Raw genomic sequence first — 108,491 nt, forward strand, 5'->3', positions numbered from 1 at the left:
CAGAATTTTCTAGTCTGTTGTAATTCACACAGTCAAGGCTTTAGTGTAGTCAACTAAGCAGAAGTAGATATTTTTCTGGAACTCTTCTGCTTTTTCTATGATCCAGCAGATCTTGGCAATTTGATCTCTAGTTCCTCTGCCTTCTCTAAATCCAGCTTGAACATCTGGAAGTTCTTGGTTCATGTACTGTTGAAGCCTGGCTTGCAGGGTTTTGAGCATTACTTTGCTAGCATGTGAGATGAGTGCAATTGTGCGATAGTAGAACATTGTTTGGCATTGCCTTTCTTAGGGATTGAAATGAAATCTGACCTTTTCCAGTCCTGTGACCACTGCTGAGTTTTCCAAATTTGCTGGCACATTGAGTGCATCACTTTCATAGCATCATCTTTTAGGATTTGCAACTTGAATTCTATCACCTCCACTAGCTTTGTTTGTAGTGATGCTTCCTAAGGCCCATAGTGACATTGCCTTACTCAAAATGAGGCTACTGATCCTCATAAGTACAAAACATTGATTCCTTTGATGGAATATGACGGGATGATATTAAGTCCTGAGATTAGATAAACTTTACCACTTTAAGGGCACAGAACTATGAACTCTGACCAGATTTCTGGAGCATGAAACCTATTTAAATTCCAGATAACTAAGGGAACAGGACATGGAGAAATCATATTTCCTTCCTACCCTTAAAATCTTATTGTTCTAAATGTTGGCCTGAAAATGAAATTCATAGGAATAATAGTGTCAGCAACTGTGCTGGTTAGTATGGCTCTTGGCCAGTTTGGGCAAGGACCATCTATTATGGGTAGGGTTGAATGGATGTTGAAGTAGATTGGACATAGATTGGACTTGCCCATGGGAGAAGGAGAAATCTTCTCCTCTACAATTCCAAGATCTTTCTTCCCGACTAGGACCAAAGCTATGTCTGGAAAGGAAAGACAAATGTTACTTGTCCAAATTTGTGCTTTCTTTCCTTCCATTTGATACTGGCAAAGTGAACCATAAAATTAAGAGCCAAGATGCAGTCCTATGCTTGTGGACGAGCAGTGCTTTCTCCTAGACAGTGATGAGCAGGAATGGTGGGGGGCGTTTGTAGTGGAGGCATTTTTCTGGCATTTGATGAAATCTGACACTGGTCCAGGAAAGAATGGTGCATACAGTAAAGACATAAAATAAACTTCACCTCATCTATACCTCCCCTCCTAACACAAGGAGGCAGCGCCATGAGGGAGCTTGGTCCCATTTCGGGGATAAGACCTAGATACACAGGGGATTTATTAAACTTCTTTTTGGCGGTGCTGGGTCTTCGTTGCTGCACGGGCTTTGCTCAGTTGCAATGAGTGGGGCCCACTCTCTAGTTGTGGAGCACGGGCTTCTCACTGCGGTGGCTTCTCTTGTTGCGCAACATGGGCTCCAGGTGCATGGGCCTCAGTAGTTGGTGCACATGGGCTCAGTAGTTGTGGCGCATGGGCTTAGTTGCTCCAAGGCATGTGGGATCTTCCCAGACGGGATCATACCCATGTTTCCTGCATTAGCAGAAGGGTTCTTTATCACCAGGGCTTCCCTGGTGGCTCAGAGGTTAAAGTGTCTGCCTGCAATACAGGAGACCTGGGTTTGATCCCTGGGTCAGGAAGATCCCCTGGAGAAGGAAATGGCAACCCACTCCAGTATTCTTGCCTGGAGAATCCCATGGAGCCTTGTAGGCTACAGTCCCTGGGGTTGCAAAGTGTCAGACACGACTGAGCTACTTCACTTTCACTTTCTTTATCACTGAGCTACCAGGGAAGCCCCTATTTTACTTTTATCACTGTTTGAAAATTTCCCTAACATTTTTAAACGTGTCATTGTTGTCATGTTACCCACTGGTCTGGAAAAACTTGGGCACTTGATTTGGGAAACACTGTCTGCTGCATTATTGACTGATAAGGCACTTGAGGCAGACATGGATCTGAATCTCAGCACTGAAACCAAGGTGATTTCCTGAGCGGAGTAGGGGTATTGTCCCAGAGGAGGAGTCCAACAGACAGGAATTCCCCACCATGTGCTGGTGCTACTGTAACAGGTCAAAAACTGTATGTGGACCCCACCAAGCTTCCCTCCTATGAGCCCCACATCCCACCCCACACACTTGACTTCAGTCGGGCTGGCTCCATGAATGGGCTTCTCCATACTTCCTCTCAGATTTGTTCCTCCCATCTAAGGTTGCTGGAAGTGGCAAAAAATAAACTAGAAACAGGATTCTCAAGTTTCAGATACATGATAAATAATTTGTAGTATTTATTAGGCATTCTGGGTGGCTCAGTGGTAAAGCATCTGCCTGCAATGCAGGAGACCCAGGTTCAACCCCCCCGGTCAGGAAGATCCCCTGGAGAAGGTCATGGCAACCCACTCCAGTATTCTTGCCTGGAGAACCCCATGGACAGAGGAGCCTGGAGGGCTACAGTCTATAGGGTTGACAAGAGTTGGACATGACTGAAGCAACTTAGCAGCAGCAGCATATAAGCAAACAACCACCCCTACCAGCATCAAATAATACACCAGCTCTGCACAATTCCTAAATTCACATTATAAGTGCCAAATATGAGACATGATAGACAATAAACAATGGCATTTTCCCCTCTTCCTCAATGAAAGCTGCAACAGTTACTATTTATTGTCTTGTTCAATTCATTGTCCTAATTTCATTATCCAAAGAGGAACCTGTGTCCTTAAGGAGGCCCCAAAACATGTTATTATGCATGGCATTAGCAGCATCCTGGTATGGGGACAAAAAGCCAAGCAGCTCCTTCTGTGTATAAAGTTGCTGATTCATAAATGCCACAACAATAGGACCATTTCACTGTTACCAGGTCTCCTGGGAGGGTCCCTATGAGCCTTACCCAGCAGGCCCTGAGGTCAATACACTCAGCAAACTATGGGCACTTCTAGATGAAAAGGCTTCATAGTAGAAAAGAAGTTTCTAGCACTGGAACCTTCCTGCAGTTCAGACATACTTCAGATAAACTTGTGTAGTTTTCCAGGAGAAGAAATCAAAGTTAAATTTTGATAACTTCATCGACTTCTAGCAATAGTTCTATTGCTATTTTTCAGTACTGCTCCAATTTTTAAACTCCAAAAAACTGAGGAGCAGGGGAATGATTCTCATTTCTATGATCTGAGGTTATGACCTTTCATTCATTCAGCAGGTTGAGAGACTGAAACCACTGAGCGTCAAGCTTTGTATTCTCTGTCTTTGAGAAACAGATCCATTGACTTCAGTAAGAATAAGCCAGGAATGGGGACTTCCATGGTGGTCCAGTGGTTAAGAATCTACCTTCCAATGCAAAGGACACAGGTTCAGTCCCTGGTTGGGGAACTTAGATCCCACATGCCACAGTTGGTGAGCTGCCACTATTGACCCTGGGGGCCTCAGCTAGAGAGAAGTCTGCATGCCACAATGAAAGATCCCACAGGCTGCAACCAAGACCCAATGCAGCCATAAATAAATAAGTAAAAATTAAAAGAAGAGGCCAAGAGCCATATAATTTACATTTGCCAACTTTATTTCCTTTTTAAAACTGTGGCTTCAGATAAGACTATTCAACTGCACAGATTTAAGTGTGTTTTTTTTTTTTTCTTCTGCAGAGGCATAAATCCTTCATCCGGAGTAGTGTAGTATGCAATGTGAATAATTCGGTGTAGGTAAGCAAAGATAAATTATTCTACTTCCTTTAGAAAGTTAACTTTAGTCCTGTTTCTATCACAGAATGATTTTCATGAACCATAAAACTATTCTAAAAAAAGCTATTTCTGGCCTTTGTGCTTTCAGTTCAGTCGCTCAGTCGTGTCTGACTCTTTGCGACCCCATGAATCGCAGCACGCCAGGCCTCCCTGTCCATCACCATCTCCCGGAGTTCACTCAGACTCATGTCCATTGAGTCAGTGATGCCATCCAGCCATCTCATCCTCTGTCGGCCCCTTCTCCTCCCGCCCTCAATCCCTCCCAACATCAGAGTCTTTTCCAATGAGTCAACTCTTCGCATGAGGTGGCCAAAGTACTGGAGTTTCAGCTTCAGCATCATTCCTTCCAAAGAAATCCCAGGGCTGATCTCCTTCAGAATGGACTGGTTGGATCTCCTTGCATTCCAAGGGACTCTCAAGAGTCTTCTCCAACACCACAGTTCAAAAGCATCAATTCTTTGGCACTCAGCTTCTTCACAGTCCAACTCTCATATCCATACATCACCACTGGAAAAACCATAGCCTTGACTAGAGGGACCTTTGTTGGCAAAGTAATGTCTGCTTTTGAATATGCTATCTAGGTTGGTCATAACTTTTCTCTCAAGGAGTAAGCGCCTTTTAATTTCATGGCTGCAGTCACCATCTGCAGTGATTTTGGAGCCCAAAAAAATAAAGTCTGACACTGTTTCCACTGTTTCCCCATCTATTTCCCATGAAGTGATGGGACTGGATGCCATGATCTTCATTTTCTGAATGCTGAGCTTTAAGTCAACTTTTTCACTCTCCTTTTCCACTCATCAAGAGGCTTTTTAGTTTCTCTTCACTTTCTGCCATAAGGGTGGTGTCATCTGCATATCTGAGGTTATTGATATTTCTCCCAGCAATCTTGATTCCAGCTTATGCTTCTTCTAGCCCAGTGTTTCTCATGATGTACTCTGCATATAAGTTAAATAAGCAGGGTGACAATATACAGCCTTGACATACTCCTTTTCCTATTTGGAACCAGTCTGTTGTTCCATGCCCAGTTCTAACTGTTGCTTCCTGACCTGCATATAGGTTTCTCAAGAGGCAGGTCAGGTGGTCTGTATTCCCATTTCTTTCAGAATTTTCCACAGTTTATTGTGATCCACACAGTCAAAGGCTTTGGCATAGTCAATGAAGCAGAAATAGATGTTTTTCTAGAACTCTCTTGCTTTTTTGATGATCCAGCAGATGTTGGCAATTTGATCTCTGGTTCCTCTGCCTTTTCTAAAACCAGCTTGAACATCTGAAAGTTCTTGGTTCACATATTGCTGAAGCCTGGCTTGGAGAATTTTAAGCATTACTTTACTAGCATGTGAGATGAGTGCAATTATGCGGTATGGGTAAAACTGCCACAGAATTTTAATCAGTAGCAAATCATATAACAAGTTTGTCTTTTTAACATAATGTTATGACTTCAATTATTATTTGAGTGTTCTACTTTGGTTAAAGTTCATACAAAAGAACAAGAGACAAAGCATAAAAAACAGGCTCTTTTTCTGCTTAAATTCACAAATGGCAGATTCACAGGGAATGGAACAGAAACTGCAAGGGTCTTTCAAAACTCAAGAGTTTTAGATTGAGACTGTGGAGCTTTCTTGCACAAACCATTCATCAGGGCCTCAAAACTCTGAGCTAAAGGAACTGCTGGGCTGACTCAGTGTGGTATTTCTCATGTCCCTTCATTGTTTGATTATTAAGCTATTAGTAAAGGCTAAGAGCATTCACACTTCATAAAATCCTTGAATGAGGCCTCTTTCATTCTCTGGCATGAGACTCCTTGAATAAGAGACCTCACTCTCAGAGGTCTCTTATGTGCTAAGAGAATCCGTGCATAACATGTGGACAGCAGAGGCTCCCTATCTGTCAAGGGCATCAGAAACACCTGTGTACCTTTCTAAACGCTCCAGGGCCTGGACGCCTCTTCCTACCTCCAAAAGTGATGCTGCAGGCAACATGCCTTAGCAAAGCTTCACTGGCCTTCTGAGATGTGTCAGAGAGAATGAACAACTGGTGTAAAGTGTCTTCCAGATCATTCACAGGTTGTATTCTGCACAGCTGGAGATAGCTGATGCCTTTTACAAGATCATTATTTTAAGAGTTGTTTGGCCACTTTTAGGCATGCATAAAATGTTCATTCCTTTCATAACTTAAGTCAGGATCTTAAGTGGACTCTTAATTTTCTTTTTTTTTTTTTTTTTTTCGCTGCACAGCATGTGGGATGTTAGTTCCTGATCAGGGATTAAGGCCAGGCCCTCGGCAGTGAGAGTGCAGTCCTAACCACTATACCACCAGGAAATTCCTAGACTTCACTTTTCGCACTTCACTTCTCTTTATGTGGTAAAGTCAGGGTGCTCTTTTTGAATTGTTTTTGTACTTAGTTTGATGGAATGTTCCTCTGGTTTTAGTCCTGCTAATCTCTTGTTTTAAAGATAAAGGAACTTGTGGACTTCCCTGGTAGTCCATTGGTTAAGACTCTGTGCTCCCACTGCACTGGTTCGATCCCTGTTTGGGGAACTAAGATTCCGCATGCTGCATGGCATGGCCAAACTAAAAACAACATATTGAACACATTCATCTTAGCAACTTCTAGTAAAAAGATAAACCTAACTTTAATTTACTGCTGATTTTACCAAACTGTTAAACTTTATTAAAGAGAATAACAATTTCTTCCCCTAGTTACTAACACCCACATGGTTTCAAACTCCCAAAAAAGAAGTCTAAAATACCATGCTGTAGAATTTCTTATGCCTTAACTTCTGTAGTGTTTCTCTGCAAAGGAGCCAGGACCACTCCAACATTCCTCTCCTCACTCTCAGAGCTATACAGATTATGCTTTTCAATATATTCTTGTACAAGATCGGGGACCAAGTAGCGAATGCTCTGGCCCCTCCTGAGGGCTCGCCGGATCTTCGTGGAGGAGATGTCATTGGTGATCCATTCGTTCACCAAGTGAATGTTGTTCTGGTGTTTCCACAGTACGTCGGATTCGTAGATGAACTTCTGGGCATCATTCCCAGCCCGAGTAATACATATGAGCCCGTGGTCTCCCAGGATTTTGGTGATATCCTCACTCTTCCATAGATTGGGCACACCAAAGGACTCCAAAAAATCTGCTCCACACAGCAGCTTCACCTTTGGCACACCTGGGAAAAAGAGAAAATAGAGCCTCAGGGATTGTTTTTTTTAATAACTCCTGGCATCAAAATGAATGTGTAGGACTCTCCCTGGTGGTCCAGCGGTTAGGAATCCAGCTGCCAATGCAGGGGACATGGGTTCAACCCCTGGTCCAAGAAGATCCCATATGCGGTGGGGCAGCTAAGCCCATGGGCCACAACTACTGAGCCTGAGCTCTAGAGCTGGTGTTCCATAACAAGAGAAGCCACCTCAATAAGAAGCCCATGCACAGCAACAAACAGTAGCCCCTGTTCACTGCCACTACAAAGAGCCTTGGTGCAGCAACAAAGATCCAGTGCAGAAAAAAAAAATGTGTATGTCTGTTTTTCTGAGGATTCATAATTTTTATCAGATTCAGCTTTTCCAAAAAGAGATCCAGACCTGACCTACCGCAGGAGAAATAAACTCAGGGTGCCTCTGACTCTCCTTTCCTCCTATCAGAAAACTAACACGGGGCGGAGAGTTTCCTCGTGGCCTAGTGGTTACAAATTTGGGCTTTCACTGCCGCAGCCTGAGTTCAATCCCTGTTTGGGGAACTGAGATCCCACAAGTTGTGTGATACAGCCAAAGGAAGAACAAAAAAAGAAAGAAAAAAGAAAACTAACAAGGGGCATTTTCCAGGCACCCACACACATTGAATATGAAAGCAAATACAAAGGGGGCTTGCCCAGCCTTAGAGTCTTAACAGCCCGCATTGCTAAGTCCTGGGAAAACATAAAGACCTTTCGTTTTTGTTTGCTCTAGGGATTTCTTTTCACTAAAATCTTGTTTTTGTTCAGCCCACTTTCTCTTCCGTCCAGGCTTTTCCAGCACGGGTGAGTTCTGCTGGGGATCACAGATACTGGCCTCCAGCTTCTCTTGATGGTGTCTATAAAACAACAAAGCAACAGAATATTTATTTCTCTTTCTCACAATGCTCAACTGAAATATCATCCCCATGGAGAGGCCTGAGAGCCTCTGACACAAAGTTAAAGGTTGGGAGCTGTTAAAAATGTGTAACCACAGGTACACACAATACCTGATTATTCAGAAAGGATACCTTCAAGTACACAGTACTGTCAGGTCAAGATGGATGCTAGTCAAGACGCAGTGGCCCTGGGCTCTGGCTGTCAAGAATGGAAAGCAACAGGGACTTCCCTGGTGGTCCAGTGGTTAAGAATCCACCTGCCAGGGCAGGGGACACAGGTTCAATCCCTGGAATTGAACTAAGAGACTAAATCCCATGTGCCACAACTACTGAAACCTGCATGGTCTACAGCCTGTGCTCTGCAACAAGAGAAGGCACTACAAAGAGAAGCCCGTGCACGGTAACTAGAGAAAGTCCTTGCACAGCGACAAAGACCCAGCACAGTCAAAACTAAACTAAGGAAATAAATTAAAAGAATAGAGAGTAGGGAAACTCCTGGGAGCACAGCAAATGGTAGCTATTACTATCCTAAGCTGTATGTGTCTGTGTCACAATGACCAGAGTTAAAACGCTGATTATCTATTATGTGTTAACCACTACACCAAATCTCTTGCATGAATGATTTGATGAAATCTTCTCAACATCCCATGTCATAGTATTATTATCCCCATAATGGAGAGGAAGTACAGGCTTAGAGTTTGTACCCCCAGCTTCTAGTAGAGCCTCTTAGACATAGGAGGTAGTCAAGAACAACCAGATTGAGTAAATGTTTTGGTTACTATAAAGCAACTATAGTACTGCCAGCATTCTATCAGAATTGTTTATTATACCTATTGAGAGAGAAGGACAGTGACCAATTTGCCCAAGGTCATTTAGCTTATAGATGGCAGAGCCAGAATTTGAATCCCAACAGCCTGGCTTCAGAGCCCACACCCTTGACCACTGAGGAGTATGGCCTGCCTAGGACTTCCCTGGTGGTCCAGTGGCTAAGACTCCACGCTTCCAATGCAGGGGACCCAGGTTCGATTCCTGGTCAGGGAACTAGATCCCACATGCCACAGCTAAAGATCCCTCATGCTGCAACGAAGATTGAAGATGCTATGCAACTTAACTAAGACCTGACACAGCCAAATAAATAAATAAAAATAAATATTTTTTAAAAAGAGTATGGCCTAACCTAGTAATGAAGAATTCAATGCCGAGGATAAGGTCTGAGGGTGTGACAAGTGTCTGAAGCCTAAGCGGAAGGGCCCACAGGCAGGATCTGTATGCAGCTTCACTCCGGCTGGCAGGATGTCCACGGCTTTATAGTAGTAGTTACCCAGGTAACAGGAGCAACATGTGTGAGAGACAACTGTGGGCCCCTGGTGCCCGTAACCCCCTTCCCTCAGGAATGAACAGGAAGGTTATTCTGGAGCCAAAGAGGGCTGGGTGAGGAGGGGCCTGGTCTCTGATGGGAGAATTTCTGACCAATGAATAGAAGTCACCCTCTTCTCCCTGCTAAGCTTCTGGGTAAGTCACTGGGTTGGACGTTGTCTGCTGGCTAGGTTCAATCCCACCCTGAAATCACTTCCCAGAGGTCCTCAGAGGCAGAGAGATTTGGGAGGCTCTGGACCTTGACAGGTTGGCATGGAGGCCAGACCCTATATTCCACCGTCCTGTCCCTCACGCTAGGAGCCTGGGACAGTTTAACCGCCGCATTTGTGGCAGCAGAAGCAGGAATAGTTTCCTGAACTTCAGCTGCAGTTAAGGGGACATGATCTTGAAACAAACCACCACTTCCACTCCTCCAGCCCTTTCAACCTAAAGTCCCTTTCTGCTTAAAATGCTCAGAGTGGTTCTATTTCCTATCCAAATCGTAATTAATATGGTTAGAACCAGAAGATTCAAAGAATAGACATTTCTAATAGACATCTCTAAGAATAGACATGAGACAGAAAGGTTTTTCAGAAAGCCCTTGTGTTTTATACTCAAGAGAACTTGCTTGCTTAGTAGCTCAGTCGTGTCTAACTCTTTGTAACCCCACGGACTGTACCCTCCAGGCTCCTCAGTTCATAAGATTTCCCAGACAGGGATACTGGAGTGCGTTGCCATTTCCTCCTCCAGGGGTTCTTCCCAACCCAGGGACTGAACCCACGCCTCCTGTGTCTCCTGCCTTGCAGGCAGATTTCTTACTCACTGAGCCACCGGGGATGTGCCACTCAAGAGAACATTAAGTAGTAATTAGATGTCACTCACTCTGGGTTCTGAATCCTTAAACTGGAACGGTTTCAGAGTCCTGAGCACAGTGATCTGTGACAACTCCCTATATGCTATAATGGAAGCAGCATCCAAACCAGGTCTCTCTGTGATCAAGAATCATGGCCTCTCTTCCTTAAATTACCTATCTTCATCTTTCTACATATATATAAAATTTTATTTATTTATTTATGGCTGTGCTGGGTCTCTACTGCTGTTTGGGCTTTCCTCTAGCTGTGGCGAGCAGAGGCTACTCTCAAGCACAGGCTACTCTCTAGCTGCAGTGAGCAGTGGCTTCTCTTGTTGCTGAGCATGGGCTTCACTAACTGTAGCACATAGGCTTAGTAGCTGTGGTGCTCAGGCTTAGTTGCTCTGTGGCACAGGGGAACTTCCCGGACCAGGGAATGAACCAGTGCCTCCTGCACTGGCAGGCAGATTCTTTACCGCTGAGCCACCAGGGAAGCCCAATTATCTGCCTTTGTCTTTTATACCTGAGAAGACTGACCACAGTGTCATCATCTTACAGCTTTACCTTTTTCACCAGGGCACAGACAGGCCAAGTATACTTCCTGTTCTTTTACAGGGATGTACACAGTTAACAAGCATGCAAACATCTCAAAACACAATAAAAGACACAAAGGCTGAATAGTACCCAGGCCTGTTCATGTGCTTCGCAGCCTTGTGATGACCCCACACAGGAACTGCAGGACTTCACCATGATTACCTTAGCACCTTGGCTGTCTCTGTCCACTCTTTCTGAAGACTTTCCCATGTATCAACTTCTATCCATTTTGAGTTCTTGGTGGCAAGTTCTGCCATGATAACTCGGTGACAGGCAGAGATGAGTCCTTTCTTCTTATATGCATCGCCGACTGGAGAAATTATGCCTTTGATAACTTTATATTTTCCTGGGGTAAAGAATTAGACTTTACATAAGGTATAACAGATTAGATTTTATGTACAGGAAATAGAATCATCAATATGGTTTCATAGTCACAGGTCCCCTCCTCCTTTTTTTTAAACAATGACACAAGTTTACTTATTTATTTTTAAATGTGGTAAAATATACATACATAAAATTTACCATTTAAACCATTTTAAGTGTACAATATTGTGACATGTTATACAACCATCACTACAATCCATCTCCAGAACTCTTTCAACTTCCCCAACTGAAATTTCGTACCCATCAAACAGACCACCCATTCGTCAGCAGTTTATTAATAAATTTTGATTGATATTGCCAAACTGTCTTATGTGTATGTTAGTCGATCAGTTGTGCCCGAAACTGCCTTGTAAAAAGCCTTAATCCATTGAATATCCAAGAGCCCATTCCTTCCCAACACCTGATATTTGACATTATCAAGTTTTAAAAATTCTTGTCAAGGTGATGGGAAAAATATCACTCTATTATTTTAGTTCCCTGATTATTAGTGAGTTGGCACACTCATCCATCTATCAACACATAGCATGATTATTTCCATAACAAAACAAAATGAATCTGTGTATATGCAGGGGAGAAAAAGTTTTCTTGCACCTTCTTAGGGTCCCTGGCTGGTGTAAACTGACAAAGAATAGATTGACAGGAGAAAAGCATATGAATTAACTTAATGTAAGATTTATGTGACAGGGGAACCTTAATAAGGAAATGAAGAGCCCAAGACACAGTTAAACCTAAGTATTCTTATGCTAGGTTTGATGAAGAGTGAACAGTCATGGGGAAAAATGACAGAGCAAGGAGTGCAGGAGATCAAACCAGTCAATCCTAAAGGAAATCAATCCTTAATATCATTGGAAGGACTGATGATGAAGCTGAAGTTCCAATATTTTGGCCACCTGATGCAAAGAGCTGACTCATTGTAAAAGACCCTGATGCTGGAAAAGACTGAAGGCAAGAAGAGAAGGGGACGACAGAGGACGATATGGTTTGATGGCATCACCAACCCAATAGACATGAATTTGAGCAAGCGCTAGGAGACGGTGAAGGCCAGGGAAGCCTGGTGTGCTGTAGTCCATGGGGACACAAAGAGTCGGACAAGACTGAGCGACTTAACAACAAAGAGTACAAGGTAAGTGTAGGAGCTTTGGGGAATCCAACAAGTCCTGTCTGCTTGGCATTCCTTTCTCTTCACAGATAAGGATGCTCCATTTCTCTGAGTTTAGGGAGGGCATCTGTTGCGTGAATGTTTTACAATCTGCTTCATAGGCTTCCCTTGTGGCTCACCTGGTAAAGAACCCACTTGCAATGCGAGAGACCTGGGTTCAATCCCTGGGTTGGGAAGATCCCTTGGAGAAGGCAAAGGCTACCCACTCCAGTATTCTGGCCTGAAAAATTCCATGGACTTTCACTTTCAGGGAAGAGGGGTGGAGGGCAAAGTGACCTTCCTGCTTCTGCTGTTTTATCAAAATCCGCCAGCTTAAAATGTCCAATAGGCCAAGGTGCCACATTTTACGGCAGTGTATCCTGAACCCCATCGTTGCTGCTGGTTACTGTTCCTACCTGTTCCATTCATGTAGTCCTTGGCCAGCTCAAACAGCCGGAGGTGCATGTTGGTGATAGGATTAAAGGACCCACAAGCAAGGAGAACTACTTCTGTCTTCTCTGAGTTCTCCATGCTGAGAGTTTGAAGTTGTTGATCTAAATGGAAAACTGACACTTCTCTTATTGCCTGCAAAGGAAAAAGAAAGTAAGTTCAGTTCAAGGTCTTTTGATGTCTTTCCACATACTCATTTCAAGCAAATGGAGGGACTTTCCTGGTGGTCCAGTGGTTAAGACTCTGCACTTCCAATGCAGTGTGCTCGGGTTCAATCTCTGGTTGGGGAGCCAAAATCCCACATGCTGCAGTCAAAAAGTAAGAAACAAACAAAAAACATCACCAATAAAAAACCCACAAACCAAAGAGATGGAAAAAATGCTTGGCTTCAGTGACTACACTGGGTGAATTGCAAAAATGGCTCCATTTCCCCACCCTTCCTTTCCAATGTGATTTTATAGCTCTTTTCATAAAGGAATGGAATCTTCCCACCCTCTGTGACTTGCTTTGGCCCAAATAACATGGCACATGGGAAAACATGCCCATTCTGATCCTAGGCCTCTGAGGCATTGTGCACACCCACTCTCCTTTGGACTCCTGCCCTTCCATGAAGACAAGCCCAGGCCAGCCTGTTGGAGGATGACAGAACCTGCAGGACAGAGACGATGCTCCCGCTGACAGACAGCCAATAGCCAGCTGCCTGGCCGAGGCCATCCTAGATCAGTCAAGCCTCAATCTGCCCAGAAGCACAAGCAGGTCAGGTGAGGTCAGCTGAGCCTGGATCAGCTGGCCCACAAGGTGGGCCTAGACTTATGAGCAAACATGAAAGCTTAATGGTGCTGAGACTGCACTATTGTGGCCATGGGTAACAGAACAGTGACACTGTGCAGGGTGCCACTATGTCTAGCTGCTCAGTCACGTCTGACTCTTTGAGACCCTCTGGACTGTAGCCCCCCAGGCTCCTCTGTCCGTGGAATTCTTCAGGCAAGAAGACTGGAGTGGGTTGCCATTTCCTCCTCCAGGGGATCTTCCTGACGCAGGGATCAAACCTGTGTTTCCTGCACTATAGGTGGATTCTTTACCTGATAAGCCACCGGGGAAGGCCCACAATGACATTATTATCCACCAAAGATAACTCCCCAACAACCCGTCCTTCGAAACTGTACTTTTCCTCTTAGTCAACAAGGTCATATTATCACTTTCAACTGAGTAACAGTTTTCAATTGACAAACTCTTCCTGATACTGATTATTCCATTTGATCCTTCCAAAACCCTACTGAAGTAATGCAAGGCAACTTATTTTAAATTATTTAATTTTTTTTAATTAGGAGGAATTTACCCAAATGCCTTAAAAATAAACTCATACCTTCTATCATTGCTTTTCTTTCCGATTCTTATTTTATACTGGAGCATAGTTAACAATGTTGCATTAGTTTCAGGTGCACAGCCAAGTGACTCAGCTATACATATACATGTGTCTACTCTTTTACAAATTCTTTTCCCCTTTAGGCTATTACAGAATATTGAGCAGAGGGACTTGGTGAACCTTTCCAACTCATATCACTCATTTCTAATGACTTACTTCTTTTTAAAAAATATTTTAATTTATTTTTGGCTGCACGTTGGTGCTATGCACAGGGTTTCTCTACTTGCAGCAAGTGGGGGCTACTCTCTAGTTGCAGCGTGAAGACTTCTCACTGTGGTGGCTTCTCTTGTTGCAGAGCATGGGCTCTAGAGTACCAACTGAGTTGCTCTGCAGTGTGCGGGACCTTCTCAGAATAGGGACTGAACCTGGGTCCCCTGTATTGGCAGGCAGATTCTTTATCACTGGAGAACCAGGGAAGTACCAGCTCTAATCACTTCTTTAACAAACAGTCTATTAACTATCAATAAAAAAAATACCTTCACTACTGTGAAGTTTAAAATATTCTTACATATCAAGTTATGTTTCAAAATAATAATTCTGAGCACTTACAAAGATAATTCCAATGATGCCAAAATGCTGAAAGCACTTTGGGAACTTTTGGGGGATCACCTGTAGAGCTCAAAGTATTTTTATGATTAATGTAGAAATACAATGAATGACCACAACAACATTTATAGGATACTCTACTTATAAACTAATTTCATGCACATTATCATTTAATTTTCACCAAAAAAGAAAAAGAATGGCCGAGGACATTTACTTTATTCCAAATAATAACCTATTGCTACGTATTTAGTTTTTCCAGTTAATCGTCTATCATTAGTCATTTAGGTTTATCTAATTCTCCATTATTACGAACATCTCAAAGAAGAAATAATGAGTTGAAAATGAATTGGAAATTAAGGCTATAAAACCCCTCATTGTGTGCTCCTAAGTCTTGCCAACACTCAAAGACCTGCATAAGGATCATTTATTTATAGCCCAATAGTGTTCAGACCAAATTGCTAGGATGACCAACTTACTTTCGCTCCAATTTTTTGCTCTCATTGGACAGAGTTACTGAGTGGCGACCCAGGGCTAGAATTTAGGTATTGTGATTCCTAGGTTCTCCAGCACCAAAGAGAAAATTGAGAGGTAAATTGGGGCTGTGTAGATTGGAAATGAGCCCTCCTAACTGAGAAGCTGAGAAATGGCAACCTCAGTTCCATAGATAACACGAAACTCTGAAGGTTTCTGAGCAATGGCGTGGCAACAGGGTTCTAGAAAAACAAGGTGATGTTGGTGTTACATGGTTGTATGACAGATTTTATTTTCTTGGGCTCCAAAATCACTGCAGATAGTGACTGCAGCCATGAAATTAAAAGATGCTTGCTCTTTGGAAGGAAAGCTATGATAAACCTAAACAGCATATTAAAAAGCAGAAACATCACTTTGCCAATGAAGGTCCGTAGAGTCAAAGCTATGGTTTTTCCAGCAGCCGTGTATGGATGTGAGAGTTGGACCATTAAGAAGACTGAGCACCAAAGAATTGATGTTTTTGAACTGTGGTGTTGGAGAAGACTCTAGAGAGACCCTTGGACAGCAAGGAGATCAAACCAGTCAATCCTAAAGGACATTAGTCCTGAATATTCATTGGAAGAACTGATGCTGAAGCTGAGGCTCCAGTACTTTGGCCACCTGATGCAAAGAACTGACTCATTGGAAAAGACCCTGATGCTGGGAAAGATTGAAGGCAGGAGGAGAAGGGGGTGACAGAGGATGAGATGGTTGGATGGCATCACCAATTCAAGGCACATAAATCTGTGCAAATTTTGGGAGATAGTAAAGGACAGGGGAGCCTGGAGTGCTGCAGTCCATGGGGTCACAAAGAGTTGGACACAACTTAGTGACTGAATAGCAGCAAATGGCTATATGACCCTGACCTGACCATTTAACTTTGTGTCCTCATCTGTAAAATAGAGATAATGGCATGATATGGCAAAACGCTGATCACATTGCCTGGCACAGTGGCAAAATAAATGGTAGCTGTTATTTGTGAGGAAGTGATAATACTGATGTCAGTGATGCTATCAGATTAACTAGAAGGGGCAAAGCAAGAGAGGAAGTCCAGTTAAAAGTAATGAGAACTTCCGTTTAAGTACAGTTGGTGGGAATGGAAATTAGGAAACATGTATTCAATAAATACTTGAGGTGTACTCCAAACAGCGGCAGGAATCACAGGGACACTGCTAACTGTGAAGAGGAAATAAAGGGGACAAGGATCAATAATGCTTCACACAACATTAAAAAAGAGTTCATGGGTTAGAATGATTTAAATGTACCTTTCAATTATCATCCCAAGGATGACACCAGGATTCACTTGGGGCTTATTGCCTCTGCCCACCTGTTACCTGCCCCACCCCATACTCATGCAAACAAAGCACCTATGCTATTATGGGGTGGTCTGGGCCCACCGGGAAATTAGGGTGTCTGTTCAGCTACTGAGCGTGCTCTCAAGGACCCTGGTGGAGGCTCTCGGTTCAGCTGGAGTCCAGCCTTGGTTCTGGTCCCAACCATCTCAAGTTTCAGGTACCACGCTCCAGGGAGACTGAGCAGGTCTCGGAGGGAGGGAGTTGCTTGCTGTTCAGAGAAGGAAGGATGGAAGAGCCTGAAGCGCTCTCCCTGCCCTTGGGGATGGGCTCAGGTTTCCAGGTCCTCCCCAGGGGAAGGACTGAGAAGGGAAAGCTGATCTCTCAGCCTAAAGGAAGCTTTCCCTCTTTTCACATTCGTGACCTGTCTCAAATATCCAACTCAGTGTTACTAATTCACTGTTAACACAGCCAGCTTTAGACTTCAGAACCTTAAAGCCATAGAAGAATCAAGTTACAGGGAGCTCCTATCATAGCCTAGAGTGGCTTTAAAAGAACTAGGACCTGTCCCTCTCCCCTGGAGAGAACTTCCTCCGTATCCCCCAGGGTTCGCAGGGTTGGTGTGTAGGGATGGAGGCCCTGGCAGGTGGAGAAGAGGTCTAGAAGCTCTAACAGGACTGTTCCGGATCCTCCGTGCCCTGCTCCAGGTGCTCCGGGACCCGGGTCACCATGATTCACTTCTGTCTGGCTCACTCAGCCTATCGCTTGCACTGTTGGCTGCCAAGATCTCACCAGCTCAGGCTGTAAGTGTCCCTCCCCAGCCCACTGTGGCAAAAAGGTCATTTCTTCCTGGGGCTGTCTTGAGGCTTAAGGGCTTCCCTGGTGGCTCAGATGGTAAAAAATCTGCCTGCAATGCAGGAGACCCAGGTTCGACCCTTGGGTCGGGAAGATCCCCTGGAAGAGGGTGCAGCAACCCACTCCAGTATTCTTGCCTGGAGAATACCATGGACAGAGGAGCCTGGCGGGCTATAGTCCATGGGGTTGTAAAGAGTGGGATACCACTGAGCGACTAACACACTTGGAGGTTGAAGGGAAATTAGTTTCAGTTTTAAAATTATCACTAAGTTTCAAAAACACTGATGTGTAAACGTTAATGAAACATTTTGCAAACATTAAGTCAGCTTTTAAAACATAAACTTAAAAAAAACTGGTTTTCTTGTCACACTTCAGGATGCTCAGTACAATTAAATCTATGTTGCCCGACTGCTAATGGGATTGACTTGGCAGCCCCTCAGATTTACAGCTCTAAAGGTACACTAGTTAGTTAGGATGTTAGTTAGCTCAGTAAAGCCCGACCATGCCACCCCCTGGATGGAGCCTGCCAGGCTCCTCTGTCCATGGAATTCTCCAGGCAAGAATACTGGAGTGGGTTGCCATTTTCTTCTCCAGGAGATCTTTCCGACCCAGGGATTGAACCTGGGCCTCCTGCACTGCAGGCAGATTCTTTACCGACTGAGCTACCAAAAAAGCCAAAGGGACACTTATGCTTTTATAATAGTAACCTTACACCCGAGACTCTTTTAGTTCCATGTGCCACTGCTTCAAATAGTTTGGGGGTGAGGGGGCCTTCCCTAGCATTCCAGGGGTTAAGACTCCAAGCTTCAGATCTCACATGCCAAAAAATAAAACAAAATAATAAATAAATAGTCTGGGGGTATATTTTCAAATTGCTTATTGTTTTGAGTATCTTCACTGGGGATAAACCTTTGTCTTTGGAGGGGAGATCTGATTCCTACAAGTGCCCTAAAGTCATTCAGTGCTAAATCCAATTAATAAAATAAATAATGAAGGTAAATAATAGTTTACAGTGAAGAAAGAGGACTACTAGTTAAGGAGAAAGATTTTCCTATATGCATGGAAGCTGCTGCTGCTGGTGCTAAGTTGCTTCAGTCATATCTGACTCCGTGCGACCCCATGGACTGCAGCCCACCAGGCTCCTCGGTCCATGGGATTTTCCAGGCAAGAGTACTGGAGTGGGGTGCCATTGCCTTCTCCATGCATGGAAGCTATGTACATGTAATTTCAAAAGAATTTTAAAAATGTTTGAGCAGTAACCACAGACCTCATTTCATTGTCTAAGTTGTGGTGGGCAGTTAACTCACTCAATGTGAGTTACCCAGTGTGAACTGCAGGTAGGGCTAACATAGCATAAGGGCGTGGCTGGGACTCTCAGTTCAGTTCAGTCGTTCAGTTGTGTCCAGCTCATTGCAACCCCATGGACTGCAGCACGCCAGGCTTCCCTGTCCATCACCAACTCCTGGAGCTTGCTCAAACTCATGTCTATCAGGTTGGTGATGCCATCCAACCATCTCATCCTCTGTCACCCCCTTCTCCTCCTGCCTTCAAACTTTCCCAGCATCAGGGTCTTTTCCAATAAGTCAGTTCTTTGCATCAGGTGGCCAAAGTACTGGAGCCTCAGCTTCAGCATCAGTTCTTCCAATGAATATTCAAGACTTATTTCCTTTAGGATTGACTGGTTTGATCTCCTTGCTGTCCAAGGGACTCTCAAGAGTGTTCTCCAACACCACACTTCAAAAGCATTCTTTGGCGCTCAGCTTTCTTTATAAATAAAGTCCAACTCTCACATCCATACAGGACTACTGGAAAAACCATAGCTTTGACTAGATGGACCTTTGTTGGCAAAATAATGTCTCTGATTTTTAATATGCTGTCTAGGTTGGTCATAGCTTTTCTTCCAAGAAGCAAGTGTCATTTAATTTCAAGTGTCTTTTAATTTCACTGCAGTCACCATCTGCAGTGATTCTTGAGCGCCTCCCCCCTCCCCACCAAAATAAAGTCTGTCACTGTTTCCACTGTTGCCCCATCTATTTGCCATGAAGTGATGGGACTGGATGCCACGATCTTAGTTTTTTGACTGTTGATTTGTAAGCCAGCCTCTTCCTCTCCTCTTTCACTTTCAACAAGAGGCTCTTCAGTTTCTCTTTCTGCCATAAGGGTGGTGTCATCTACATATCTGAGGTTATTGATATTTCTCCAGGCAATCTTGATTCCAGCTTGTGCTTCATCCAGTCTGGCATTTCACATGATGTACTCTACATAAAAGTTAAATAAGCAGGGTGACAATATATAGCCTTGATGTACTCCTTTCCCAATTTGGAACCAATTCATTGTTCCATGTCTGGTTCTAACTGTTGCTTTTTGACCTGCACACAGATTTCTCAGGAGGCAGGTAAGGTGGTCTGGTATTCCCATCTCCTGAAGAATTTCCCACTGTTTGTTGTGATCCATACAGTCAAAAGCTTTGATGTAATCAATAAAGCAGAAGCAGATGTTTTTCTGGAACGCTCTTGCTTTTTCTGTGATCCAACAGATCTTGGCAATTTGATCTCCTGTTCCTCTGCCTTTTCTAAATCCAGCTTGAACATCTGGATGTTCTCTGTTCATGTACTGTTGAAGACTCCCTTGGAGAATTTTGAGCATTACTTTGCTAGCATGTGAGAAGAGTACAATCGTGTGGTAGTTTGAAAATTCTTTGGCATTACCTTTCTTTGGTATTGGAATGAAAACTGACCTTTTCCAGTTCTGTGGCCACTGCTGAGTTTTCAAATTTGCTGGCATATTGAGTGCAGCACTTTCACAGCATCATCTTTTAGGATTTAAAACAGCTCTGCTGGAATTCCATCACCTCCACTAGCTTTGTTTGTAGTGATGCTTCCTAAGCCCTACTTGACTTCACATTCCAGGATGTCTGGCTCTAGGTGAGTGATCACACCATCATGGTTATCTAGGTTACTGAGATCTTATAGTTCTTCTATATATTCTGGCCACCTCTTCTTAATATCTTCTGCTTCTTTCAGGTCCACACTCTGTTTTTTATTGCGCCCATCTTTGCATGAAATGTTCCCTTGATATCTCTAATTTTCTTACTAGAGATCTCTAGTCTTTCTCATTCTGTTGTTTTCCTCTATTTCTTTGCATTGTTCAGTTAGGAAGGCTTTCTTAGCTCTCCTTGTTATTCTTTGGAACTCTGCATTCATATGGGTGTATCTTTCCTTTTCTCCTCTGCCTTTTGCTTCTCTTCTTTTCTCTGCTATTTGTAAGGCCTCCTCAGACAACCATTTTGCCTTTTTGCATTTGTTTTTCTTGGGGATGGTCTTGATCACTGCCTTCTATACCATGTCATGAACCTCTGTCCATAGTTCTTCAGGCACTCTGTCTATCAGATCTAATCCTTTGAATCTATTTGTCCCTTCCACTGTATAATTGTAAGGGATTTGATTTAGGTTATACCTGAATAGTCCAGTGGTTTCCCCTACTTTCTTAAATTTATGTCTGAATTTTGCAATAAGGAGTTCATGATCTGAGCCACAGTCAGCTCCTGGTCTTGTTTTTGTTGACTGTATAGAGCTTCTCCATCTTTGGCTGCAAAGAATACAATAAATCTGATTTGGGTATTGACCATATCGTGATGCCCATGTGTACAACTGTCTCTTGTGTTGTTGGAAGAGGGTATTTGCTATGACCAGTGCATTCTCTTAGCAAAACTCTGTTAGCCTTTGCCCTGCTTCATTTTTGTACTCCAAGGCCAAACTTGCCTATTACTCCAGGTATCTCGTGACTCTCAGAACTGGATTAAACTGTAGCTTTACCGCTTACTCCAATATTCTTGCCTGGAGAATTCCATGGACAAAGGAGCCTGGTGGGCTACAGTCCATAGGGTCCCAAAGAGTCAGACACAACTGATCAATTAACACTTACACTTTTACTTTACCGCTTACTATATTAGGTGTTTGTCCTGAGATAAGACATTTAATTTTTCTGAGCCTCAGTTTCTTCATTTATAAGATAGGAAACCACAATCTCATCTCATAGGATTGTGTGCGTTTTTAAAAATATATATTTACTTATTTGGCTGTGTTGGGTCTTAGTTGGGGCAGATGAGATCTTTGTTGAGGTGCCTGGACCCTCTAATTGAGGCTCGAGTCAGTAGTTGTGGTGCCTCAGCATGTGGGATCTTAGTTCACAGACCAGGGATGGAACCTGTGTTCCCTGCATTGCAAGGCAGATTCTTAACCACTGGACTACCAGGGAAGTCTGAACTGTATGCATATTAAGCGAAAAAGTAAATTTAAAATGTGACATATTTCTCTACTAATTATGAACAGTAATAACTCTTATTATTGCTTGTGGGTTGTCTTTTGGCATTAATTTACAGCCATGGTAAATAAATCAAGGTTCTCAAGATTCCTTAGAGACCAGTGTCACAGTGCCTGCTATATAGTATGTGCGTGATCAGTCATGTCCAACTCTTTGCAACCCCATGTACTGGGGCCCACCAGGTTCCTCTGCCCTTGGGATTTCTTAGGCAAGAACACTGGAGCACGTTGCCATTTCCTTCTCCAAGGGATTTTTCTGACCCACAGATCTAACCCTCATCTCCTGCATTGGCAAAAGGACTCTTTACCATGGTGCCACCTGGGAAGCCCGTCTGCTACATAGTAGGAACTCGATAAATGCTAACTATTGTCCTTAGTGTAGTATCATTAGACAATTTTGTTCTAATGGGATGGATCTCAATTCATCTTTGCTCTGTTTAAAATTTTATTTCTGAGGTTTGACGTAACATTACCATGAAACAGAACCTGAATTTGGTTTCTTAAAGCCATTCAAATCACTGAAACAGTAATGTACAATGTAATTCACTGTGTCCCATGCAGCCAAGTGACAGTGTTCCTGTTTGCCATCACCATTCTGACCCTCCAGTTCTATGTCCTTCTAAGGTAAGTTCTCTCTCCAGCCACCTCCGCACCTGGCAGCTCAGCATACACATCTTACCTGTGGGGTTGGTTTGGGTGCCCGCTGCCATTCCTGTTATGTGCTTAAATGCAGCCTGCCCCATTGTTTTGCCCCTCTTATCAATGGCAGTCACCTGCTCCACCTCTTTGAAAAGTCAAAACTCTCAGTCCAGTGAGGAGAGTTGGGATTTGGGCAGACAGAGTTTAACTTTAAACCAGCATTATACAGGTTAAAAGTTACACTTCCAGTAATAAGAAGTCCTTAAACGGGAAACAATGAGGGTGTGAATATTTCACTTTATGGATTCCCAAGAGACCAGGGCCAACAGCCTAGCATTAGCTGATGTCTCAAGGCTGAGGGCAACACAAGCACACTCAACTAGATTATGACTTGACCTGTTATTTCTGATTCTATGTCAGAAATCCACCTTGGCCAAAAAAGTCAGTTAACACCTTTTTCAATGGTCAAATGAAACAAATACAATTTTACACATTTAAAATAAATTGCAGTCCTAAAAACATGAAAATTCTAATAGAAATCTGAAAACTGAGATTCCACTTAAGTGATGGGGAAGGGCTGGAAACTACCTTGTAATTTACCTAAATTACCCCTTGTAATTTGCCTAATTCAAATTTGCCAGCTTCTACTAGGAGAGGTTTGTGTACTTCTACTATAAGATGCAGGGTATATTTCCTCACTCTAGAGGCCAGAATTTCCACAAAATGTTTTTTCACCAACGTATCGAATTAACATGAATTTTTAAATGGTGGGATTTCCCTGGTGGTGCAGTAGTTAAGAATCTGCCTGCCAATACAGGGGACACAGGTTTGATCCCTGGTCTGGGAAGATTCCACATGCCACAGGGCAACTTGGCCTGTGCACCGCAACTACTGAGTCTACGTGCTGCAACTGCTGAAGCCTGTGTGCCTAGAGCCCGTGCTCCATAAGAGAAACCACTGCGAGGAGAAGGCCCTGCTCACAGCTAAAGAAAGCCCGAGAGCAGCAGTGAAGACCCAGCACAGTCAAAAATAAAAAAGAGTTCTTTAAATTAAAGTAGGAAAAAAAATGGTGAACACTGTCCACAAATTAAGAATATTAATAACTCTTCGCATTAAGAATATTCATAACTCAATATTGTCATTAATGCTAGCACTAATTTGCAGTCATGGTAAAGAACAAAGGTTCTTAAGAGAAGGGAGTTGCCTGGAGCCAAATGAACCTCATGCCACAATTAGAATTCAAGGGTCAGCGCCATCTGGTTTTATGTTAACAGTGTGGATTTCTTCTAGTACTCAATTAGTGTATGACCTGGTATATTGATTTGTAGGCCTAGATCTTCTCGATATTGCAGTCAACCTCTCCTTACCAACCTGGTTAGCAATATCATCTTTACTTTCTTCACAGTTGGTAAGTGTGGAGTCATTCTTAATAAGTGTAGTCATATACTTATTGTCTATTTGCCAGATGCTGCTAGAACAAAAATGGATAAGACTTGTTGCTCTCCAAGAGCTCACAGACTGAAACCTGAGAAAAAACTCACATTTAAAATTCACGGAGAGGGGTTCAGGATGTGGGGGACACCTGTATCCATGGCTGATTCATGTCGATGCGTGGCAAAAACCACCACAATATTGTAAAGTAATTACCTTCCAATTAAAATAAATTAACTCATTTTTTTAATGAAATAAAATTCAGATGAAGGAAAATTTTAAAATGCTCCTTAGTGTCTCTTTGAGTTGTCCTACTATTTGAATATGAAACCAATTTAATATTGGGTTGGCCAAAAAGTTTATTCAGGCTTTCTAAACAAACTTTTCAGCCAACTCAATATAAACATTTTGATATTATAAAATTCTTTATAGTTATAACATAAAAATATCAGATTTACCCACTCATTTAATAATTAGATACTGAGAGGATGACATGGGTAGAAACACAGGGACCTCGACTACTTGAAGTCAAAAAGTGACACAGAAGAGTTGGACTCTGAAATGTGTAGAAGTTTTAGGAATATTTTGGCTAATATATTTTAGTTATATTTTCTTTTGTATGAACTTCTAATAGTGATGTGCAATTTAAATAAAGACATTTTATAAATTTTTATAAAATGAAAATAGTTATTGGGGTGCCATAAGGCAGGGTTCTAGAAAGAGTCTCTACTAAACCCCACCTCCACAAGAGGCAGTGTGTCCAATGGACAAGAGCACCAGCTATGGAGACTGAGGGAGGCCAGTTCAAACTCCCACATCCCAAACAGAAGAATCTGTTAATACTTCACCTCCCAGAGCTTCCCAGCCTTATCTAAGGGAATTCCCTGGAGGAAGAGCAATTAGGGCTCCATGCTCTCACTGTCAAGGCCCACACACCTGGAACTAAAATCCCACAAGATCCTTGGTGCAGCCAAAGAAAAAAAGGAGATTAAAAAACCTGCTTCGCAGTTTTGCTGTAAGATTTAAATGAGATAATGGGGTTATTATTTTAAAAAAGAACTGTCACAGTTACTATCACCAGCATTGCCAATAGTAAGAACACGACCTCTGTTGAGGAAAACCTTAGCCTGGCCAAGTTTTGAGCACTTTTTTTCTACAATAGATACACAAAGAAACACCAAGATTTAGCTTTGCATTCAAGAATATATTTCTGAATGAAATAACGCCATTTACAGCAACATGGATGGACCTAGAGATTATTATACTAAGTGAAGTTAGAAGTGAAAGTCGCTTAGTTGTATCTGACTGTTTGTGACCCCATGGACTATAGAGTCCATGAAACTCTCTGGGCCAGAATACTGGAGTAGGTAGCCTTTCCCTTTTCTAGGGGATCTTCCCAACCCAGCGATCAAACTCAGGTCTCCCACATTGCAGGGGGATTCTTTACCAGCTGTGCCACAGGGAAGCCACAAGTGAAGTGAGAAAGAGAAAGATAATACCACATAGTATCACTTGTAGTCACTCTAAAGTATGCCACAAATGAACGTATCTCTGAAACATATCTCCGAAATAGACTCACAGACACAGAGAACAGACTGTGGTTGCCAAGGCAGAGGTGGGGTGGGGGAGGGAAGGATTAGGAGTTTGGGATTAGCAGAGACAAGATATTACACACTGGATGGATCAACAACAAGGTCCTAAGGTACAGCCCAGAGAGCTATATTCAATATCCTGTGAAACACCATAATGGAAAAGCATATAAAAAAGAATGTGTAGCACTGAATCACTTGGCTGCACAGCAGAAATTAACACATTATAAATTAACTATATTTTAATAAAATCTAGAAAAAAAGATTTTATTAAGATTCTGAGGCAATTCAACCCAGTAAACTGATGCTGTTCTGCCATCTTTTTAGGTTTTACCGTGCTGCTTATTCGGATGGAACCGGTCCCACAGGCACTAAAGAGGATGTTTTCTGTATTTGGTGTGGGATCCTTCATTGAGGGAGTCTGCACCATAGTGTTAACATTTTTGGCAACCGACTGTGTACGTTTTTAAATATTGAATTTCTAAAGGCTCATCTTAATCTGAAAGCTTGGCTGTATACAATGCACTTTTAGTCTTCAACATTTATTTTCTACCTCAAACTAAAAAAATAGAGATGGAGGCTTCCCTGGTGGTCCAGTGGTTAAGAATCCGCCTTGCAATGCAGGGGACACCTGTGCGATCCCTGGTCTGGGAAGATCCCACATGCTGCAGAGCAACTAATTCCATGAGCTGCAACCACTGAGCCCGTGCTCTGCAACTACTGAAGCCTGTGTGCCTAGAGCCCGTGTTCTGCAACAAGAGAAGCCACTGCAACGAGCAGCTCGGGTACCACAATGAAGAGTAGCCCCTACCTGCCACAACTAAAGAAAACCTAAGGGCAGCAATTAGACCCACCACAGCCAAAATATTTTAAAAACAAACCTTTTGAAAGAATAAAGATGGAGAGACAGACCTCCTAATTAGACACATGTCACAGTTAAAACATTTCACCAGGGAAGTTTAAAAACTCCATGAGAGATTTTTCTTTTTGGAGGGTGAATTCCACTTTACCAGAACTATACATACAAAAAAAGTTAAGACATTAATCAACAGTGGAACTGGGTTGGCACATTAAGCAGCAAGCCTTCCATCTCTTGCTAAATTGGTGCCTTTTTAAAAATCCTTTCAGCAAAAACATTTAAAATATGTGTTGCAATTATAAGACAAGTAATTCCTCACAGTGCTCTTTTCTTCCCCAATACAGGCAAAAACCACTCCTGAACTGTACTACTTGTCTGCGCTGCTCTCAGTGAGCAGCTTGGTTTCTACAGGTAATCACAAACTTCCAGAGTAACCTATCCCTGTCAAAGGTGTGCCAGTCCTTCAAGGGAAGTAAATGCTCAGCTAGAATTGTTATAGGTTGGCCAAAAAGTTTGCTCAGGTTTTCCCACAAGTGGAAACTTATGGTCAACCCGCTACGTTACAAGGGTTACAAGGGGAAGCCCTAGTTCCTCTTAAAGCAGGTGCTCCAAGAAGCACATAAAAGTGGAGAGTGATTTCCCTGGCGGTCCAGTGGTTAAGACTCCGTGCTTCCATTGCAGGGAGCACAGGTTCAATTCCTGGTCAAGGACTAAGATCCTGCAGGCAGCATGGCCAAAAAAAAAGGAGAGGCTTAGAATGGGATATAAAAAGCCATCCTTCCCTGGGATGTCCCTGGTGGTCCGGTGGTTAAGACTCCATGCTCCCACTGCAGTGGGCACAGGTTCAATTCCTGGTCAAGGACTAAGATTCCGAAGGCAGAATGGCCCCCAAAAATGGAGAGGGTTAGAATGGAATATAAAAGCAATCCTTTTCTGGCAGTCCAGCGGTTAACCCTTTTCCTTCCAAAGCAGGGGCTGTGGGTTTGATCCTGGTCAGGAAGCTAATATTCCATATGCCTTGGGGTCAAAAACCAAAACATAAAACAGAAGCAATATTGTAACAAATTCAATAAAGACCTTAAAAATGGTCTACATTAGAAAAAATAAAAAGTCATCTTTCTCACATTATTTCTGCTCCGTTTAATTAGATCCCATTTTTTATCCTACAGTGCTTTTCTCAAGCCTGGGACTGACTTGGCTGTCCAGCGTGATCTGTCCAAGGCCAGATGCTAAACCAACAGTCTGAAGCTAGCATTTGAGCCCTGCTGGTCCCCTGCTTTAGACAGGTATCTTTAGCAGGTTGAATCTTTTCCAGGAGCCTTGTCACCTAACAGCTGCAAGCAAGCACATATGACCATCTTCACCCTGCTACTCCTAGATGAAGTGGTCAGTAGAACATCAGAGCCATGACAACAGGAAGCACGTCAAGACCAGTCATTAGCAAGAAAGCTGTCAGGTGACAGTTTTATGAGCACTGATGATGGATAAAGATGAACAGTTCAACCAAAATCACTGGGATGACATCACAACCAAATTCAGCCTCAATAAGGATCTCCTATTAGATATTCTTAAGAACATCACTTGGACTTCCTGAACCTTCTTTATTCTGTTTCAGTAAAGCTAGTAGCATCTACTGGATGACTGTGATAAAAATAAGTACAGAGAAGGAAAAATAAAAATAAAAATCTTAGTAATGAACAAGGGGTCTAATTTCAAAAGAACACAGAGATCCAGACTGTATATTTGAACAAGGTTAATCTATGGCTTCTTTAAAGGTGCAGTGGGAACTTTTAGAGTAAAAATCATCATGAACTCCTCCACCTGGGTGACACCAATTTCTTGCATCATGATAGTAAACTGCTCTCTAGAGAAAACAGCCAACTGACCTGCCATGCTACCCTGTATCCTGGCTTGTTCTGTATGTATTCATAGATTCTAAGGGGTTTTAAGAAGGAGCTAGCCACTCATAGATGCTCTAAAGTCTTTGGGATGGGGAGAAAATGCTGTTTCTTGCGGAAAAAGAAGAGTATTTCTTGGCAGAAGAAATCAGTTCATTTAAAAATATATTTATTTATGTATTTATTTATTTGGCTGCACCAGGTCTTAGCTGTGGGATTTTTTTCTTTAGTTGCAGCATTTGAGATCTTTAGTTGAGGCGTGTGGGATCTAAGTTCTTGTTCCTTCTGGGACTTCACTGGGAGTGTGGAATCTTAGTCACTGGACTGCCCAGGAAGTCCCAGAAGGAACAAGTTTAATACATACATCTCCAAGCACATTGATGACAGACACAGACCTTCACAAATGGGAATGACTGCTTTCCATCTGCTTCTCTGTTCAGGTGGTACCTCCACCTCAACACACTATCCATTCTCCACACCAACACTTACTGAGCACCTTCCACGTTCCAAACATTGCACTAAAACTTAGGAATTAGAAACTCGAGTAACTCGTATGTTGACAGTGAAATCCCCTTAAGTAATTCTCTTACTATGATTAACAGAAACTATTTAAAAATAACATGCGTTTCCCTGGTGACTCAGATGGTAAAGAATCTGCCTGCAATAAGGAGACCCAGGTTCAGTCCCTGGGTCAGGAAGATCCCCTGGAGGAGGGAATGGCTACTTACACCAGTATTCTTGCCTGGGAAATCCCATAGACAGAGGAGCCTGGCGGGATACAGTCCATGGGATCCCAAAGAGTCGGACACGACTGAGCAACTAACACTTTCACTTTTAACAGCCTTTTTACATTCCTTAGATCTTATTAACATGTCAAATAAATGTCAAATGTCAATTTACCTCAAGATTTTTATCAGAAGTTTCTCTTTTTTTTTCTGAACTATCTTGCCCCTGGGCTTCCCTGATAGCTCAGTTGGTAAAGAATCTACCTGCAATGTGGGAGACCTGGGTTCTATCCCTGGGTTAGGAAGATCCCCTGGGGAAGGGAACCCACTCCCAGTCCATGGGGTCGCAAAGAGTTGGACACAACTGAGTGACTTTCACTTTCACTTTTCCGACCCCCAAATCTGATCTACTTGAAGATCTGAGCTGATGACAACTCCAGCCCTTCCAGTTGCTAAAGTCAAGTACCTCAAATCATCCAAAATCTCCTCATACCCCATTAGGAAATCTCAAGGGCTCCATCGTCAAAGTACATTCAGAATCCAGCCATTTTTCTCTAGCTGAAAAAATTTAACTGACTCTTTCTAAATACAAGAGGCTGCTCCTTAAGACCAAGGCTGCTTAATACTTTTGTGTCTTAAAATTATGTAACATTCTGAACATAACTCCAGAAAATGAAATTCTATTTCTTAATTGACAAGCATTAAAGTAGCACTTTAATCCACAACCTACAAAACTGAATCTTCACTTGCTTTTCTCTTTAGTTCCTTTTATTATTATTATTATTATATTTTAAAATCTATCTACATGAACAGTGAAAGTGTTACTCGCTCAGTTGTGTCCGACTCTGTGACCCCATGGACTATAGCCTGTCAGGCTTCTCTCTTGGTGGAATTCTCCAGGCAAGAATACTGGGGTGGGTTGCTTTTCCATTCTCCACGGGATGGATCTTCCTGACCCAGGGATTGAACCTACATCTCCTGCATTGCAGGCAGATTCTTTAGGGCTTCCCTGACAGCTCAAACAGTAAAAGAATCTACATGTATATACATTTTTTAATTGGAGTATAATGGCTTTACAATGTTGTGTTAGTTTCTGCTGTACAACAAAGTGAATCAGCTACACGTATACATATTCTGCTTCCTCTTGAGCCTCCCTCCCACCTCCAGCAACCCACCCTTCTAGGTCGCCAGAGACCTCGGCTAAGCTCCCTGTGCTCTACAGCTGCTTTTTGCGGGGCTCTATTTTATACATGGCAGTGTATATAGGTCAGCACGATTCTCACAACTCATCCCACCCGCCCCTTCCTCACCTCATATCCAATGTCTGCTCTCTGCATCTGCATCTCTATTCCGGCCCTCTAAATAGGTTTATCTATACCATTTTTCTAGATTACGTATCTATGCATTAATATATGATATTTGTTTTTCTCTTTTTGACTTACTTCATTCTGTATGACAGATTCCAAGTCCATCCACAGCTCTACAAAAGACTGAATTCATTCCTTTTCGAATTTTCATTTGCTTTTATGGTTGTATCATTTCCTCCGAAACCAAATCTTGTTTTACCAGACTTAAATTCATTAAACAACATTTATTTGATGTTACTCATATCTTATGAAATATAAATTATGCTCTTTCTGATACAGGTGAAAATTACAGTTTTAAAACTGCCTTTTTTTTAGCCCCCTCATACTTTGAACAGCCACTAGCAGCAGTACTCTCTCACAGACTGGCAACACTTTCTGATATTAACCATATTCGTTTGGAGTGGAAAACGTCTGAGCAACACTGTGGGGGGATGCTTTATTTTAGTAGTTCTTCATCTGGGACCTGGGCTTCTCAGGTGGCACACTGGTAAAGAATCCATCTGCCAATGTAGGGGACGCAGAAGACACTGATTCGATCAGGAAGATCCCCTATTGGAGGAAATGGGGAGCATTCTTGTCTGGAGAATGCCATGGACAGAGGAGCCTGGTGGGCCAAACCGTGGGGTCACAGAGTCAGACACGTACATCACACATGTGGGACCTGGGATCCAGGGGTATAATGTCTCTGAAGCAAAATGTTGGGTATGTGCACCTAGAAGCAACTTTCTGGGAGAATGTTAGAGGAAGTTTCAGAAAATAAAACATTAAGCATCACACTCATTAAATTTACTATAAGAAAAAAAAATTTGATGTTTGATACCTACTACACTCCATTTAAAATTTAAAGAAATTGAAATTTAAAGTTAGTCTTTCCACTACTTTTTTCACAGCTGTTAAATCCTGACAGTGAAAACTTTCTAAATACTAATTGAATTGAATGGAACACTGAATTTCTAAATGCTCAGCTAATCTGAAACCTTGGCTATATTTAATATATCATTAGTCTTTATATTCTACTTACTGTAAAAATAAAGATATGTAAAAATGGGATTCCTAATTACATATGTCATAGTTAAAACATTTCATGGGGGAAAACGTCAAAAAATTCCATGAAGAATTCTCTTTCTTTTTCTACTTTCCTATAATTTTTAAAAGTTAATATGGAACTACTGGGGACTTTCCCGGTTATCCAGTGGTTAAGAATCCACTTGCCAAAGCAGGGGACACGGGTTTGATCTCTGCTCTGGGAAGATTCCACATTCCTCAGGGCAGCTGTGTACCACAGCTACTGAAGTCAATTGCCCAAAAGCCCATGCTCTGCAGCAAAAGAAGTCACTGCAATGAGAAGCCTGCACATTACAATGAAGAGTAGCCCGTGCTAGCCACACTAGCTACACATGCAGCAATGCAGACCCAGTGCAGACAAATATATCTATATATTTATCTCCAATTATGGTTATGTAATGATGGTGATAAATATATCAGTAACATCCATTGAATTCTTCCTGTGTACCAAGCAAGATACTAAGCAGAGACATCACTTTGATGGCAAAGGTCCATATAGTCAAAGCTATGATTTTTTCAGTAGTCCTGTATGGATGTCAGAGTTGGACCATAAAGAAGTCTGAGGACTGTAGAAATGACACTTTCAAACTGGTGTTGGAGAAGATTCTTGAGAGTCCCTTGGACAACAAGGAGATCAAATCAGTCAATCCTAAAGGAAATCAACCCTGAATATTCATTGGAAGGACTGATGCTGAAGCTGAAGCTCCAATACTTTGGCCTCCTGCTGTGAAGACCTGATTCACTGGAAAATACCCTGATGCTGGGAAATATTGAGGGCAAGAGGAGAAGGGGGCAACAGAGGATGAGATGGTTGGATGACATCACTGCCTCTATGGACATGAGTTTGAACAAACTCAGGGAGATAGGGATGAACAGAGAAGCTGCAGTTCAAGGGATCGCAATGAGTCGGACTGCGTTAGTGACTAAATAACAACAACAATGATGTGATACTTATAACATTCCAATGAAGTAGGTACTATTATTATCCCCTCCTTTTTTTGGCGGGGGAAGGCATGTGGGATCTTAGTTCCCTGACCAGGGATCAAACACATGCCCCCTGCAGTACAAGTGTAGTCTTAATCACTGGACCACCAGGAAAGTCCCCTGTCATCTCTTTTTTAGCAGATGAGGAAACTGAAGCTGCAAGAGGCTGATCAACTTGCTCAAGATCTCAGTTTGTGTAACAACCTTGACTCTGAAAGTTCATGCTCTTAACCACTACACAGACTTACAATGGTACATTATCTACTGGCAGACATTTAAAAGAGGCCCATGTGTTCAGAGTGCCTTTGGCTCATGGTACTTCTTGTTAGCCACTTAAGTTTCATCTGACCCTGCATTTTCCTTACCTAGCTGGAGAGCTCTCTGGACTCTCATCCCAAGTCCAAGTTGAAGTGTCCTAAACTCCTCCAGCTGCCAGATAGTATCTATCTGGTTTTCCAGTTATGACTCCCAGTTCTGAGGTTACATTCCCCAACAGTCTCTCCTGTGATGACCTATTTAACGTTCATTCCTTTTTCCAATTTCTTCTCCTCTCTTCCCAACCTCCGTCCAGGCTTGGATTCTATTTTTGTTTGAGAAGTGGATCCTAAACCAATTTATCTTGCCTATGCACTAGAAATACTTTTTCATTACCCACTAACTAAACAAGAACCCAAAGTACGTAAGAAAACTCTCAACACAGAGCCTCTGAATCAGATTAAGTCACCATGAAAGAGCAGGCAAATATTAATACAATGCACATATGGAGAGGCCTTTCCTTCACTGCTTCTAAAATTACACACACTAAAACCAACACAAATGCCTAAATAGAACATCTTATTATCATCATCAAAATTAGGGTACAAACACAGGGAGATGTTTATTCAGCAACATCGTCAAAAGATAAAAGGCGTATATTCCCCAATTTTGTTTTCTGTGGCACTGACCCTAATTATTTGCCACTGGGAGATCCATATCATTCCCAAACGTTGACACTTCCACCCATATTCACATATCAAAAATTAGAGCTAATTTTATTAATATAACACTTACTTACTTTTACAACGGAAGTTCTGTGAATCCAAAGCGTTTTGCAAAGTAGGCTATTGGAACCATTCCAACTTGTGTGTCAACAGTCTTTCGTAAGTTGAACTTGGAACAGTGGTTTCACATACAAACTGTAACCCTGAAAAGACAACTTACTGTGATAAGCAAGAAATTCTATGATCGGACAGATAATTCATTTTGGTGGAGTTCTATGGTAATCTTGGAAGTTTATCCTGAGTGATAGAAACAATTATTTTTAAAGACAAAACCGGAGAAACAATTTCTCCGTAAACCTTGATGTTGTCCTGTGGACTAATAACTTCAAGGATATGGGCTGCGAACATCTGAAGACGGTTTTCACTTAATTTCTGAGTAACTTTTAAGAATGGTGCCAACAGCTAATAGTCTTCTCAAAAAGAGTGAGTATCAAACCGCTACCAGGAAGGTGGATCTGGTCTTTTACAGATTTGGAAAGAAGCAGTTCAGAAAAAAGAGAAGCGCCCAAGCTTCCACCTCGCTTCCACCTCGCTTCCACCAAGCCCAAGAAGCTTCTAGGAAAGAATTTAGTTTTTTTTTCAGAGTTAAGTCACCTGTTCCAAAGGCCAAAGGGAAATTTACCAAGGGTTTTGGTTCCACGGAGAGAAGCTGAAAAAATGAAGGGGCAAGACTCCTTGTCCCAAAGTTGAATGTGATCTCGCTTCAGGGACAGTTGTATTTGACCCTCAAAGAGCCTAACATCTTGGACTCGTCTATGTTGGCGGCTTTAAAAAGGAATCCTGGGCTGCCTCGGCCAGAGACAGATTCTCAACAGCTAGGTGTGGGGACTTACCACGGCTTCACCACGGCCTCACCACGTTTTCAGGGCAGAGCGGCCCGAATCCTCCGGGAGACGCTCCGCAGCCCGAACACAAATGAGGGTAACACCCACGGCCGCACCCACATTGGCTCCGGGAAACCGGATGTGCGTGCGTCTGAGTGAAGTGCTTCTCCGGCAAGCTTCCGCCGAGCTCAGGTAGGCGGGGCCCCTGGCTCCTAACTCTGGAACCTTCGGGTAGGCGGAGGTGGAGAGGGGACCTCGAGAGCCCTGAGGAGGTAGTTTGATTTCTGGTCTGGGACGAGCGGAAGAGTTTTGGGGACAGCGGATTCCCGGCGACCTCTGGTGGCAGCCGGGCCTAGTCGAGCCCGCCGCCGCAGGGCCCAAATGTGGGAGCTTCAAGTTCTCCGGTGGGAAGTGGGATTTGGGGCTGTGACCGGAGCTGCTTCCTTACCGCGTCCGAATGCTTGAGGTCCGCTGCTCATTTCCAGGCAGGAAAACTTGTGCGCTCCACCTTGACTGTTTCCGTGCTTCTGGGTTGGACAGCTTCCCTCAAGGCAGGTCCGGGTGCGGGGTTCTCCTTTGTCACCCCTCTTGACTTCAGAAAAACCTGAGAACGACTGTCGGAGACACAGTCGAGAGAAAATGGGTTTCTCCCCCTTCCTCCAACCCCCTACCGCCCATTTGAAGTCTTCCTCGAAAGAGAGGTTTTGTTATATTCTCTGGCTGCCTAAGTGGAATTTTCGGGACTGCTTTAGGCCACGTTTATATATAGTAAATAAAACCACTCGTTAATCGTTTCCTTTTTCCCAGACAACTCCACCCCTAGGTGGTTTGAACTCTGAGCCTGTTTAGTCCTGATGAGAAGTTTCGCTTTCCTCAAGTTTAAGACGCTTGGAACTTCAAGAATTGGAGGTTTATGCCAATTGAGACCGGTCAGCACTGAGCAGAGTTAAGAGTACTAAGAGACAGGTGAGCGTGAATGAGTAACTTCGTCTCCAGATTAATTTTTGAGAGTATTCTGTAGTTTTGGTAAAAGGTGCACCACCTTTATTGGATACTAGGTGGTGCCCGCGAGTTAATCTTTCTGAGCTAAATCTCAAATAATGTAGCATCAGGGTAGGGTTTTTAAAGAGTTTCTATCTTCCCTGAAATTGTTTTAAAATACCCTTACCTGGAGAAGGAAATGGCAATCCACTCCAGTACTATTGCCTGGAAAATCCCATGGACAAAGGAGCCTGGCAGGCTACAGTCCATGGGGTCGCAAAGAGTCGGACACGACTGAGCGACTTCACTTTCCTTTCACTTAGTGCCTTTATACAGTTCATTCAGTTATTGACTATCTGGTTTGTATTAAGTGCTGAAGACTCTAAGAAAGGATTCAGACTCAATTTTCTGCTCGCAGTTTACAGTCTGGAGAGGAAGACAAACCACAAGCTATAATGAAATCACATATAATTCATCAGATATAGTGCTTAATAGAGACTAAGATGTAGAATGCAGTGGATAAAGCAGTCAATTCTCATTATTCGTTTACTTTTATTCGTTTGTTTATCCAGTACTTTCTGTCTGCCCAGCATTGTGCTAGTTGGTGGTGTGTAAAGAAAATGTAAAACCCTTATTCTCAAATAAGTCACAATCGAGTGACTGGGAGGGAACCAAGGAAGGCAGTATGGAGAAGGCGAAATTTGACCTTGAAGAATGAATGATTTGGCCTTGATAAATAGAAAAAAAAAAACAACAAACAGGCTCAAAAGAGAAAGATGAAAGTGCATGATATGCTTTGAAACAGTGAGTAGTCCAGTGTGGTTAGACTGTAGGAAATTAAGCCTGAAAAGACACTTTATTTTACATTAGGTTTCCCTTGACTTACACTGAAAAATTCAACAGATTTAAAATAAAATTTCAATGTGTATTTCCAGGAGAAATTATACATGAGACATAGTTACAGTAAATTACTTTCTGGCTAACCTATTATACATGAACTAAGCTATAATAAATTACACTTCTGGCTATAATGTAGTTCATTTATGTTTACATATTCATGATTGTAGATGATTTCAGCCAATTTTTTAAAATACAGTAAAAAAAATATAACATGCAGTAGTAAGTCTAGCTTTTCACTGACTGCATCCTGTTTTGAATATCATATAAGGAATCTCCTTCATTAAAGTTCCACATGTGGAATCACTTGGAAATGATTAAGTGTAGGAAAATTTTAAGTGCTTTCAAAAGTTACCCTGAAAGAAAGAAAGTGAAAGTTGCTCAGTCTTGTCCAACTCTTTTCGACCCCATGGACTATACAGTCCATAGAATTCTCCTGGCCAAAATACTGGAGTGGGTAGCTGTTCCCTTCTCCAGTGGATCTTCCCAAGGATTGATTCTTTACCAGCTGAGCCACCAGGGAAACCAAAAATTTACCCTAGGATTTAAGTTTTGATGAATATACCTAATATTAATGTTTCCTAAAAGGAATGTGAGTGTAATTTCTGTAAATGGAAAAACTCAAACACTATAAATGTTAAGGTAAATGCATGCAATATCAATACACCAAATCAGGAGCTTTCCTATACCTTAGCAATAATCAGAAATTGTAATAACAGGGACTTCCTTGGTGGTCCAGTGGCTAAGATTGCACTCACAATGCAAAGGCCCTGAATTCAATCCCTGGTTAGGGAACTAGATCTCACAGGCTGCAACTAAGATCTCACATGCTGCAACAAAGACCTGGCACAGCCAAATAAATAAATATTAAAAAAAAAAAATAGAGAAACTGTAATAACAAAACCACTATTTCCAATATTAACAAAAAATACAAAATGTCTAAGAACAGCCAGTGTTCAAAGCCTTTGTGAGTAATGCTTTTTTTTTTTTTAACTAAAGACCATGAAAGAAAGCCTAGGTAATTGGAGAGATATATTGCTTAATTGAAAGATTCAAATTTCAAGGATTCAGGTTTTATCAATATTAATTTTAATGTAACTCTTGTCAAAATTTCAGTTGAATTTTGGGAACTAGTGTCAAACTGATTCTTAAATTTATTTATAAGAGAAAATGTACAAGAATAGCCAAGAATTTGGAGGAAAAAACCCACAATAATAAAAGTAACTCCTTATCAGTCATCTGTATACACAAACTTTAAAGCTGTAATAAATAGCAAAGTAATTCCTTAGGACCAGAATATTGTCAATGAAACAGAGTCTGTTTCTATTGAATCTCAAAGGTAGCATAAATAAATACCAGTAGAACAGTTTTGGGGCAGTTAGTTATCCATTTGAAAGAAAATTAAAGATCCCTATTTCACAGCACTAACAACAACAAAAAAAAACTGTGGATGCTTAAAGAGCTCAATGTAAAAAAATATCTATAAAAGTCTTAGAATACAAAATAGTATATTTTTTGGAATTCCTGGTGGCCCAGTGCTTAGGACTCAGTGCTTTCACTGCCAGGGCTCAGGTTCAATCCCTGGTTGGAGAACTAAGATCTTGCAAATTCTGTGGCACAGACCCCTCTGCCCCTCCCCCCCCCCCCCCCAAAACCAAAATAGTATATATTTGAAAATCTTGTAGGGTTAGAGCCTGCTTTCATGGGACACAAAACTAAGAAGACGTAGAGAGGATAGGTTTGGCCATTAAAAATAATAATTTACCATAACAAAAAACACCATAGGTAAAATTTTAAATTAGGAGATAAGAGGTAATATTTGCAACATAAAAACAAAAGACTGTATATCCATATTATATGAATCAGTAAGAGAAAGATAATCCCATAGAAAAATGGGCACATTTCCGGAGAAGAAATTCATATCAAAAGTTGTTCATGCCTACAAGTCATTAGGTAAATGTACACAAAGGTCAACAAGATAACACTAGGAGAATTCTGAGTCCTGGAGTGTACTTACTAAGAATGAAAAAGGATGTTAAAATGAATCTTGTGGAGCAGAGGCACACCTGATCTGTTTCCTTATGAAGCTGTCTTTTCATCTATCAAATTTGTTTAGTAAGATAGATCAATAGTTAAAACTTCTGATTAATTTGTCAAGTCAATTAAGACTGCCAGGCATTTTTGTGGGGGTGTTTATATGAATTTAAACTTTTCTGTTTCTTTGCACAGCTATCTTCCCCACACCTGTAGCTCAGAAAGAGTATAATCTAGTTTAAATTACACTGCTATATTGAATCATTTCAAATAACCGGTACTGCATGTGGGTTTATTGTTCTCCTTAGAGATTAAAATGGCTTCCAGAGGAAAGACAGAGACAAGCAAACTAAAGCAGAATTTAGAAGAACAGTTGGATAGACTAATGCAGCAATTACAAGATCTGGAGGAATGCAGGTAATAGTATAATTGTATACTGCTGTGCTGTAAAATGGCGTTTTTTTCTATAGTTAGATTATAAGCTCTGTGTGTGCAGTCCTATGTGTGATTCTGATTTCCCCTGTAATGTTCTTCACAGTGCTTTGTCTGCTGGACAACTAAATTCAGTATAGGTTTTAGAGTTAAAGAGCAAGTCTTTAGCTTAATTACAAAGTGAGTGTGAACTTGGGCAAAATGCTTAACCACCTTGAGTTTCCGTTTCCCCAAGTGTGAAATGGAAATAATAACACCCATCTTGTCTTCAGTATTTAAAGTAGCCCTGCCTTGTATCAAACTGAAAAAGTATTACTTGAACTTTCTGGTGTGTGCTCTCACCATTAACTGCTCAAAGGTCTAAGATTGCTCATTGCCTTTTTAATAACCTTGAAGATTGTTGTAAACATTACAGATGAAGAGACTGACTTAATGCTTGGCCCAACGCAAATGTTTATTAAATGGCTTGTTTGGAGTCCCCAGATGGCAAGTGCTGCATTGTTGTGTTTCAAAGTACATAAAATTTTATCCACCATTAATATTTTGATGGCTCTGAAGGGGCGGGTGGGCTAGAGAACAGTTGTGCTGGTGGTGGTGATAGTGGATGAGCTTCCTCACCCAGAAAAATCTTCAGCTAGCCTTTTCCCTGATAGGGAATCACAGAGTAGGTAACGAAACTCCCTCAGCACCTGTATGGAAATGACGTTCTCTGGCTCTCCAACAGTAGGAGATCAAACCAGTCAATCCTAAAGAAAATCCAACCCTGAATATTTACTGAAAGGACTGATGCTGTGTAGCTGAAGCTCTAATACTTTGGTCACCTGATGGGAAGAGCCAACTCATTGGAAGAGACCCTGATGTTGAGAAAGATTAAGAGTGGGAGAAGAAGAGGGAAGCAGAGGGTGAGATGATTGGATGGTATCACCAACTCAGTAGATATGAGTATGAGCAAACTCTGGGAGATGGCGAAGGACAGGGAAGCCTGGCATGCTGCAGTCCATGGGGTTGCAAAGAGTTGGACATGAGTTAGCGACTGAACAATGATGATGATGATAATTATGGCTATTTATTAAATACCTATTTTATACCAAGAACTTTTCATATTTCATTTAATGCAAGGAAGGTACTATCATCTGCAGCTTATAAATAAACTGAGTCTTGGCTAGTTAAATATCGTATATTTAACTAAGGTTATACCTAAGGTTATACCATTGATTCAGAGACTGTCTAAAAGGAAGTTATATAGTTTGTTAAGCATGCCTCACTTTGGTAAAAAAAAACAAAACAAGGTTATCAGTGTTGCAGGATAATGCCCACAGTAGTATCTGAACATATCCATTAGATGTATTTTTGATATATTTCCTTTCAGCCTTTTTTCCACCAACATATTTTTTGTATATATATATATGTATTTGAAACCTTGGTGTATAAATACTGATTTTTTTTTGTCTTCTCTTGAAACTCTATATTTTTTGGTATTATGTCCATTATACTTCAGAGAGGAACTTGATACAGATGAATATGAAGAAACCAAAAAGGAAACTCTGGAGCAACTAAGTGAATTTAATGATTCACTGAAGAAAATTATGTCTGGAAATATGACTTTGGTCGATGAACTAAGTGGAATGCAACTGGTAAGCATAATTTACTTACATTGATGACACAATTTGTTGTTTGTTTTCTCAGTAAATATATTTAAAATATTAATAGAAAATATACCCTGTTGAGGGCTTAACTTCTGGAGGAATGTCTGCTAAGTCACTTCAGTCGTGTCCGACTCTGTGCGACCCCAGAGACGGCAGCCCACCAGGCTCCCCCGTTCCTGGGATTCTCCAGGCAAGAACATTGGAGTGGGTTGCCATTTCCTTCTCCAGTGCATAAAAGTGAAAAGTGAAAGTGAAGTCGCTCAGTCATATCCGACTCCCAGCGACCCCATGGACTGCAGCCTACCAGGCTCCTCCATCCATGGGATTCTCCAGGCAAGAGTGCTACTGATGGATAAAACAGCATTTGCTTCCAGATCTTCATCTAGTTGTTTGTTTTACTCCAGTGACTTGCATGGAAATAGCAAATGGAAATTAAAGTTGTAACAGTATTTGATGAACAAAGAAGACCTATTAAAAATTGAAGACCCATCAGTCAAATATTGTAATATTTGATTTGTTGAACTTTTTTTTTTTTTAAACCTTCTTGTATTTCTAGGCTATTCAGGCAGCTATCAGCCAGGCCTTTAAAACCCCAGAGGTCATCAGATTATTTGCAAAGAAACAACCAGGTCAGCTTCGGACAAGGTTAGCAGAGGTAAAGTTTCTTTCAGTTGAGCTAATCACTTTGTGTATTTCTTTTCTCAGCCCAAGAATTTGCTCAGTGTGATGTTCTGACGTTTAAAACTTGGTCAGTTGAAAATGTACAACAGCAAGAGTGAACCCTAATGTAAAGTATAGACTGTGGGTGATTATGATGTGTCAGTGTTTATTCATCAGTTGGAACAAATATACACTCTGATAGGGGATGTTTATAACGGGGCGACTGTGCATGAGTGGGGGAGGCAAGGGATGTATGAGGAATCTCTGTACCTTTTGCTCAATTAACTGTGAACCTAAAACCGCTCTAAAAAGTAGTCTTATTTTAAAAAACTGGTCAGTTGATTTTAGAGCTACAACCCACAGTTTCCTGATAAAATTAATCCTTTATTGATAACAAATACAGAGGTTTAAACAGCATATGGCAGTTGAAATTGGTACTGACTGCCTCTACCAAGACGCCACGTTTAAAGTTTTACTATTTAGTTCTGGAGCTCTGAATTGAAATCCCATCTAGCATTCATTAGCAGCACCAGTGCTTATGCGTGTGTGGCCTTCCCTATCTAAGAATTTCAAACATCCTTGTAAACCTGATACTTGAAGAAGTCTGTTTATAGTCAGGAATATAATTAAGATGTTAATAAGTTATATGCAGCCATTGGTAATTTAATAGCCTAGTGATTAAGAGCATGGACTTGGGACAGATCAGCTGAATTTGTACCCCTGTTCTACTATGGACATATGTGATGTTGGCGGAGTTCTCTTCTTCGGTCTCTTTTGCTGTTTCCCCATTTGTAAAAAGGCAGTAATGATACGTCTTCTGGTTGTTATGCGGTTTAAATGGAGTAATATGTGTATGTGCACTATTACTAATGCAGTTTCTATGTACATAGAATAATACCAAGGCATAGTACATGCTGTCCATGTTTCTGGTGGTAGAGGTGATATTTAATCGAAGTTCCGGGGGACCTGTAACCAGTTGTCTCTTTCAGGCCTGTACACCATGCTTCAGTGTAATGAAATGGAGTTCTTAGAGGTAGCTCCTCTTTAAAGGAAGCTGTTGACCTATTAATTCCTTAGTAGAGTTTGTAACTAAGACCATGGTGATGATTAGTACCAAGAAATATTAGAACTGTGTGAGAACATTCCTATCATGTTTACCTTGAATTATTTCTATAGTTTTTTTATAATATTAATCAGTAAAGGATCTTTTCTTAAAGAAGTAGATCTAAAAAGCTTGATTTTATGCAAAGAATGTTTTTAACTTAAATACCATATGCTTCACATTCATCTGTTATAGATGGATAGAGATCTCATGGTAGGAAAGCTGGAAAGAGACCTGTATACTCAACAGAAAGTGGAGATACTTACAGCTCTCAGGAAACTTGGAGAGAAGGTATCTATATTTAATTGAATATATTAGGTATAAGGAAAATGTGGGAAGTGTTTGATATAGAACCCCCGCCCCTGCTGGTTTCTTGGCTTGCGGGATCTTAGTTCCTGGAGCTAGAACCTGTGCCCCCTGCAGTGGAAGCGTGGAGTCTTTAACCACTGGACCGCCAGGGAAGTCCCTAGTATATAGCTTCTTGATCTGTAATTTAGTTTGTGGTCCTATGACATTCTTAACAGTGGTTCCTAGAACCACTTGTTAACATCTGAACTCAGTCCTTTGGGCTTTGTCTTGTTTGTTTAGCTGACTGCAGATGATGAGAACTTCTTGTCAGCAAATGCAGGTGCTATTCTCAGCCAATTTGAGAAAGTCTCTACAGACCTTGGTGAGTACTCTTGTATTTCTGAAAGCTGGACGTAAATTATTGCTTCAGATTGACAGATGGTGTGGGTGAGATAAAATGATGGTCTTTTCTTGAGTTAGCAATGAAACCAGAATTATTTTCTCTATAAACCTCTTTTAATGGGTTTATTTCCCAATACTTTTTAATTAAAAATAATCAAGTTAGTATAGCTTAATGTTTTAAAAACATTTGTAAGCTAAATGTAAATATAAAAGTAAATTAAGATTTTATAGGTTCTATTTCATACCTGAATTAAAGTGTCTGTAACCAATAAATTGCCTGTGTAGCTGAGCTGTTTGTGCAAGGGAAGGAAATTGGGATGGCAGTGGGAAGGTTTAGGGATAATGCACCAATAATAGAAGCTCATTTTATTTCCTATTTTAGTATCAATGTGATAGGTTTTCCTTTCTTTACCTGGAACTGTAAATGCATTTGAAATGACATCTTTGTTTATTATGTGTCTTTCTCCTTAGGCTCTGGAGACAAAGTTCTTGCTCTGGCAAGTTTTGAGGTTGAAAAAACGAAAAAATGATATGGTGTGAAAGCTTGGGAGATTGATCACATTCTTATTGTAAATGGTATTTTTCCTCTGGGGAGTTTGAGTTATGGCAGAGAAGTCAAGAGATTCATGAAATGTATACATAACCTAAGAAAAGGTGACAGAAAAACGTACTCACTGCTTTTGTTTATGCCCTTCGTCATTGTGCTTTGTGTAGGGATACACACTTCAGTCATTCTGGCCTTGTTGGGATGGAAGGCCTCATGAACCTTGTTCATTATAGTTTGTCTGTTAAAGAGAAAACAGTGTCTCTGCCTGTTTTTATTAAACCTCTCTGCTCTTAAGTGCTGATAGTAAGTGAAAAGATGTGAAGTGACAGTTCTTTTCTGCTCATAATTTATCCCCATTTGTTGGAGTAAATAATGTAGCAACATCAATAGACCTCATATATGTTCATAGCATTTTAGAGTTCTATGTGATCTTAGAAATCATACATACAAGGAAAATGAGGCTCAGAAAGAGCAAGTGACTTGTTTGTAGTCTTATTAGAGACAGAGCTGGGGATAAGACTTGGGTGTCCTGTCAGTGTAATGTCCATTGAGTTTTATTTGTTTATTTTGTGCTACTTTTAAAAAATAATGAAGACGTATTTGTACAAGTCTGTGTTTATGAAAATTCAGTGTCCCAATAAGTTGTCACTGAGGGACTATTCTCCAGCCTGTAAGCTCTCAGTATGAATGGTGCCCATTGTGTCTCTGAGTTTTGAGCTTGGAACAATGGGAGCCCTGTTGCGAGTCTCCTGAGGTGACTTAACCTCCTGTGTTGTTTCACCAGGGAAGCAATTGGAAGTGGCAGCTCGAGGCCCTCCCTGTGTGTGACCTCACCACCCAGAGGGTGGTGACTGTAAACTACTATTTACTCTTCAGTTTTTGGAGAAACACAAAATAAGTTCCAAGGAGTAGCCAGTTTCTCGCTCCTGAGTGTTTAGTCTCTCTGCACACTCAAATATGTAGATTTTCACATACGTATGTACGTCAGCTTGTTTCCCAGGCTCTGGCCACTTTATATTCTTACATGTTTTTGTCAGTATTCTTTTTCTTTTAAAAATGAAAAACATTCTTAAAATGTTTAAAGCTTCTTATATACTGTAAAATCTAGGTGCTCTGCCAACTGGACAAATTAGGGGAACTCAGCTATATTAATGCCTTATATGGAACTTGTAATGGGTAATTTTTTATGTATTGGTTTATGATGATCCAAAACTCATTAAATTGTGACAAACTAAGGAAAAGCAGATTACCTGCTATTTGTTTAGGGCTTTGCGGTCAGTCATCATCATTTCATTATTCTGTGTGTTCTTTTTAACCAAAGTGAAATTCACATGACATAAAATTCACCATTTTAAAGCGTACAATTGAGTACACTCACAGTGCTGTGTGGTGATCACCATTATCTAGTCCAGAACATTTTCATCACCCCCAAGGGAGCCCCATCCTTACTAAGCAGTCACTCACTCCTCTAGCAATCACTCATCCACTTCCTATCTCTGTGAATTTACCTATTCTGGACATTTGGTATAAATGGTATTATATAGTATGGGACCGTTTGTGTCTGGCCTCTTTCACTGAGCATACTGTTTTTGAGGTTAATCCACATTGTCGCATGTATCAGTGCTTCGCTCATTTTTAATGGCTGAAAATACTTGCTTGTGTGGGTACCATATTGTGTTTATCCATTTATCTCTTGATGGACATTGTGTTTTTTCTCCACTTTTTGGCTGTTGTGAATGGTGCTGCTGCTAGCTCAGTTGGTAAAGAATTTGCCTGCAGTGCAGGAGACCTGGGTTCGATTTCTAGGTCGGGAAAATCCCCTGGAGAAGGAAATGGCAGCCGACTCCAGTATCCTTCCCTGGAGAATCCCATGGACAGAGGAGCCTGGGAGGTTACAGTCTGTGAGGTAGCAAGAGTTGGACACGACTTAGCAACTAAACTACCACTACAATGAACGTTAATGCATAAGTATTTGTTTGAATACCTACTTTCACTTCTTTTGGGTATGTACCTAGGAACAGAATTGCTCTTTTGGGTGTTTGGGGTTTTTTTTTAAATTCATAGCAATATTTTCCCTTCCCTTTCAGTAGTAGTAGGACAAGGAAAATTGGAAGTATTTTATATTTGAAAGGGGCCTAAATGAATCTGGAGTCCTTAAACTTTGGTTTCCCTTAAACTTTCTGTAAGACTAACCTAAGTGAAATATTTTGCCATTAATCACAATAATGTATTCATTTTGTAAGGAATGACTACTACTCAATTTAAAATTAATCTTCCTTTGATAGTGGCCAGGTTTGCAGTGCCTAGCAAGACACTGGCAGTCAGGGCCGTGTGACCTATGGTAGGTTACTTAATCTTTTTGAGCCTAATTTTTCTCTTCAGTTGAGTGGGAGCTACCCACTATATAGGATTACTGTGCATTGTCCTCTCTTTGTTAATATAGAAAGATGTTTTACATTGGAGCTAATCTACCATTTAAGTTTTTTCAAATGCCATATGATATATTTTGTTTCACAAATTTGGTATCAGTTTAATTTGAAAAGTGAATACTTTGAAAAGTCTGTTTAATAACTGTAGTTATTAAATTACTTGTAAAGTATGTTTATATTCATATTTTGCTGTATTTAATCTTCTGGTTTTTTAGACCGCTTGGGAGGTCTCAGACTGCAATAACTAATTAGGTCAAGCTAATATTTTAATGAAAGAATACCTGCATTTATCAAAAAACTGGGGTTGCCACAGAAGTAAATTCTAGTGATCAAGTGCCCAACCTGGCTGTTTAAGGAAATATAATTTGAAACAATTTCTGTTTCAATGTTTAGCTTTTTTTTAAACCTGGTGAGTGGTTAAGTTAGGTATTCTAGGTGGGTGGTAGAAGAAGGAATCAAGCATTAGAATGAGTTATCCCCAGGAATGAGTTGGAGTTGGAACAGATGGATTTTTAACTTTGGTTGTTAGGCCTCTTATTGAAGACGCTCAGCCAGAGAACGATCATCTAAGGCAAAATGAAAGACTGAGCAAATCCACTGTTAGAAGAGTGTCTTATTACAGGGAATGGTGGATAGTTTGAAAGTATTACAGCAAAAATAAACCTGGACCATTTTGCCTGGAGCTTTTCAACTACTTTCCTGTCCATTTTTTTCTTATTCTAGTCATTACCAAGACCAAAAAACACTCTTTGCTTCTGAAAATGTTTTTCAGGCATTAATATGTAAATTTAAACTGTTAGCATTCCCACAGACCCCCATGAATAAGCTGTAATTGCTTCCAGTCTGTGTAGCCTTGGAATTAAACTGAGGAAACTAGTATTTAGTATATTCATTAAGTTGGAAAAAGTAGGTTAGAAATACGGTTCTACTAGGTATGGCCTTTTGACACCCTCACTCTCTTTTTGAAAGCCCCTCTCCCTGTTCACACTAACAGCAAAGCGGAGACACTGAGCTGCTGAAGGGACCTGAAAACAAGGGGTCAGTGGCATTCTTGAGAGTTCGCAGTGGAAAGTCCATGCTGTTCCAGGCAGAGGGACCACTGGAGAGGTTTGAGGCTGTCAGTTTGTAGCTTCCTAATGCTTGGTTGTTTTCCTCTGAGAACATCAGATTCCTTGCAGCCTCAGACAATGGACAACCATTGAAAATAAACAAGTAAAAATATTTTCCATAAAGGAGGTCAAGGAGAGCCACCAGTTTTCTTTTGAATTAAAAAAGAAGATAATGCTAGTAAAAATTCTTATTAAGATTATGCATCAGTCACAGGTCCTCTGCCCCAAATGCTGGTAACTGTGACCGTGAACTTCTGAAGCCTTCCCAGAAGAACTTCTGATTGTGTGTTTCTGTCATAATTTCATTACATGGTTTAAAAGTTTGTCATCTTAACTGTCTGTTTATTCCAAAATGTCTTAGTAGTTCAAGTACTGTTTTTTTGGTTACTGCTAAATTGTCATATATACATGGGACTTTTCTTTCCTATAAGAAAGAGTTCAATGATTTTTTTTTTTTCCCACTTTTGGCTTGTGTGGTAACTAGATTCTTTAGGCCTGGCCTTATTCCCACAGTATTCATAAACTAGGCCAAGTTGAAAACTGAGGCAGTGACCCTTGATGATAGTCAAAGAGATAAGTAATTTAGGTAAAAGCAGATATTTGGCCTGGATTAGACTATACGTGATTGCCTTAATCCTATGGTTGACCATGTTTTTAGAAAATGTGGTGGTTTTTTTTTTTTACTTCATCTTTCAAAAAGATTTTTTTTTCTGGCTGCCCTCCTCAGCATGCAGGCTCTTAGTTCCCCAAATTGGGGTCGAACCCATGCCCCCTGCAGTAGATATGCAGAGTCCTAACCACTGGAATGCCCAGGAATTCCCTTAATTTTTTTTTTTAAACTTTGTTAACACCTCAAATTTTACACCAAGTTTATTCTACGTCTTGGTAAATTATACCTTAGATTTGATTTATAAAGCTTTGAGCTTATAAATCAATTGTACTTCAGTAAAAATAAATAAATTTTTTAAAGACAGCAGAACTGTAAGAAGCAGTAAGTCTGGCATCCTGTGTCAGTGCTTGGAAGAGAGCCACCCACCAATCAGGAAAGTTCACTTTAAACTCTTGGAAGCAAGAAATAAACTTCTATTGTGTTTGAACCACCAAAACAAACAAAAGCTTCTGGGCTTTTTCTTTTATTTAAATATTTTTGTTTCATAGTTACCCAGGAGATGAGCATTTGTAATTTTGGAGCGGACAGGCAAAATCTTAGTCCATTAGCCTCAGCCTCGTGGCGTTTCTTTTCATCCTGCCTTCCAGAAGTGTGCACTGTTTATTCCTCTGCAAGAAAATATGAGCAAGTAAAAGAGTACATGCAGACAGAACCTAAATATGCTTTTCACTCTCAGGAAGGAAAACGTAGACTCTTGTCTCTAACCTGTGCGCTTGGGGTAGAGATGAGGGATGTGAGTGTGTACTCGTGTGTGTGCCTGCCTCCAGGGAGCCTGACTGCTCCCACAGTGCTGGCTCAGATGACTGCCCATGGTGCTGCTCTTGCCAGAGAGGGTGGCTGATTATGCCAGGTTAATTTTGTTACAAAGTACTGGACAGATTGTGGATACTAGGCCCTTTTGGTTTGAAAAACCCAAAATGTACTTTTTCCTGGTGAGAATTAGGTCTTGAAAGTGAAGAGAATGTGCTTTAGAGAAATCTTAACAGTAATTCCTATGTGGAAGCCAGGATAGATTCTTCTATCTGCTCCCTCGTCTGATTGTGATGTTGTCTATTCTTCATCACACATATATTGAGTGCTGATACATGACAGGCATTACCTAGCTCTTTTTTGTTAAATTTTCTAAAATATATATTGGATAGAGTCTTTAAAAAATAAGACTCTTAAGTGTTTATATGGTAACAGAGGTTTAGATGTCAGACTGTATCATCAAGAGATTTGTTTTATAATGATAAAATCGTGTTTTAAATAGACCTAAATCTCCACCCAGTCTGTTACTCTGTTTTAGTTGGATGGGTCCTTAGAATCATTATTTCAGATGTGTATTCACATATTGTAAGAAGGATTACACTTGGAAATAATTCTGATCTGTACAATTTGAACTAAATGATCTCTTTCATCTATATTTACCTCATTTTAAAATCTATCTTGTAGGGAGTTAAGTGGTTTTCTAGTGACTTTCACTGCTGTGGGCCTGGGTTCAGTCCCTGGTGAGGGAATTAAGATCCTGCAAGCTGCGCAGAGGGGCAAAATACTAAAATTATAAAATCAAATCATTAAAATGCATATCTCACTAAAATACAATTGATCCTTGAACAATGTGGGGGTTGGAAGTACCCACCGTCTGTGCAATTGAAAATCCATGTATAACTTGACAGTCAGCCCTTGGTAACCATGGTTCCACATCCATGCATTCAGCCAACCACAGATTGTGTAGTACTGTACTATGTATTTAGTAAAAGACATCTGGGTATAAGTTGACCCACACAGTTCAAACCCATGTTGTTCAAAGGTTAAGTTGTTTTGGAGAATATTGAATGGAGAGAAAGTGAGAATACTCCTATAGGGGAGGAAAAAATATCTTTCCTCTACTTTTTTGTGTTCTTGACTGGTACCCCTATAACAAAGGCAGATTAACAGGAGAAAAGCATACAGATTTATTTCCTGTAAGTGTTATGTGACATGGGAGCCTTCATAAGGAAATGGAAGACCCAGAGAAGCCATTAAACCTGAGTGTTTTCATGCTAGATTTGTTGATGAGTGAAAAGTCTTGGGAAAATGTGATAGAACAGAGGTGAGCTAAGTGTAATAAACTGAGAGAAACAGCCGTATCTGTTTGTTCCAATTGTTTTATGTTTGGTCTTCAAAGGTAAGGATGCTCCTTCCTTCCAGGTGTTGGGGAGGGTACATCTCATATGAGGGTTTTGTGACCTGCTTCATGGGAAGGTCAAAAGTATTATTCATGCCATTTCTCAAGTTCCTTCAGCTTAAAATATTCAATCTGCAAAGGTGCCATATCGTGGGATGGTGTGTCCTCTGAACCCTGTCACTGCATTTCTAGTCCTAATTGTGCCACTCTTTCATATTTAACTTTGGCCCCAGTTTGTTAAGTCACCTCTATATATTCACGTAGATACTTTGTGAAGGATGGTTATTAAATGTCTAAATTGCTTTGAAGCTACAGTATAAGGAACTGTATGAAATTAAATAATGCCATTTTCATTAAAATTATATAAAATCTTTAAATATACATTTTAAGAATACTAAGTAAAATGGAGGTGTTTTTGTTTGCTTTGGGGCTTCCCTGGTGGCTCAGATGGTAAAGAATCTGCCTCTAATGCTGGTGACCAGGGTTTGATCCCTGGGCCAGGAAGATCCCCTGGAGAAGGGAATGGCTACCCACTCCAGTATTCTTGCATGGAGAATCCCATAGACAGAGGAGCCTGGTGGGCTACAGTTCATGTGTGTTTGGTTTGGCTAAGGGCAGCTTGTATTCATATCTAGATATTTGAAGTAGGAGGAAATTAAAATCATAAATTAACTAGGAGTATCTAATGTGGGAAAAGCCTACAATTCTGTTTCTCCTGTCTTTTCCTTTTCTTGGATGTGAGGTAAATCACCTTTTCTAAGTTTCCTTTAATGATATAATTTGTGCTAAAGAGATCTTGTAATAACATCAAGACATTCTAGTGAAAGGTTGTTAACTGGATTTGTGGGAATTTGTGTGTTAATATGATAGTCTGTCTCCATAGGGTGTCATTAGCAGCAGAAGTGGAAGGCAAATTACAACCATCCCCTTTATCTTTTCCAGACACTGCAGCCCCTTCAGCATGCTGTTTCTGTATATCTTCTTTGAAAAGAAATTAAGTGGAAATTGCCTGCTCAAAGTTGCTTTAAAAAGTCACGCATGTCACCTGTATGCTAGCTTGAGGATTCCTACCTCTTCCCTATGAGCATGTCTTCTGCTCTGTTCTAAGAAAGCTTTTTCACTTATTAGTAAAAAATAAGTGTCCTTTTCTGTTCTATCTGTAGTTAGCCACCAATTAGTAAAGATGAGCAGAAACACTCCCATGCTGAGCACTGTGCTAGGGGCATAGAAGAGGCTGACACCACTTCGTGATGCGAGCTCTGTGAGCGCCTTTTTATCTCCCAGGAGGGATCCTCAATAGGTTTGGGCTGCCCCCTGGAGCCTGTAGCTATTTCCGTCTAACTCCTCATTAAAGTCAATCCAAGATACTGCTAAAGCCTTTGGATTCTTTAAGTGAATTGCCTCCACTTGAATTCAGCTAAAAATGCTTCACTTTCACTCCCCAGGGCTGCTTCCAAGCTGCATGAACTCTCCTCTCCTCAGCCTCACACCCCACCAAAAATATTGATGTCCACACAGCAAGACTAGCTTCTTATTAGAGATCCAGGACTGTTGCTGTGAATGCGTGCCTAACTGTAAGAAGAGAAAAAAGAATGAATCCTAGTTAAATCTGAGCACAAAAATGTGACATAAATCAGGACTTGGGGGGGGGGGGGTGGGGACAGATTTGCTTTCCTCTCAAATAATTTTTTTTAAGAAAAAATGCACCAAAAACCCCCATGCCCCCCAAAATAAATTAGATCTAAAAATTGATGAGAGTACATAGCACTATGCCAGACTTTTCCATTGTAAACTGAGTTTCTACTATGCCTTTCTAAACTGATAATATTATATAGTTTTATATTCTATTCTTTTTGCCTTTTCATACTGTCTATGGGGTTCTCCAGGCAAGAATACTGGAGAGGTTGCCATTTCCTTTTCCAGTGGACCACGTTTTGTCTGAACTCTTCACTCTGACCCGTCCATCTGGAGTGGCCCTGCAAGGCATGGCTTACAGCTTCATTGAGTTATGCAAGCCCCTTCACAAGGTTGTGATCCATGATCAAACCTGTCATTCCTAAAGGAAATCAACCCTGAATATTCATTGGAAGGACCAATGCTGGGAAAGATTGAAGGCAGGAGGAGAAAGGGATGATAGAAGATGAGATGATTGGATGGCATCACCAACTCAATGGACATGAATTTGAGCAAACTCAACCACATCATGCGAAGAGTTGACTCATTGGAAAAGACTCTGATGCTGGGAGGGATTGGGGGGAGAAGGAAAAGGGGATGACAGAGGATGAGATAGCTAGATGGCATCACCGACTCGATGGACGTGAGTTTGAGTGAACTCTAGGAGATGGTGATGGACAGGGAGGCCTTGCGTGCTGTGATTCATGGGGTCTCAAAGAGTCGGACATGACTGAGCAACTGAACTGAAATTTGAGATGGTAGAGGACAGAGGAGCCTGGCATGCTGCATCCGAGTTGGACATGACTTAGTGACCAAACAACAATATATTCTATCCAGTAAAGTCTTTGGCAAAATGAAACCAATTGTTTGGGGACTAAGGCAAGGTGGATTAGGATGGGGAAAGCAGTAGATTCTACAAATTTATTTTCCATGCTTACTCCTTGGAAGGAAAGTTATGACCAACCTAGATAGCATATTCAAAAGCAGAGACATTGCCAACAAAGGTCTGTCAAGTCAAGGCTATGGTTTTTCCTGTAGTCATGTATGGATGTGAGAGTTGGACTGTGAAGAAGGCTGAGTGCCGAAGAATTGATGCTTTTGAACTGTGATATTGGAGAAGACTCTTGAGAGTCCCTTGGACTGCAGGGAGATCCAACCAGTCCATTCTAAAGGAGATCAGTCCTGGGTGTTCTTTGGAAGGAATAATGCTAACGCTGAAACTTCAGTACTTTGGCCACCTCATGCGAAGAGTTGACTCATTGGAAAAGACTGATGCTTGGGAGGGATTGGGGGCAGGAGGAGAAGGGGATCACAAAGGATGAGATGGCTGGATGGCATCACCAACTCGATGGACATGAGTTTGGGTGAACTCTGGGAGTTGGTGATGGACACGTAGGCCTGGCGTGCTGCAGTTCATGGGGTCGCAAAGAGTCGGACATGACTGAGCTTCTGGGACTAAAGCATGGAAAATACCTTGATCATATCTGCTTTGATATATTGGAGTATCACTCGACAAGTATTTATTCAGATCTTTTTCCCTTGAGGTAGAATACACCGCCTTATCTTGCAGTTTTGGGCCTGGCCATTAGACTGAATTTGACAAATGGGATGTTTATGGAGATGTCTTCAGCATGCTCACACAGTTTGACTTGGGGCCCTTGCTCTTCAGTTCATCTTGAGAGGGAAGTGCCCTGTATGGCCTCTGGTTCAAGGAGAATAAGCCGATATAGAGCAGACTTAATCCCAGTCTGCCGCTAAACCCTGTTGATTTCAGCCTCACCCCACAGAGTCACAGTCAGCCCACAGCCTGAAGCACACCCACACCAGCCAATTTGCTGACCCCGGAACAAAAGCCACAAATGCTTGCTAAGCCACTGAGTTTCGAGGTGGGTTTTTATGCAGCACGCACTCACTAATATGCCATTCTTATTCCACTTGAGTCCATTCTCCTTGCAGAAACCATAGTCATCTATTTAAGTACAAATCAAACCATGTTATATCGTTGTTTAAACCTTTGGGGAATGAATTCTAAATGTTCAGCATGACCTATAAATTCTTGCATGAGAGGGGCCTGACCTCATTCCCCATCACTCTGCATTCTAGTCACCAGCCTTCTCTCTCAGTAATTTAATCTCACCACCCTCTCATTCTTCCTGATGACCTTGTTATGGGCTGGTTCCACTGTGTGCTATCCTTTTTCTCTACTCTTTGCTTAGTTAACTCCTACTTATACCTCAGGTGTAAGCTTAAATGTTATTTTCCAAAGAACTTCCAAAGGAAGCTCTCCCTGACCCTAATACAAGGTGGTGGTTGTGGTTTAGTGACTAAGTCATATCCGACTCTTTGCAACCCCATGGATGGTAGCCCACCAGGCTCCTCTGTCCATGGGATTTCCCAGCAAGAATACTGGAGTGGGTTGCCATTTCCTTCTCCAGGGGATCTTCCTGACCGAGGAATTGAGCTCACGTCTCTGGAAAATCCTATGGACAGAGGAGCCTGGTAGGCTACCGTCCATGGGGTCACAAAGAGTCGGACACGACTGAGTGACTTCACTCACTTCTGAATTGGCAGGTGGATTTTTAACCCCCAAGCCACTAGTTCCCAATTATATGGCCTCAGAGCCCTTTGTATTTCAGCTTTTAGCACTTAACTATAATTGCAATGAATTATTGAAGTGTGTAATTCATTGTTCTATGTCTCACCCATCATGAGGGCAAGGACAACATGTGTCTGATTTACTGCATTATCCCCTGCTTAGAACAGTGACCTGTAATTGGCTAAAGCGACTAGGCTTGAACAAAAGTCGGGATACATAATAGCTCACATGTGAAATGTTAATGAAGTTCTGAATCAGTTCAAATGAAACGTCCTGTAGGAAACTAGTGAAAGGTAATGTGAATATTGGAACAAGGTCAGAAAAAGACACCTGCAAGGAAAACACAGTCTCTCCTTAGTCACAGAGCAAGGTTAGCTACAGTAATAATGAGCATTAAATCTCTAAATGTTAGTGAATTAGAAATGAAAACTTGATTTTAAGAGGAAATGTCACTAGCTGCCAGGGAATTGATAATTTGCAAAGGCTGCACTGCAGAACTACCAATGAGTTTCAAACAAATGGAGATCACCCAAGAATTTAAAAATAAGATCAAACTGTGCCTTTTAGGGCTCTTAACTTTTTAAAATAGTGTCACAGCTTATATAATAGGAAGAAACTGTTCTAGGTATCCTGATATATCCAAAGAAAAAGTAAAACCTACCAGAAATGACACAATATTTGGCAAAAAAAATTATTTTATTTTTTGGTTGCGCTTGGTGGCATGCAGGATCTTATTTCCCTGACCAGGGATCGAACCCATGCCCCCTGCAGTGGAAGCGCAGTGTCTTAACCATTGGACCACCAGGAAAGTCCCAACAGTGTTTGAAATTTGAAGTGAATATCTCATGAAGGTTTCAGTACAGAGAAAAGATGGATGGAGCTTCAGCTTAGATAGTCAAGTGTCCTTAGTGTGTATGAGCAAGAAAGACGTATTTCGAGGGGAGACTTGGGACTCACGGCTTCAGGATTCACTAGAATCTGTGAAGACCTGGCTGAGCCTCCTGTCACTTGCTGGCCTGTGATGCCATCAGAGAGGACAGGCTGTGGCAGCCACTTCATATTCCAGTTTGTCAGCAATGTATACAAGTATAACCTAAGTTGTCTTTTCCTTTTTGTAAGGGAAAAAAGTGGTAGAGGATTTTTAAAGATTTCTTTAGCTGTTAAGTAGCTTGGTCTATCTCCCTTGGCTCTATAGCCTGTCCTAATTAAAATGACTTCAACAGAAGCTCCTAGAAGGCAGCTTCCTTCTTTTCCCTTTTGCTGCCTGTGTTGGCTCTCATGTTCTTTGCTTAAATAATTAATAATCATTAGTGTCTGTTATGCAGCGTGTGGGAGAAGAGTGGATAATCTTGGATCCCAGGACATTTGCACTCTGCCTGTCCCCTTTGCATAAGCTTTCATGTGAGGCTCTTCATTAGCTGGCACCACCGGGGTGTAGATTTGCTGCCCTCAGCCTTTTAGTGTTTATTAACTAAAAAAAAAAAAAGCCCCATCCAGTTCACCAGCTGGAGACAAATATTGCTGATGGGAAGTAATTTCCCAGAAGAACAGTTATGAAGAAAGTGAGGAGCGGGGTGTGGAGAAAAGAAAACCACAAAGTTCATTTAGATTGAGCAACCTCTGCTGGACCCAAATGCAAAATCTAAATGTCTGTCACATCACTGCAAATTCTGACCTCAGTCTGACAAATAGCAAACAGCTAAACATATGAGTGTGTAACAGGAGGGTTTATACTCTCAGGTAGGTTTGAAAATTTCTACTCAGAACAGTGAAGGGCAGGCACAGAGCTACAAATATTTGATAATAACAGGCCCCACTACTTGTTAGCAACAATAAGCTGGTGGTCCAAAGGGTGAGGAAAGAATTGCTTGTCAGGGACAATCTTTTAAGTCACACCTAAATAAACTGATAACATTGCAACATCTACAGATATGAAATCCATTGATTTGTGCTTGGGGGGAAAGATAGCTGTTTTGTCATTTATTCCCAGAGAGTAGAGACTCTTTGATTTTAGGGTTGGTAATTTTTTATACTTAGTTGGACAGTAACCAGCAAGGGGAATAAAAGGTGATAAATGAACTGGGAGAAGAGTGGATATTCTTGGATCCCAGGATCCAAGGCTAATAGGCTGAATATTTGGATCCAAACTGAGGCCTTGTGTTGTTTTCTCTTTACTAGATGATTAGAACCTTTGAGGCTACACAGACAAAATACTTTTACAAGACATGTTGGTCTGTTAAAACATTCAGCCAAAGAAATGAATGATTGTTTATTTACATTGTTCCCAAGCACAGTACAAGCAAGGTCCCGTGACGTGGGAAACCTGCACTGTAGGTATCAGATGCTGCAGGAACCAACATTCTGGGGATAGGTTGGCAATGAGCCAGATGTTCACAGCTGCACATACCCCACTCATGACCCCAAATATGTATACCCACTGGTCTACAAAATGCTTTCATCATGGCCTTTAATAATTCCTTATTATCTCCAAAGTAAAATTAGATAAGTTACTTGCCCAGGCAAAAAGGAGAGTGACGCACAGCTGCAGCATGCTTTGTCTGAGGTGTGTGCTTAGCCTTGGTCACTGTCTGCAGAGAAGTTAGAGTTGTGTTACATGTAAACAGGATAACAAACTTCTGTATTACTGGAAATTATTGGTGTTTAAAATTTGGTTTTCAAAACACATAGAGTTGGTTCTTATTTTTCTTTTCCTAAAAAATCTCTTCTTTATTCAGTACAAAGTCTCTTCCTTTCTCTCAAATTCTTACCTTGTGCCTTCTCAACCTGTAGTCAGGAGGCCCCCTTATGGAGTATAATTTGAGGACCACTGTTGCCATAACTACTTCAAACTGTTTTCTTTCCCTGTATCCTGTTGATGCTCCACTGTTGTTTCATACTTGGCCTGAAAATTTTACTGTTAGAGTTATCCCTTTGGTATAGAAGGGGCAACACAAAGCTTTTGGTCTTCCCTGGTGGCTCAGACGGTAAAGAATCCACCTGCAATGCAGGAGACCTGGGTTCAGTCCAAGGGTTGGGGGAAGATCCCCCAGAGGAGGAAATGGCAACCTGCTCCAGTATTCTTCCCTGGATAATTCCATGGACAGAGGAGCCTGGCAGGTTACGGTCCATGGGGTCACAAAGAGTCAGACACGCCTGAGCGACTGACACTTTGACTTTCATAGAGGACAGAGATTTTTTCCTCCAGAAAGCAACTGTTTAAAGATATACATAGGACTTCCCTGGTGGTCTAGTGGTTAAGAATCCATCTGCCAATGCAGGAGACACGGATTTGATCCCTGATCCAGAAATACTCCACATGCTGTGGGACAACTAAGCCCACAGGCCACAACTCTTGAGCCCAAGCTCTGAAGCCCATGTTCTGCAACAGGAGAAATCACATAAATGAGCCTGTGCACCACAACTAGAGAGTAGCCCACAAGCAGCAATGAAGACCCAGTGCAGCCAAAAACAAATAGATAATATACCATAAAAAGATATATCTATGTCGAGGAATGCAGAGAGACCTTCCCGAAAGCTGAAAAAATAAAAATATAGACTCATGAACTTAGTGAAGAATGAGAAGAGGGTTGGGAGCACTGGAGTCTCAGATGGAGATGGGGAAATAGGAGTGGCTATCAGTGGAGGGAAAGTTCTGGGTGCAGTCTTTATGTGTTTGTTTACTCATGCAATAATATTTGTTGAGCATCTACACATGCTGTGCTAGGTAGGAGTGATTCACAGTGACTTCCTTATCCTCCTGGAATTTATGGCCCTGTTGGGACCGGGACTGGCCTAGTATAGGTCAAGAAAAGTTTCCTTTAGTTTGGGATTAGCAGATACAAACTACTATATATAAAATAGGTAAACAACAAGGTCCTACTTTATAGCATGGGGAACTATATTCAATATCCTGCAATAAACCATAATGGAAAAGAACATGAAAAATATGTGTTGTTGTTCAGTTGCTAAGTTGTACCTGACTGTCTGCAACCCCACGGACGGCAGCATGCCAGGCTTCTCTGTCCTTCACTATCTTCCAGAGTTTCTTCGAATTCACGTCCATTGAGTCAGTGATGCTGTCTAACCATTTCATCCTCTGCCGCCCTCTACTCCTTTTGCCCTCACTCTTTCCCAGCATCATTGTCTTTTCCAGCGAGTCAGCTCTTTGTATCAGGTGGCCAAAGTATATCCATATACATATTTTCCCTTCTTTTTCAGCAGTAAAAAAAAGCAAAAAGTATGTGTGTGTGTGTGTGTATATATATATATATATACACATACATATATATACAACTGTATCACTGTGCTGTACATTTGAAACTAACACAGCATTGTAAATCAGCTATACGTCAATAGAAAAAGTCTCCTTGAAAATGACCAAAGAAAACCAAATATTTTGTCAGGTAAAGGGGAGAGAAGTGGGGAAAAGCCACTGATGCAAAGGGAGCTGTATACTCAGGTGTACCAAAGCAGAAGGAAGTACACTGTGATCAAGCAATAGGGAGAAGGCCTGTGTGTAGCAGAAGCCCAGCTGGCAAAGGTGGAACAAGGTCAGGTTGGAGCCAGGTCATGCATGGCCTGGTAGCCATGCTAAAGATACTGAACTTCAGGAAAACAAAAAGAACTCATTGAATAGTGGAGATGTGACAAGATCGGTCCATTTTAAGAAGATCCCTTTAGTTGCTGTGTGGGCAATGGATAGAGTATGGTAGGGGAAGCCTGAACTAGCTCTTGGAAGTTAGTGCTGGAGTTAGGTGAGAGCTGATGATGGGTTACACTGGAGCACAGAAATGGAGATGGTGGGAATTGGGGAGAGTCAAGATGTGATCTGGGGGTGGAAACAACATGGACTGAATATGAGGGAAAAGGGAGACTGTGGTGTGGAAGATACGCTTAAGTTTCCGGTATAAGCAACTCCGGTGGAGTGGGGCCAGCTATTGATGGAGGAAAGACCTATTTGGGGACCTCTTAAGTGTGGGAGGGTGTGTGCAGAATTGGTACAAGGTCTACTGAAACCATGGAACACACCATGAACATGGAACACACACTTTCCTTCCCTCCAAATCTTGGTTCCTTTGTCAAGTTACACTGCCTCATTCTTTCAGAATTTTCCACGAGATGAGCAGACGATGGTGGTAAACATTTTTGAGGTCACATCCTTACAGCTCTTGATCTAATAGGAGAGAAAAGAGCTTCCCTTCATTTCTAATATAAAAAGTTTTAGGGACTTCCCTGGTGGTCCAGTGGTTAAGAGTCTGCACTTCTAATGCAGGGGCATGGATTCCATCCTTGGTCAGGAAACTAAGATCCCACATGCTATGTGGCCAAAAAAACACCCCCAAAGTTTCAGAGAAGGATTCCAATTGGCTCACCTCAGGTCATATCCTCTTCTTAGCGAATGGTCCAGAGAACACAGCATGTGAACTGGTCCAGCTTGAGTTCATGTCTCCCTGTTTGTTTTTCTTGCAGAGGGGAAAGGCTAAGATACTATAAATGGTCATCTCGTCAGCACCTCTGGTGGGTAGAGGGTGGCGAGGAGCAGTTCCCCAAGGGGCAGAGACAGGGCTGGGCTGTCAGAGCTAGCAGATGTTTCCTGCCTCCGAAGCCTTCAGTGTTTCGTTCTAAGACTACAGATGGGGAGAGGCTGAGTTAATTCTGAAGTAATCCTACTATCTAGAGATGCAGAGTTTTCCAACTCTGAGCTGATGGGATGAAGGCCTGACTATGCTGATGAATTTACTGTAATTTTGAACAATAAACAATATATTTATGAAAAATTTGAAAAAGCTTCCATTATTTCACAGTGACACATTTTTTAATACATTCCTTTCCCACATTTATCCTTAAGCATGTACCTTTTTCTGAAATAGAATATATACATTGTCTTGAATAACCAAGCACGTTGTTTACTTTTAATTCATTTGTTTTGTTTAAACATCAATATTTATGTGAAAATAATTTGTGTAAATTTGTTGTATTTGTATGCTCTGTGAAACTTGAAGGATCAGCTAGTAACTGTATAAAGAAATATTGGTTGAACTCTTGTTATGGGCATGGTAGTCTGGATGCTAAGGGAGATACAGACACTGTTTTGACTTATTTCTGGCCTTTAAAAGTTCATAATCTCATGATTTTGATAAAATATTCCTCAATTGTAAGTTAAAAAAAGTTATTAAATCAAAAGTAATATGGACATTAGATAATATAACAGAAAAAAAAAGTATCTTGTATCCTTGTATAGAGAAGGGGAAGAAAAATGAGGGAAGTGGAAGAGGATGGGACAGAAAAGGAGCAGAAAGGCTGGGGAAAGCGGCACAGTAAGGCCTCTAAAAGTGTGGTTAGTGTCACACTACGCAATTGTTAAGTTAAATGTTGAAAGTGAGACCACGCTTGAAGACACGTGTCCCTTTAAAGGGAAGTTGGATGTTCAGAGCAATTCGCATTTTGCCTAAAGGAGGCTGTTTATGCTCTCTCCAAAGCAGATCGAGTCAGACTTTGTATAGCAACATTTTAACCAAAGGCAACCTTCTCTACTCGCCCCCGCAATGCATTCACTATCAATACAGACGATATTCTAAGTTTAACGGACCCACAGAAGCCCATCCCTGGGCTCTCGGGGTTCGGTGGATCCAGGTTACACAGGACACCAGTTCAAGAGTGGGCCCAACTGCTTCAAAGGTAGCACTATATCCAGTTCCAAGACCCAGGAAGACCACGCCTCTAAATGTTTTGCAACCTTGCCCATTTCAGATTTTTCAGGGGTCCTGAGTAAACGGGTCTTGCTAAGGATTCCGCCTCGTGTGGCCGCCCCCATTTTTAAACTCAGACTCATGTGTGGGAGAGGCCATTATTTTTACGGGATCACTGTGCTTCTGGAGCAGCTAGGGACAAGCCGAGCTGCTTTACCGCAACGCCGGCTCCATCCTTAGCCCGGGCTCCGCCCTTAGGCAGCCTCCCCCTCGGAGCCCCCGCCCCTCCTCCTTTGCCAACCCCCGACCCGCTCCACCCCTTTGCTCTGAGAGCCTCTAGGCCCTACCCGCAACCGGGTTCCACCCGCCCATCTCGTGGCTCCGCCCCGGGGCCACTTGCCCCGCCCACCCCAAAGGGCCCAGTGAGCTTGCCTGAGCACTTCGCAGTGCCCACCTCTCAGCTAAGAGCTCCGCCCCACTGGCCCACTTAACCAATGAGAGCCACTGAGAATTCCAGGCCGTGCCCATTACATCGTCGGACCGCGTCCCTACGCCGGCCCTCTGCCGCCCTCCACCCGGGGCGTTGCCGTGACCGCGCCTCCGCCGCCCGCGCGGACCCAGATGCCGCCCTCTCCGCCGGTCCCTCCCCTGGCGGCCTGGCGCCTCCTTCCCTCGCCGCCGCGGTGACTCACGGAGAGGGAGGCGGAGGCTGAGGCGGCCGCTCCCGCTGTTGCCGCTGCTGCCGCTGCCGCTGCCGCTGCTGCCGTCGCGGCTGCTCGGGCTGTGCGCGTCCCGGAACAGGCCGCCGCGCGCCGCTCTCGGACCCGCAGCCCCCGCCCGCCTGGCCGGGTCGGGCGGCCCAGGTAAGCGCCGAGGCCGGCCCGCACCCGCAGTGCCCGGGCCCGCGCCGCTCCGGAGCTCGGGGAGCAGCCAGCCCTTTGTCTCCCGGGGAGGGGCCGCGGACTGCGCCCCCGACCCGACTGGGACCCACCGCCCGTACCACCGGCACGGAGCCCTGGTCTGGGCCGGGTTTCCTGCCCCGCCTGGCCGCCGCTGCCTCCTGCCGCTCGCCGCCCCCGCCCCCGATCCCGCGGCAGACCACCATCGAGCCGTCCTCAACCTCTCCTCCCCCAGAGGTCGCCTCCACAGGTGTCCGAGCCATCCACCCTTGCTCACCCCACCGCATCGGCGTGGTTGTCGCCGCCTATCAGCCTCAGATCCCGCGCCTTCTTGTCTCTTTCCTCACCTGCACCCCGCTCTAGCATCCTGACTGAACCTCTGTAAAGAGCCCCCCGTATTTCCCCAAACTAAATGCTGCCAAGGTCTGGCCCCTGGGCCGCTCTTCCTCTCTCTAGCCTGGCTGAACTGTCGTGTCCCCCCTGAGTGTTCCTGGAAGGTGCAGGTTGTAGACACATGTCTCGCCTGTATGGCTGGCATGTATCTGTGAACCTGCACGATTGACCACTGGGAGCCCCAAACTGCACTTCTTGCCTTCTCCTCATCATCCCCACCCCAGTCACCTTCCTGTGCACCTGGTAACCAAGACACCTAGGTCTGGATACCCAGCCTCTTTTAGGCCCCACATGTCTGCCTCTCTGGTGTGCGGAACGTGTCTGAACAGTCCCTGTTGTCAGGTTAGCCCCTGGGAAGGCCCAGGAGGCCTGTGTTGGCTGCAAATCAAGAGTTTTACAAATAACGCGATGTGAGGCTTGCATCACCTCCTGTCCGAGGATCAAGTATGCTAGTACTGTTAATTACTTTGTCTCCTATCACTCACACAACTTAGGAAAGTGTGCCTGGCCGACTGCTGGGTAAATTGAGGCATGGGGGTGTGGCTAAGGGACCTGGAGGCAAGTCAAAGTTAGTCCTTAGGTTCTGACTCTTAGCTCCCTGCTGCAACTCCTGGGCTCTAGTTCCTGGCTTTAGACTCTAAGTGGTACTGATCTCTTGGGCCATTAAAGTGTTCAGAGAGACCAAGTTTCCCCTGGTTTAAAGCAGGATTTCGAATTATAAATAAAGGTGCCAGTGTGTCATTCCTGGTTTCCTGGTGGGGTGAGTGGCCCTCATATATACAAGTCGCCTCCCTGGGATGGAGATTCATCCATTCAGTTATGAGCGCTTCCTATGTGGCTTTCCAGGCACTGGATTCTGGAGACATAGCCCCTGCCCTCCTGTAGCTGACATTCTCAAGAGAAAGGGGTAAATAAATAAGCAGACAAAGTAAGTTTAGTAGTGGTAAGTGGTAAGTGCTGTGAAGGTGGGAAGAACCAGTTTGGTTTTTTTTCCCCCAAGTGCAGTTAGAAATCATTGGAGGATTTAAGCAGAGAGGTGATAAAATCTAAGTTTTGAAAGATCATGCTGGCCTCCATATGGAGATTGGATTGTAAGGAGCAGGGATGATTGCCATCATCCCCACCCCAACCACCTTCCTTTTTCTTGCACCTGGTAACCAAGACACCTAAGTCTGGATACTCAGCCTCTTTTAGACCCCATATGTCTGCCTCTCTGGTGTGCGGAACACGTCTGAGCAGTCCCTGCTGTCAGGTTAGCAGGGTCTAACCTGGCATGTAGAGGCAAGGATGCTAGTTGGGAGACTGACCATTGCAACTGCTGGGCAAAAGATGATGGTGGCTTGAACCAGGGTAGTGGTAGCATAAGTAAAGAGATGAAACCAGTCTGATCCCCTGGGGAGAGACTGAGAGCGAAACTTCAGGGAACACCGACTGAGACTTAGATGTCTGGCAGAGACTTTCTAGACCTGGCTATCCTCCGGTTTAGCTCAGCAAACTGTATTCAACACCTGTTGTGAGCCAGACGCTGTGCTAGACTCTAGAGATCCTGACGGGAACAGGGTGACTAGGCCTCCACGTTCTGACAAGGTGTCCACAGATGGATCACCTCCTCCTGAAGGGAAGAGGGTTTGTGGGCTTAAAAACCATTTCAAGGAGGAGGAGGGCAGCACGCACTGGATTTCATTCCCACATCCGGCTGCATTATCTAAACGAGAGCATGATTGCCCTCCCACTGCTATACGATGTTGCCCAAAGAGGTTGGGACTGATCTCGCAGTGGGTGGAAGAAGTGCTCAGTGCCCATGAACTTGAACCATTAACCGGAATAAAATGTGGATCTCCATGCCGCACCAAACCTGTGCTGTCAGAACAGGTTCTGAGCTAGAGGACCGTGGGGGTTATGTAGGTCAGGCCCCTCTTACTGTTGGGCACTAGCCCCCAGAGATGAGTAACTGTTGTTGTTTTTAATATTTATTGTTTAAAATTATTTGTTTAGCTGTGCCAGGTCTTCGTTGTGGCATCTGGGATCTTGGATCTTCTTTGCTGCACATGGGTGGGATCTTTAGTTGCAGCATGCAGATTCTTGGTTGAGGCGTGAGAACACTTAGTTGCGCCATGTGGGAACTAGTTCCCTGACCAGGGATTGAACCCCGGAAGCATGGAGTTTTAGCCTCTGGACCTAGTACCCTGAGTAACTCTTTTGAAATCCCATACCAGTCTATACATTTGCTAATGGCACCTGTCACTTTCTACTTCTCTTTCAGCTTCATGTGCAGGTGCATGACCCTAAGCTTTCTGAGGCCAGGGTCTCTATTGGACTCAGCTTTCCATCTCTCACAGCATCTAAATCCCACCCGCAAAGTATACTCATCAAGTACTGGTGGACCTGCCTAGGTGTTTCACAGCACCTGAAACTAGAGCCCAGGAATGCTGACCTTATCTATGTTTTTTTGTGTTTTTAATTTAAAAAGAAAAATGTGTTTATTTACTTAGTGGTTGTGCTAAGTCTTTGTTGCTGCTCTGGCTTTTTCTCTAGTTGCAGTGAGTGGGGCTGCTGTCTAGCTGTGGTGCTTGGGCTTCTATTCTGGTGGCTTTTCATGTTGCAGAGCACAGGTCTAGAGCACAGCCTCAATAGTAGGGGCACACAGGCTTTGTTGCTCTGCGGCAGGTGGGATCTTCCTGGATCAGGGATTGAACCTGTGTCTCTTGCATCGTCAGATGGATTCTTTACCACTGAGTCACTGGGGAAGCCCTGTCCATGTCCTTTCATCACTTTCCTTTTCATCCAGAGTCTAACACGGGGGTCAGCCCAGCAGTCTCCATGTCACCACGCTCACAGAGCAGGGCAGCCCTTCTTTGATGGGTCGGCTCTCACTCCAGCCCTGCCTACAGGGAACAGCTGCTAAGGGTGCTGAGCAACTAGTTATTCGACACCCAGCAAATATGAAGCAGAGCTCTTAATCAGAGCCCGAGGTCTAAACACAGGACCCGTCCAAAGACAGGACTAAACTTGGGTTTGGATCTTGGTTCTGCCATCATGAGCTTCATGACCTTCAGCAAGTAACTTAACTGCTCTGTGCCTCAGTTTCCCCATTGATAAACTATTAATACTTCCTTCATGGAGTTGTTGGGAGGATTAAATTACCTATTAGATTACCTATTAAATTACCTATTAAATTGCCTATAGGATTAAATTACCTATTAGAGTCTTAGAACTACACTGAGCCCCTTGGTAAGGGCTTGGTTGAAGCAGTAGTTGTTATTTCACCATTATTTTTTTTATCTACTTAATATCTCCTATCAGAATTTAAGCTCTTTTAGGGGAGAGATTTTTGTCTTTTTTTTGGTCTACTGTTAAAGTTTGTAGGCACTCCATAAACATTTCTTAAATTGAATGGCTTATTGAGCACCTACTATGTGCCAAGCACTGTTGTAGATGGTAGGGACTGAGCCAAGAACAAGATCACCAAGATGCATGAAATTCATGTTCTAGTGGGAGAGACAGATGGTAAACAAGTACACATGTGAATAAAACAGGATGGTGAAAAGAGATGCAGGGAGAATAAAAGAGAGCAGTGAGATGGAGAATGCCTGGGTCATAACTGTAGTGAGCTCTGAGGAGGTAACTTTGGTGTGTTTTTTTTTAATGTATTTTTATTTATTTATTTATTTGGCTGCACCGCATCTTGGTCACAGCATGCAGATCTTTGGTTGTGGCATGCAAACTCTTAGTTGCAGCCTGTGGGATCTAGTTCCGTGACTAGCCGCCCTGCGTTGGAAGCACGGAGTCTAAGCCACTGGATCATCAGGCAAGTCCCTGAGGAGGTAATTTTGAGTGGAGACCCAGCTGATGGGCAGAGGGCAGCAGAAGCAACAAGCCCAAGGAAGCTGGAGTGGGCTGAATAAAGAGCTGGCAGGAGTTAGACCTGTGGCCACGGTGAGGAATTTGGATTTTACTCTTCGATTCTGAACAGCGGGAAGTCACTGCATGGGAACTTTTCCTGAGGGTCCATCCCAGGAGAGCTTCTCAACACTAGGAAGAGCAGTGAGCATGCTCTCCTTGCCCTGCTTTTGGAAGGCTTTCGGAAGTCAGCAGTGTTGCGTCTATTCCCATCAAGTTTCTCACGTCTCTGGCCTAGAAAGCTGGGAGGCGTGGGAGCCATCAGCTAGGTTAACAAAGGTCCAGGTGTGCGTGTCTGTGTGTCCTGCAGATTCCCTCAAGCCGTCTTTTCCTTCTGACTATGTAGGTAATGGGTAGACATTTCTTGAGTTGAGTGAATGAGCATCACCAGCCCTTAGCGTCTTGTCCTGTACAGTGGCATGTCCTATGTTTTCTGCTTCTCTCTGCATCAGGAAGATTCTTATGGTGGTCGTGCCTCGGGTGTAACCTTGGAGTTCTGCTACTGCTCTTATGTGCATCAGGGACCCACACACACCTATTTGTCACAGTCTTTTTTTTTTTTTTTTTTTGGTGGTTGTGCTTGTGGGATCTTAGTTCCCTGACCAGGGATTGAGCCCAGGCCCTCGGCAGTGAGAATGCAGAGTCCTAACCACTGGACCAACAGGAAATTCCATGTCACAGTGTCTTTGTTGGAAGTGTATCGAGAGTGACTGGGCAGTTTTCCTCTCCCACACCATCCCCCACTTCTCTTCCAGTCTCTTGCTGAGTACCACCAGGCCACATTGTCACCTCTGAACACCTCCTGTTTGGTTATTTGATCTATAGTCCTGTACATCACTTGATCCAGGAGTATAGTGGTACCTAGAAAGCTGTCTTTAGCCTGGGCTGAGCAGAGTTGAGCAGCTCAGCAGAGCACTCATAAATGGTGTTTCAAAGCCAGGAGTTCAGCTCACCAGGAATCCAGAGTTGGCCTCTGTAGACTGGGGGCAGTTGGCCAGCCTTTTGGATCCTTACTCAGACATCCACTTGTCTGTCAGTGTCCGAGATACCATCTGCTCTGCTAACCTTGAGAGGCCAACATGAGTCAGAATGAATCAAATAGGACTTCTGTGTTGCAAGTCCCTCTCAGGGACCTGGTATATTTCATTGGCAGACTGAGACTTGCTTGTCAGTCGCATGTTATCTGTGGCCTTGTAGAAACTAAACTTGGAGTGGGTGCCACCTTTTTCTCATGTAACTGTTTTTTAAAAATTATTGTTATGAGAGTGATATGTACTCATTTAGAAAATGAGAAAATGAATGATAATGACATTTTACATATATTTTCTCATTTGGTCCTCACTGTTAATTTCTGAGGTAAGTAGCATTATTACTGTTTTACACATTCAGAAGGCAATGGCACCCCACTCCAGTACTCTTGCCTGGAAAATCCCATGGATGGAGGAGCCTGGTAGGCTGCAGTCCATGGGGTAGCAAAGAGTTGGACACAACTGAGCAACTTCACTTTCACTTTTCACTTTCATGCATTGGAGAAGGAAATGGCAACCTACTCCAGTGTTCTTGCCTGGAGAATCCCAGGGACGGGGGAGCCTGGTGGGCTGCCATCTGTGGGGTTGCACAGAGTTGGACACGACTGAAATGACTTAGCGCACATTCAGAAGCTGAGGCCTGGAAAGGTTAGGTAAGTTGACTGAGGTCATGCTTTTCATTGTGGTGGTTTCTGTTGTTGCTGAGCTCAGGACAGCAACAACAGGACATACGGCTCCAGGATGAGCAGGCTCGGTAGTTGCGGCTCCTAGGCTCCAGAGCGCGGTCTCAGTAGTTGTGGTCAGAAAACAGAGTCAAGACTCAAGCCCAGTTGATGGCACTCTCATGTGCGAGCTCTGTGCTTCCTATCAGATGCTGTGTTTCAGCAGAAACAACAGAGAAGAAAAAACATCTTAAGCCCAGCGTGGGTGACATTGTGGGGAGGCCAGAGTTAGCACACTGGAGGCTGCTGCAGAGTTTGAATCCTACGCCTTTTTCCCCCATTTCATCTGACCTTGGGCAAGCTAATTAACCTCCGTTTGCCTTACTTTCCTCCATCGTAAATGGAGATAATGATACTTGTGCCTTCATAGCTCCCAGGGCCATTATGATGTTTGAGCCAAAGTGCTTTTGAACTTCTTTTATGAAAGGGCATGGAGCCCCGACTGCTGTTATACTAGGTTGTTAAAGACTGATTATGCCCTGATCCTCCACACAGCCTTTTCAGGAGGAAGACAACAGTCCCTGGAGGGAAGGGTGTCCTTCCATGGTGGGTGTCACTGGACCAAACATCGTTTTCCTCCTTCTGAAGTTTCTTAAGGGCTGAAGGTCATGAATGTTTCTCCATTCCTTACTTTCTTATTTAAAAAAACACTTATTTACTCATTTATTTTTGGCTGCGCTGCTGCTTGGGCTTTCTCTAGTTGTGGCAGCCGGGGGCTATTCTTCACTGTGGTACATGAGCTTTTCATTGTGGTGGTTTCTCATACGGCTCTAGGATGAGCAGGCTCGGTAGTTGCGGCTCATAGGCTCCAGAGCACAGGCTCAGTAGTTGTGGTACACAGGCTTAGTTGCTCCAAGGCAAGTGGGATAGTCCCAGGCCAGGGATCGGACCTGTGTCTTCTGTAGGCAGATTCTTAACCGCTGGGCCACCAGGGAAGTCTGTGTTTCTCCATTTCTCATGTCCATGTTGTACCGTAGATGCTTCTGTAAGCAGGTATGTAAACTGTGACTCATAACAGGATGGAAGACTTCTGATGGCAGAGCGGAGAAGGGGTTTATAGGGCTTGGTTTCTGATCCCTGCTGTGATGTCTTTGTAATGTCAACCAAGAGCACCGAGATAGCAAGACGTGATGACTGTCTTCCACTGGTCCTTCTTTTCCTCCTTCCTTCTAATGGCTCCTTTTTCAATTAATAAATATTTTCTGAACTTTTATTACTATCCAGGCCCCATGGCAGGCACTGGGAGTACTGTGGAGAACAGGGTAAAAATAGTTCTTATCATACAGAGCTTCTAGTCTAGGGCCAAGAGGTTTATTATCTAGTTGGAGCCATGTGAATAAAGCAAGAACATGTTGGTGAGAGTATCTTGAACTCTCAGGGGTAGTGGGGGGCAGTCAGGATATAATTTCCAGATATCCCCATCAGCCCCAAGGGCACCTGCCCTGGGTGGATGTTAAGGTGGAAGTTTTGCTTGGCTTCCCAGAAGAACACGGGAAGAGTTACGAGATTAGAGCCCTTGTGTGTTGCACTTGACGAAAGCTGCACTCATGTGGGCATCTGCAGAAACAATCAGCACCTTGGCAGTCATGGTTAGTAAGAACTATGTTTCCTCTTAAAGCCTTAAAGCTTTGTCACTTGGGTTCAAGTCAGGAGGAGTGATCATGGTGATCCGCTCTTTCCAGAGTTTTTGTTTTGGAGTGATACCATCAATCTGGTGCCTTTCTTTTATTTTCTTTTTTGCTGCACTGGGTCTTCACTGTTGCGTGCAGATTTAGTTGCTCCAAGGCATATGGGATCTTCGTTCCCCAACCAGGGGTTGAACCTGCTTCCCCTACATTGCAAGGCAGAGTCTCAACCACTGGCCAACCAGGGAAGTTCTCAGTGCCTGTTCTTGTGAAAAGTCCATCAGACCTTGGCTCTCCAGAATTTTTCCCTGCCTTCCAGGCCTCTCTTTGCCAACTTTGGAATGCAGGCTTATGGCAGCAGGCAGGCTGTGGGCTGGCTGCATCAGCACACTGGGCATGAAGCCAGGGACACCTGTGTCTGTGAGCCCCACTAGGGGTCAGTATATGTAGAGTAGGGTAGAGGAGGGTCGTTCTTCCCCAAGTCTGCCCAGCTCCAGGCCTCGTGTTCCCTCCGAAGAGCCCAGTCAAGGGAGGCCCAACAGGTCCTAGAAAAGCACCCAGTGTTCTTCCACTCACCCTTGGGTGGGAGCTGGAATAGAGAGGACTCAAGGCTGGCAGAGGCACCTGCCCACATTCAGAGAGCGAGGAAGGCGCCAGGATAGGGCTATGCTCCTGGGTGATGTTCGTTCCCCCAGCCCCCTCGGTGTCACTGCCCTTCTGGTGCCAACCAGCTGCCCCTTTGGTCCAGAGGGCCCCAGAGCCATCCAGCATCTGAGCAGGAGGAAATGGCCGGCCTGGCGTGGAGACCAGGCCACTCTGTGCCCCCAGACTTGTTCACATGTGGTCAGAGCCCACGGTGATGCCAGTTCAGCTGGGAGAATGTGACCCACTTCCATCTCCCCTCCCACATGGAGGGCTGGGTGGGAGGCTTTGGGAAACCAGTTCCAATTAAGGCTTTTTCAGGCCTGAGCATCTCCTGAGTATCCAGCCCACATGTTTCCTGCTGCTGGAATCCTGTGGTTCGTGTCCCTGAACTGAATAACAACTCCCAAACAGATGAAGTTACCGCCTTTGTTTTCTTCAGTTCTGGCTTCTGCAAGCTGGTTGGGGGCCGTGGCGGGGGCGGGGGGTGCTTCCTTCAGGGGTTGGGTCCCTTTTGGATTCAGATACCTTTCACAGTGTGGGCCCCACCCTTGTTCTTCCTGCTAAATCACCCGGGCGAACCAGGGGCTCAGTTTCCAAGGAGATGGGTTAGCCTTGACCTCCCTGCCCAGACCAAGGCCTCCCAGCCCCCTAGCCCAGGCAGCCCTGGCTTCTGACAGCTCCATCCTGACCCTTGTCCTTGCAGAATGTTGTTCTGCACAGGAATGTGAACTAAAACAGGTTTTGGACCCTCTAGGTTTCTTCCATTCTCTCCAGAGAGAGGATATTTGAATGATTTTCCATTTAAAATTTTGTGTTTCTCATGCAGGAGGGAGTGGGGGATGGAAGAATATGATTTAAATACACAGAACCATAGGTGCTGTCAACATGATCCAGAGATTTTAAAGATGAGGTGAGCCCCTGATCCAGTCTTACTAAGGAAGGAACAGAAGGTTATAGAGAAATCACCACGCTCAGGCCCACTAGGCTATAATTTCAGACCTGTGGGAGCACCGTTCCTCAGCATGTGCGCTATGGCCAATCACTGAAGTGGCCGGAAGATGGGGTGCTGGTAATTTGTAGGGGGAACAGAGTAGGACCTACAGGCTAGTAAGCTGGCTTGAGGTGGTGGTGGGGTTTCTTCAGGGCCCCAGCTCTACTTCCCTGAAGATTACAGTGGGACATGGTGAAGCAGAGTCCTTCCTCCCTCCCTGGGGGAAGCTGCCCACCGCCACCTGAGATATGGTACATGCCCATCATTTAACCTCTGCTCTGAGTGCTGGCTGTCCACCCTGGCTTCCTGTCTCCAAGGAAGAGAAAGGGGTCTCACAGCCTATGAGCGATGGTGGTGGCAGAGCGTAAATGCTCAACATCAGCCATGGCATGGGGCCGCCTGGAGGGAGATATTTGTTTATTCTCCTCTTCTGACCCCGTTTCACCTCCTTAAAAAGAACACTTTTTTTTTTTGAGTAGGTAATATATACATAGTACAGAACTCAAAAGGCTAATTGGGGAGAGAGATGCCTTGAAAAAGATGTCTGTTAGTGGCTGTCTTGTTCATCTTAACAAGAGACTCCTACACGTACAAGTGCATAAGGTACACACTGGCTGCACACACGCCTGATTTGCACTGCTTTTTCCCCCCCACACACACTGTAATACTCACCTTATCTTTTTCATTTCACGCTAAATATTGGAACCCAACATTCCATTCCACTGTCATCACCATTGCTGTCGTCTGGCTAATACCTCTTCACTTCCTGTGTGCTGGGTATCGTTAAAAGGGCTTTACTTATGTTGACACATTTATTTTTCACAACAACTTTATGAACTAAATACTGTTATTCTCCACAGTTTGCAGGTGAGTAAACTGAGGCACAGAGAAGTTAAGTTTCTGTCTGAGGTCATTTACAACTGTCTGACTCATTTTAATGGTTCCCTGACATTCTTTGGATTGCTTATACTTTAAATTTTTTCAGTGTCCCCTGATGCTGAGTATTTAAATTTTCTGTTGTTATTTATTCATTTTGGCTGTACCATGTGGTTTACAGGATCTCAGTTCGCAGATACAATGGGCTGCAGCAGTGAACCTGCATAATCTTAACCCCTGGAGCACTACAAAACTCCCTATCTTTTATTGCTATTAAAAAGAAATACTCTTCTACATATATCTTTGTGCTTTTGTATAAGTGTATCTATAGGATAAATTCCTACAGTCTGTTAGTGCAAAGGGTTGTGTTGTTGTTTAGTTGCTCAGTTGTGTCCGACTCTTTGGGGACCCCATGGACTGTAGACCACCAGACTCCTCTGTCCATGGGGTTGTCCATTGAGAATACTGGAATGGTAGTCATTCCTTTCTCCAGAGGATCTTCCCAACTCAGGGATGGAACCCGTGTCTCCTGCATTGGCAGGCAGATTCTTACCACTGAGCCACCTGGGAAGCCCCAGAGCAAAGGGTACATCTGTTTAAATTTTTAGTATTGCCAAGTTGGCCTCCATGGTAACATCTTATATGCCCACCAAAATTATGCAGAAATAGCTCTTTTTCCCATGCCTTGTTGCTAATCTGATAGGAAAGAAGTGGTATATCATTATAACTTAAATTTAATTTCTTGAGGAAATAGAGTATCATTTCAGATCTTTAAGAGCAATCTATTATGTTGTTTGCCCATTATTTCTTGTGTTGGCAGTCTTTTTCTTATTGATCTGTAGGCATTCTTTGTATATTACAGCAGTGTGTCCTATGACTGTGGAAATACAGTCTGTCATTGTCCTTTTGATTATATTGTTTTTTCTAGGCAGAGAGTTTTGATTTTCATGTAATTAGATTTTAAAGTCTTTAATCTTATAACTTCTAGGTTTCATTTTGTGTTATTTCCTTCTACTGTTTTCTTTTAATCTACTTACTCTCTCTTTTGTACGTTTAAAACTTTGCTCTGTAACAGAGTGATCCACAAATTCGGCATCACCAGACACGGGGCAGGCTGCCATTGTGTGCCTCCAGTGGGACATGGGCAACATCAGCTACCATTGTTTCTCGCCAAAATGTCTACCCTTACTCCAGTTCTAAGGAAAACTGGACAAAGAGTCAGTGGTCCTTGATTTTTAAAAATTGTTAACATGATGATAGACAAAGAAAAGCTGGTGAACATTCTAGGCTCAGGGAGAGGAATGAGCGTGGGAACCAAGGGAAGGTGAGATCTTCGATTGGATTCTAGATTAAAAACCAGTCCAGGCCAAAGTGAGGGGTGTGGTTGGGAGAGGTGGATGTGGGCCATGCGTCAGAGAACACCACTGGGTCGGTAGTAAATTGCTTGGGTGGGAGAAATGGTATTGGAACAGTGTCAGAGCATGACCTTAGGAGGTTAGTGGTGAGATGTCTAGCCGGGTATCTGATATCTGCAACTTGCTTGCTTTATTGTTTAACTTTATTAATTTAATTTATTTGGCCACACCAGGTCTCGGTGGTAGCACTTGGGGTCGTGGATCTTCCTTGGGGCATATGGGTCTTTATCTGTGGCATGTGAACTCTTAGTTGCAGCATGTGGGATCTAGTTCCCTGACCAGGGATCAAACCCAGGCCCCCTGCATTGGGAGTGTGGAGTCTTAGCCACTGGACCACAGGGAAGTCCCCTTCCCCCTCTTTTATGGCGTGCACAGTCCTTGATTTCCATTTCTCGTAGGAACTTCTTTTTGGGGGTGAGTTACTCATTTTTGAACTTGGAAATCTTATGACTATCTTTCTGGCAGACTCACATGACTTTTCTAGAAGCAGAACAGGTGTGCATTGGTGCCTGTAGTTTTTGTTCTGTTTTTAACATTATGTCATATGCTCCAAGTAAACCTGTGAGGAACTTTAGTTTTCTGAGACTTGAAGTCTTAATCATCAGGAATACCATCAAACTAACTTGTAGTGTAATGAACCTCTCTGTCCCCCTAACCTCCAGAGAAGCTTTTTCCTCTCAGTTGAGAGTTTTTGCAAGAGGTCAGATTCTGCTTGCGTTCTGTGGGCATGGGCTTGTGAAAGGCTCCCGGGTTTCGTTTCATGAATTGTGACAGTCTTGGGTGAGTAGCTGGCCTGTAAAACCAGAAGTCTTTTTGCCTGGGGAAACACTCACAGGCTAGTTTTGCTAGGAGCTTCTTCCACTTCTCCTCGACTTGGTGACTAATGGTTTCATGGCTTCAGGAAATGAAGGATGTCTTTACAAATAGCTGATGGGGACTTGGCTTCTGAAATGGATTGTCTGGGCGTGCCAAGTGCAGGGGAGCAGAATAAGCCAGCCCTACATATACCACTTTGGCGTATTGATTATTTGGAGTTAAAGTTGCTTGAGAAATAGTCGGTGCAAGAAAGACAGTCTGACCCTTCTTTATTCCCCTGAAAGCAGGAAATAAATCTCTCACGTGAAACGTACCTTCCCCATACCGGGGATGGAAGGTGTCCTCATCACCAGAGACAGGGAGTTCCAGGCTGAGAAGGCTGTTGTTAATTTTCTCACTTGTTTACTGCTCCAAGCCCAAACCTCTTGATCTTGTCAATTCTTTACAAACTTATCATTCCTTTGTCTATAAGATACAAAACGTGCCTGCTCTGATCACTTCTTTAAGCCTTATCTCGTTGAGGCTCTCGTACATAAGAAATTAAATTTATTTCCCTCGATGCCTTGCCTTCCTGCCTGTGTGTGCTCTGTCATGTCCCACTCTTTGCAACCCCATGGACTGTAGTCAGGCTCCTTTGTCCATGGAATTTTCCAGGCAAGAATACTGAAGTGGGTTGCCATGCCCTTCTCCAGGGGATCTTCCTGACCCAGGGATCGAACTCAAATCTCCTCCATCTCCTGCATTGCAGCAGATTTTTTTTTTTTTTTCAGATTCTTTGCTGCTGAGCCATCAGGGAAACCCCTTTAATGTCTTATGTCAATTTAATTATTAGGCCAGCCAAAAGCTCTAGGAGGGAAGAAGGGAAAAGATTTCCTCCCCTCCGCTGGTCTTGGTGTTTGTGTCCACCTCACTGGGAATAGGGATAGTCCCTAGCTTTCACACAGCCACCTAAAGCCTGCCTCCCACTTCTGTCCACTCTTCTGAGCTTTTCTGCAGTGCCCTTAGCCCTGAGCAGGTGACTGTGGGTGGATTCCTGCTGTTTGTGGTGCTGTGTTTTCCCCAGTTGTCTCCTTCTCCTCTCCAGCCTCCAGCCTCCCTGCCTCCAGACTGGACAAGTCTTGCTACACATCAGAAGTCCTCATCTTCATGCTGCTTCCCCAGTGACTTAATGGGATAAACGCATGTAGATTCTGGAAGTTGCGTCTATTTAAAATATTTTTTATTTTGATCAGCAGCTTGTTAAACATTTAGGGAGGAAGGAAACTGAGTCTTCAGCAACCCCTCAGGGGGAGGTTTCCTCTTTCCTCAGATTATTTTTTGTTCTGAAGTGGCTGGAGGGAAAGGAGAGGGAAGGTCACGGACTGTGAAATGGAGCAGAAGCAGTTATCCAAACAAATAGTGTACTTCTGTGACATGAGGGTGTGATGAAGGCTTGCAGCGTATTGCGGTAGTGTGGAAATGTTTTCCAGGTAGACAAACATAGCTTTATTTTAATGCAAATTAGCACATACCTGTATGCTGAAAGCCTATAGGAAAGAAGAGGCAGTAATCCTAAAACTTCCTATTCTAAGAGTCTGTAAGAAGTTTCACCCAGGAGGCTGGGCCTGGGGCCTCTCAGCTGGGTCTCGAGGACCCCCATTTCCAGAGCTGGACAGTGAGGAGGGGGCTGACTCTGGAGGCCGTGACAGGGGGACTGAGCCCTCACCCTGCAAGCAGCCCAATTGGTTTAATGACCTAATTCTCACAACAGGAAGCTGGAGGCCTTCCTGGCCCCCTTCCGAGGGGATGCAGTGAGCCTGGCCTGGGAAGCCTATTTATTTGAACCAATTATCAGAGACTTCAGTGGAGGGAAGGGATGGTGGGAGAGTAGGGGCAAAGGCAGAAGCAGCCAGCCTGTTGGCAGGCACTGGAAAAATTGGGCCACCTTGCCTGGGCTTGCCCCTGAGAACAGGGCTTGTTGCTTTCAGCAGGAGGTTGTGTGAACGAGTCCATGTGGCTGAGTGAAGGGAGTTTACTGGTGTCCTGATAAACAGCACTGTGTCAGTTTTACCCCTTCTTAAGAAGAACAAATAAGAAAGCAACAATGTTCAGTTTCCCAATTTATTTAATGTTTTAAATGGTGACCCTTCGAGAGTTGGCATAGCTGTGGGCAGCAGAGTTGATGGAGCTTCTGGGTTGAAATTTCCACGCTGGCTTCTTTCTCTGGAGGTGACCCAAGGTCTGTGAAACCTGGCCAGGCTCCTGCCCTGAGATTATTAGTCTTGGAGCTGGTCCTTCCAGCCCCAAGTTGACTTCAGCCCCACCTCTAAGAAGACTGACCAGCAATGCAAATTGACTTTTCCCTAGGGGATGGGTAGCAGGTTGTCAGCATGCTGGGAGCATCTCAGATGTCGGCCACAGGAGGGAAGTGTCCTTCCACCGCCAACCTGCACAGGTGGGCTTTTGACGCTGCCAGGTTCCCAGCCCACAGTGAAGGTCACCCAGCCTGAGAGGCCCTGCCCAGGAGTATGGGAGGGGGGCGTGCACCCACTTGTGAACTGAGGGTTCCTGCCCTGGCACCCATTCATAAATAGACAAGGGCTCTGCAGTCTGCATTACCTGCCCTCTGGGACCTGCGAGAGGCCAAAGGTCAGACTGAATCAGGAACACCTGGAGCCGGATTCCGTAGGCGCGCTGGTTCCTGACTTCATGTCTCAGGCTCTGGCCTGCCCAGGTTCCAGGGCTCCAGCTGTTCCCTGGGAAGGAAGAAAGGACCTCTTTCTAAATTAGGTCAGAAGATGCCTCTCTTTCCTCCTGTCCTTGTCCCCCTACTGTGCAGGGATTAAAGCCACCACCTGCACGTCCCTCAGTCAGAGCCTGAGAACTTTGCCCAGGATCGGAGTGTCCCAGTGCAGCCGCGGAAGCGCCCCCAGCTCTGAGATCCCTTCCTGTTTGCGTTGTGCTGGCTGAACTGCAGAGGCTGTCAGAGCACGCCTACCAGGTAGCCTTGCTTAGCAGTAAAGAGGACTTGAAGAGACAGTGTGAGCTGGGCACTTTTCTACCAATCAGGCCAACTTCGCAGGAGAAACATTTTTTTAAAATCAGAAGCTTTCAACAGATGCCTTTTTACCAATCCAGTCATAGCAATGTTAAATAATCTATGCACACAGGTTCCTTCAGTTCCTTGATGTCTTGGACTCTCTGAGGTGAGGGTATTCTGAGGTTGGGGGCTTTCTTCCCACATGGTTCCCAAGTGGATCTGAAATCTGTTCATTCACTGCATCATGCATGGAGCTCCAGGTGTGACCGGCAGCAGTGTTTCATCCACCAGGTCCTGCAGCACAGAGTCTGTGGTCTTCAGGGTTTTCAGGGGTCCACAAAAATACTGGAGACCTGGAAAAAAAAAGGATCATCCCCCTCTAAGGAGTTAGATGAGAATTCTGTTCACTGGGAGATGCGGGTCCATTTTAATATGTCTGTGAGAAGGGCTGCCTGGGAGCCACGCAGACCTGACCCCCACCCTGTGGCTGTCCTCAGGGAGCTTCTAAAGTGGAGGTGAAACCAGATGCACAGACACCCGGATGCAACCAGGGCCGTGCCATGAGTGGAGGAGATTCGGGTCAGTGTACAAACACGGTCTGCAGAAGGTAACGATACAACAGTGAGCAGTGAACAGGGAAGAATGTTCTAGGCTGAGGGACCAGCAGATGTGAAGGCCAGAGGTGTGGAAGGAGCCTGGTGCAAGTGGTAACCGAGGTGACTACCCGGCAGGGCTCCTCGCCCTTGGCGCTGTGGATGTGGCTTCCGTCCTGTGCATTCTAGGTGGTTCTACCCAGGAGTGTCCTCCCAACTGTGATGATTGAAAATCTCCTTTCTCCAGACGACTCCAGATGCCCCCTACTGAGAGCCAGTGCTGGGCGGGGAGCGTGGTAGATGGCCGGGGTCTGCCCAAGGGTAGTGGGAGGAGCCCTTCCTGTCTAGCAACCAAGGTCGTGCCTGTCCCAGTGTCCTCTGGTGTGTGTGACGTGCCACATGCAAGAGTGGCCTGCAGGCTCTCTGAGGGGAGTCAGGCCACAGAAGGAAGGTGCCCCCTGAAGCCCCCTTCCCAGCTTTAGTATAGTTTTCAGTGTTGATGCCTTTGCTGGTGGTGTCTGGACAGCTGGGCAGGGCAGCCACACTAATGACGTCATGATAATTTGGTCCTGATGCTTTGAGAAGCTTCCCCAAAGGGCCGTCATCAGCAGCTCCCACCCGGAACAGAAGGTGCCCTGTTGCTGGGGAAAGGGCAGGTGGGAGTGCCGAGGTTCGAGGTGTCGGGAGTCCCAGCATCTCCAGTGCAGCACGCTTGCGCCTGTCGGGGGAGTAGGACCCCATCAGGGTCTGAGTTTCAGAGCTGCTCCCCGCCGACGCGAGGGGCCTCCAGAGCGACTGCAGCCTCTCCTGCTGTGACCCTAACCCTAACCCGAAAGTCCCAGGGACTTTCTAATGTTTCCTGACTTTTCATTTGGATTTCAAATCTGCAGAAAGTTCTAAATAATGCAGTGAACACCCCCATGCCCTTTATTTGGATTCACCAAAGTTAACCTTTGCTCACACATTCTGTCTCTGTTCATACTCACACACATCCCACACATATACACACATGCATATACATGCACGTTTACACACACATATATATACACACTCATACATACACAGTGAAGTGAAGTGAAGGTCGCTCAGTCGTGTCTGACTCTTTCCGACCCCATGGACTATACAGTCCGTGGAATTCTCCAGGCCAGAATACTGGAGTGGGTAGCCTTTCCCTTCTCCAGGGGATCTTCCCAACCCAGGGATCCAACCCAGGTCTCCCTCATTGCAGGCAGATTCTTTACCAATTGAGCTATCAGGGAAGCCCAAGCTATGTGGTAAGCCCATACATGCACATTTATACACATATATACCCACTCACATACACACATACACACCGATATATTTACATATATAATACACATATATATACACATACACACCCACACATATACACATACATACATACATATATATGTACAAACATACACAGTCACATATACACATGCTCATACACACACCTTTTCCCTGAAACTAGAGTAAGTTGCAAGCATTGAGACATTTCACCCTTATACACTTCAGCCTGTATCTCTTAAGAACCAGAATATTTTACAGTGTGACTACAATGTATTCATTGCACTCAACACATATAATGGTGAAACAATATAATATCTAATAAATACTCCATATTAACTTTTCTCCAGGCTTGTCATGTATTAACTCCGTGGCCTTGTGTGGGTTCCTTGCCTTCTCTGAGCCTTGGTTGTCTCATCTATAAAAAGGGAATAATTCCTACTTTGCAGGCTTGTCCTGAGGACTCGGTGTGCTAAACAGGCCTGACACCGTGCGGCCCCCAGGAAAGCTCTAGCAACCACAGTAATTATCAGTGTTGTTCTGCAAGCGCGCCTGGCCTGACACAGCAGGAAGGAGCTTGGGAGAAGGTTGGCACTTGGGTTGGCGACCTCAGGACTAATTCTTCATCCCGAGCTCATCTCCTAAGACTGCTGCCGCGTCCTGCAAACTCCCTGACCCAAGGAGCCGTGCTCACACCTGTCTCGCGCCTGCCGGTGGAGCGCGGTTCCGGGATGCCAAGCCTGGCTCCAGGCTGAGGAGGCGGAGATATGGAATTGATTAATTAAGGCAGCTGCTCATGGGGCCCTTGAGTCCAAGAGGCTGCAGTTTAATTACTGAGAGTGGAGCTCACGGAAGTTCTCTCTGGTGCCCCAGTTTCAATGTTGCTGGGGGGCCAGAGGTGCCGCCCCGACTGGGACTCGCAGCCGAGGCTGAGGCCCAGGCCTGCCTCCCTCCACTGGCTCTGAGCGCACCTCTGTCCACCTGCTTGTGTGCTGGAAAGCAGTGTAGCAGAGGGGTCGGGCCTGGATGGTCTGGGTTCGAATCCTGCCCCACAATAGACTAGGGCCTACCAGCTGGGTGAGGGGAGACTGGTATCCTCATTTGTATAATAGGACCTCATAGGGATGTTTGACATGAGGGTTCAGAACAGTGCCCAGCCAGCAGTGAGTCAGACTGTGTGTCAGCGGTTCCTTTCAAGCAGTGTTCTCCCCTGGGGGGCTTTGGCTACCTCTCGGAACACAGGGCAAAGTCTGGAGACACTCTGGGCTGTCACAGCCGAGGGGCAGGCGCTTTGGGCAGACAGCACAGGATGCTGCTAAATACTCTGCCGCATGCAGGTCAGTCCCCACAATGAAGAGTTATCCAGTCCAGTGTCAGCAGTGCCGGGGTTGAGAAACCAAGGATTCTGGGCAGCACGTGGAGCACGGAAGGAGGTCTTATCTCCCCATCCCTCCAGTTTATCCTTCCTGTGATCCAGTCCCCTCCTCTTCCTCCCCTGGCTCTCATCCCTCCTGGACTGAAGCGCTAGTCCAGCTTCGGTCCAGCTTCCCTGAGCTTCCCTCAGCTTACCCCCTCACCCAATTACCCCACACTCCTGTTCCCCTCCTCCAGCTCAGTTTCTTTACCATAGCATCCGTCTTCTTCCTCCGTACTAGGTTATTTACACATTGATTCCTTTCTATTTTGTTTTGTCTGTTCTCCCCCTCCCTAGAATGTGCATGGGGACTTTTGACTGTGTTTGCACTGCTGTGTGGTGGCTGAGACCCGCTCCAGTGTTCTTGCCTGGAGAATCCCAGGGACGGGGGAGCCTGGTGGGCTGCCGTCTATGGGGTCGCACAGAGTCAGACACGACTGAAGCAACTTAACAGCAGCAGCATGGTGGCTGAGACAGTACAGAATCTGCCTGAGACAGTAAAGAATGCAGGAGACCTGAGTTCAGTCCCTGGGTTGGGAAGATCCCCTGGAGGAGGGCAAGGCAACCCACTCCAGTATTCTTGCCTGGAGAATCCCCACGGACAGAGGAACCTGGTGGGCCACAGTCCATGGGATCACAGAGAGTCAGACATGACTGAGTGACTAAGCACAGCGCAGCACAACATCCCAGGACCCAGTAAGCGCTCAGTATGTTTGTTGATTGTTTGAATGAATGAATTCATTGAATGAATGAATTCATTGTTTGAATGAATGAATGAAGGCCACTTGACTGGCCAGGATGTGAGTTCTTTGCGGTTACTCACGTCATTCCTTCTTCTCAGAGTGCCGCCCACCCCTTACCCCATCCAGTACAGTGTCTCCCAGCAGTGCCCCTCACGTTTCCCAGATCTGGTCAGTTCCCACATTCTGACTCTGTCTCCAGAACACCTTGGGGATGTGCACGGTGGTACCAACTTCCTCTGAAGAGTGAGTCTGCTGTGCTTCCAGAGCTTCTCCGTGAACCCTGGAGCTCAGCCCTGGCTGCTCAGCCTGTCCTCAGGGCCGTCGACAGCAGACTGGAAGCTGGCACGTCAGGCCTCCCCACATCCCCACTTGCAGCCACCCCAGGCTCTGATGCTGCCACTGGCCCACAGTTCCACCTGCCAAAGCGTCCCAGGCCCTCCCATCCTCAACTCACAGCTTGAGGCCCGGCCCTCACCTGGCCCAGCAGGAACCGTCCCTCCAGCCTCATCCCATCTTTCCTCCACCCCTCGGCCACAGGGGTCTCAGACTTAACCTGATTCCCCTGCTTGAACCTCTCCTCCCCTCTCAGGTATGGTCCAGCACCTCCAAGCCCCTTCACTTGCTTCCCAGGCCTCAGCCACATCTTTTTCCTCAGTTTTCCCAAAGGCCTAGCCCCTTCCTGTTTCAAGACCTTTACTTCTGTGTGTGTGTGTGTGTGTGTGTGTGTGTGTGTGTGTGTAGGGGGGTGTGACTCACACACACACAAGACAACACCTCATTTCCTCACCCTCGGTAATAGCTCAGAAGTCGCCCGCGAGGGGTGCCTGTCCCCAGGGCGAGGTCAGATATCCAGCTCCATGTCCTTGGGCACCTTGCACTCCCCACGCCACTCTTCCTTCATTTATCAGAGTGTCTGCAAGCTGTGTTTAGCTGGGTGTGACTTGATTCATGCCTGTCTCCCCTGCTCACTAGACACCATCATCACAGACTGTCACATGCTCACCTTTGTATCCTCAATGCCCAACCCAGGGGGCCTGGCATATAATAAACAAATGCTCAATAATAGTTTGTTCAGAGAATGTCAGTTCCCCATGCCTGCAGTGCCCTTCCCCATCTTCTCTACCAGCAAACTCCTATTCATCCTTCAAGACACAGCTTCAGGGTCTTCCACTGGGAGCTGGTCCCTCACCTTCCTCTGTGTTGTCACTAAGGTTTGCACATCCCTTTACTCCACCACTTACTACACTAGATTAAGGCCCTGGGTTTTTTCCTGTCACCTCTGAGCTGCTCAGTGGGAGGTGCTGGGCATGGCACCTTACATGCAGTTGGCACTCTTCGAAGTATTCTGTTTTAACCTGACCTATCTTTTTGGTTCATTGTTACCTATGATTTGTGTTTTATTTGACTTGTGCAGAGTGGTTTCCTCAGCCATTCAGGTGCCTTCTGGAAGGCAGGCGTAGTGTCCTCTGTATCTCCTGCTTCCTCACCTGACACGAGGCTTTGGACACCTAGAGAGGGTTTACTTTAGTAAATCCTTCTGGAGTCCACATCTTGTCTACTTAAGGTTACGGGGCCCTCGGCAGTTTGAGAGCACTTGACATCCTCTCCCTCATTGTGGACCATCTAGATAGTTTGTGGGGCTTGGTGGAGGGCCCCTTGTTTAGAAAAATATTCAGAATTTCAAGACGTCGACAGGAGAGCATTAAACCAGGAGTGAAGCCCTTGTGAGTGCCCGGTCCTTTGCTGGTGCCTGGCCTCTCACTTATGAAACCAGCCCCAATCTCCTTGCCTCTATCAAGGGAAGACATGGCGTAGGTCCTGATTTCCTCTTGACCAGTGACAAAATGCAGGGCCCAGAAGGCAGTGACCGACCTCAGGTTGCATGGTTGACCAGGGACAGAACTGAACTGGAAACAGAGTCCTGCTCCAGGGCATGCTCACTGTCTCTGCTGGCTCTGGGGCCCTGGAAGCCTTGAGACTCTGTTTCCTCCTCTGTAAACTGGGGACATTGACCCGATCATCAGATGGCAAATGGGTTAGCTGGTGTGAGTCCCTGCACAGTCCCACCAGGAGCTCCCGCATCCCTCAGATGCCCTCTCCTTCAAGTCACGAATCCTCGGTTCCTCTCTGCACCTTGGACAGTCTGACCCTGGTAGACAGTAGGGGGCTAATTGGCTGTTGTGATAGCTGGAGAAATTAAAGCCCCTCAGAAGTGGAAGAAGGTTGTCTCTTTTCATCTCCTTTTGAAAGAATGTGGGGACTTGGGTAGACATTTCTCCAGGGAGCCTTGGTATTTTGGAACTTTGATGTCTAGAGGAATAAAGGAGCAATTAATTGCTATAAATGTCTTTCCCGAAGGGTAGGCTGAGGGTGGAAGAGGTGGCAGTGGCAGGTGACTGCTCTTCCTTCCCAGGGCCCTCGGCACTGCTTGAAGGGCTCTGCAGACCAGAGACCCAGGGCCAAAGCAGCGCCTACCTATAGCAGAGGCTTCTGAAATCTCGCTTTCTCTGAAAAGCACGTGTTCCTCAGCCTCTTGGGTACGTGAGTAGCTTTCTTTGCAGGGATAGCTGAAGACAGATGGGTTGCAGAGCTTCCCCTGGTCTCTTAGACTAGGATTCTCAATTATCCAGAGACATCTGTCCTTACCGTGGGCTGAAAGCCTGAAGTCCAGGTGGAAGCCCACGTGCCGCAGTGAAGAGGGGACAGGCGGGCGAGACTTGGGTGCCCCTGCCGGCTTCACCCTGTGACTCTGCCCGCCATCCGCAGCCTTGCTCCTGCCCTGTTAACCTGCAAAGGACCCAAACCATGAGGTTGTATGTGGGAGGCAGAAGAAGAAAAGAGAATGTTCTCTGATTCCTGGAAGAGGTGTGTTTAGGGCTAGCAGATGTGTGGCCAGGCTAACAGGCTGTAAATTATCTGCAACTGTAGAGCATGCGTGTGCGAATCTGTTTCTCTGTGAGAGGAGGGGAGAGAGAACTTACTTTTCCATATACAACTGTAGGTATTCCCAAAGCACAGAAACCCCACGCACATCTGAGCAGAAAATGGGTGGGGCGCCAAGGTACCTAGCCTGGCTGGTTGCGTTGTAGGGTGGGTGGGACACCTTCTTGGGCAGGTACTTGCCCACCAGCTGGCAGGAGTGATTCACACAGGTGCTCGTCGTCTCCCAGCACGGCTCCCAGTCGGCTGGGTGACTAACCCCAGGGGAGAAGGGTATGTGGCGACCTGCTTTGGCCGGAAATGACAGGAGTCCACAGCTGCAATCAACACCTTATCCCAGAGGTGCTAGTGCAAGTTCCTGGGCTGGCCAGACACACAGGTATTTCCGGACTGCCGCGTGGGGCCCATCGCCATGAGCTTCTCGCCAGCCAGCCTGTGTCTCTCAGCACGGGGTGTGGACTCCTTCAGCCGCTCCCATGACCCGTTCTCTGTTTCCACAGGGCGGCATCTTCCTATTTCTCCCCGGCCACGGCCCGCCTGTCACAGTTGAGTATCTGGAGCACCGCTGAGCTCACAGTTGAGCACCATTTGCCTCAAGTTGATTTCCAGAAGCAGGTAAGAACTCCAGGGGCAGGACATCTGGTAACCTGTCCATAGGTCAGTGCTGGGGAGGGTCCTGCCTTGGGTACCGGCTCCTGGGCTGACCATGAAGTGGGCACATCTTGTGTCCTTTCTTCATTGTCCCTAATGATGCTCATGGCTTCAGCTGGGTGGGCTCTTAATGGTGTGCTTTGTGCTTTTGTTGATGTCTTTTAGGCTGTTAAGATATGTGTAGTCTGAATTAATGTTTTATATAAGCTCCATGAAGTACACCATTATATGGTGTTGTATTTTCATGCAATGTTGTAAGTTGTAACAATGTTACATGCAATGTTCTACAGTTGTAAGAATAAATTTTGAAACATGAGCATGTAAAATATAGCAGAATTTTTTAAATGGACAAAACAAAAGGCAAGTGTCGGGATCCGTGGGGCAGAGGTAGCTTTTGTATCTACAGGCCCCTACTGCTATCTGGCCCAGCCTGCGGTTACTCAGCGTTTATAATACAAGCGGGTGCTAGACTACCCTGGGTATAAATGTATATTCCAGTTTGTGTAAGTGTGGGTGTTAAACAGCATCAGCTTCAGGTTTATCGGTAAAAATGAGGGCAGGGGACTGTGTTTGTCATGGGGAAGCCAGCTTTCAGAGCCATTGATCAATTGGGTCTGACGGCCGCACAGCCCCTTCCCGGGTCTTTCCAGCACTGCCTCCTGAGTCTTCCACTCTGAGGGCAGCTGCTTCCGAGCTGGGGCTCATGTGCACAGAGTGGGTCCTTCTAATCTCTGGGCAGGAGCGTAGTATCTCACAGATGACCTCCATGGCTCCGAGAAGCAGCGTCTCCTCCCAGGCCATGACCCACTTTTGTCACTTTTTTGGGGGGGAAGGGAGATGTAATTGCTTTACAATGTCATATTAGTTTCTGCTATACAATGAAGTGACTCCTTCCCAGTGGTTGGGAACCCCTTCCTCACTGTCTTTCACCCACCAGTCTTCCTTCAGCAGAGATGAGGGCTCAGAAGCAACAGCAGTGTGTGTATGACATGTTTGGGGGGCTTGTGGACATGTCTGCATGTTCCAGTGAATGTACAGACCTCAGTTTCTCTGAATTGTGTGTGTCCCAAGCAGATGTGATTTTCTGGAACCATGCCCACTTTCCCCATGACCTCTGACATCAGTGGCATGTCATCCACTCAACCACAACCTCTCCCCTCACCTCGCCGTTTGTTTGGGTACTCGACAGCTGCCCATATCTATCCATTTTCTGTTTTTTTGGCCTTTCCCTGGTGAGCCTCCAGAATATTCTGCCTTCAGAGAGGGAGCAGGTCTCCCTCTCTGGGCAGTTAACACACAAGGATTTTCTTAGGATATAGGACAAATGCGCCCTCATCTCAAGTGGTGGGATGTTTCCAGCATCACCGGAGAACACAATTGAGAAGCGGATCTCACAGCTGAGGACCGAATAAATGATTAACGTGTCCAAATTCACTGTAGTTTGGGCTTATGTCATTTAAACATGCTTCAGTGGAGACCAGTTCTTGATCCCTGCAGGGGAAAGCAAGAATTCTTTAGTGAAGTTAATCTGATGTCTGTCAAAATTGTGATGAAGACCTAATAGCATGTTCACTTGGATAGGTGCCAAACCCAAACACTCTGTAATGAACTCATAGCACAGCAGCAACTGAAAGGTTGGTGGTGTTTGGGTTCATTGTGATTTATTCTCTTCAGTTTTCTCACAAACGTTGGCACCCTGGATGCAGATTCTGTTGAGGACGAGATTGTAAATCAGTCCTGATGTTCCTGTCCATCAGGATTGGAGTGTGGAGGGCGGGAAGGTGCGCTTATGTAACCATCTGCCCTGATGCAGCCCTGGGTGTTCCCTCTGTCAGGCAGCAGCACAGAGTCAGCTCTAGCTAGAGCTCAAAGAATCCTAGAAGACCAGAATTTTCAGGAATGGCAGGAGTCTTCCCCAAGGAAAGACAGTTTAAGAACCAGTCTCTCCCAGGGAAGCATCATGGGGGCATGACCCAGCCCCAAAGACCCGTTCAGGTACCAAGGACACCCCAGGCCCAAGGCTGGGTTTGTAAGGCCCCCTGGTAATCACAGCATGAGTGTGTGGCAGGGGATCCTAGAGGGTAGTGAATGTGGGGGTAGTGAGTGTAAGAGGATTGGGCAGTGAGTACAGAACACCAAGGGTAGGGTTATTGGGAGGAGCAAGATTCTGTGAAATAGACCCAATATAAAATGGTTTCCCAGGTGGCTCAGCACTAAAGAATCTGCCTGCCAATGCAGGAGACTCTGGTTCCATTCCTTGGTTGGAGAAGATCCCCTGAAGAGGGGAATGGCAACCCACTTCAGTATTCTTGCCTGGAGAATTCCATGGACAGAGGAGCCTGGTGAGCTACAGTCCATGGGATCTCAAGAGCTGGACAGGACTTAGCAACTAAACAACAGCAATAACAAAATGATTTTGCACACGTTTACACACACACACTGTCCTATTGGTTCCGAGCTCTCACACCTCTGCTGGAGGAAGCCTGGCTAGTCAGAGAAGGCCAGTGAGGAAGGGACTCTCGACCTTTGTGAAGCCAGCATCCCAAGGTCCTGGGTTGCTAAGCAAAACCGAGAAGTGTCCTTAGCTAGATGGAGCTGGCCCCTGAACGGGGGGACAGAGCTTGCTCTGGGGGGACTGAGGGTGGTCTGTGACAGCAGGAGGTCACAGGGTTCAAGCCATGGCTAGGGTGGCTTGAACCAGAAGGGCCTTTTGGGGGCTTGTGCTGGGGTTTGGGGGCAGACAGCACTGGAGCTCTGGTTCTTTTGTGTGTGGCGACACCTAGTGGCCATTCCCTTGTCTTCCACAAGAAGACAGTCAACCGACCATCAGCCCTTGGCCACAGTACAGAATCAGAGGGCTTTTATCCCTGGAAGCCCTCAATCCCAGTTCAGAGGCTTCATGGAGCATTTCAATGTCCTTGGAGAACACGACAGCCCAAAGCAGACAAGTTACTCAGGAACAAGAGTATTTGGGAAAGCTGAGTTTGGTTATGGAGACTGGATTAGAGATTTGCATTCAGCCCTAGGAAGATTGAAGGCAAAAGGAGAAGGGGGCAACAGAGGATGAGATGGTTGAATGGCATCCACCCACTCAATGGACATGAATCTGAGCTAACTCCAGGAGATAGTGAAGGACAGGGGAGCCTGGTGTACTGCAGTCCATGGGATCACAAAGAGTCGGACATGATTTAGCGACTGAACAACAACAAATTTGACTCTAAGTGATGTGGATATTGTTGCATGGGGTGGAGGGGGGACCCCAGAGGCCAGACCTCACGGGCTTTCTGGACTGTCCCTTCAGCCACCCGGGCTCAGGCTGTGGGAGGAATGGGTGAGTGAAGCACCTGTGGCCCCAGCCCCTCAGCCGGTGCAGAGACACAGTCATTGAGCACCCAGCAGGTGCCCTCAGGAAGCAGGACGAGATGGGGCAGCTGGACAGGAGGGCCTGGGCAGGGGTGCACCACCTGCTTGGATCACGGTCAAGAAAGGCTCCCCCAGAAGCTTTCTAAGCGAGGCCTGGAGACCCCGGGGCAGAGGCTGGTGGGGTAGGAGCCTCGAGGCAGGTCCTGGACACCGGCAGGGAGGCGGGAAGGGGAGGGGAGCAGGGGAGGAGTGGGAACAAGGAGGCAGGGCCAGCCAGCGGGGTCCCAGCGAGGACATGAAATGTATCCTGGCATAAGCTGAAGTGAGGAGAGATGTCATGTGTTCTGCTTTGTTAAAGTGATCATTCTGGCTAGTTGTGTGGGGTGGGGGAGGCGTGAACACGTCAGCAGGTGGAGGAGCGATCCCCCATAACCAAGCCATCCCACTCAGCTATGCTGGGAAGTTAGGACTGTCCCTGCACTGTGCACCTGGCCCGGGGGACGCCCCGGCGGATGGCCAGCTGCTGCTCATTCAAGGTCCTTCTGGAGGCAGCTCACCCCTCCTTCCCCATTACCAGTTGTGAATCGGGCCCTTTTCTGAGCCCGGAGGTGACGAGGGGCACACAGTGGAAGAGGAACGTGGGTTTTGGTGGTGGAAGGAAGGCCCCGTAAGGCACTGCATCGAGCGCAAGGCTGCCACGAACACATTTTGCACTTTGCCCTGTTGTATGGGCTTCAGGGCAGGAGCCCCTGTTAGCTTTGACAGGCGCCTCCAGGGAGGCTGCTGCCCAGGGCTCTGCTGCATTTCTGAGCCTGCCTTTCACCCAGGAGAACTGGCCTTTCCTGGGCTCGCTGGCCCCTGAGGGATGGACGGTGTGAGGAGTGTTTCTCCTGCGAGCGCAGCTCCTTGGCACCAGGGCTGCCGAGGCTCCACCCCCACCAGCTGCTGCGTTATTTCTGACTCATCCAGGAGTTACAAGTGTGTAACCCAAACCCCTCCACGCCCGGCTTCCTCCCCACTGGCTCCTCCTGGAGGGAGGAAACCCCAGGACTTCTCTCCCGGGACCTCGCCACTGCAGGTCGGGTCCCCACTGCACCTGAACGCACTGCCGCCCGCAGGAGCTGCCCTGTGACAGGTGGGTGGGCGGGCGAGGGCAGCAGCCACGAGCCCGGGCGGGTGTCTGTGCCCGCAGCCCCGAGCTCGCCGTCCCCATCGAGGGATTCCTTGGAGCCCGGCCCGGGAGCCGGCCTCTCGAACGTCAGAGACTTATGCAGAGGGAGCTGTCTTGGTGTCTGGGGGCTGGGTACTGATCCCACGGCTTCTCCAGCTACAGGCCCCAGTCAGCTGCCTTGATTGTGTCACGTTGCTCCTCATGGAAGCTGCCTGCTTTGAGAGCTGGGGACACTTGGGGTTTTGTGCAGCATATCCCCTGGGCTTGTCCTAGCAGGAGCCTGGCTGAGGGGGCGACTAGAAGGGGATGCTGGCCAGGAGTCTGGGTCAGCTCAGCCCCCGGGGGCCCAGCAGCACCATGCACAGAAGGGACTGGCCACCAGCGCCTGCTGCGAGGAGTGGTGGGGTGAGGGCGGGTAGCTGCTCGGGCTGGCTGTTGGGCCAGCAGGGTTGAGGGAGGGACCGGCAATTCGCCTCCACGCCGGGCTCTCAGAAACGAGCCCCTGAGGCATCGTGGGCTGCCTGACACCTCCTGCCCACGTGCAGGTCTGTGTCGTCCTGACACCGTCCCCTGCCCCCGTGCTTCTCACTCCGCAGCAGTCCCCAGAGCTGGCCAGGGGATGAACCGCGAGGGGGCCCCCGGGAAGAGTCCGGAGGAGGTGTACATTCAGCAGAAGGTCCGAGTGCTGCTCATGCTGCGGAAGATGGGCTCCAACGTGAGTGCCTGCAGGGCGTCAGGCAGCAGGGCCCCTGGGGAGGGCGCCTGCCGCAGGCAGCCAGAGGGCCACAGCCACCTTCCGTAGCCATGGTCTGGGGAGTGGGTTGCGGGGGCTCTGCTTAGGCTGTGGCCGATTCAGGCTCCCGGGCACAGACACCAGCATGTCTAGTCCTGCCGGCCCTGCAGGACAGTCTTCCTACCCCCTATGCCAAGCTTGGGCCAGGCGGGTGAGGTTTTCTAAAGGCCCTGACCTTCCTTTCCTCCCCTCTCCCAAGAGCCTTCTTTTCCAGGGGACAGGATCACCCGAGAGGGCAGGGGGGCTCTCCGAGCCTGGCCTGCCCTACGCTGGAATCCCTGTTCCAGATCTAATCCCAGTGGCAAGCCCTGTGGGCCCAATGGTCCAAGCTTCAGGGGTGGGAGCAGAGGGGTCAGAATCTCACCCTGGGATGGCAAGGTCACATCTCAAGAATAGAGGCCGAGGGAGAGGAAAAGGAGGCACCCCTTGGGGATGAAGCCAGTCTGAGCAGGTGCCTCCAGGGGCAGTTGTGAGCCGCCTCTCACCCGGCTCTCTCATCCTTGCAGCTGACGGCCAGCGAGGAGGAGTTCCTTCGCACCTACGCGGGGGTGGTCAACAGCCAGCTCAGCCAGCTGCCCCAGCACTCCATCGACCAGGGTGAGTCCATCGACCAGGGTGAGTAAGGGCCTGCATGCCCTTCCCAGGGGCAACAAGCAGTGGTTCCTTTAGAATGCATAGCTCCAGCCCTTGCAGACGGGTGATCCCCGAGAGAGAGGGAGAGGTTCGGGGCAGACGAGGGGCTGAAGCTCCCCCCACCCACACAGCTAACCCTGGATGGCGGCAGCCTCTAAGCGTGGAGTCTGGGGCGCCTCCTCAGCCTCTGGGCTGGTCCCTTTTTCCCCAGGTGGGAGCCAAGGACCCAATCAGGTAATGGGTGGGGGAAATCCCTTTTGGGCCTGGCGGAGGAAGAAGTGGAGGTATCTGGGGGCCCTGTAACTGCAGAGGCTCTTGTGGTTGCATGTCTTTAGCCTTTGCCTGACCCCTGTCCACCCTGTTCAGGACAAGAAAACCACCCTTGTGTGCAGCGGCCTGGCCTGGTCACAAGCTTTAGGGTGGCTGCTGTGTTCCTGGCTGTGCCCCGGGGGGTGGCCCCAGTGGCCCTGCAGGTCTCTGTGTGCCTGAGGGAGTTACTTCTCTCTTGAGCACCCTCAGCCAGCGGTAATGATAGTAGTGGGTAACACTGAGTGATTGTTGTCTAGCAGGCTCAGGCTGAGTGCTTGATACACGTCATTACATTTAACCTAAAGAGCTACCAGCTGTGTTACTTCTACTTAGCAGGCAAGAAAACTGGAGTTCAGGAGCAGTAAGCCACTGCAGCCAGTTCATGCTGCCAGTTACTGGGAGGGCCCAGAATGCAAACCTGCAGCTAGACTGCAGGGCTGGGTTCCACTCTGCCCTGGAGCCCAGGACCCTGCCCACCATCTTCATTCAGTCCTTTCCTTTTGTTCTTCTTACACTGGCTTGGAATTATTGGCTATGAAATCATGCAGCCAGGAGCCTGCCTGGTGTGAGCAGGCTCCCAGGAGCTGGGCCCTGGTGGGCGTGTTTGCTGACCCCCAAGGCCAGGGAGGAGAGCCACTCTGGCACACAGGCCAGCTTTTCTTGAGGCTGCCCTTGTTCCCCTGGATGTCACAGGCAGGGCTCTGCCCTGGCACAGGGCCCGGTTCCCGAGCTCTGACGCTGGGTGTGACCCGGCCTGTGCACCCAGCTCAGCAGAAATGTACAGGGTGTTCCAGCGGCTCCAACAGCTCCCGGGTCGGCCGCTCGCCCCGGCCACACTCATGCCACAGCCTGTTCCACACCAGCTGCACTGTCAGCCACCGCTGGGAGAGGAGATGAGGGGTGTGTCCCTGCCCCTGTCCTGGGATATCTCTTGTGGGAGAGGCCTTTTCTTTTCTGGGACTGATCTGGGTTTTAGTGTGGGTCCCTCTTCCCTTCTGAAACCTTCCTCCTTTCTGAGTTCCTGGGGCTTCACATTTTCTGCCAGCCTGGTCTTGGGCTAACCTGACTTTGAGCTCTGGTTCTAAGACTACCTCTAGAAGAATGCTGTTAATGGGAAAAATCAAAAGAAGCTATAAAACTGTATGTCAGTGTAGAAAACACTACCACATGTACTCCCCTGCCCCCGCCCATATCCACATACTCATGCATAGAACAGAAGTAGCGGAAAGAATATTTAGCAGGTTGTTCATAGAAAATTTTGATAGAGGGTGGGACCATATAAGGCACCTTGAGTTTCTGCGTCAAACACTTTTTGCTAAAACTAATTTTTTAACGTTGCATGTACTTTTTTTTTTTTTTTTGACAATAAGGGGAAGTGTTTTTTTAAGTCTCTGAACTTTTATTTTTGGTTTTCTAGTTTTCTTTCTTTTCTTTCTTTCTCTTTTAAAAATTGAAGTATAGTTGATTTACAATGTTGCATTATTTCCTCCTGTACAGCAAAGTGATTCAGTTATGTACATATATGCATTCTTTTTTTAATATAGTTTTCCATTATGGTTTATCATAGGGTACTGAATATAGCTCTGCACTAAAGAGTAGGACCTTGTTGTTTAAAGGGGAGGTTTTAAAAAGTACTTTTTATCTTGCTTGGCTAAACCAACAATTGGAAACAAACTCTGTTGAGTTATTTAAGGCAGTCACGGTGACCTTACCTGGCCTGAAACTGCTGAGCAGTCAGGAGTGAGCTGTGGGCGTGTGGCTGTGAATTTGTGGTGCTGGAATCCGAACCCTCCCGGGTTTGGGGCGTCCGCACACAGCCAGGCTGGCCTTGGGTACTTCTCTCTCCCAGGAACAGACTCCTGGGACTAAACCTGGAGCCGGGGGAGATTATCTGGGGAGATGGTTCTCTGCTGCTGGGGTGTCCTTCAGTCTGCCCCTCCTCCCACGGTCACCTCTGACCTGAACCACTGAGAAAACAGGCTGCAGAAGGGCCTGAAGGAGAATTCCCTGGAGTGTGAGTTGGAAGGGGGGAGGGGTCAGCAGTGCCTGGAAGAGCTTCCGGAGCACACTGTATTTCCTTTATCTCTTCCACTGTGGAGGTTCAAGCATGAGAACAGGACCCTACATTTCTGGCCACGCCGTTGGGCCACGTGGGGCTCGAATAACATTCTAGCTTGTCCACTTTCTTCAGCAGAGCTGCCCTCAGCTGATGCCACAGGGCCTGTTGCTCTCAGAGGCTCAGGTGCAGCCCAGGTGGCAAAAGCCCAAGATCATTGCTTCCATTGCTCAGGACACCAGCATGAAAAGCCCAGAAAGGCCTAGGAGCATTTGGGGTGGTGGGCAGGGCAGTCCCAGAGAAGTCTGGTGTGCGCGCCTCCTGCCACTAGGTGGCACTGTCTCTCAGCAGATGCCCTCGCTCTGCTCCTGGGAGCCCTTGCAGCTCTTACCTCTGCTGTACCAGCTGCCCTCGGTAGGGGGCCTGGGCCGCCCCATCACCGGTTAGCATCCTAGGGTCCTGCCCACCACCTTAGACCTGCCTATGCTTCTCCTCTGGGGCTGGAGGGGTCTGGTATCAGGAGCACTGCTTGCCCTCCCCAGACCCAGGGAAGAGAGCAGGCTGGGCATTGCTCCCCCCAGCCCCAGATCCCATCCTTCCCTCGGTGAACGTGTCTTCAGTACCTGCTGGGTGCAGACAGCTGCTGGAGACCCTAGTGCACAGGCCTGCACCTTACGGCCTCATCGACTGGTTCCAGCAGAGGCTGCCAGTTGCCCCTGCTACCCTGTACTGAAACGGGGATGGACCTGCCTGGCCTCTGCTAATCCGAGACCACCCTCGAAGTCTCTCAGTGGCTTCCTACTGCCTTGAGGATACAATCCAAACCCCTTAGCCATGATGTGTGGGACCCCCTGCCCCTACTACCTCCCCCCCCCCCCCCCCCCCCCCACCTACCTCCCCGGCCCTCGCCCCCCTCCACCTACCTCCCCCACCTCCGTCCCAGACACCAGGACCTCATACTCCATAAACAGCCACACTGAGTGGATTTCTGCTCCCGTCTCAAGCCTTGTGCATTCATGCCTTCCTGTCCCCGCATGTGCCTCTCGATGGCCAGGAGCCCAGTGCTGACTCGCCCCCTCCCCTGCCCCCCTCAGGCTGGGCCAGGCCCTCCTGTGGTCCCCACCGCACACTAGCACCTCAGCTGTGCTGCTCCGCACGCTGTTACCTGGTCCAGCTCCGGACCAGCTCTGAGCTCCTGTGGTTTCCCTCTTCGCATTTGTGGGGCTTGGCCCCCCAGGCCCCCAGCATGTTCTTGGGTGAATGAATAGACTGCCCTCTGGGTCTGGAAGCTCAGAGTCCCCAGAAAGGCAGAAACGTGAAGCGCTGTCTCCTGGTCCCCATGGTGGCCGAGCAGACCCGACAGCTGAGTTTGAACCAAAGGCAACCAGTGCTTCTCTGGGAAGATCACTTTGCTGAGAAGGCCCAGCTGTAGGCTGGGGGACAGAGAGCTGTAGCTTCCGGAAGCAGGCTCAACAGAATGCTGAGTTCGTTCCTTGCTTGTTGTCAGTGCTGTTCAGTCTGTACCATATATTGATAATTTTTCCTGGCTGTGAAAGAATGCATACTCATCACTGAAAGTGGTTGGGAAAGATAGAAACAGCAGAGGCGCCTAAAGGATTGACTGCAAATAGCTGAACGCATTACCTTGCATTAGTTAACCAGCAGGCTTTTTTAAAAAAATATGCATGAATTTCCATTACAAAGTTGTAATGGATTTCCATACAATGTAAACATTATGATATCCATTTTAGCTTCCATTTTTTTTTACTTAGGATAATTTTGTTGTTTAGTCACTAAGTCATGTTTGACTCTTTTGCAACCCCCTGGACTGTAGCCTGCCAGGCTTCTCTGTCCATGAAATTCTCCAGGCAAGAATACTGGAGTGTGTGGCCATTTCCTTCTCCAGGGCATCTTCCTGACCCAGGGATTGAACCCATGACTCCTGCATGGCAGGCAGATTGTTTGCCATCAAGCCACCTGGGAAGCCCTACGAGAATTTTACCATGGCCTTAATTTTCGAGAAAGCAATTTAGCAATCACATGATATGCAGCCATGTGGCTGTGCCATCATTTTTTGACTGATCCTTTACTGTTGGACATGTGATTCTCATCTTTGCTTTAATTAATTAATAATTTTATAAATAAATAAATAATTATTAATTAATTAATTTCTTGAGCTCCTACTGTGTGTCAGGTTCTGTGTCAAGTAGCACATTAAAGTTATCCCAGGGAATCCTCCCAACAGGCCTGTGAGGCAGGGGTGATCACAGCCCCACTTTCCTAATGGAAAAACAGACCCTGAGATGTTGAGTGAGATGCTCAAGGCCATAGAATCAGTTGTGTGGTTCCTGTCATGTGGTTCTAGATGTGGCTTACAGGCCATGTGTGTTTCCAAGCATAACAGTGTTTTACCGGAGGGGCAGGTGTGATGGAGGTGGTTAGCATGGCATTTCAAGAGGGCATCAAAAAGTTGGAAGGGTTTCCTGGTGCTGTTTTCTGGACTTCACCTCCAGGCCCCTTTAAACGTGTTCGCTCTAAGCTCTGGGTCTCTCCCTGACCCAGAGCTGCTTCCAGGATGAACGCCTGGCCAGTGCCAGTTCCAGGCCCCCAGCTCACTTGGCAGAATCCTCCTTGTGGCCATTCACCTGCAGACCTGCCATCTTCCAGCCATGCTCCTGTGGACCCTCATCTGGCCGTCCCGGAGCTGGAGAGACCCCATCGAGACATGGCCCCTTGTGTTAAGGAAGCCCGCATCCTTTCTCTTGCCCTGGAGCTGTTCTTGCCCTCTTCTTGGCGTTGGCATGCTGGCTCCCCCAGCCTGTTCCAGCCTCTGTCTGATCACACTCTTTCTCAAAGAGACTTTCCAGGGAAGGTCCCCAGCCTGAGCCAGCTGGGCAGTCCCGGGGCACTGCTGGCTTTCCCCCGTGGAAGCCAAGGCTGCAGGCTCTGAGTCTGCTGCCAGAGAGCCTAAAATAGGTCATTTGGTCTCAGGGTTACACTGAGAGCCTTGTTAAAATAGCTGTGGTTGTGAGCAAGCCAGCGGGGAGCCAGGGCCTCAGGGGAGGGGAGGGCAGGGCAGGGCTCACCCCACCCAGTGCATAGCTCCTCCAGGGATCAAGCAGGATCACCCCTCTACACGTCACCCCTCTTGACCCTCTTCAGCAGCGCAGTGTCACAGCCAGCGTCCTTCCTGGAATCCTCTCCTACACCCTCTGGCCTCTGCTCTTGGGCTGCCTCTGCCACGCTGTCTGCCCTTCCAGGGTTGGCCCCGACCTCCTCCTCTGGTTCCTGAACTGCCTGCGCATCTTTGCTTCCACGGAGCCCTTGTCACATCTCATCGGGAGTCCATGGTCCAACTCCGGCCCCGAGTGGACTCTCTCCCATCGCCTTGTGGACAGAGGCTCCCTCTCTGTGCAGACCAGCTGTCCAGGTGCCAGGACCCCTCTCTGCCCACATGTGGCTCCCAGGCTTCTCCCAGGGCCTCCAGGTAATGACCAAGTCTGGATGAAATTGCAGGCAGGCCCTGGGAGAATGCCAGTCAGTGGGGTGGGAAGCTAATCTTTTTAAACTTTAATCAACACTTTCATGAGAATTACTTGTAACCTAATAATGATAAACGTGAACTAAAAAAAATCTCATATAAATTGAATTCAACTGAAAAAGTCAACCAGGAAGACTTGATAGGAGATAACTTGTATCACAGAAAAAGAAAAAGGCTTAAGAAAGGGTGAGGATCACGCTGAGCAGCAGGCTGGTAACTCTGTTCAGCATCTGGCTCTGGCTTGTGAAGGGTTGCCTTGACCCTCCCTCCTTCACTGGTGTGACGTCTGCTATCGTGTGGAGCTGAGAGCAGGGACCTCCAAGCCCTGTGCACCTCTGTACCTTCCTCCTGACACCTGCTTGGGAGAGGCAAACCTCTGTCCTGGAGAAGAGCATCAGGGGCCCCTGGGGTCAGCAATGGCTCCTTCCGGCACACAGTCACCCACTGATCTGGATGCCAGGCAATGGCTCCCAGCCTCAAGTTGGCAGCACAGCCAGGTAGATGGAAATTGGAGTAAACATGTAAAGACCTCTGGGCACAGATCCCAGGATGACTGACCCCATGGGCAGGGAACCCACCTAGAAAGCCCCAGAGAAAAGGTGCTATTTGCCTGGGTCTTGAGACCCAGGTTTAATCCCTGAGTTGGAAAGATCCCCTGGAGAAGGAAGTGGCTACCTACTGCAGTATTCTTGCCTGGAGAATTCCATGGACAGAGGAGTCTGGCAGGCTACAGTCCATGGGGTCCCAAGGAGCTGGACCCAACTGAGCACCTAATGGTGAAGGATGTACAGGAGTGCATGTGGACAGACTAGGAGAAGGATGGCACCGACTGAGGGAGTCCTGGAGCCTGCCCAGCCCCGGGCAAGTGTCCCCCAAGGGGTGAGTGTGGGTGGTAAGTGGAACGGCAAACGAGCTCGGAACAAAGTAAATTCTGGAGATGAGGCCGCGGGGGTTACCAGGACCTGAGGGGTGGGATGGCCAGGCCAGTAGCTGTCCATCTAGGGTGAGCACTGGGGAGAGGTCACAGGTCAGATGCTGGGGCAGAGAGACACGCAGAAGGTCACAGCAGTGTCCTGTGAGCAAGTGGGGGTGGGTTTGGAGGTGAGGCCATGTGGACGGGGCTCCTGGACTGAGCAGCTACAGTGGAGGGGCAGGCAGGGGCCCCGCAAGTGGGCAGTGTGTGGGATCCTCCAGGAGCAGGCAGGGCTTAGGTCAGAACCCAGGTGTAAGGAGGGAGCAGATTTGGGGATTGGCCCCCAGGGAAAGCAGGCAGAGGGAGGGGAAGTGGAACCCTGTGAGCACAGCACCACGGCCAGCAGGGGGCGTGGGGGAGCGCAGAAAGGAGGAGAGGAGCCGCTGGCTCACCATCAGGGCCCCCAGGGTTCCTAATTCATGTCCATGGTGCCTTTTCCCAAAACAGTGTCTGTGGATCCTGGCTGGAGGCAGATTGCTGAGGGCCGGGAGTACATGGCGTGAGGCCGTGGAAGCAGGACAGAAGGTTGGATGAGAAGAGACGGCAGCTCAGGGGTGGGGACCGTTTGTAGCGTTGAGTTCTTGGAATGCGGGCTACACAGACCACTGCACCTGAATCATGGAGGGCACTTGCTAAAAATGCAGATGCCTGGGCCCCACCCGAGCCCTCCTGGGTTAGAGTGTCTGCCAGGTTGGCCTGGACATCTGCATTTGAAGCAAGACCCCAGGTGGTTGTGACGCCCTCCAGAATTTGAGAATGTGCTGGGACTCTGGGTGAAGACCTGGCCCTTCCTGACCCCTGGAGGGACCCCCCCTGCCCCTTCCAGATTCTGTCCCTTCACACAACTCTCTCTAGTGTAGGAGAGCTTCCATTGCAGGAACTAAGAGACTTGATAAGGGGCACCTCACCTTGGAAAAAAGACCCTGATGCTGGAAAGATTGAAGGCAGGAAGAGAAGGGGACGACAGAGGGTGAGATGGTTGGATGGCATCACCGACTCAATGGACATGCGTATGAGCAAGCTCTGGGAGTTGGTGATGGACAGGCAAGCCTGGCGTGCTGCAGTCCATGGGGTCACAGAGTAGGATACAACTGAGTGACTGAACAACAATACCTTGGAAAACAACTCCCAGAGGCAGGATGTGTGTGTTGGGCTCAGTGAAGTGCAGGAGGGGTGGGTGGCCTGGAGTTCCTGGGTCTAGAGCAGAGCAGGTGTAATGGCACCTCTGGGGTGTGACCCCACCAGGTGCTGTTTGCGATGTTTCATGCTGCAGGTGTTATCTGGGTCAGTCCAACGGGTGGACAGGATACATGTGTTTTGCAGATAAGGAAACCGAGGTGGACATGCAGGGACTGGGCAGGGTTCAGACTCTGGCCCAGGTACCCCTATCCACCTGAGGAGCCCAAGTCTGGGGAGGCCTGCGTTGGCCTATCGGGAGGCCCAGTGCCTCTTCCAGGAGCCCCCTCGCACCTAAGCCCACGTGCCCCGCCTTCTGCAGCCAGGGCACCCGGTGACATGGTTGCCACCCTGGAGCCCAGAAGGCATCACCGAGCCTGGAGCCCGCTTGGCTGCTGAGACTGTGGAGGATCTGGGGTGCTGTTCCTATGGCAGCCAGTGTCGTGCTATCTCTGGGGAAAAGCCATACTCTCAGCAGAGCTGAGAGGCACAGAACCCTGGGCTCCAAGGCCACAGCTGCTCAGAGAAGCATATGACACCCAGCGGGTCTGGGTCTCTGTGGGGGGAGGCCTAGTCCAGGGTGGGGCTCGGCCTCAGCTCGGTGGACACCTTTGCCCTTGGAAGAGTGTCTTGGATCTGTTTTTCCGTGAGGGAGCCTTGCTACCTTGCTCATCTCCCCAGAGCAGGTAGCTGAGCCGTGCTGTTTGGGGTAGCCAGGTAGCCGAGTAGCAGATGCTGATTGCCATGGATGGCAAGATAGTGACCTCAGGGGACTGAGAGGGAATGCCACAACCCAAGTGACATGTTCAGAGAAGGGGCAAACAGCGGACATGGGAATCACCCTGGACACTTTGGAGCCTGTGGCTGTGTGCGTCGAGGGATGACCCAGACCTGGCAGTTGTGTTCCCTGGACAGTTTTGAAGAACTTTTACCAGTTAACTCCCTCTGCAGAGTTAACTTTGCCCAGGTTAACCTCCAGCTGCACTTGGGGGACTCTGTGTGTGTGTGTGTGTGTGTGTGTGTGTGTGTGTGTGTGTGTGTGTGTGGTGTGTGTCTGTGTCTGTGTGTGTCTGTGTGTGTGTGACAATGGCGATTCTCCAGGTTCTCCAGGCAAGAATACTGGAGTGGGTTGCCATTTCCTCCTCCAGGGAAACTCTGGGGGTTGGGGTTTTATTTCTGAGTTTTCCAGTCCCCGGTCTTTTGCCCTCATTAGGAAGAAGTCAGGAGGTCATGAGATCTCCAGCTCAGAAAGAAGTCGTCCTGGGAGGTTCCAGCCAGGGGTGAGTGTGAGGTTTCAGAGCAGCTGGGGCACAGACTTGGAGGCGCCCGTGACCCTGGATCAGGGGGTGTGGGTGTCCCCACCCATGGCAGATACTGGAGCTGGGCGCCCCCCTTTTCTCTGGTGACGTCTGCACAGGGCTGTGTCCTGCACGGGGGGCCCTGGGGCTGGCAGCCTTGGAAGCTGGCCCAGGCTCTTGCACCTTGTGCCAGTTTCTTGGGGAGGGATTTCCCTCAGGGCTCCCCACATCCTGTGAGCACGGGCTCCTCCTCCGAGCTGGGCTTTAAGGGAGCTGCAACTGGATGGAGGCTGGAACTGCACGGTCAGCACATCCCAGATATCAGGAGGCTCTGTCTATTCCTTCTACCACCTGGTCTCTCTGTCTCCACAGGTTCCCTCTTGGAGAGGGTCAGGGGTGGTATCTGGAGCTGTCCTCGTGGGCGCTGGGACTAGGCCTGCTCCAGTGAGGGTCTGTGCCTCTCCTGGAAAGGGACTGGAGAACCCGTGCCCTTCCTCCATCCACTGCTTCAGGGCTGCAGTCATCTCCCCTATTCCTCTTTCCTGCTCTTTTTCACCCCTGGGCCTTTCTCCAGACCCTGTTGCTTCTTGCCGGTCTGCCCCACACCCTGCAGAGAGCTGCTCCCCAGTCGCAGCACGCCGGTTCCCTTCAGAGAGCCGGGCCGGGCTGGGGCCATGGGTGGTGCTGGTGTGTGGAGCCTGTACTGGGCTTTTGATTCTGTTGGTGTGAATTCACCCTGAGCTTGCAAACAGACCAGTGACCCCATTGTCTGTCTCCCGCCCCCAGCTGGGGGCCAGCTTCCCTTTTCTAAGCTCCTGAATGTTTGTCATTTTTCTCTCCCCAGTCACTTGACTGGACTCCATTAAAGAGGCAGAGCTGAAGTGGGACATGGGACGGAAAGGCCCACTGGGTGCTCGACTCTGGTTCAGAGAGCTACGCCCTCCCCAGTGCCTTGGCCCTGCTCTTCATAGCAGGCGAGCCATGGGACTAGGGGGGGATCTGGAAGAACAGTGGGCCCAGGCAGGGGACAGGGTCTGGCCAGGCACCTCCCAGGTGGGCTTTCTGGACTCCACATTCAATTTCTTCTAGGGCATCCATCCCAGGCCTGCTTCTGTGTGCTTTGTGAGTCCTGGGTCTTGCTTCCATTCTCATGGGGGCAGATATGGGTGCACGCTCTGCCAGGAGCAGCCTTAGTGCTCAGGGTAACTGGGGCAGGACCAGTTATTTCCTTCTCCTAATAGAAAACAACAAAGCATGTCATGCTGCGTGCATGGTCTTCCAAGTCTGTACCGGGTCTTCTCTCTGCCTCTGATTCACCAGGTTGTTTCATCTCTCTGAGCTCCTCACCTCCAACGATTCATCCTGTGTCACTGTTTTAGAGATTGTGGTCAGGGAAAGCCTGGGGAGGTGACTATGCACCAACTGGCATGAGGTGTGAGAGCTGTGAGATGGACTTGGGAAGAGCATTGAGGCCAGGGAAGGAGCAGGTGCAAAGGCCCTGAGGCTCAGGTTCCTGTGCCTGAAGGACAGGCAGGAGCACCTGTGGCTGGAATGGGGTGAAGGTAGAGGAGGCGTAAGGAAGGAGGGGAGGAGGCAGCCAGAGGCCCAATTGCATTGGGTCTTGCAGCCACAGGGTGGAGTTTGGAGTGTCCCTTGAGAGTGATGAGAAATCTTACAATAAGCCACCTTTGGAGAGTTTTGAACAGAGGAGCAGCAGGAGTTGACTCGTGGTTTTAAGAACCTCCTTCTGACTGCTGTGTGAATGGATTGTCAGGGGCTAGAGCAGAGAGATCCAGGGAAAGAGGGTGCAGGGGGCTAGTGAGAGGGGTAGTGGTGGCCTGGACCAGGATGGCAGTCGAGGAATGGTAATGAGTTCAGGATGCATTTTAAAAGTAGAGTCAGCAGGACTGGCTGATGTGTTGTATGTGGAGTGTGTGTGAGAGAGAAGGAATCAAGAAGACCCCGGGGTTGGAGGTGCCATCACCTGAGGTGGAGGAGGCTGCAGGTGCAGCAGGCTTGGGGGATGCACCATTTGACATTCCACCAGCGGTGTCTGAAGGTTCCAGTTTCTCCTGAACACTTGTTATCATCTGTCTTTTGATTCCAGCTGTCCAAGGATATGAAGCGACGTCTCCTTGTGGTTTTGTTTTGCATTTCCATGACGAATAATGATGTTGAGCATCTTTTCATGCACGTGTTGACCATTCACATATCTTTGTTGGAGAAATATCTATTTGAATTCTTTGCCCAATTTAAACATTGAGTCGTTTGACTTTTTATTATTATTGAATTATGTTATTTATATATTCTTCATATGAATCCCTTACCAGATTTGCAAATATTTTCTGTCATTCTGTAGGTTGTCTTTACTTTTTTTTAATAGTATTTTTTGAAGCATAAAAGGTTTTAATCTTGATAAAGCCCAACTTATATATATATTTTTTTCTTTTGTTAATGGTGCCTTGGGTGTCTTATCTAAGAAACCATTTCCTAACTCAAGACTATAAAGATTTACTCCTGTTTTCTTCTAAGAGTTTTTATACTTCAGCCCTTAGAGTATTTAGGTCACTGCTCCATTTTGAGTTAATTTTTATGTATGGCACAAGACAAGGGTTCAGCTTCATCTTTTACATGTAAGTATATCCAATTGTCCGGAGAAGGCAATGGCACCCCACTCCAGTACTCTTGCCTGGAAAATCCCATGGACAGAGAAGCCTGGTGGGCTGCAGTCCATGGGGTTGCTAAGAGTCAGACATGACTGAGTGACTTCACTTTCAGTTTTCACTTTCATGCATTGGAGAAGGAAATGGCAACCCACTCCAGTGTTCTTGCCTGGAGAATCCCAGGGATGGGAGAGCCTGATGGGCTGCCGTCCATGGGGTTACACAGAGTCAGACACAACTGAAGCGACTTAGCAGCAGCAGCATATCCAATTGTCTCAGCACCATTTGTTCAGTTCTTTCAAATTGAACCCTTGGCACCTTTGTCAAAATTTAATTGACCACTAATGGAAGGGTTTATTTCTGGATTCTCAATTCTGTTCCCTTGATCTGTGCCAGTTCTACCCAAACTTGTTTACTGTAGCTTTGTAGTAAGTTTTAAAATTCAAAAGTGTGGGTCCAGCCTTGTTCTTTTTTCTCAAGATTATTTTGGCTATTCTGGATGCTTTGTGTTCCCATATGAATTTTAGGAGTAGGTTGCCAGTTTCTGCAAGAAAGGCAGCTGGGGTTTGATAGAAATTGTGCTGAATTTCGTCCAGCAATGTTTTTTTTTTAATTTATTTTTGGTTGCACTGGGTCTTGGTTGCTGTGTGCAAGCTTTCTCTAGTTTTGATGAGCAGCAGCTTCTCTCGTTGGAGAGCATGGGCCCTAGGCATGCAGCCTTGAGTAGTTGCAGCACTTGGCCTCAGTAGTTGCAGTTCTCAGACTCTGGAGCTTGCTAGTTGAGGAGCATGGGCATAGTTGCTCCAAAGCATGTGGGATCTTCCCAGACCAGGGATCGAACCCATGTTCCCTGCACTGGCAAGCAGATTCTTATCCAGTGTACCACCAGAGAAGTCCTTAGCAATGTTTTAGACGTTGATGTTTTGTCCTTTTTAGAGTTCAAATTTTGTACTCCATTTGTTAAATTTATTCCTAAGGATTTTATTATTTTTGCTGCTATTGTAAATGAAATTATTTTCTTAATTTCATTTTCAGATTATTCATCCCTAGTTTATAGAAATACAAATGATTTTTGGTATACTGACCTTATATCCTGCAACTTTAACTTATTTATTAGTTCTAGTAGTCTTTCAGTGGATTCCTTAGGATTTCTTATATGTGAGATCCATATCCTCTACAAATACAAAAATACTTCTTTCTTTCCAATTTGGATGCCTCTTATTTCTTTTTCTTGTCGAATTTCCCTGGATAGAACCTTAGACACAGTATTGAATAGAAGTGGTGAGAGTGGATTTTGTCTACTGGTTCCTAATCTTGATGGGGGAGAGCTTTCAATCTTACACCATTAAGTATGATAATAGCTGTGGGTTTTTAGTAGATGCCCTTTATCTGGTTGAAGAAGTTCCCTTTTATTCCTAGTGTGTTGGGTGTTTTTTATCATGAAGAGGTATTGAATTTTGTCAGATGTGTTTTCTGTGTCTATTCGAATGATTATATAGTTTTTGTTCCTTTTTCTATTGATAGGAATTATTACATTAAGTGATTTGGGGGTATTAAACCAACCTTGCATTCCTGGGATAAATGTCACTTGGTCAGAGTATATAATCCTTTTTATATGTTGCTTGCTAGTATTTTGTGAGTGTTCTTGCATACCATAGGTGTTATGAATATGTGTATTCATAAGAGATACTGGTCTGCAGTTCTCTTTCCTTGGGATGCCTTCATTTGGTGTTGGCTTTCTTTTATCTTTTAATGGGTCAGAGAGTGTGGAACAGGAGAGACTGATCAGCTTCTCCCCTCCTGTGCTCACTGCATCTGGTTGAAAAGGACAAATAGAAGCTCTGAGCCCACGTCCAGACAGGGTCAGCAAAAAGTACCAATGGGATGTACCAGCCTCGTCTATAAAATGAGATGGTAAACCTAGCTGATGGCCCAGATTCAGTGAGCTGGTCCTGCTGGCTTCTCTGTAGTATCTTCCTGTTGTGAGCCCTGCGTTTCCAGGACAGACAGCCTCTAAGGAAAGCCCCACGTTCTGGCCTCAAAGGAGAAGGAGGGCTCATGAGGGTCGACGTTGGAGATCCTTCTTGGCTCTAAAGTTCTAAGAACTTGAATCATAATAATGAACTAAGCAGCTCACTCTCCACTGGGTGCTGTTGTTAAGTTGCTTCAGTCATGTCTGACTCTGTGCGACCCCACAGATGGCAGCCCACCAGGCTCCTCCATCCATGGGATTTTCCAGGCAAGAGTACTGGAGTAGGGTGCCATAGCCTTCTTCAGTGCGTGAAAGGAAAAGTGAAAGTGAAGTCACTCAGTCATGTCTGACTCTTTGAGACCCCACGGACTGCAGCCTACCAGGCTCCTCTGTCCATGGGATTTTCCAGGCAGAAGTACTGAGAGTGGGTTGCCATTGCCTTCTCCACTGGGTGATCGGCCCCAATACCTCGGAGAAGGGGAAGGGCCACATCCTCACCTCATAGCCCGCAGGGTCAGGCCCTTGTTGAGTGACGAATGCCAGGCCAACCAGTGTAACGAAGGTCAGAGGAGGCTCTGGAAGAGCCTGCCCTGCTCTGGGTCCCCAAAGGAAAGCAGATCTCTGTTGGTGAGCCCTGGAAAACAGTGAGTCCTTTAGGAACAGAACAGAGCCGGGGTGGGCAATGGCTCTGTGGGCCCTTTATGCAACGGCTCCAGCAGCAGAGTGAGAGGCCCTATAAACAGGAGCCGCGGGTCCCCAGCCCTCTCCGCCCCAGCCAGACCAGCTGGCAGAGCAGCCCTGGTGCAGATGTCTTGTTAGGGAGTTGCTGGAGTCCCTCAATGACCTTGAGGAGGTGACTTCTTTCCCCACCTCTCAGAGTGCAGCCCAGGTGCACTCATCCTGCAGCCCCTGCGTCTGGGCTCCTCCAAGGAACCGATGGCCATTCCCTCTGCAGGCTCACTCTTCCCTCCCGGGGTGGCTGGTGCTATTTTTGTGCCTGCAGCTCAGCACAAAGGCCCAAGGTCCCTGCAAGCAAGCCCATGGGACAGGCCAGGAAAGCAGTGAGTGGGCTGCCACTGTGCATGGCCTCTTGCTGACAACTCCCCTTTCACGGTCTCCCTCCAGCCCCCTCCTGCTTAGCGAGCTGGAGAGTCGACACTCGGGAAAAGCCAGCATCTGTTAGGTAACTGGCTCAGCTGCCATGCAGGGTATGATGTAATCTTGGATCCTGTGGTTGCTAGGAAAATTCTGCCCGCAGTGATATTGCGTGGTCCGAGGAGCGAGGCGAGTACAGAATGTTCCCGAGAAGACGGGAAGGATTGCTAGGGCTTCCCAAGCACAGGAGCCCGGAGAAGTTGGATGACCCACGCTCCTTTCTAGAAGCTTGTTCCCCTTGGCGGGAATAGAGGTTGTGCTGGTAGCAGCAGAACATCAGGTCAGGTGGGGTTGTGCAGCAGGGTGACTCCCCTTGGCAGCGGCACCTTGGTTCTCTGGTGCTAAACTGCAGGCACTGGTCTGTCATGTGACATCCTTCTCGGAGGGGCCCTCCTCCTGTAGCACCAGGGCTGGGCACCTCCTCCGCTCCTCCCGGCAGGACAGTTAGGCAGGAGGCACCAAGAAGCTGCCTTGGGAAGTGGCAACTCCCTGCGGCGTGGAAGGAGCTGGCCCACACCATGCCCTGGGGGGCAGGCAGTGGTGGAGTCCTGCCCTCTCTCTGGTTTCCCATGCCAGCAGCTCCACCAGGCATCACTCCCCCCAACCCCTACCTCCTGCTCAGTGGCCCCACACCCGCTGTGTTGCAGTTCCGACCCTCCCCTCCCAGGGAGAATTCCTCCAGCAGAACAGAAGTAAGCTTGAAAGGCCAAAGGCAACTGACTGCTCTTTAACGTTCAGGGTGTGACCAAGAACCTAGGTTTAGAAAAAAGGGGAGAGACGTGGCAGGACCCAGGCACCTGAGGCAGAGCGGGACCTGTAGGTGACCTCACCTGCCCCACAGCGCCTGTGCTCAGCCTTCCTCCCAGCAGCTCCGGGGGAGGCAAGTCCGCATTCCAGACTCTCCCCCTCCTCCCTCCTGCCTTTTCTGGCTGCAAGTCAGAGCCTGTCTCAGGGAAAACAAGACAAAGGAAGTGGTTTCATGAGACCCTGGACCAGAATCCTCAAATCTACCATGAAAAATAGCAACGGAAAGATTATGGCCATTATCTGTCTCTGTAGGAGCCGGGCTGGAAGTGGGCCTGGCTGTGCTCTGAATAGGTGATGGGGTTTGGACAAAGGAATGAGTGCTAGAAATCAGGAGGGAGATCCTCCAAAGGGGTGGAGGCCAGAGTCTTCAGAAAGAAGAGGCATTTCCCAAGGGCCCCTGGCTTTGGTGACCTTGGAGCAAGGGTCACCGGCAGAGAGAGCCCTGCTCAGGACAGCAGCCTGGGTTCTTGTCCTGCTCTCTGCTCTTGGAGGTGTAGCCTAGAGTGAGCCTCTGAGCTTCACCCTGGCAACCTGCCTCAAGAGCCCCTGCAGCTGGGTTGCTGGCAAATCCTGGCCAGGCTGTAGGGGAGGCTCAAGAAGGGCAGTGGGCTTCCCAAGAAGCACTTTGTTCTCAGAAAGCACCCCTCCTTCAAGGACTGACACTGCATGGGGGCCGCAGCCCAGCGCCAGAGGCCCATCCAGCAGCGGTTCTCTCCCCACGGTCTGCAGGTGCGGAGGACGTAGTGATGGCGTTTTCCAGGTCGGAGACGGAGGACCGGAGGCAGTAGCCGCAACCCCCGTGGAACACCCTGGAAGCTGGCCAAGGCCAGGAGATCTGTGTGGACCTCACCGCTGAGTGGCAGAGGGTCATCTCCCCTCCCCCTGGCCCCCCACCCCACCCCACACTACCCCACCCCACGGCCACTCAGCATCCTTGGGGGAGACACCAGTGGTGCGGTCACGATTGGCTTAAAGAGACGGGACTCATGATTGGCTGCAGGAAGAAACCTTTTTATTTTTAAATCTTGACCAATGGAAACCTTTTTATTTTTATTTTCTGACTCTTATTTTAAAAAAAGAAAAAAAATTTGCGCCTCGGGTGTATGGCTTCCCAGGAAGCTCTCCGAGCTCTGGTGCTTTATTTGGGTCACTCTTGAGGAACATGAGGAGGTCCGATTGGCGGCTTAAACTGGAAAAGGATTTGATTGGCTGGCTAATGGGAACCTTTTTTTTTTTTCTTTGATTGGCTGCAGGTGTTAGGCTGATCACAACAGCTCCTCTCTTTTGAATGTCGAAAACAGGGTTTGGGACATTGGTTGTTATATTTGACTTGAAAAAAAGAAAGAAAGAAACCAAGTGCGCTTTGCAATATTTATTACACAAAGAGCCTACTGCTGTTTTCATGTGTTTTGTGTTTGCCTTCCACTGGTTTAGGCGTGTTTCGTTTTCCATTGGCTCACCCATGACTTTTGTCACCATGGGCCACCCACCCGACCTGTGGTGGGTAGGCCCTCTCCAGTGGGATTGGGGGGGAGGTCCACCTGGAGAGTACATTTGCAGTAATGACCACACCTGGCTTCATCAGCAAGGGGACCTCCCCCCTCAGGACCCCAAGCAGGATCTACAGCTGGAAAACAGAGCCCCCATGATTGTCCTGAATGAGCAGCCCAGGGCCTAGAGGAGACCGTTCACCAGAATGACTTCCACGAGCTGGCAACCAGCCAGCCTCCCTCGGTGAGAATGGAATTGCTCACTTGCACCGTGCCGGCCTCCCTAGCCTGCTCTCACTGAGCAGGGTACCTCTTTCCCTTCAGTCATCATTCCGTCTGTAGCCAACTTCCTGAGATCTCATCTGGGCAGGAGCTGCTCTCAGCTCTAAGACCCCAAAACGTAGCAGAGGTCTCTGCCGGGGAACCCAGAACCCACACCAAGGCCTCAGGTTGGCTTACAAGGCCCAGGAGGCCTTTGGCTCCAACCACCCCACCACCACCACCATTGCCCCCAGGCTCCTCCCTCGGTGTGTGCTGCCAGGGCAGTGGGTCCTGATCAGCCCCCAGAGGACTCTCATCCGAGGCTGTGCCCTTCACTTCGGAAGACTCTCTCCCCATGGCAGCTTGGAAGGGACAGTGTCATTGTTTATTTATAAAGTGCCCGCTGGGACAGCCGGCTGGGCCTTCACTGAACAAGTCCCACCAGGCGGGCCCTCCACCCTGGCCGCCAGAAACACACTACAGAGCACTGAATGGTCTTTGAAGGGCTGCAGGAACCCCAGGTCTTCCCAGCTGCCCTCCTCCTCCCCTGAAGGCGGCCGTCCTGCTTCCTGCATCTCTCTCTGGAGGGGAGTGTG

The 108,491-nt window shown here is 46.2% G+C and overlaps 3 protein-coding genes and 1 non-coding gene across 15 annotated transcripts; 3 read left to right on the forward strand and 1 right to left on the reverse strand.

The window, feature by feature from the left end:
- Positions 1-3,524: 3,524 nt before the first annotated feature.
- Positions 3,525-59,041, reverse strand: NMNAT1 (nicotinamide nucleotide adenylyltransferase 1). Of its 4 annotated transcripts, XM_015099223.4 has the most exons (7): positions 58,958-59,041; positions 34,418-34,583; positions 33,160-33,288; positions 12,564-12,732; positions 10,788-10,971; positions 7,641-7,786; positions 3,525-6,887 (listed from the first exon to the last, which is right to left on the reverse strand). In XM_015099223.4, the coding sequence occupies exons 4-7, from the start codon at positions 12,676-12,678 to the stop codon at positions 6,487-6,489; spliced, it is 846 nt and encodes a 281-aa protein (XP_014954709.1). In that variant the 5' UTR covers positions 12,679-12,732; positions 33,160-33,288; positions 34,418-34,583; positions 58,958-59,041; the 3' UTR covers positions 3,525-6,486. The 4 variants fall into 4 exon arrangements, with proteins under 4 accessions (XP_014954709.1, XP_004013785.1, XP_014954708.1 ...); XM_004013736.5 differs by lacking the exons at positions 34,418-34,583; positions 58,958-59,041 and adding an exon at positions 33,979-34,033; XM_015099222.3 differs by lacking the exons at positions 34,418-34,583; positions 58,958-59,041 and adding an exon at positions 33,768-34,033.
- On the forward strand, positions 8,794-8,866 carry TRNAW-CCA (transfer RNA tryptophan (anticodon CCA)). Its single transcript has one exon. It is a non-coding gene; the product is annotated as a tRNA-Trp (tRNA).
- Positions 34,190-59,371, forward strand: LZIC (leucine zipper and CTNNBIP1 domain containing). Of its 2 annotated transcripts, none has more exons than XM_042257272.2 (8): positions 34,190-34,241; positions 34,777-34,935; positions 38,190-38,298; positions 39,812-39,947; positions 40,516-40,614; positions 41,917-42,012; positions 42,310-42,391; positions 50,761-59,371. In XM_042257272.2, the coding sequence occupies exons 3-8, from the start codon at positions 38,198-38,200 to the stop codon at positions 50,820-50,822; spliced, it is 576 nt and encodes a 191-aa protein (XP_042113206.1). In that variant the 5' UTR covers positions 34,190-34,241; positions 34,777-34,935; positions 38,190-38,197; the 3' UTR covers positions 50,823-59,371. The 2 variants fall into 2 exon arrangements, with proteins under 2 accessions (XP_042113206.1, XP_004013786.1); XM_004013737.5 differs by lacking the exon at positions 50,761-59,371 and adding an exon at positions 42,883-49,277.
- Positions 59,372-60,964: 1,593 nt separating this feature from the next.
- CTNNBIP1 (catenin beta interacting protein 1) lies at positions 60,965-107,500 on the forward strand. Of its 8 annotated transcripts, none has more exons than XM_060396503.1 (6): positions 60,965-61,137; positions 84,084-84,198; positions 89,314-89,483; positions 90,068-90,158; positions 99,463-99,529; positions 106,874-107,500. In XM_060396503.1, exons 3-6 carry the CDS (start codon positions 89,388-89,390, stop codon positions 106,998-107,000), a joined length of 381 nt encoding a protein of 126 aa, XP_060252486.1. In that variant the 5' UTR covers positions 60,965-61,137; positions 84,084-84,198; positions 89,314-89,387; the 3' UTR covers positions 107,001-107,500. The 8 variants fall into 8 exon arrangements, with proteins under 8 accessions (XP_060252486.1, XP_014954710.2, XP_014954711.1 ...); XM_015099224.3 differs by having other exon boundaries at positions 89,365-89,483; XM_042257274.2 differs by lacking the exon at positions 60,965-61,137 and adding an exon at positions 61,226-83,962 and having other exon boundaries at positions 89,365-89,483.
- The last annotated feature ends 991 nt before the right edge of the window (positions 107,501-108,491 follow it).

The sequence above is a fragment of the Ovis aries genome, chromosome 12, assembly GCF_016772045.2.
Source record: "Ovis aries strain OAR_USU_Benz2616 breed Rambouillet chromosome 12, ARS-UI_Ramb_v3.0, whole genome shotgun sequence".
In the NCBI taxonomy this organism is placed as follows: Eukaryota; Metazoa; Chordata; class Mammalia; order Artiodactyla; family Bovidae; genus Ovis; species Ovis aries.

Bases quoted from the DNA above. Each gene is read 5' to 3' on its own strand.
- NMNAT1 (XM_015099223.4), bottom strand. From the start codon at position 12,678: ATGGAGAACTCAGAGAAGACAGAAGTAGTTCTCCTTGCTTGTGGGTCC. The intron at 10,972-12,563 runs GTAGGAACAGTA...TCTTTACCCCAG, and splicing joins GGACTACATGAATGGAACAG to GAAAATATAAAGTTATCAAA. The intron at 6,888-7,640 runs GTCTTTATGTTT...TCTTTTTCCCAG, and splicing joins AGAGCAAACAAAAACGAAAG to GTGTGCCAAAGGTGAAGCTG.
- LZIC (XM_042257272.2), top strand. From the start codon at position 38,198: ATGGCTTCCAGAGGAAAGACAGAGACAAGCAAACTAAAGCAGAATTTA. The intron at 38,299-39,811 runs GTAATAGTATAA...ATTATACTTCAG, and splicing joins CAAGATCTGGAGGAATGCAG to AGAGGAACTTGATACAGATG. The intron at 42,013-42,309 runs GTATCTATATTT...TTGTTTGTTTAG, and splicing joins TCAGGAAACTTGGAGAGAAG to CTGACTGCAGATGATGAGAA.
- CTNNBIP1 (XM_060396503.1), top strand. From the start codon at position 89,388: ATGAACCGCGAGGGGGCCCCCGGGAAGAGTCCGGAGGAGGTGTACATT. The intron at 89,484-90,067 runs GTGAGTGCCTGC...TCATCCTTGCAG, and splicing joins TGCGGAAGATGGGCTCCAAC to CTGACGGCCAGCGAGGAGGA. The intron at 90,159-99,462 runs GTGAGTCCATCG...TGCCCTCATTAG, and splicing joins CCAGCACTCCATCGACCAGG to GAAGAAGTCAGGAGGTCATG.